The sequence below is a fragment of the Sturnus vulgaris genome, chromosome 9 (assembly GCF_052056855.1).
Source record: "Sturnus vulgaris isolate bStuVul1 chromosome 9, bStuVul1.hap1, whole genome shotgun sequence".
Classification (NCBI taxonomy): Eukaryota; Metazoa; Chordata; class Aves; order Passeriformes; family Sturnidae; genus Sturnus; species Sturnus vulgaris.
Genome location: NC_142251.1, coordinates 17,965,904 through 18,079,546, shown reverse-complemented (window position 1 = coordinate 18,079,546; position 113,643 = coordinate 17,965,904). Strand labels below are relative to the sequence as shown.

General features: G+C 39.6%; 1 long non-coding RNA gene across 1 annotated transcript; it reads right to left on the bottom strand.

Annotated features, from left to right (window-relative positions):
• Nucleotides 1-16,043: 16,043 nt before the first annotated feature.
• LOC148222829 (uncharacterized) lies at nt 16,044-96,588 on the bottom strand. Its single transcript, XR_015805421.1, has 7 exons — nt 96,450-96,588; nt 42,473-42,622; nt 29,306-29,375; nt 26,810-26,926; nt 23,847-23,925; nt 21,775-23,210; nt 16,044-16,855 (listed from the first exon to the last, which is right to left on the bottom strand). It is a non-coding gene; the product is annotated as an uncharacterized LOC148222829 (long non-coding RNA).
• Nucleotides 96,589-113,643: the final 17,055 nt, after the last annotated feature.

Below are 113,643 nucleotides of genomic sequence, written 5' to 3'. Positions count from 1 at the left end.
AGAATTTATAACAATGTTCTTCATTATTATTCTGTCAGCTCATCCCTTAGCAAAAGTTTTGCTGTAGCCCCACTGGAAAGATTAATACTTTTTTTTTTACACTGTATTTATGTATTTCCAGGAGGAATACTTTAGACTACCAATTTTTCATTCTTCTCTTGTTTTGCAGCATACCAAATTCTTTCCCTTTAATTTTATTTAAAGTTCTCTTTCTTCTAAACATACCAAATTCTTTCCCTTTAATTTTATATAAAGTTCTCTTTCTTCTTTAATCTTTATTGTGTTACTTGATCATATCTCCTTTGCTTGCTATAATCACAATCCTTCCCACCTCAATCCTCCTTTACCCTCTGCTTCTTGTTCCTGTACCAGCATTCCCTCCTGTGAACTAGAGAGATGGAAGCAGATTAGACTTCTGTTTTCTTCTTTTATTCCTATTATTTTATCAGAAGCTTATCATTTTCTCCAAAAATTGAGGTGTCACAGAGTACTGTCAAATGCTATAAGTAGTTTATCGCATTTTCCCCTCGATGCATTACAATTCACTTGCATGATGACTACTTTTAGCACTTTTTCACTAATATTTTCTATGCCCTCAATATCTTGAAATGACAGCAGCATTTTCAGCAGACAGGTTAATTCAGCACCCAATGGTGTGCACTCTGTGCAACTCTGTACCGGTGATATCCTGTGCTGTCCATCCCATCCCAACCTGAATGTGCCACACTGAGCTTCACTATACTGAGGAAATCATGGACAAGGGTAATTCTTTTTGGGAAACCCCACCTTGTTTCCCTACAGCCAGTGGGTGCAGCAGCTCAAGGCTGCAGCATTTCTACCATTGGGCACTCCTCCACAGAAGCAGCAGGAAGAGACTCTGGCACCAGATCATTCAAGTCACTGCATTTCCACCACTGATGCTGCACTGCACTCTGCTGCAAGCACAGGGTGGGAAAATGCACCTCAGCCATGTGCTCAGCAGGGATTTGTTGATTGCTATTTGCAGCAGAAAGCTGAGATTTGCTTCAGCACTGAACCACAAATTAGCATGGTCACATCATAGGCAAACTCTTGCTTACCCAGAGGTGTTACATCCTTTCTGAACGGGAAATGGCTCCACATATGCCATTGGCCTGCTGCCTCCCGAGTACCCTTTACACTACAGCTTATTTTAGCCAAGTGTCTTTCTTTTGGCAAGAACCACTAAGGAAAGAATTTAAAATAAGATCATATGATTATGCCCAACTATTTAGAGTTGGTATTAAATCCTCAGTAGCATTAGAATCACTGTAGCTTCTGCAGTACACATATACATGCAGGTTACCACAAGACATTTCTGAATAGTACCTCTATCTAATAAAAGTGTGATATACATTTTCTGTTAGCCTTAGTACTGGTAGCCTTAAGTTTGCCTTATTTAACCTGTAAAAGTTTAGAATTTGTGTTCTAGGAATTATATGAAAGCACAAGTAACCAAATTGCATCTGGAAAATAATTTAGCACTGAAAGGTTTTCATAACTGTTTTCTAGTATCCATAAGAGATAGAAAAAGAAAAGATTGCCAGGGGGAAAGGCTCTCCTCATGCTTCCATTAGTTCCAGAGAACTCCGACAAATTAATTTTGGTGTCAGTGCAAAGGGTTTGGCTTTAGAGGCTTTCTATATGGAAACGCAGGTTTTACTCACTACACCATTAATGAGAAGTAAAAAATTAAATAATGCATAGGTGCAATTAGGCAAAATAGTTTCCTTCAGTGGCTTCTGTATGATTAAACAAAACTCATTGTTTGCTAATCAAATACTAAAAGTAAATTTTTTATGGTGGGCTGGGGGATACTGTCAACAGGGAAGGAGAACAGACCTGCCGTAGCAGCTGCACGTGGGGAGATGCCACATCCTGGCAGGGGCTGGAAGCACCAAATGCAGAGTTCCATCTGATGGAAACCCTAATGGGATGTCTTTAAAACCTTCACAGAAAGGCAAGTAGGTAATACATGTAGCTTTGCTTATGCACATTTCAAGAGTTTGCACCACCAATTTGTAGCACAGAGGTTTTACTACTTTGTGTTTAATGGTAAGAATATCCATGTGAAAGCAGGTCAACCAGCAGTTGGAGCACAGCTTGATAAATTACAGAAGGTTTCATGACATCTTTTTAATTTGTTTTTTTATTTCTAAAGAAGAACTTTCTGGTGCGACAAGAACAAGCCAACTATTAACTATTAAAAAAGGGGAGAATATTTTGGTTAACAGTCTTTTACTCTCTTTTTGAATGTCAGCACATGTCCCCCTGGCAGATTCCATAAATTCAAGAGCTACCAGATGGCTGTGTAACAGCAATGCCCAAAATACACTCTAGAAATTAAAGAATCACAACAGAAGACAATGAGTGGGTCGCTAAGAGACAGGAACAACATCTATTCTCAGTCATCACTTCCATTAGGTGGACAGAGCAATTTAAAACAGCACCAGGAATGGCACATCTTCCACCCAGAAGAGAGTGGAGCACAGCCTGCCCTACACATAGCAGCACACTGCAGATACAGCTTGAAATGTATCTATTTTAGAAGAGTCGATTTTCAAATCAAGGTAGTGGAAGTGAATAGAAAATGACAAGAATAATTTTCTTGCAGCATTTGCCTCTGGGAATGATTTATCTCTACACACAATGCTCATCTGAGTTTTGAAACTTCAACACAGGATTTTTCTTTTTTTTTTAACCTCAGTATTTTACATATCCCCTTTTGCAAATTTATACTCAGTTTCTCTTATGATTATGGGTTTTGGGGAATTTTTTTCCTATATTCAGTAACTTTCCCACTTACAAGCAGTGTTACAAGAAGTGTCCTCAGTTACAGGTGTGCAATTTAGTCATCAGGGATTTGTAGATAAAAAATTATTCGCAGTTTCAATTTTCCCCCATCTAGTTAGTAGCTGCTTTACAAAATCTTGCCTGACAATGATATTTTTATGAAATCTTAACTCCCATCGACAAGACGTCATTGATTTAGGAAGTGTGGTCTAAGTGAATATTTATATTCCGAATTTCTGAGAAAAGAAAATGTTACCCAGGAAAAACGAATATGCTCGCATGAAGTATTCTCTGCAAGAGGGCAGCAGAACACGACTTCAGTCAGACACCGCAGCTTTGACATAAAAGAATTTCAGAGGTGCGAACAGCAGGGCACCGAGTGCTGAAAGAGGCAGGGATTTGGGACTGGTGTCTGTGAATAGGACACTGCTACAGGCTGAAACCTTCACGGTGCAGAAGAGCATGTTTACAAGAAGATCTCAGGCTTGTAAACAGCAGGGCTTTAAGCAAGCACAGAAGAGTTCATGTTCCTGAGAAGGGAATGCAGCACAAAATGTCCTGCTTCTTCACAGCCACCCTGCTTGCAGCTGTCTAAAATAAGAGACACAGCCATTGTTCCAATGGATAATCAGGGCTAAGAGCTTTTCCAGGGCATCTCTTGACAGCATCAGGGTTGGTACAATTCAGCATGTCAGTTTAGCTGCACTGAAATTCTGAAAAGGCAAAATTACAGTTTTATTTTTTTTCTGTATTGTTTTACAAAGATACTAACAATATCAACAGGATTAATTTGATGATGAGATTAAAAACACATTAACACCTTTTAATGAGATCAATCATGTTCTGGAAAAAAAAAATGGAACCATATCAGGAGGGAGCCAGGGGAGTATTTAAGAATAGGCTTAATGTGAGTGTAAAATTTGGTGCACATGAAAGATTTCCTGGTAAGATTTTTTTAAAATTTCCTTTAATCTCCATACAGTAGAGTCTGGAAGTCCATTGAGGAAAATACTACAGAATTCCAGTTTTGAAATTAAAGGGCACCACAGTAATTAATGTTCCTTCATCAGTGTCCAAGAGGCAACTTCTAGTAGTGCCACATTTCTTAGGAAATGATGCTGAGAGAGCAACACTGAGGTAGAGCCCCTGATAATGGCAGGTACCTGCTGAATTCTAGAAATGTGCCTAGCACTGCTACACAGCAAAAGTTTCACTTTGCTTGAATTCACTAGAAATGGCTCTGCCTCCACTTTGCTATCTAAGGCACTACCTCCAGAAAGATGGATCATCACAGAAGATACCACAGCAAAGTGGTTGCAAACTAAGGAAACGAAACTATGCAACCTAGATTCAACAAATAACAAAGAGTGAAAACAGTAGTTGCTAAGCACACCTCATAATCCACAAAGTAATCATTAAGTATTACAAATTATTCAACAGCTTTCTAAATTTAATTACATAAGGTTTTCCTACAAAAATCCATGCCTTTGCAGTCCAAATTTGAATATGACATGAGCAAAGAATTCTAATAATGTAACAACTAAAAAATAAAAAATTACATTAACAAGTAATTGCAAACTAGAGCCATTTTTTGGCTCTGTAGCAGTAATTTGTCTTTTCTCAGCACAACATAAGGTCTGCTGTCCATGTTATCATAAACACACTGGTTCAAAGTTTCACAAATGTTAATTCAAAGTTTCAAGTAAGCACATCCTGTTCGGTATGATTTCAGACAATTACAACATTCAGAGTTGATTTTTCTCAGAATTCACTGAGTGCCCCTCCCACATCAAAGAACCTCAGAGGACTCCATAATTGAGATAACAGGCTTTCTAGCACCTCTATCCCTCTGCAAATATATTAACATGATTTTTTTACTGCTACGACAAAGTTAATTTTTGCACATTGACTTTGAAACTTGCAATTTGTCTGTGAACTGACTTTTTGATAAGGAACCTACAGCACACTTAACTGCACACCCCACTCACCAACACATGTTCACATGTCCTGCAGGTAGCAGAGCCTGGTGCACCAACACATTCCAGTTTAACTGTCTGAATATACTGACTCAGCTGCACTGCAGCCACCTTACTCTTACCAGCAATCACCGTCTCTAAAAGTCTGACTGCTACTAACAAATGTCACTGGAGATACTGCAGCACCTTCTCCCTCTGCTTCAAACAACAGGAATAAGCCCAAGGAGGCTGCTTGGTCAAACAGAAATGCAGCTGGCAGCAAATGCAGCTCTCTGAGCAGCAGCAGCAGAGGCAGTGCAGCCCCCAGCCCTGCAGTGCAGCTGCCTGCACCCTCCCATCTGCATTGCTGCCTACCAGCTCACAGCCCCGAGCAGCACTCCCAGTGCTCCAGGAGCCATCGTGCCAAAAGCACACTGACATGTTCCTTCCTTTCCACACCATCACAAAATGCCTGTGCACCTGGAGAGGAACAATGACCTCTTCAAGCCCCAGGGTGGGGAGAGGATGCTATTCCATGGCCCCAGCTCTCCATCTTATACCTGGCTTCAAATTACTGGTGTTTAGGTAATCTCCTTCACTTCTACCAAACACATCCCATGCCATTTTTTATAGGCTATGCTCCTTTCCCCAGTCCTAGATCATTCCCTATCCTGGCTACAACTGAACCAGTCTGGTATTTTGCATCATTTTAATGCTGTACTTCTTTCTAACTCTCTTGGACGCTGCCTTCTCACTGCTTAGGACTGCTCCAGCCTGATGAAGGCCAACAGGATTATTCAAGATAATTAACATTTCTATAGGGCACTGACAATTGCACACAGATTTGAAACCCAGAATACAAAAGAGCAACATCAATTACAATGCTAGGAGGATTCCCATTCATTACCGTGTTTACTTGCAAACACAAAATTAGTGATGCCTGGATTAAGATTAAAAATAACATTAACTACTATCAGTTCAAAAAAAAACCTTTCAAGCGTATTTGACACAGAACACATGCAGTACGTCTTAAAGTATGAAAAATGATGGTATCAAAGACACGCTAATGGAAGGAATCTTTTTCTCTAAGAGTAAAAATATACAGAAAGGGAACAGAGAAAAGGCTTATAATAATTCGTTTAGATTTCTTGCTAATAATATACATCTTAAAAGAAGAGGCATAACAAGCTGTAAACCAAGGTATAATAGTTAAATTAAACCGCAAATTTCAACTTTATTTTTCCGAATATTTAAAAAAAATACATCAAAATGGGTCATAAACAGTTTTTCTTGTTTCATAAAACTGGTTTTGAATTATAAAATTGCACTTAATTGTTAGAAGTCAGTTTAAAAGATAATTTTGCCATATGCTAGAGGTAATGAGATAAAGCTAGTATATGAAGCACATCAAAGTTGTACTTCAGCCCTACAAAGGACAACACTTTTCCTGGTCTGAAGGTGCTTATAAGTAAGAGAAAAAACCTAGCAATAATTATCAGCATTTAGTGAGTCAGAACCAACAAACAGAATTCAGCCATCTCGAGTCACAATCACCCAACTCAAAGTCCCAGGGAAGACCCATTCACTCACTCTGAAACAGCTCTCATGACCCAGACAAATTCTTGACTGCTGTAGACTCCTGTCCTGTCTACACCTACAACCAAGGCTGAAAACAAATACATCAAATTGATGTCCTTGGGTTTCCACAACTGAGGGGGAAAAAGAAGTCAAACCAAAACGCCATTATTTTTTCTCAGGCTGTTTTTTTTCCCCTGAAGATGGAAACCTGCTTGTCTTCTGCTCTAAACCTATGCAAAACCAAAACCACCAGATCTTCAGCCTTTGCTAGGGGTCTTGCCTGTATTCATGAAGTAATAACTCCTACTTTACTATATTACACAAACATCACAAAAATGTAACAAACAGAGTGAAGCCAATAAATACAAGGAAAGCTATAAAGGATCTCTGCACATAAAACAGACTTCGGTTTATCAGGCTAACAAGGACCTTCCCAGAGCCTCCAGAGAGTGGTTGCAAAGGGATGCCCCAAATGCTGGTCCCCCAAATTCTGTGAGAAGGCTGCAAAAGACTTTGAGAGGTATTGTTTTTATAGTATGATCTTAAAGTACTTTCTCTCCTCATTTTAGGACAGCTATGGAAGAGTAACCAAAGCCATTGACCAGACTCATTTTGAAGGCAAAATGAAACAACCTAATATTTTGATTCCAGACTTAAATTTAGACTATAACAATTTTTAAGTGAATACTAACAGAAATGAACCGAGTTCTTTCTCACCTCTTCTTGTTTACAGTCTCATAAACTGGGATACCACACTACCAGTGTCACACAGGATGTCATTTTTCTCTTGGCAAGTAAACACATGTGAAAGAAAAGGCACTGCGTTTATAATGATAGTAACAGAACTTGCTAACATAGTTTTTACCAGGTTCCAAAGGGACAGCTTCAGCTTTCTGATGTACACTGCAATGTCTTTTAGATCCACGTGTATTTTTCCACCCTGCTGAGCACAGTTTAAAATGCAGAAGCAGCATAATTCAATATTAGACTATTTCACAGTCCACATGAGTTCAAAACAGAAGAAATAACATTAAAAGCAGTGAAATCAATCAAATGAATTAGCTGAAAATAAAATTAGAGCATAAAACAACAGTAGGCCCAGGAATAGACCGGCTGTCTCCTCTTTTACTCTTGGGACAGATTTCTTTTAGTATGGCTTCAGTCACTCACCCTGACATTTCCTTGGACTCCCCAGGGCCCCTTGCAAGGCTGGGTCAGGACTGAGCGCTGAAGTTAGAAGATGCTTCTTAGCATTTACTTAGCAGTTAACAAGGGAAAACAGCCACCTTCTTAAAGCACAGGGTATCTGCATTTTATGCAATTTTCTTGATCTTTCATTTAATATGTAACTAATTTTCAGGTACTTTTGCAAATTTTTTTAATCTCAAGACCTCATTCCATCAGGACTTCTATACATTAGCTCTCATCCTTGATTCTTCCAGACCTGAATGTTTTTCTTCTCCAGCACGATGCCAGTACCAGACTGCTGCCTGGCTCCTGCTCCTAACTCAGTTGCCTTGATTTGAAATAATTTCTCCCTTTCTCTTCAGATATTATCTGCAATGATTGATGGTCAGTAGCTGCTCTGCTCCTACAGCAACTGGCAGCAGGCAGGGGGAGATGGGGCTGCTGCAGAGCCCCCAGCCTGAGGTTTCATCTGAAACCCAACACCAGGAGCAGTGAAAGCCAGACCTTGAAGGAAAGCAGCAAGGGACGTCTGCTGGCAGATCTCCATTTAAAAGCAAAAGCAAATTCACTGTGTGAATTTGGAGAGCTCCTTTCAGGCATAAGGAAAGTTTGGGGATTTACCCCCCTTCACCCCAAGGGTGCACACCCTTGGGTAGGGGGGTGAAGTGTGAATCAGGAATACATATCACATTTGCAAAATATGATAGCAAAATACAGAATATGTCACAAAAGGAAAGAAAAATGAGAAAAGGAGTTATGCTTAAAGGCAGCCCTAAAGGGAGCAAACTTCTGTTTTTTGTAGGAGGAATGAAAGGTTATTGCTCCTACATGACAAGAATAGCATTTTTTACATTCCCCTTTTCAATAACAGCAGCTAAATTCCCACAGGATTCAATGTTTACGCTCACAAAAATCAATTTTTTCCCTTTTATTAAAAAATTATGTACAGTAAATTGCCACTACAACACAATCTACATTGTTTAACATACCCTGCTTTGATTTACTGTTCCATTCATAATCTGCTGATGATTAAGCTTCTCAAAAACAATCCACTAGCCTTTCTAAGTGATATCAAGTTGTTTGTTTTTAATCTACTGAAAATCATCCTGTAGACAGATGCATTATTGAAGAATTACATTTTAATTTATTTTCATGCAGTGCCTGTGATGGGCATTTGGATTAACAGAGTACAATAATGCTTCTTTATGCCTGTATCTATTCAAATCAGAAATTACCTGCATACACTGTCTCTGATGGTGGTCAAAAACTGTACAAAGAACTGAGAATAGTGCTTCTTAATATCACACAGCCCTGCTGCTCATCAATGAGTCTTTTTCTGTTCTAATGCTTTTGTCATGTATATGAAAGTCATTATGTAGTTTAGAAAACAGGAGATGAAGTGAAAGAGGAAGATCAGGGACCTGGGATGCATTAATATTCTACCAGCGTCAAAGATATTTCCCTCGAGGGTCTCCTACAGGCCACACTGTTATTACAGTGCCTATCCATTATCTTGTGCTGTACTTGGTATTAAGACAATAATGGAGAGAATAGGATTATGTGCAGATGATAGGAAATGCGAAGGCAATTCAGCAAGATAGGAAATGAATGGAGACATGATTCTTTCCTCGAAGCTGGGAATGGTTTAGCATAGGGTAAGGGAGAAGATAAATGAAGCAAAATGAAATCTTTACAGGTTAGCTGGGGTAAAATGAGTGTTTACATAGAATCCGATGAGTTTAACCTTTTTGATACAGAATATCGCAGCGTCTTTCTTTAATGCAGCACTGTATATCCCTTCAGAGGTCTGGTTTGATCTGAAAACTCACTCAACACACATGGGGAAATTAATTTGATAGAGCAGTCTTATGTAATGGAGAACCATTTAATTCTCTCCAATAAAAGAAAAAATTCTGAAACCCCCCCCTCCAGAGTTCTGTATTTAAACTACAAGCTTGAAAAATTCTGCCCACTAAACAAACAGACAGAAAAGAAATAAATATTCTTTAAAAAGCAATAAAGAAGGATCTAGCACAACCAAGTGAAATGCTGATCCCACATTGAAATGCTCACATTCTGCTTTACTATTGCACACCATCCCATTTCATAAGAAAGAGCCCATGGCTATTAGCAAGTCACAAAGGCTAATAATTTTAGGAGGCCAGCGATGCATTATGATAGTGATAAACAAAGACAGGACCAGATTGTGTCATTTACAGACATTTCCGTGGCTTATGTCTGTCATATTTTTTTTAATTAGGATAAATCACACACACACGACTTGCAATAACAGCACAATGCCAAAAGAGATCATTTTTGCTCCCTAAAGTACAACTATAATTTTATTCCTTTTAGCAGCACTTGAAGGCTTTCCTTCTGTTAGGTTAAAACCCAGCAGAGTAGATGAGCAGCGCGGCCGTCTAAAGGCAGGCAGGCAGGCACGGAGACGTGAGGCGGCCGTGGAGGGGCGAGCCGGCCCGGCCGGGGCTGAGGCGGCCATGGAGCCGGCCCGGCCGGGGCTGAGGCGGCCATGGAGCCGGCCCGGCCGGGGCTGAGGCGGCCATGGAGCCGGCCCGGCCGGGGTTGAAGCGGCCATGGAGCCGGCCCGGCCGGGGCTGAGGCGGCCATGGAGCCGGCCCGGCGGGGTTGAGGCGGCCGTGCCACTGCCCTGCGGCCCCGCGCTGCCGATTACGATCCGCGGCGAGCGGCGGCCACGGGGCTCAAACGCCACCTTGCACACGCCAAGGCCAGCCAGGCGTCCCCAGGAACCTGCCAAGGGACAAAACATATCCGTGCACTCAGCAGAGCTCCCCACACAGAGCAGCCCCCTGGAATTGCTGTGCCACAGCAGGCCTGGCCTGCATCAGGCGCGGCTCCATGCTGCTCTCTGCTGCTGCCTCCCACTCACCGCTCCTCCCTTTGTCTCAGGCCCTGCTGTTTGCCCATCACGACTTTAAACATTGACTTCTTTGGCTGGTGCTGCCAACCAAAGTCTGTGATGTATTGACTGCAGTTGCCATTCTGTACCTGATGGCCCCCTGGCTCTGTGGCTGTCCCTACCAGTGACAGCCATCTGCCAGCCACCAGCTCTTACAGCGCTCTGATCCCACAGCAAGGCCTCCCTGCCCTCCTGGGGCCTCTGCCATGATAAGATTTTTCCTCATGGGAGAGCCATCCCGGGCTTCACATTGTCCAGCCAGACCCCAAGAAGACAGAAAAAGTCTCTATGTCCCAGAAGCACATGCCTGTGTGTGGCAGTGCCTGCACTACACTGGCCATTATCTGAGCAATGGCAAGTTATTTTAAATTTGTGTTTTTAAAAAACCCTGATTTCTGAGCTTTTGGACACATCCTGTACTGCTTCCTAACGTTCCATGCAAGGACGCAAAGCCATCAACAAAGCAATGAGGGAACCAGGACCTCATTACAGGGTGGGCAGGGGCAGGGCAGCAGGGCTCAGCATGGAGAGCAAGCTGCCTCAGAGCAGGAATGGGAACTGCAGCAGCCCAGTAAAACCAGAGCACACCTTGTGCAAGGTTCTGCATCCCTGCATCCTAGTCCAGCCAGGCTGGGGCAGGGTCTGGCTGTGCCTCCCTGCCCTGCCAGCTGCACCCAAACCCAGCCCTGCTCAACCCTGATGGCCCCAGCAGTGCAGAGCTGGGCCAGGGAGCTGCTGTGCAGACCCTGGACGGAGACAAAAGTCTGGAAAAGACTAACTTTTAATATTGACCCACAAATGACTGGTAGTCCAGAGGAACCCCACAAACATCAAATAGCTTAGGGTTCCATAGCAACAGGCTGAGAGAGTAAAACTTCCCAGCTTGAAGCAGGGAAGTCATCTTGTACCAATGACAATTATTTTACATTTTTGCCTATTTCCCTGGTATGAATAGGTATGAAGTTCAGCCCCTCCATACCTGTGTTCTGCCCTGCAGTTCAGTGGGACCAGCAGGAACTGAAAGCCAAGCATCCACACTAGGGCTGAGGACAAGGTTTCCCCAGTGCCTTAAATCATCTTTTCCTCATCAGCTTTTAGTGACATGAAGTAATTCTGTGAAAAGTGTGAATCAGCAAATTTGGAAAATTAAGAACACACTCGTTAATTTTTCACAACAGCCACAAATGTAGGGAGATATGAAACAGTATGAGCAGAGCTAGGTGTCAGGACTGCCCCTTGCACAGGCAGGTGGGGACTGTGCTTCATGGCTTGGGGCTCTCTGCTCATTACCTGGCATCAGACACCACTACACACTCCAACAACTCTGCTAGAAAACCCACAAAGAAAACTGTCTAATGAAGAGTAACAGTCAAAACAATGTCGTGTGGCTGGCTAGTTACTTAAAGAGTGTTTATAACCATGTTTTAATGCTTCTTAACATAATGAACGCTTATTTATATAAATGTTTAATTATGTTTTGAATTAAATAAGTATTAATCTAGACTATCCCATAACAACATATTACAGCAATGAGAAATCACGATTTGCTATCTTGTCACCTTTTAATCTTACATAATGTTGCTAGCTTTTATAGTAGCAGAAAGAGTTAATAAGAACAGCCAATTAATTAATCTGCTCTACTTACTTTGTACACTGCCATTTCTTTCTCAGTTGAGTGCAGGCTGACTACACATTTGCACTAGAAATTACAAGTGAGTGAAGCAAATACCTTCATGAGTCATAAACTTTACCAATCTCTTACATCAATATCTCTTGTCAGAAGTTAAAGGCAACCAATTGATAAAGTCACTTTGAAAAAAATATGGATGGATTAAACATATTCCAAACTACCAGTTTCAGTATGATAAAGTTTCGCTGCTTTTGAATGACCCAGAAGATTGCCCTAGCATGGGTTCAGATCTACTCTTAGTTTGCTGCATCATATTTTATTGTCTGGTTTAAGAAACAGCTTAGGGATTTTTTTACCTAGCAAAGCTAGAATAGTCTAGAAATAGTAAGGGGAAGCCCACTCCTCCAGGTATTTCCACCCAAAAGCTAAGAGCTGTTCAAAGGATACCACAGTCAACTTCCCACAAGCAAACCATGCCCGTGAACAGAGATGCAGCAGGTGCTCTGTGCCTCATACTACAGCCAAATGTAAAAACATGTACATAAAGGCAAAGCCACAATTCTCGTCAGTGGTGACCTTGGGGACAGCCATGGACATGGCTCTGCTCTATTCCTCTCTGCTCCCATCTCCCTGCAGGTGACACATCAGGGTAAGGACTGAGCACCAGCACTACATAGTTTGTCCCCATCCACTCTGTCTGCCATTTGACATCTGGGACACTGCTGGCACTGCCACAATGGGACTCCTGCCCCAGCTGGAGTTAAGGTCCCCATATCTGAACAGGGCTCTTGTGCCCCTCACAGCCCCCCACTAAAATATGGCCAAAGCATTCAAGTACTTTCCTGATGGGACTTCTCCATCTTCTGGATCACTCAGACCAGTGTAAGGCTGGAAAATCTTGGACATCTTTCTGTTTCATTCTTAACCAATGCATGTTCAAATTCAGTGGAACGAGGTCAAGGAAGTAGTTTAATGTTTAAAACTATAATTCAACGGCTACAATTTTTTGCTATAAGGAAACTCCAGGCTTCAAGAGGCTGTTTTCCTGCTTGCTGCCCCCAAGGATCACAAATGCAGGCTAGACAGTCAAGGTTTATAGAGAGAAGTAATATCTTTTATGAGCCCAACTATTAGAGTTGGGGGGAAAATGCACAAGCAAAGCAGCCATTCTTTAGGTCTGAAACAGAGGTTTCAATCTGCAGCAAAAGCATGTTGGAAAGCTGTGGTCGGGGTTGAAGTTATTATATGATCAATTAGACATTATGAGAAGAAAGGACAATTAGCACGTCTGGAGCAAATGGCCACAGCACAGGGAGCCATGCCAGAGCCACTCACTCCCATGGGACAGCAATGAGAGAAACAGAGATAGTTGGACATGAGTGAAAAGTGAAAAGCCAATAGGAAGGGAATAAAAATTACAAAATTACATGGTCTCTGCTTTTTAGTATTTCCTAGAGTGGGGAATTTTCATTTGCAGGTTTTCTCTTCAGTTTGTTTTGTAAATATGCTTTGAAAATCAGAATGTCATAAAAGACAGTTTTTCTGAAAAACAATGTTCAGCTTCTGATAATGATGTTTCTGTACCTTTTTGAATGCCTGAAGGAATTCATTTTGCTGTATGGAGCTCATTGAATCTCACTCACACCATTTCCACAGATGCACCTGGGTGCACTAAATAAAGCCTACCAGAATACTGGTACCTATGTGAGGATGTCCATGCCATGGAAAAATAAACTGGACTACAGAAAGAAGGAACAGTACCACTACACAGATTGGAATTCTGTGTTTATCACAAAAAACCCCAAAAAAATAATGGAAAGCTTTTTTTGTCTTCATCTTGGCTTAACTTTCATTCATTGAATGACTCAATTTAAAATAATTTACCTATGACCTGCAGATTAGCTTTTCTCCTATATCTAATACATTCAAAATTATTGTGGATACCATAATAAAGAAGTCCAAAATAACTTTTAGTCTGTAATCCTGTTGATGGAATATGAATGTCTCATTTTACTCTCCTACATTACAAAGCAGAAATACATTTATACACTTCTTGCCATTTCTAAACAGAAGGTGCTCAGAACACCTTTGGGAAAGTGAAATAATCACTAAAATATTTACTATTGCATAACTGCACCCATCCTGGCTACCAGCTTCCTGCATCTCATCCTCTGAAGGAAGAACAAAAGTGCTTAGAAACTCACAGAACAGGCAATAAAATTATTGTATTGGATTACAGAAACTTTACCAAGTCTAACCTAAGGTAAGGATTCAACCTTGTTTTGTTTGATCCAGTGGATGTTAAATGCCACTTTTCTGCTGACCTTAGTGACTTCCAGCTCAGAACTGCCACCTCATTAAGGCGATTCCAGTATTTCCATGCATGCAGCTGCTGTGGGCAGAGCTGTCCATAACAAATGATCAGCTCCTTTAACTATCAGATTCATTCAAAGAGAATTACAGGCTCCATTTATTAAAACACCTAACAAGGACAGCAAAGAAGGCATAACATTGAGACAGAGTAGGATTTAACAGAAATACTGACACTACCACGTGTTTTAATTTCTTGTCAAACTTGAGGAGCTGCTGGCTGCAATGCTCAGTGAGAGCCATCTCCTTTCACAGCCAGTACCCAGGATACTGATGGCTCTCAGACCTGCCCAGAGACAGTCTTAGCACTAATACCTCTGTTCTCCATTCTCTTAATCACTTACAGCTCAACCCTTGCCCACCAAGACTTAAAAGAGAATCGTATTGGACATATAAAATCAGGCTGTATTTTGGTTGACATAACTTACCCCCCTCAAAAGACAACATTTTCCTTGGCAGATGATAAGCACCATCTCCCACGTTCTACCAAAGATGCTGCTAATTAAACCACAGTGAAATTCAGATAAATAGCAACCTTTTTAAAAACAGCACATTACTCATTTCAAACCTTTATCCAGACAAAATGATATTTAAGACATTTTAAAAATCTGCTATTTTCCATGCTTTAAAAATTAATATTCTGTTCTAATAAAAAGAAAAGGAAAAATAAACAACAAAACAGGACAAATCACACAGGAACCCAGAAGCAGGGCAAGCATTCATCATCAGTGGTAGTATTTGGAGTGTTTGACAAAGTGAATACCACAAAGAAGCATGTTCAGTCCCCATAGCAAATTCAGTCCCTCAGATGCTAATGATATGGCATTTTTATTACATTCTAAAAACAAAACTAGGTTTGCAAAACCAATTAAATACCTGTATACCTCTGGTGGGTGCTCTTTTCAACTTTTGCAATATATCCCATTACTCACATTTGGTACATAGTGGATTATTATACTTAATTATTTATTATTATACTTAATCATACATTGCTGGCGTTTCTGTAAAAGAATTGTTTATATTTAGGATTGATATAAGGATGGCATAATTACCAGGATGAAGGCATACCTATCCCACTGGAAATACTGCACATCCATCAAAGCCTTCCACTACTCTTCTGGCTGAAACTTCTGCCCACAGACAGGTGTAAAAGGATTGACCCACCTGCCCTCCCATTCCTCAATATTTATAATATTGTTCAAAACAGTGGCCACAGAGAATATACTAAAAAAATCTATTATCTTTTTTCCTCCTTGCTTGCAGTCACAACTGTCTATCTACTCTGTGCCCTTCCCATCATTCCCTGCCATGTTCAGCAGGGCCATTGGAAAGGATGCAAGCAGGGCAGGATTGCCAAAGCTGCTGTGCTGAGGGACCCCAGCTGACCCTTGCTCATTACACTGCAATTCATTTGGGACCTGGGGCGGATGGTTGCAAGTTTTGCCCTCTGCTGCCTTTAGCCCTTGAGCACCCCTAATTACAGTCAGTCAGCTGTTCTCCCCCTTCTACACACCCCTAATCACACTTCTCCCTCATCAACCTGGGAGCTCTGCGGGGGTTAACTCTGAAAATTTTTACTGTAAAAGCAGCTTTTATTGTAGTGGCAATTACAGAAAGAGAAAAAGCAATTTAGTCTTTTATGTGGTTCACAGTTTCACTAATGCCATAGACTTTTAACTGACTTGAGTTGTTATGCATTAACTCACAAAAGCATGGTTACACAAACATTGCTAAAATAAAAAATAACATAAGACACAGCAAATTTGAACTCCTCAAACATAGGCTTAATTCCTCAAATACCAATAATGCTTTTATATAACAGCTTTGTTAGTGCCCTCACCTTCAAGCCAAAGTCGCTATAAAGTAAACTACTCAAACAAACCTGCAGAAGAAAAAGGTTTTTAAAAATCAGCAAAGAATTCCTTACTCCTCTTGTAGTGTAGTTCCTAGTGCTTTCTGCGTCTCCTGTCATGTGATAACAAAAGGTACTTAGACAAAAGGCAATGTGGCCAGTTGTGCTGGAACAAGGACTCTCATTGCCATGGGATATCCCTGGCATGTTCTGTTCACTTCTGGGGTAAAATCTGTTCAGAAGACTTTCATAATCTTTAGTTCTGTTGACACCATAGAGCACTGCATGTCTCCAGCTCTGTCTCATCCAGTTGACCCTTGCCAGGTGTCTGGCATGAAAAATGTCATTCTCTCAAAGGAAACTGCTTCAAGGACTGGAAAAAAGTCCAGTCAGTGTTTTCCCTCCTTTCCTTCCCATCAGGTAGAGGATTGAATCTCTCCACACAAGACAAGAGGTGTTTCCAGCACTCTGTTGATTTTACAACCATGTGAGGCAAAAGTTCCCCCAAAGTATTGTATCCTTTTATCTTCGGCCTGCAAAACAGCACAGAGAACAGAGTAATCACCTGAATTATTTTGTTGAGCCTCAGATTCAGATTCCAGAATTTGTAATTGTGTCTGAGGAGTCAGTGGCATTGCAGTACCCAGCATGCAAGCAGATGCCAAGCACTTACACTGAGGCTTTTCAATTATTTCTGGGTAACACAGTCACAAATAACTACCTTTGTTATCCTTTGGGATAAGAATGTATATGAACCTCTTAACAAAGCAGTTCTCACTTATCACTTAACATGGTTACACTAAAACCCATATCAGATTAAGGACATGACTACATGACTATGCTTTAAATAAGCTAGCACTAGATATCTGTGTCTGTGGTTTTTCTACAAAAGATCATCCGGGGAAGTTAAGATAAACCAACTAAACCCATGATGATAATGCATGTAAGTCAAAATGCATTAAATCCCTCTGTGGATATTCTCACTGAGAGGTAAAGTAGTCTGACTTTACTGTAAAGAGGATTAAGCTACCATGAACTACAGCCATTTTCCTTTTGAATTAGATCATCCACGGAGGAGCTTAAAGCACTGTAGCTTGGTGCACTTACTTCACATATATCCTTAATTTATCTGAATTTTCCTATGAATGGAACAAGCCTTGGTTAACCAAAAGGCTCCTTTACTGAATTTCTGCTGACGCTACACCACATTACCTTTTTAGTTGTTTACAAATCTCCTCAATAAAACAGCTAAAGTTGTTTTACAAACAGCAGAACCAGAGGCACCCTTTTATACTGAAGAGGAGAGTGCCAGCAGCAGGTGCAGAACCTGGGACATCTGACAGGATCATCAAGTGCAGTGCTCATCCTAAGCTATTGCTAATCTTGAAAAGCAAACAAAGAAGCAAAACTTGAATTCAGTATTACAGTCCATCTGGAAATGTCTTCTTAAGCGTGAAAAGACAAACAAACAAGGCACTCTCACGGGACAAATTTGGGATGGAAGGCATTTTTGTTCTCCTGCTGAGCTAGGCTGGCACAGCACTGGAGTACCCATGTCACTGACCTGAGGTGCCCTAATTTCAGCTGGGAGAGTGTTAATTTTCTTCCAAGCACGTACAGTGCCATGTTTTGGATTTAGTATGAGAATACTGCTGGTGACACACTGATGGTTTAGTTGTTGCTAAGTAGTGCCTACTCTAAATGAAGGCTTTTTTCAGTTTCCCATGTTCTGCCAGCAAACAGGTGCACAAGAGGCTGGGAGGGAGCACAGGCAGTGCAGCTGACCCGAGCTGGCCAGAGGGATATTGCACAGCACAGAATGTCATGCTCAGGAAATGAACTGGGGGGAGCTGGCCAAGAGCTGCTGATCGTGGCTTGGGCTGGGCATCAGTCACACAGTGGTGAACACTTCTACTGTACATCACTTGCATTTCTTTAGACCCTTCTTTTTTTATTATTACTAATGTTTTTTCCTTATTTCAATTACTAAGCTCTTATCTCTTACCTGCAGTTAAGTGATGACATGAAGATACATTTTTAGAGGTTAAATCAGATGCACTCTGAAATTTATCCATCCCACACTCACAGATGAAATGCTAACTAATGAGCGAGGAAGAGCAAACACTTCCTCAGTCTGATACTGACTCTGATGTTAGCTTATCTGAATGATAAATTTTACACTCGACTAAAATGAAGTTGATACAATTCACAGTTCTGAGTATTGGCAGGTAATTGAGATGTAGCAAATAAAAATCCAAAGAAAATAAAGCAAAAATACATTAAACAAAGATTCCTCTTCATTGCTAAAAGGTAGTTTGGCTTCAAATGTGGCAGCGAACAGAGAGCTCGAAGTACAATATGAAATAAAGTGCAACTAATTCTCCAAATATTGTCTTTATCCAGTTTTCTCCACAGCACATACAAGCATATACCTGCAATAGAGATTTTGTGCTAACCTATCTATTGCCATTCCCTATGGATCTGAGATATTAACATTGACAGAGAGAAAGTTTAAAAAAAAAAGCTAATACAGAGAGATGTTGAGCTTTATTTTTTATTATGTCTTTGTTAATTCTTGATCTTCCCTAAAAAGAATGAGAAAGGAATCTGCCTACCCAAAGAGGCAGTGACTGCCAGAGGCACTGCTGGTCTCACACCTGCAATCCACATGCCAGCTACAGCAACACTTGTGCACACCTGGTGCAGTAGCAGCAGCTCTGCTGCCAGTGGTTCTGCAGGAAAGCTCTAGAAACTGCTTTTTCTTTGACTTCAGGCAGGCTACAATTGTCTCTGCTTTGCATCTCCAAATAACCAGCATCAAGACTGGGTTTATGTACACTAAGCTGTTATACCACTTAAATGAAAGCTTGGGATAGTTTCTCCATGGTGATCTACATCAGATTAAATAAGAGTCAGATCTGAGAAGAGAGTCTGGCAGTTATAAAAGAAGCAAAAGTCTATTGTTCATGAAATAGAGAATATGTCCATATCACATGTGATAGTAAAATGTTTTAAATTTGTTCAATCATCCTCTATAATAAGAAAGATATAACTTTTCTTACAGATCTGTTTCATCAATGCACAAGACAGCCCAGAAAGAGTATCCCTACAACTCCCATAAATATAAGACACTTCATACTAGCTTATAACATAGATTTTTTTTCTTGCTTTTTATACCAAAAGTGCTAGAATTACAGCATGCACTACATTGTGCTAAATAATTTTTATTCACAATTGAAATATTTATTTAATCTCTAGCTGAAAAATTCCTTGTGCAAGGTGTTTGGAGAGCACACTGCCATCCTTTCCCTCCCCTTACACTCTGTTACCCTGTGCTTCTGCCTGAGGTGGCTTAAACCTCCTTCCATGCCCATGGAGTCCCTCTGCAACCCACTGCCCTGCAGCCCGTTACCCTGAGGGACAGTCCAGGACCTCTGCCCATGAGAGGATGGCTCCCTTTCCAGGGTGTCCCGCTGCTGGGAACACTGCAAGGTTCCCCATCTCCTTGATCCAGCAGTGTCACTACTCACTGGGATATGCTATCAACAGGGACAAGCTAAAACGTTCATCCTGAAGTGGCAAATGGTCCACATGCTGTCTGGCACAGCTTGAACCTTCCGCCTCGCAGAAAAACATTACCTGGGGGCATGTGTGGCTGCAAGGGACCAGTCATTCAATGCATATTTCTCCTGCAAAACTTTCTTCAGCATCTGCACTGCTCTATGATTATCTGAATGCTATTCAATCTACTTCTAACTTGAGTTACGTAAGTATATTTGCATGTATATTGTGAGCATTATGCTAAATGAGATGGGACTGCCTATGTAATCATGCCGTGACTTTCCCTTAGGGAAACCTGGTAAAATTATGTTCCATTACATCTGTAAAATACTACCCATTAAAAGCAGGAATAAAACTTTTATGTTCATGTGAAACAAAGCACAAAAGATTCTCCACCCTTTAACTTGTATCAATTTTGATATGAAAGAAGCATTTCCCAGGCAAGAAGGGAATCTATCTGAATTAGACTTCACTATTACATGCTTTTGGCTTTGATTGTTTAGCACTTAAACCTCTTTCCAAAATTTTGTATTTTTTTCTTATTTTAACATTATGAAACAAGAGAGAACAAAACCAGTTCATCTGCATTGAAGAGGATAGACAACAACTTTGGAATAAATGTTCTTGGGAATTTCTTATTTGTTATTGTCTATGCCACAGAAGAGAACAACTGTTTCTGCTGTACTATTCAGGGTCTTTTACTCTTGCTGCTGGTCAATTCATTGTTTTAATTTGTTGATGCTCTGGCAAACTTTCAAGTATGTCATGGGAGAATTTTAAAAATGAAGCATTCATTTAGAAGTCACACAGTGGTGATATATATACTGAGCTTCAATTTAAACCATTATTGCATACCATCCTTTTCCTTTTGTAATAATCTATTAAATGCTTTCAAGTATGGAGAAGGAATAGCAACCTGTAGATCTGAATGGAGCCCAGATGACCTATAAAATACATCCTGACTCACTGCCTGACTAGTTCCAGCTCTCATCTCTAATGGTTACTATTGTTATTCTACCATTCAGACAACCACACACATCAATTATACATTCTTCTGGGTCACAAATCCATTTTCTCAGGCAACACTTTTGTCTTAATGCATGGTGCTGCTTCTTCAACCTGTGACCAAAGTTGAAGGTCTCAATATTAAAACGATGTTACTTTTTCTTAAGCTATGTTGATAATCAGAAAAACAGCTTCATGGCAATCAGAAGGTGCAGCTTTTTGAACTATTTAAAGAGTGTGTTTAGACCATATATTTTCTCTTTATTACAGCAAATGTATTAGGCAGTACTTTGTGCTTTAGGTGAACCTTTTTTCTTTTATTCTATTGGTGCCTGGCAGCCCAGCTATAATTAAATGTCCTCTGCCTTCTCTATTTTGTGACACAATTCAGTCATTTTAACTGGACTTTTCCTGAACATATAAATGGCTGGCTCAAGAAGCAAAACTTCTCAGTGAAGCAAACTCTAAACCTTTCACTATGCATTATCTCAATAACTTTTTTAGAGTCTGGCTTATGCTTACCTTATTTTAAGTGATTATGATGACAAAATCTTCAGATAACTGTCTGAAGTCTAAGACAGGTCTCTAATTTAATTTTTTTTGCATATACTATTCTCACAAACAAACTACTCATTATTTCCAAAGGGGACAAAGTAATTTCAATTTTGTCATTGACAAAATAAATAGGGTAGGGTAACACACCACTTCCAAGGGTTTCTTGCCCATCATGTATATTCTTAACACTCAAAGTGAGAAAATCAGGGTAAGGGTCCTGAAGCCTCCTCAGCAAGATGTGAAGGCCAGGCCTCAGCTTTGTCCAGCCACAGGAGCCAGCAGCACCCCATCACCAGCAGTCCCAGGGGCTGGAGGAACACACCCAACTCACCACCACTCACTGCAGTGCAGAGCATCTGCCTCAAGGAGGTTGCTTCTAGCCATGGGATGTTGTCCTGGTTTAGGGTCACCCCAAGACAGATGTCAACACCAAAGATGCCATCAGATCAACCCAACAGGTTCAAGACAAAGTCAGTGGAACAATCATTGCAGCAAAACTGTTGTATTTCTGTATTTCCATCGTTTCCAAGCTCTAGTCTCAGCTGCCTTCTCAGCACAGAGCCAGTTTTGCTGGCTACAAGATGAGGCTCCTCTCCTGTAGGCACATTGGGCACCACAACAAAATAATGGTATTTTGTTTAAGTCATGCAAACTGTTCTACGGAGAATAAATATTTGAGACAGTCAGTGAATCTTATAGTTGGATAAGTAACTCCACAACCAAGGAAAGCATCCATTCATTGGCAGACACAAGCACCTGACAAACTGGAACAAATATGCAGATGACTACAGAGAAACAAAAATTGCTTCATTTGTGTATAGATCTACACACATAAATGTTCATGTTCGTATAAATGCACGTCTGAGTACACACATATCAGCAGGCACAAACCTAAACAGAAACCTGTTAGCTGGCTTTTTGCCTACTGTTTCCTCCATCCATGAGCTGCTTTCTCAGGATAGTGTTGCAGTCAGAGGCTTGTGCACAATCCTACCAGTCTGATGTGAAGCATTCTCCTCATATGCTCAGTCCCTGCTGCCATCCTCATTGGGCAGGTCCAGCTTAATTGCTCCACAAAAAGCAGCTCTTCCCTCTGGAGACCTATGACCAGGGGTGTGGTATCATCAGGCAAATCCTTCAAAAATAATTTTCATGTTCTCTTCAGTCTTTCTGGGGCATAAATCAGGGCATGGGAATCATTTCTGAAGTTGGTTTTAAAAACCTTGTCCTTTTCCAGCCTACATAGAGGCATGGGATGAGTTATCTTAACTCACTTGTCTTCCTGTCCTGGTTTGTCCTTCCCCTGGATCAGCCAAAGAAGTCACATCTCTCTAAGGACATCAACATAGAGAGTTTGCAAGGGGTTTTACTCCATGTTCAAACACGTACCATTTTCAGGACAAGCCAGTGTTCAGCATTCAGCATCTGCATTTTCCATGCTGCAAAATTCAAGGAAGGGTCTTCAGGTGCTAGGGAGCATGAAAGGATGGTAATGGAGCTGATTTCAGGCACTTTATAACCTTACCACGAGGACCATATTAATTCCTAGTGTCTCACCCCTGTTACCCACTCTGTGCCTTATCTCACATCAAGATCATTTTTAAAGAAAACCCTTGGTTTACCCTCATGAGGAGAGAGAGTAAACCTTACAGGAGAGCTGAAGTTGAAGGGATGGCCAAAGCTCTGCATTCCTGCATTTCACATGGTCACAGGCTTCGGGCCCTTAAAGCAGCCAGTGGGAACCATTTACCTGAATCCTGTTCAGATCTAGGAAAATTGACAGATAAATATTATTTTAACATAGATGTTTCTGGTTGGCTGGTTGATTTGTTTGTTTGTGGAGGCAAGGGGGTGTGCTAGGTTTAACTTTATTATAACTAAGCCTATATAAATGCAAATACTGTTTTCATAGATATAATTTCATAAAGCAAAACTACCCACAATCTTTAGCAGTGGAATTCAAGTGGCAACTGTGACAAGTAAAGAAAAATGAATGCAGTTAACTTCAGCCATTCCTGCTCATCTGAAAGCTTGTGTCAGTTCCTAAATAAGCTTTTCATTTTCCCTATTCAGTCTGCTGATCTTTGTTGATTTACAGCATGAATGAGCATGGCACATTGCAACTTGTAGAGTATATTTTTCCTAAATAATAAAACATTTATTGCAGACCCATCAAGCCTGCTAGTAGCTTTGAATTATTATTGCAATGAAGTGCCATGTTAACAACTCATTTACATTGTTGCAGAAGACTCTGGGTTAACACCATACCTAATTTAATCCTATTCAGGAGAGAGGACTCCCTAAAATATATCTAGAGCTGGTAAGTTACAATTTGATGGTATTTTTCTAATGAAATGTTCTTCAAGATGAAGCTGCCTTCATCAAGTCCATCCCACCCCTCACCTTCCCTGCTGAGCAATGGCAGCTGATCAAACCATTTCCACATGGTGTTCTCAGCAAGCTCCAGCCTCAGGCTCTTCCTCTGTCAAAACAAGAAGAAAGTATATTTAGTGAAGTGCTACAAAGATCTTGTAAATTGCTTTGGGAAGAAAATAATTTGTAGAGCAGAGAGTGAGGTCTGTATTTTGGTGGCTCTACAGCTTCATCAGTGCCCTGGGGTGAGTACCAGCCTCTAGCTGAGGAGACACAGAGCACAGACTGCCTGGAAGGGCTGGGCAGGAGCCCCCAGGGCACACTGCCACCCACCCCAGCAACAAGGGAGACACCACAGGAAGATGATTCTGCCAGAGCACTCACATGCTTTGGATGATATAATAACAATAATGATGATATTGATGATTTTAATAATAATGACGAATTATTAACAAATGAGAAAAAAGTCCCCCAGAAAGTAGGTAATTCTCCATGTGTCAATCAGAAATTACCTTATTAGTCCGAAATTAGAATCAGTGTAACACTTCTTTCCAACAGGATCCCCTTGGCATGGACAATACACTGCAAAACCCACCTTTAAATGAGCATCCTGAAACTTTGCAGCAAATGCCCCGAGGCCACAGTGAGGCCAGAGTGAACACAGCAGAGGGAAGGACATGGAGTCCAGCACACAGGGACGTGCTGTGATTGTCTCTGGAGATGGTGGCACGGTGTTAGAGAGGGCACAAGACACACCACCTCCACCATGAGCAGTGGGGCTGTCTCTGCAGTCCCTGCTGCTCTTCCATAGTCAGCTGGGTACCAGAGCTGCTGACACAGCTGCAGCACCATGCCCAGACTAGGACCGTGTGCTCAGACCAGGCTTAGCCACCCTGAGTCTGATGGGTATGGACTCCTGGGAATATGCTGTATCCTATGTCACAGGACACCCAAGTTATGACCACTTTTGCATTGTAACACTCGTTTTGACAGATATCCATAATCAAGTTACTGCTCCTGGTGTCTTGTGGGCTTGTGATTTATTTATAAGACCCCAAAAATAATTTTTCAACAGTATTGTTTCTAGTTCCTAACACTTAGTTCTGCTACTTATGAGAAATACGTCCTTTACTGAGTATAATTTAATTTGTGTCCAATAAATCCAAATTCTTCTTGCATAATCTTCCGTTTCTATATAATAAGTTGGGACAGACAACATCACAAACTTCTTTAACTCTCTTGGGTACAGTCAGAGTATCCAAAATTTCACCAAATTTTGACCAAGTCCCGTCTAACACTTTTTACCACATCATCAGGCACCCAGTCCATTCCTGTGATCATTCATTAATAATTTGATTTCCTTAGTTCTTTTTTTAAAGACATTTCAAGTGAACTTCTTAGCATGCTAAAGTTTTACTGTCATTTTCTAAGTCGCTGAAACTGCTTATAGTAGAGGGGCAGAGTTTTACTTCTCATCTATTAGTTTCATTTGCAAAAACATTGGGTTTAGTTGGTTTTTTTTTCTTTGCCTAGTACTCCAGGCTGAATATTGACTTTATTCATTTATTGACTTTATTATTGACTTGAAAAAGCCTCCTATTTCAGTTCTATTTCAATCTCCTTCCAGGGGCTGACTCTAAACCAGCCACATGCACTATTTCCCCTGAAACAAAACTAACCCAGACAGAGCCTCGGTCCTACCACCAGCTGCCTCATTTAATCCAGCACCAGGAGCCAGATGTCCCAGGCAGAGGCAACACTTCCAAGACACACATACCTGCTCTCCTCACAGGCATTGCTGAGAGGGAGGCCACCAGAAACAGAAGCCATGTGGCAAAACTGCTAAATCTGTCCCATTAGTTAGAGAAATATTCCTACATGCAAAAGCACGTTGCTCTTATTCAGCTAAAGTTGCATGGCTGGAAAATACAACCCTAAAACCTGCATCCTACCACCTAATGGGATTAAATAATGGTGATCTAATACAATTTCAATGCCCCTTTCACGTGAAAATGCTTATTCTGCTTTATTTCAAATAAATTACCAAGTTAAAGAAACTATTTGAACTGTAAGGCACAAATAAGTGAGCATTATTGTTTGCTGGTTGACTAGATAAGGAGTTAAACATCTAGAGGTGAAGTGGAGGACAATTAATGTACTACTCTGCTTAATTATCATACAATGCCCACTTCTCAGGGAATTAGAGCTATTATGATCTACTCCTACGAATAAATGAGAATTTTAGCTCTCAGAGGGTAATGCAATAGTTTTGGAAATAATCTTTTTATGAGATTGTGGCTTTATCAGTTATGTTTCAGAGTCAGTATAAACACTTTGTGTCATAGGAGAACAACTTTGGACAGGCTTGTAATTTTAATTTCTGTACCTATATTCTTTTAATTTACTTTTCCTATGCTCTTATTCTAGAAACCAAAGGAAAAATTAATTTGCTTCCTTAGATCTTTTCACAAAATATTATCATAACAGTAATATTCAAATAAAAAGTACCAATTATGATTTAAGCAATACAAATTATGTATAAATTAGTTTCCAATACGACCAAACAGCAAAAGCAGGGCTAATGATGCTCAGTGGTGTCCATACACTGGAAGGTAACTCAATCACAGCTTCAAAGACAAAGAAAGAGGAAAGAACATTTCTTTCAGAATTTCACATGATGTTTTAAGACATTTGTTTTTATTCAATTTTATACAAAAATATACTTTATGGGACATTTAGGCTCAAATTATTTGAATCTTTTTCAACAGAACTGCTGAATTACTCTAAGGATGCCCATTTTCAGAGTTTCATATTCACCTTTCCAGCAGACAGAACAAACCTAAACATACACAAGTTTTAAAGCAGTTTGACCACAAAAGAAAGCTTTAGGAGACCCAAATAGTGGACCATATGTGATATCAAATGGGCAAGCCATTAGCATCAGCTGTGAACATATTGTACCAACTGGGAATGAAAATAAAACATTCAACTACCAACTGTTATAATCTGTAAATAGTCAAACCAATTCCTCTGGGTTCCAAAAATATATGAATAGGGTGACTCATTGGGGCCCCATTGTCCTGTTCATAGGTAATGCAGCACATTTGCTCCTAGAGAAAAAAGAAGGAAAAAAAACCAGAAACTGTGGTTATTGAGATCTGATATTAGCAACAGTCTTTGTATGTTAAAAGACTCTTGGGCTTTTTGAAACTGTATCTAAAGATTTCACATTAGGGATAACAAAATAAAGAATTCTTTTGAAGCAACTTTCCTCTGTACAATGTGAAACATTAAAAAAAATATCCCCATTGCAAATTATGTTGAGAATCTGGCAGAATACTAGAAGATTTATAGAGGGCACCAAACTACTGAGAATTCATTGTACAGCTGGCAAGTGTACCCCTACCTACTAGTTGCTTCACATTTAATAATGCATGTTATGAACAGATGGATAGAATGTCAATAAGGCTCTCTGTATCATCAGTGGTAATGAAATAGTGGACTTTGAATGCTTAATAGCACAGAAAACAAAAAGCCTAGAGAAAATTTGTCAATGTCGTGCATGCAGTACTTCAGCAGTGCTCTAACACTGTTAGTGTGAGGCCATATGTTTCTTCTAACAGGATCTACTGTAGCTGGGTGCCAAAAAAAGTTTGACACTTTTTTTTTTAACTCCTACAACATGTTAAGAGCAAATACCCCGTGAATCAGTCAAGGAGAGTAGTCAGCAGAAGTGCAATATCATTACTCTTTTTTACTCCTTTTCTCAATGAAAAGAAGTTCAGGGAAACTTACTAGTAAACATTATTCTTTATACCTATTTCAGAAATACATTTGAAAGTAATTTCTTTACGATTAAATCTAGAAATAAAGGCACTAACATATATTAGGCAGTAGATTTTGTGGTCAAGAGCTGTAGAAGATGTAAGTTTAGAAAATATTGTGAGTGTAAATAGAAAAGAAAAAATACACAGCAGCACCTAGAAATTAGACACATAAAAAGGAATAAAACAGAAAATTCTCTTTGGCAAATAATCTTGGGCAAAACTCAGCTAAAATATTCAGTAAAAATGTCTTGGAATAGTCAAAACGAGGGGGATAGTCACAAGTGGCCATTCTGAGATGCAGACCTGGGAATAAGTGGGAATGAGCACACCAGGCACAGCCTTTCTCTGTAAAATGGGTGAACAAACAGCAGCCTGGCAGGCAGTAGCACCCACAAAGGCTACAAGGGCACCTGGAGTGGTGTTTCCACCCTGCACACTTCTCAGGGAAAGTGGTACACAGCTGTGGCAGGTAAGCCCCTGTGAAACACTCAGATCTCAAGTTCCACAGTACAGCTGGAATCCTAAGCATGTGAAGTCAGCAGAAATCAATGCAAGTTTAGCTATTGATTCTGGGAGAACAATTAGACAAGCACTGAGTCTCTAACAGTCTGAAAACTCCTTAGGAAAGGCTCAAGCACTTTGAGCAGAAAACCAATACTTTCTGCCTTGTGACTCACTCATAAGTGACCAAACTCCCCATCCATGCCCTCCTTCCCCACATTGTCTCCTCAAAACCTTCCTGGGCTGTTCCAGTGGTACCCAGTTATGATGCCCTGAGGTGCACACCATGCTTGTCAGCCAGGACACCCAAAAGTGCCCCTAGTGAATGCAAAGTCACCACACAATGCCACTGTGGGATGGGATCTCTACCACCACTGAACTCAGCTGTGTAAACATTCCTTGTGTTCAAAATAAATTAGAGAAGTTTGACAGAAAAACTGCATTTCCTCAGAAAACAAACTAGAAATGGCAGTTGCAAGTTGTGTAAACCATTTCAGTTTCTCCCCCTTTCCTGCAAACTAGAATGCTCATAACTAATAACAAAAAACGTTGCATTAAAAAGAAAGCAAATTTTTTCAGATGCCTGCAGTTTTTGGTCTGTATAGCACCAGTATCCACCAGCACATAACAGGAGACTGCAACTTCTTCCTTGTAGAAGGGAAAGACGTGCAGAGAAGCAGAGCCTGTCTCTGCCAGGGATGCATTGGCTTGCCTTTGCTCTGAGCTGGCACAGGCTGGACCCCTTCCTGCAACCCTGAACCCTGCAAACACGGGACTAGCCCACACTGGTAAGCCTCCTGAAAACCTTTTACAGGTCTCTGCATTTGCCTGTATAAACATATTTCAATTTCTCCTGAATAAGGAGCTAAAATTCAACCCAGGACTTCCAAAGAAGATCTCAGACTTAAGGAGAGCATCACCCTCCTTTCTCTTGCCTTCTGTTTCCTGGGAAGTATTCTGAGTTCTGACCTCAACAGCTGCACCTAACAAAAATGAAGTGAATTGTGTGCAAGCTGCAGAAGTACAAAGACTAAGCAGTATGTAGGCTTTCTGTGAAGCAAGAAGTGAGAAATTAAGAATGAAGTAGCAGCTGGGGATCCTCACTTACAGTGTCCAGAAGAGCTGTGCATCAAGAATTAGAAAGAAAGCAAAGGGACTTACCTCAAATTACTGATGAAATAGGCTGCTTATCAGATTTCTCATAGCTGGAATCTCCTGTGTTCTTTGGACCCTGAGAAAGAGAACATGAAGGAAATGCTGTGGTGAGCATCTGACTCTCGTATGATTTGAAGGTAAATGTAGTTCTCGGCCTAGAAGGTCTTAGTGGGTTTTTCAAAACCAAAAAAATATTGATAAGCTGAAGAAAGTTTCTTAAGGAAAAAAAAATATATAAATATTTAACATGTGTAAAAGCTATTAAGCAAAAAGGACATAACTAGAAATAATAGAAAGAAAAAGCTTAAGCTCAACAGAGTATTGGGAAAGTCTTCCTGACAGTGAGATATATTAGCCTGTGAAATAGTCTCCCAAGGAGAGATATGGAAGCTTTCACTTGGGATTTTAAAAACTAAAGTTGACATAACACTAAAAAAATGTTCTCAATGAAATAATTCTACACTGGCAAAAAAGCAGGCAGAATGATCTATTATGTCTTTTCTAAGTTCCTTCAGTCTTTGATGCTTTAGGAACGTATCTTGAACAGCCAAAGGTTATCAAAAAGGAGCTTCTTCAATTAATATGATGAACAACAAGATTGCAAAGGTGATCACTGTGAAAGCCTATTATAAAGCATCTCTCTAAATACCAAAAAGGACATGCTTTTCAGACAACGGGAGGTTTTACCCAAGACCTGACAAATATAACCTTAATCCACCAGCTTTCAAATACATGCTTATTTTTAAGTATGCCCTTATTTCCCATTATTTTAAAGAAACAAACTAATGTCTGAAATGACCTTAAAAGAAATAAACTTCCCAAGAGTCCTTGAAAAATTTCATACTCCACACAGACCTGGGAAAAGCTATGAGTAACTAGATTTAAGCAAACAATACTATTTGGTATTAACACCTTTCAAGTCTCTATTGACGTGTTCTGCATGTCCATCTGAAACTGTTCTTTCTTGTCATACATTGGCATATCATTGCCAATATCAATATTTAGCACATACTATGTTTCATTCACTGCTCTAAGAGCACTGATGAATAGTGAAATAGCGCCATGGAAATAATGAATTGCTGAGTTAGTGGCTGAGAATGAAGATAAAGAAAAAAAATGGTCAGTAAATATAACCTACAATAATTTTTTCAACTTCGTCTTGCCAACAATTTAGTAAGCTTTCAGATACAAAGTAGTTGTACACTATTTCCTCTAGGAACATTACAGAGGGTAAATCAGGGCTGATTTAGAAGGAACTCTCTATTCATGTGCTTTAAATAACAGCACATTACTTGTATATATAAAGAAAACCCCATCCTCTATATCCATGGACATGCAATATGCACCTTAAGAATAAAAATACCAAATATCTTGCAATCCAAAAAGTTACATTTGTAAATATTAAGTGACTCTACAGGACACGTGCCCCTTACCCTCTCAGTCATATTTTAAGTCCTTCACCCACATCCACCAGGACTTTATCTCAAAATAATTCCCCAGTTTGACAGAAACACAAAACATCTTCACTGTCAGCCACAGGAGTTTCTTATAAGGAGAGAGAGGTGGGAGGAGGAGAAGAATTAGCTCATGGTCTGCTCTGCTACCCATCCCACTGCTCCTTGGGCAGCCGACTGCCCCACCACCCCACAGGGACCACGGCTCCCCTTCCTCACTCCACCTGGACCCTTCCTACCTTTTCTCCCCACACCCTTGTATTTTTCCCTCTTATTATAAGACTTTTCATAAGCATCATTATTATTATTATTATTGTCAGAGTTTTACAGCTGGCACATCATCCCCCGCTGCACTAAATCAACACTTGTGAAAGCAGCAGCCTTTGAGTGACTGAGCAGAGCTGCTGCTTGCAGAAGTGTCAATTTGGTACAGCAGGGGATGGGGTCGCAGCTGCCAGAGAAGAGAGACCCTATTTTATGCCTCAAAATGATAAAAATGTCAGAGGGGAGGGAAATCTGTACAAAATATAAAAACAGTGTAGAACAAAGAAAAGAAAGGAGGATGGGGAAAGGGTTCAAAACAAGGAAGAAAGAGGAAAATGACACTGCACAATGGAATAAAATTGCTGCTGAATAAGATACAGGAAAGTAGGCTCTTTCAAGTTAAAAATAAGTCATATGCATATCATAAAATATAAACCTGTTGATAGTATCCTTCTGCTTTGGGGGGGAATGTCTGGCTCATTAAACTGAAAATATTGTCTTAATTACATCTGCAATAGGTTAGGATATGCTTTTAAGCACAAATGCTGGGCATGAAAATACTATTTCACAGAGGGCTTGATTTTAAGTGGAAATTTAAAGTAGAAGATTCAGAAATCTGAATCAGCAAAAGTGGACAGAAATTCCATGTTCTGGAGTAAGCTTGGACACCTCTAAATCTATCACTGTCTAGAGGCTCCCATTTGAAAGTAGGTACCTATTATTTTTTTTTTATGTTAAAAGGAAAATAAACCAAACGAAAGTGTAGATCCAAAAGAAGTCACAAAACTCACATTTGCTTTACACATTTATAAATAAGTTAATCTAATGCATATTTCAAATATCATTGCCAATAATGTTTTGCTTTTAAGGGTTACCTTTGTTTCTGCTTTCTCTAAGAGCTGCCACTTTACTCTCTATTAATTTTCTAGTGTGTACTTGCAGTAAGGGAAAATAAATGGGCTACACAGCTTAAACACACAGCTCTGCTAAGAAAAAGAAAAAATAAGCAAGTAAGGACACCATTTATCTGTTTTCACAGAAAAGTGAATCCACCTCCCCTGCACTGCAGTTATGCTTTGACAGACCATGGCATCCCAGGTGGAGCAGAGAGGATTCCTGAACAAGCCAGGCTCTGCTGCAGAGCTGCCCTGCTCAAGGCTCACAGCCCTCTCAGCTGCATGTGTATCACCTGCAGAATTTTTTGCACCCATGGATATACAAAGTTGCTGCTGGGTCAGCCCCTGGGTACAGAGAAGGCCTGGAAGAGCAGAGATCCCATTTTTCCTCAGCAGCTTATTGAGAATCACAACCAGCTCAGCTTAGTTGAAATGCTGTGCTCAGAATTCCATCCTGCTCCCCTTTAAGGCAAGAGCAAAGCTCCCTTTTTTCTCCAAAATTTGCCACTGTAGTCAAGTAGTCAAGTTTGACTCCAGCTTCATGTTCATAAGTCTTGAAAAGATACAACCATTCATTTCTTCACAATTTAAACAAAAATATTAAAAAAGGCCACAAAACCCTCCAACTACCTCGATATTGAAGTCAATGTTCAACAATGACTACTAGCTTGGGTATGTGGCACCGATTTTCTCTAGTGGTTAGATTAACAATACAAATAGCAGACTAATTATTAAATAAAAACCTTTTTTGTTGATAGAGCCATTAGGTGCTAAAAAAGCCATGTTTGGGTTCTAGCAAGATTAACATTTGTGTCATTTCACTATATTATATCAACATATTGATCTACCAGTCTAATTGTGTAGCATTCTTCAGGCTTGTTGTAAACTTACACAAAAAGGCCTCCCAGATCAAACACAGTTGTTAAGTTAGTTACAGCTCAGCCTTTATAAAACATATAATATGCAAAAACAAGAGCAAAAAATGCCTGTTAGGCAGTTCATCAATTCAAATACTTCCCTAAACCTACTCCTTGCAGCAATGACAATGTAATTGAAAATTTCTTCAGGAACAAATTTAAAGGCAGAACAGTGACATTAAGCAAATTAATAATTATCAAACAGATCTGTGCCCTTTTCATTTACCTTCTTTAGCTGGTAGGTATTCAATCAGCTCATTGTGTACATCGAATTACAAGAATGCCTCAGACCATCTTCAGAAAGCGTTTGCACAGTTTGAACAGTGAGACACCAAAGAGAGAGCTATTCTCCTCCTGCCAAATTCCTCTGTATTTTACAAAATCTACAGTGTTTCCGTGAAAAGTCCTGCAGTAAGAACTCCTCAGTTACTCCTCAGCATTAAACGTGCTTCCAAGTTATAAAAGTTTAAAAAAAAAAAGGGGGGGGGGGAGGAGAAAGGGAGAAAGTAACCTTTCACTTTGATCTTTACATAAATCATATGTTCAATGTAAACACACATGGAGTATAAAACTCAAGTTCTTTAAAATGGGCCTAATTTTCTACTGTCACTAATTATTTCTCCATGTTTTCCTTCCCTTGAACCTCTAGTTCAAGATACCACTGCCCATTCAGCAGCAAGAGTCAGTTCAACTATTCCTGGTCCCCTAGGCTTGAAGTTTTATTCTAGAGCTGCTCTTGTTCTGTGTCACTCTGAATTAACAGACAAGAGACTTTTGGTAGTGCTGAAAGATAAACCATGATTAAACAAGGACTCAAATACTTCAGTAATCCCTGCTTTGGATGGGGTGCAATAACAACTGCTCTGTCAAAAGTTCTCGTGCTGGTAATTGTGTTTGGTCCCTGATTTACATTGGTGACAAACATCAATTTCACTTATCGTGACAAATGACAGTCATGGTGTTTATGGCACACTGATGCCATATTGGTAGGCACAGCATAAAACAATCCAAACAGAGCAGAAAAAAACCACATTTTGGCTTTGGACAAAATCAGTGTGTCCTGCTAACAGAATAGATCAAGACAAGAAATTACAGCTGAGCTAGTAATATGCTGTATGACAGTAGTTCCTGCAGTTGCTAACGCTGCCATGGCAGAACTTCTGGCCTGATTTCTACAAGTTGTTATTCACACCAGCTTACACCTCAAAAAGAAAACCAGTAGCAAGCAGCCAAAAATTTCCTCCTACAAGAAAACTTTCTTCTATTACAAAAACTAAATAAATACATTCCAAAAATATTTATCAATCTGAATGTTTGTAATACTAATTGAATTCCAAGAATTTTTAATGTAACTGTTTTTTTAAAAATCAGAATTTGTAGTTTTAAGAACTGAAATGAGCAGGTACTATTAAGAAATAATCATATTTTACACAATTATCCATTATTATCTATTTCACAATAGCCCAAAATTGTGTACATATAGCCAAGAGTACTGTACTCACAATTACAGGACTACCACACTGCATTTCCACACTTGGGATTTAACTTCTAAGGACTGACATGGGTCGCTGTGCTCCTTGGGGTGGCAGTAAGAGTCTGGAGGACACCTGAGAGATGGGAATGGGCAGAGGATGTCAGCAAAGGACCAGCTAAAGCTGTGCCCATCCCACAGCCCCTTCCTGCCCTGCCCTCCCACCAGCCATACTGCTCACTGCTCCCAGACCCATCAACACTGCTGCTCTCAGAGCACAACAGGACCTGGCCTGCCTTTTACCCAAAAGCAGAGAGGTTTCAGCAGCCCCTGCTCCCAGCCCAAATCCATGGCAGGGCACAGCCAGCCACAATGCCTCCAATGCTATTTGGGCCCATCAACTCTATGAGGTTATTTCTAAAATGCTCTCAAGCATGAGGGGGAAAAACATTACCATCAATTAATTCTTAGCATAAGGACAACTGTGGAAGTGGAGCAAATATTGATTTTCTAACACGTGTGTTGTCACAGAAACAGCTGCAAGATGCTGTCTGCTCCGGGGCTGTGCCAAGGCTCAGGTGCTGTGTGCCCCCAGTGCCCTGCAGCACCTGGGACAACAACACCCACCAGGAGCTGGCACACACTGGCACAGCCTGCCCGGGAGGAGGATGGGGAAAGCAGCACTAATTCCCAAAAAGCTACTGCAATTTACACTCGAGCAGCTCTGACCTACTTTGTAAGTAGCAAGTTATCTCAGTAATTTGCTCAAAATAACAGATCATTCAGTGTGAAGGGATGAAAAATAAAATCCATCATTTCCACTGCAGGAGAATCACTAAAATGAGACAACTCCATGCTTGTCACTGCAGCTGTAGTTTCTTCTCTGAGGTAATGAACAGATGACCAGTGGATCTCTGTCACACGTGTGAGACAGCAGCTGGAGCCAGCAGCCCTCTGCAAGCTGCGCATGGGAGAGGCTGCTCCAGCCCAAGGCATCCCCATTACAGCTGGCAGCACTGAGCTGAGCACTCCTGCTCCCACACATGGCCCTGCAGGATCCCCCTCAGTGAAGGGCTCCAGCAATAATTGGCAACTTCTAAAAGGGAAGTTTACCCGTGTTTTGGTTACTAGTCAGTCTACAAGTGTTTTTCCCCTCAAAACTTATTTGTCGTTGTAAAGGACATACACATAGACGTGGTAAAAAGCAAACAAGAAAATTTAATTAATACTAACCCCTATGACTTTTTCATATTGCTCTTAAAAAGCTGTTCCTTGATCTTTTCTGGATGATTAAAAATTGTTTTGCCTCCATACGTGCAAATAATTTTGTTTTCAGGTTTATATTTTTACTGTATGGATATATTAAACAAATGAACATGAGCATGTTCAACTAGGATTCAGATGGAGGGGTGGGAGAATTCCTTTTTTAAAAAAAATCAATTTTTCAGTCCAATTATAACAGAAACCAAATCTTCAAAAATTGGAGTACAATGCAGCTACTCTAGAGAATAGATATTTAGTTTTCTGACCAGCAGTAACAGTTGGTAATTGAACAGCTGCAGAAAAGAGAGGAAAAAACATACAACAATTTAGTTTTCAAGGCTATGTTCACAGAAAATTTCTACTGTATTGTGCTTTTGATCACAACATGATAAACATAGTTCCTCCCTTCCTTCTCTGGGCTACAAAACAAATTAGAGTGGTCTATAGAAGTTTAACCTATTGTATTGCATAATCCATCACTCACAGAAGCAAAGAAAGCACAGAGTAGCTCAAGAACTGAATCTATTCATGACTGTAAGGAGTGTCAGATCCCAAATAATAATTCACTTATTAAACAGATACAATCCTTTTTCAACATTTTTACTACATTTTGCTTAAAAATGGTAACTTTTTTCTTGTAGTTTTTGGTTGGTTTGGATATTTTAAAGTGCCTCTGTCATTACTAGCATTGCAAACAAGGTAGCAATCAAAAGGACAAGGCAAAATTTTAATCATACTTATTTTAAAAATGCAAACCCTGTTTCTAGATTTTCAGAGAGAATGGAGGACTGCATAATAAAATATGAATTTAATTCATATATATGTATCTGCATCTATTTATATTGATATAATCTACTGCTGAAGTCATAAATGTTTAAATCTATCGACTGCGTTTGTTCATTTCCCATTTTCAGGAAAAAAAGAAAAAGGAGGTTCTTTACTACAGTACAAAGAAAAATGTTCTAATACCAAAAGATCCAATTAAAATAATAGGGCCATTTGTTTCAGTAGGATTTCACACATACAAGAGAAATGCTAACCCTTGGGAGAATGTTCTCAGCTCATTTAACAATATATGTTTCCTCTGATATGAAAACTTTAGCTTTTGCATTATAACATCATTGCTAACAAGGCACACGTATATATCTCAGAAGTAGACGGAAACAAGAATGTGGGAGGAATTTTAATAGTTCTTTATCCATACTGCACTCCTCTCAGGATACACTTGCATCTGTTGTTTACTACCTGGGTAGCTTTTTCCTCTCCACACATTTGAAATAAACACTCAAGAAAGGCTCTGTACTCTGAAACACAAGAACAAGGTAAGTAAAAAACTAAGATACACTAGTCAGGGAAAAAACTCCAGGACTCCCAAAACATTTCAAAGGGCAGCTGCCAAAGCTTTTTTCCACCAGCCAAAAGAAAGCCAGTCTGCTCCCAGAGAACAGTTTGTTCTGGCACACCTTGGGCAGGGCTGCACAGGTACCAGTAGCTCCTGGGCTTCTGTCAGCAGCCGAGGACAGCAGCAAACCTGAAATCTGCAACTCAGGAGGTGCAGTTCTGACCTAGGCAGTCTTGATGGCAATGAAATAGAAAAGCTAAAATTATTAGGTCATTAGAAGTTTACTTCTCATTTTTGTGTACCTGGAAAACAACTCTGATTGCAGATGAGTTTTGATTTTTAACTGGTTTTATGAGTCAGTTAAAGAGAGTCACGACTAGTATCTGATGTCAGTGAACAATTTCTAACACTATTTTAACATTGCAATAAATTCATGTTCTCAATTTTCCTGTTTATACCAGCATCTAATTTTCTCCATTTGTAAGAGAAAGTTCAAACTTGCCTAGTCAAGCCATTAATGAGGGAAGATTTATTTTTGCAGATCACTTTCCACTGACTATCAGCACACAAATACTTCTACCTCACCGTGAGGACAAATGTAAAACTAAGACCTGAAACATTAAATCCCTAAAAGAATTTGGGCAATAATCTCAAATTACAGATACAGTCCTACAGTCAAAATGTCAAAATTATGTCCAACCAATTCGGGATAGAAACATGAATGATGCGATTAGGAATTTCATAAAGCCTACATAAGGGACAGATCTCTAGGAAAAAGCTGGTCTCTGAATACTTTTTTTCTGCAATACAGTACTTGTAAGTCTAGAACTAAAACTTGCACATGCCTTGTATATTTGATTGACTCCATAAGGTTTTCATCTAAATTCAAAATATAACTGCGTTTAGATATATTTGAACATTTTATTGAATTTAGTTATGAGAGATGAATTTTTCCTGAGAGAACCTAGGGCACACAGCATTGCCAGATCATTCCAAACAAGTTAATTCTGAAATGGGCTTGAATCAATAACACAAAACAGGCAGTAAAGCCAATTTTTACGGTAGTCATGGTTGCATAAAATAATATCAAGGCAGTCAGACTGTAAGTTCCCTGCATCACAAATATAATTTGCAACCAACTCTAAGCACAAAGAGGAAATAGATAGGCGGAAGATATAGATAAAAACAAATGATAGATGGATGGAACAAAAGGAACTGGAAGTAAAGAAAGAATGCAGAGTAGTTGCCATTCAACACAGCGTGAAAAAAAAGCCAAACAAGTGCAGCATGTAAGCAATTCAAGGTAAATAGAATGCTTTTCTTTCATTTAGGCTTTAAAATTGTTATGAAAAGCCTCTTTTTTCACTCTATCTGTAAGACATAGGCAGACAGGGGATGAATGTATAAGTAAGTATGTCACTGCAATACATGGCTTTTAATGAAAATGGATTTTTAATGATCCCAAAAGCTACATTTCTCTGTGACTTGCTCCATTTCCAGACTATCAGCATGAAGTATGCACAGCAAATGCACTGGTTTTGCATGTCCTTCACTGAATCCCAGGACGACCAAGCGTCCAAGCACTGTAAAAACCGGAGTTGCCATTATGCAGAGCAGATACAGAGAAGCTGCACGTCCTTCACTGCTTTTATTGAACTTTCAGAGCTCTGTGACACCGCTGTGCCTTCTCCCACAGCAGAGCCCAGTGTGGGTTACCTTGCACTCCATGTGCATAAATAAAGGATGATGCATGGCAATGTGCCTTGCTGTTGTTCTCTGCCTCAAGGACACTTGTTAAAAGTGTGCCATTCCTCCCACTTCCCCAAGCAGGCACATTGTGCTCAAGTGCTCCATGTAAAACTCCGAGCACACAAATACCAGAGGATTTTGTTCACAAACGAAGAAAAGTCACAAGGGGGAAAGAGGCTGATGCAATCCATAGCCTTCTTGCTGTCTGAACACAATGAATTCTTCTTTCCAATGTTAAAGTTCCCCTTTCAGTCAGTAATAAACAAAAACCACACTGAATAATGTGCAGAAATGTACCAGCTAGTACCTGATTTTTCATATAGGTTATAATATACTTTTTAGATTTCAGCATTATCAGAGAATAAAGGAACATTTTCCTTACTTTATCACCATCCATGAAGTTTTATCTATAAATATTTCTTGTAAGGTAGGTCTTTAGATTAGAAAATCGTAATATAGTTGTCATAAAACCAAGATAGCATTTAAAATGGACTGGGACTCCTGTATTCACTTCATGTTCAATGCTTCAAGGTAAGCTTTGTGCAACCTATGTTACTTGGACAAAAAAATCTCCATGTTTATTTCCAGTGTTATCATTTTCATTTCTTTGAAATATTAGAAGCCAGGAGTCCAAAAATAGAACACTGATGAAAAAGATAATGACTGAGAGGTGCCACACAATCGATTAACAAATGCTCCTATCCATTAATGAGTCAGAGGCCACACCCCCCAGAATCACAGAATCAAATATCTACATTGCCTAACTAACAAACAACAAAAAACCCCCAAAAACTCCATTTGTTGGACACTTTCAAATTCACAGTTTTTTCCATTTTGTCTGTTCTCCTGACTCTGAGTGCCTCCCAATTAATATTTACCAAATGTCTCTTCCTTCTTCGTTTAAATCAGTTCAGGAACTGCACCTGTTTCATGAGACCTATGTGTGTTGACAGCTGATATTTGAGAAAAAACAAAAATAACTTAAAAATCCTAACTAACCACATTAAAGTATAATCAAGAGAGTGCTAAGAGTAGCTCTGCCAGTACAAAACATCAGCAGGACACGTGGGGGTACCCCAGGGACACAGGGGAATATATGGGTGGTGCACAGGTGGGAAGGACCTCACACAGCTCATGCCATCAAATGTGTCTCAAATTCACCAACAGCACACAGCAGTTACTGAGTGCCCTGGAGACACCATATTCACCTCATCCCTCTAGAAAATAAGGCAAAAAAACCTTGCAAGAATGCCATAAAAAAAAAAAAAAAAAAGTCAACAACAACATCAAGCTACAGTATTCAAAGCCAGAGTTCATTTCAAACAATAAGATGTAGGGAGAACTTCGAAAACAAGAAGCAGCCACTGTGAACAACAGCCAGAGGATGCAATCAAAGCCAAGGCACTGACAGCTCAAGTCATTTGCCAATGTACAGACTCACTCCAAGCTTCATTTGAAGTTATCAGTGCTTCTGCAGAGTACAGGGGAGGAACCAGATTTGCCCTAAAAGGCTTTACAGGACTCTTTTACATACACTTTTGCTAATACACAACAAAGTACTCAAAGTACTTTATATAGCACTTTTGTTGCTTCTTTTTAGCAGCTCTCCCACTTTATCTAGATGAGAGACAATTGCACAATGGCAGGTAAATGTTGTTAGAAACCATGCTAAATAGGAGGGAAGATCTTGCCTCTAAAATACACAGAAATGATCACAAGTTTATGTTGTATATGCTGAGGTACTCTGCCTGGGATTCTTTGAAAAGAATTTGGTGAGGAAGAGACTTGCAGCTTTTTGAAGCAGTTTCCTTCAGTACTGCCAAATTTCAAATTACTTTTCTTTTCCTGGCAGCTATTAAGGAGCTGCTGTTAGAGGACCAGATTATCAGCCATAGGACTGTCTTCTATGGCAGTCAGCACAGTCCCGAGCCCACAGGAGCTTGGTGAATGAGTCCAGCTGCTGATCCAAATCCAGGGACTGTGAAATGACCCTGAATGTTAGAGGTTCATGCACTTTTCTGCATTATTTCAAAGATCCCTCCATTCCAGAGCACCCTTAACAGGGTCTCGGTCACTTCTGTACCACAGCTCATACAAATTAACTTCTTACATATTTCTGTCAAGCTAATGGACAAAATTCAAAGAATATACAACTTTAAAGACATTTTAATGTGTTATTTTCAACTGCCTTATTTAAATTGTATCTTTTTGTAAAGCAATGTCTTATATCCTTGAGTAATATTTGTTAATTCTGTATTGAAATACTCCCCCTTTCTCACTAATAGAGTGTTTTAAATTATACTCACACATTTTTAAAGTCCTATTCACTATTAATCATAACCATAATTCTCATAAACTTAAGCACAGGGTTCATTCCAGATGCAGAAGTTCACATATTCTATGTTTTACACGTATTTCAGAGAATGCAAGTTAAACAATATTTAATCAGTCTAAGATTAAAGTTTATTTCCACTGACTTGAACTACGTTTGAATGTGAAAGACCCAACAGTTATCTCAGTGGTGACTAGCTCAGTCTTTTTGCAGTCTCAGATGCTACTGACATCCACATGTCCAAATACAAAGAGATGCCAGCAATTTCAAATGAAAGCAGTTTTATAAGTTAGATGTTACTACCAGTGGTAATGCAGCTCTTCAATGCCTGATGTAATTTTGAAAAATCTTACTATCTCCTTTTTATTTTTACAGTGTATTTTAGACACTGTTTTATCTTGGAAAATAAATCTTTTATTTTTCCCAAAAATCAGGACTTTTTCAGAAAAGGTTTTTTGAATTTGGACTAGGACACCAGGGTTTGTTTCCAAATATTTTGTTTACTACTAGTATTTTCTACAACACTGACCTGCTTAGAAAAAAAATAAGTGCAAAAATATGTTTGTACTACCTAGAGAACATTTTGTGCAGTTCATAACTCCTTGTCAAGATCTAGGATCACTCTGTACCTAGAGAATACATTAATTCTTTTAAAACAGAATAAAATAAAATAACAGATAATAGAATAACAGTTCCCAGCAGAGGAACTGTTTTTTTTAAAAACATGAAATATAGTGAATTCAGTAATTTGGTAGTAAATAATCTTTGAGCTTGTACAAATATACTAATAACTAGAACTAATTATTGCCCATCCTGTTAGTGACAAGCTGTACTTTCTGACATTGATGATACATTCTCTTTCTAGCCATGCTCTGCTCAGGTATAGAAGCACCTCTCCAGCAAACACTCCTAAAGGACTCGATATCTGCACTATGCTTAAAAACAAAAAAACCAAACAAACAAACAAAAAACCAAAAAAACCCCAAACAAACAAAAACCAGAGGAAAAAACACACAAACAAACAAAAAAACCCACAACAACAACTTACTTAAGGAAAAATGCTACTTAAACCAAACTTCTCCAGTATAATGATCAATTTTGCCAAAAAACATTGAAAATGCACTTTGGGGTTTTTTTTCTTATTTAAATTAAGGATTTTTTTAAAATACAGATACAAAAAAATAAAAGTAGAAAATCCATTTTCTAAAGGTCTCAGGAATTTATTGATACAGTATTACACCTAACGTATTACTCTTAGATAATTATCTAACACAATATTCTACTTACATGGAGAGGTTTAATTTTAATTTACAGCTTAATTGTCCTATTTAAAGTAAGCCTGTCACCTGTGCCACTTTGTGGCTCATAACTGTAATCCTCATTTAATTATTTACTTCTAGGGAGCATTTTAATTATGGACATTACTATGTGTGTAGAGTAACTTATACTCGAGGGCAGTGAATATTTATACAGTAGAGAGCTCACCTGAATTTTCACTGGCCACAGCTCCCCGTGCAGTGGCTCAGCTGAGAGATGCTCTTCCCTTCTCTGGCCTAGGACCACATTTGGGGTGCCTGCAAACAGGCAGGACCACCAGGGCACAAATGGCTTGGATTACAACTGCAAGGCTCCCAGCTGAAACAGAAATGAGACAATAATAACTTCTCCCATCTGCATTTGACCCTGCAAATAACCCTTGGCCATAGGAGTGGGAATACAGCATTGGCTCTGGGGGGAGGTCACCACTGTGCCCCATTTCTCTGCTGATCAGTAATGCAGTGACCAGAAGAGAGGCACAGAGCATGAGCCTTCCTCTGATTTATTCCATGAAATTTGAGCAACCAGTGATTTATGAGTTTCCTAAGATAGGGCTGCCTATCAGCTTTTTTTTTTTTTTTTTAATAGCCATCAGTTGACCAACATTCTATGAAATTATCTTTGCAAACTAGCTATATTTTTATCTTTCAAAGTATCACATTGCAGCAAGCTCTATCATTTAAAAGAAAAAAAAACAAAAAAGGCAAAAAAGCTCTTTGTGTTTGCTTCAAATTTGCCAGATTTGTGGGTTTGTGTGCTATTGCTGGGTCATCATTCCAGTAATTTTAACTTCCAAAGCAGACATTTCATCATCACACGACTGGCACTGTGCAACTTCCCTGCTCTGGACCAAGCAATATTTTTTGTTGCCTGAAGTCCCAATAGGCAACTTTAAAAACCTGAAAACACTTTAATTTTTAACATATTTGGTACAATAGGATCCATTTCTCTGCAGGTACACACAGCTGTAAGGGATGCCAAGGGATGCCTTGTCCCCAGGCTTGCCAGCGGGTGGCTGGGGCTCTCTGCCTGGGGTGGATGGGGACACGGGGCTGCCCAGCCTCCTGCTCGGCATACAGAAAATATGTGCAGAGTGATAAAAAAGGAGCCCAGGTTCTGAAAAAGTCCCTTTTTCACCATGAAACACTTCCAGCATTTGTGGTCTCCCTGATTTAGTGTTCAGTACTCCTGACTCACAAGTCTTGCTTATCCCCGGGCAGCCCCACGGCAGCCAGGGCTGTTCCCAGCTGGGATCCTTCCCTCTTGGGGAAGCTCCTTCTGCAAACTCCTTCCTACACAGCAGGAGACAGCCAAGCCCTGCCTCCCCAGCAGGAACAATGGATTTGGGAGGACACAGCTCTCCAGCACATCCAGCAATGCAGAAGGGGGATATGGGGCACATGAGAACCAAAGGCCACCTCCTTCTGAGCTAAGTGCCTCTCACAGCAGTCACTTCATTATTAACAACCTCCATATCTTCATAAGATGCTTATCTTTTTCAATAAACAGAAACAGTTACTGAAGGTTTTGTTTGGTGTTTGGTTTTTTTTTAATATTGGGATGAATCCAAGGATTGCTTTCCTTAGTATCTACCTTTCTTCAGTGATGAATGTTTTTCATGAGCAATGTCATTACATACAATTTTTATCATCTAGATTGTTCTATTTTATTCAGCAACCTACAAAAAAATGTCTTCTTTCTAAAGAAGTAACCTTCAACCTACCATTTATCTGCTGCCTCTTACAGTATCCTCAGCAGAGCCATGGCCCCTAACAACTGAGGGCATTCAGCACGTTCCAGTGCTGGGTATATCACATTTCCCATCTGAAATTGCTTACCTCATCAGTCACTAAGGGCCCAGTTTGGGAGTCATTAAAATAATGAGAATGCTGGCACTTCTCCCAGCAATAATGGCATTGGATTCTGTGTTGCTTTTATACTTTAAGACATTTGTATATATCCACAAATCATTTAACTCTTATCTTTGTACTAGCTTTAATGAAACTAATGGCTGCTGAAACTGTGTGGGTTTTATTCTACTTTTTATTTAAATAAGCTTCTGCCCACTCCATCATAAAACAACACAAACACTTACACAGCACATTGCATCACAAAAGCCCCGAAGTGTTTACCAGGATCACTATATCCATCACTAAAATGCAAGCACTTCTCAGTCAATAAACACTTCAGCTGACAAAGTCACAAGAGAGTTTTCAGAAGGAAAGCTGAAGAGCAACAAATCCAATTTTTCCAAAACAAATTTAAAACCAGGGTCTTGCATTTTCATCTTCATCTGTATCTACTGTAGCCTTTCCCTCCTATCACCATGCAAAAAAAAAAAAAAAAAAAAATATCTAACTCCATATTAACTCACTGAGTAACACCATCACTCCTGCAGGGTCCATATCTTACAAGCCTTGACAAGATAATGAGCCCTCAGGAATGTGCTCCAGGCCAGCACAAATTACACCCTTAGAGTTTCAACTAATTGTTGGAAAAGGCATATTAATGCATATTAAAACCTTAAAAGATTCACCCGTAATATTCAAGGTCTAGCTTAGGGCTAATGTAACATTTCTCACTGCTATGCTTTTCCCGATAAGAACACGTCTGATTTATGTGGTTTGAAATCAATAAGAATAATGCCAATATGGAAAAAGCCTCACCTGCTTTAGATGTGTGTTTATTTGCTCTAGGCATACACTTGAACTGTACAATAAAAACAAACCTGTCATGAGGACAAACACAAAAGTTACAGATCCAGCACTTCTGCATAGGAAGTGTGATATTTCAGACTCAGAGAAATTAATGGCAGTATCTAAAATGACTCACACATTTTGACATCATCTGCTCACAGACAAGGTATCTCTAAGATGCAAAGGACTTGAACTCCAGTCACCCTGGAAGCCCATCCACAGTGTGAAAAATCCAGAGATCCTGGACTGCTGCTGAAAGCTCTATCTTGTAGATCAGTAGAGCTTAGTATGACTGAACTGCCTTTATGATCCCTAGGTGGGATCATAAAGAAAAGGCAGGTATACAAATTAAATAGTAATAATTCTAGCCAATAATAAAACAAGTACCAGATGTAATAAAAGAGTTCCCCAAATGCTTCATAAGGTGAACTTTAAATGTGTTTTGATGTTATTATCAGTACAGTTGAAAATCTGAAGAAGAATATTACCACTGCATAGAAGTTAAACTAAAAGCCTATTTTGCAAGGTTATTAAAAATATATTTTTAAGGCTGTTGAATGTTTAATACATTTGCAAAGTATTTTCTTCGCATTTATTTTTAAGTGCTGGATAAGGTCTGCTTTTAGAACATGTATTGTTTAACGTACCCTTTAGTTGGTGTAGCAACTTTAATCTCAAAATATTTTAAGCCATGTTGCAAATACCTTACCAAGCCACAAAAAAAAAACCCAAAAAAAACCACCTCTGCAGTAACTAGAATATCATGAGTTTGATTTCTTTTATCTATTAGATCAAGGAATGAAATGACAGCAAACTAGGTTTATCAATTATTATCAATCTAGTTTGAAATTATCTACCACATACCACCCACAGAATTATTAGTACAAGCTACACAATTTAAGCAACAGGTGCAAATGCTCGGGCATCCTGAGTGATCCCACCATTTTAAGACATGACAACATCCTTATGCAGTACAAGTAAGAGAAGAAGAATGTAAAAAGTGATTTGAAGATAATATTGAACAGGCAAGACAAATAACATTGTGGCAATTTAATTTTATTAAAATATACATTTTTTTTTAGAATATTTGGGGAAATTTTATATTCTATTTTCTCCTGCAGTAAATGGCAAAATGAAGGTAGTAGTTTTCAGATACCGAAAGTGTGCCTGTGGCTCATTATGCAATTAATTGATATGACTAAATTAGCTAAATCAAGCTAAATGACAGCTGGTTGCTCCACAAAAGCTAGTAGTATATCACAATAAGGGGCTTTCAGAAAATTAAATCAGTGCAGAGGTCTTTCCTTTTGAATCTTAGAAATACATTAAAAGACATTTCTATCTTCACTTTCAGAAAAATAAGTATTTAAAGAAGGGATGACAAGTAGTTCATATTCAGAAACTCATGCAGAATATTTCAGGTGTTATAATAGCAGTGGAGAGTTTCATTGCAAAAGCATGACAGAATTTTTTCATCCAGATCCTCTTCCATGAAATGGATAAGATCTCTCCTACCTATGATCTCACATGTCTCTCTGTATCTTCCCCAAGGAAAAAGAAAACAGCCTGGTAGCTCTGTTCTTCCATCCCCTCTTACCACTGCACCTGCTGCACCCATTTGGAAGAATCCTGCAACCCAAGGTGCTTCTTTTCACACTGAGACAGGAATGAACACAGGACAGCTCATTGAATCTTGTTAATCCCTTATGAAATTACATGGGATCCCTGCTTTCTAGGGCCTTGGAAGAATCCAGCTTTGGCTTTGTGCAAATGTAGGACAGTACAGGGGATGGCACAGCACATAAAATACACAGCCAAACAACCAGGGAGAACTGAATCTGGATTCATTACTTTGGGAGCCAAGTTAGAGATTTAGTGCCGGGTTATGCAGAACAAAAATATAAACAATCCCTTCTGTTTGGATCTAAGCATCAATGCTGACTAAACTGCAGGGTTAAAATCTGCTTTTAGGAGCAATAATCACATAAAAGTTCTAACTGAACTCCTAAGTGTGACCTCTGCTGCAGTGGGGAATACACACTCTCAGGCTGCTCAGAAGTTTCCATTATATGAAAAAGAAAAAACACAGCTTTTCTTACCACTGAGATGCTTCTTACACTTCTTCATTTTAGTGGTGGTTTGTTTTCCACCCTCCTCCCTCCAGTCAACTCAGAAAATGGCAGCTCAAGTGGACAATACAAGCAGATGGGACATTTCTATTCATCTCACTCCACCCTCATTTTTTGTTTTTGTTGCTGTAGTTTTACATTATCAAAATGAGAATTTTGAGTTTTACATGCAAAATGAGAATTTTGCCCAAAATATTACTCATGTGATATAGCCCGTGTCACCCAGAGATTCTGAGCACCAGGTATTCACTGTTGGCTTTCAAGAAGATCCTGAAGTGGCAGCCAAGGATTTACAGCTGGGAGGGCTGAGGCTGCTTAGTCTGGAGAAGAAGAGGCTGAGGGAAACCTCATCACTGTCTGAAACTGCCTGAAAACAGACTGCAGCAGGGTGGGGGCCAGTCTGGGTAAGAAGCAGTGGCATGAGAGGAAATACCTCAACTTGCACCAGGTGAGGTTCAGATTGGATTTAGGAAAAAATTCTTCACTGAAAGGGTTGCCAAGCACTGGAACAGGCTGCCCAAGGAAGTGCTTGTGTCATCATCCCTGGAGGGATTTAAAAGATGTGCAGATATAGCACATCTGGATTAGTGGTGGCCTGGGCAGTGTTGGCTAATGGTCAGATCTTGGAGGACTTCTCCATCCTGATGATTCTGTGATTCTATCTTCCCAAAATATTGCACATCAGCAGAAAAAAATCAGGCCTCTGATTTTCACATCCAAATGTTATCTATGAAAGTGTTTAACCCTGGAGACATTTTCAGAAAATTAGTTCAGAGCCTCTTGCACAATTTAATCAGAAGTTTTAAACTCTGATTGTGCAATTAAACACAATATACTCTCACAGTTGCCATTTATCACACTGCTACCATTTCAAGTAACCTGGCCAACAAAACTATCTGGTACCTAGGAGTGAAGAAATGAGAAGGATAATGTTCTGTAGGAAAGCAAGTCTATCCAACATTTTACAGTGCTAAAAATACCCTCGGGACTTGTTCTGATACCTTGTAATTATGCACACATATCCTGATTTATGGTCCATGTCTCCCAGCTCAAAGTAGTATGCACTCTGTTTCATATCTTGCCCTATTTATGTGTAAAATACTTGGGTCTGTAATGCCATAAAAGAGAGGACAGGCTCATTGCACATGTTACTATCGATTTCATATGAGCATAGGCATAATCTAATGATCCTTTTCAGCTAAGGATAAATATGCACAATTTAGCCTTAAACATATTCAGTGTCAGATCATTTCAACTGCTGCCTTTAAGAAATATGCCTGTGATGTTAAAGATCTCTGCTGTCCAGCCTCCTCCTGATGACTGTAGAGAGTGTGGCAAAGGAGACAAAGATGTCCAGACTGGAAAAGGGACAAGAAACATTGTCAGCTGTGTTTCAAGAAACAAATCTCCTTCAGGCCAAACTTGTGAATTCATGCTCCACAACTTTCCTCTGCTTGTCACCACCTCCACATGGTCCTGCCCTCTCACTGGCCACCTACAGTAATTAACAAAGAAAAGAGAATCCACCTTGCCCAAGTGAGTACTAGCAAAGAGGTGGTTAGTTGGAAAATAAATGAATATTGTACCTGTAACAATTACTAAAAGTATCCTAACTACGAGGTATATGCAGGTCCATTTCAGCAGAAGAAAGGACAAGCTGGCTTAGATGAAAAGATCTGATTTTCATTCCCCAGGTCTGCTCTGCAGCCCTCACAGCACCACTGGTGGCTGAAATCCCCTCCTTGGAGACACAGAGCAAAGGAGTCACCAAACATTTGTTTGCTAGTGGGTTGGGTTGTTTTCTTGTGTTCGTGTTGGTTTGGGGTTTTTTTTTAATTTTCCAGCAGTTTCGAAATAGCACATGCAGATTTAATACTGTAATGATTTCTGCTCACCTTTTACTTCTAATATTTTAAAAAAGGAAATATGCTAAGTGCAATGGAGTGGCCTTAGCTGCTGTCCCCTACAAGGAAAAGCTGGAATCTGCATGTGCTAACAAGGGATGCAAAGACCATAGCAGGGAGAAGGTCTTCAACAAATAAGTGCAGCTGGGGTCATTAAAAATCTGACTACTTTTTTTTCCTAACATATTTTAAATTTGGTTTACTGTTGGATGCATATTTATTCACACCTTTTGCACAAAGAAAGAAGGTTTTGCAGTGTTCTTAAAGTCAATTTGAAAAAAGACTCTGTGTCAACATAAAGTCCAGTCTATCCATTAAATAAGTCCATGTTTTTGCTGACTACTTTTTCAATTTAACTTGTAGGCTGAATTCAAGCCTTATTTCATTTCACAACACAGCTTCAATTTTGTGTTTGTCAATTCTGACAACTCTGTACCCATTTCCTACTTGTATGGATACAAATAAACATGTACTAATGTACCAATAATAAACTTGCATTGTTAACAATCACTGCAACATAATTAGCAATTCCCAGAAAAAGCTACAACCCAAACCTGAAAGATATATATTATTAATTTACTTATTTTTGTATTCAACTACATCTCTACACATCATTTATGCTAATAGTTCCACCAAGTTTTCTTGCATTACAACAGAACTCTTCTTTTCCTATTCAGGTTCAATTAAGTTTTTCATCTTTATTCTGGAATTGGTGCATGAATTAAGATGTGGATCAAAATAATATTTTTCCCCCACATGTGCAGAAAACACAAAACTTATGGAAAAGGAGCAGCCTAGGGAAAGGCTTAAGGAGTGGTCATGCTTTTTCAGCAAGTTCACAAAGATAGCTATGCAGTCAATTTTGTGAATAACCTAACCAAATAAAACCAAGTGACACTTATGTTTAATAACCTCTTTCAGGAACAATCTAATCTGCATACATCTCACTTTCCATACTTTAATTTATTTTTTTTTAATCAAATGAGGTTTGCTTTTTATGACCTCTTTTATGAATCTTTTATTAACAGTTCCACTGTCCATGTTTATTAGCTTTTTCCTTCTCTTTTTTCTTTCTTTCTTCTTTTTTTAAACGGTATCTGCATTCCTTCCAGAATGAGATAATTTTTCTTGTCATCCCACTAACTTTTTTAGTGTCCCCTATGTCAAAGGGTTTATATGTTTAAACAAGTAAGGGCTCTGGTACAACATCATGCATCAGATTAATGCCTGGAAATAGTTTTATCCATCCAAATTCAATTAGGTGCTGTGACAGTAAGGAGCAAAACTAGACTCCCTAAGACAGAATCCAACATTTTAATGACAATCAATACCTCCCCCCCTCTATGTGTGAGCTCTCTGATTATTATTAATGTTGATACCTGGGAAGCTGAACACTGGACAGGGTGAAGGACTAGACTGTGCCTCTGCTGCCAATGTGCTGAACTGAATGAACTGAGTGCAGGAAAACAGGAGTGGAACTTTTAATTTTTAATTATCTCAAAGAGACTAGGCCATGAAAATAAAGTTCTTATCAACACATTGCCAACAAATTGATAAACCAGGGGCAGGATAACTTCTTTTGAAAATAAATTAATAAAAAAATTAGAGGACAGAAAGAGACAGACTATCCATAAAAGCAGAAAAGAGTTTAATTTTTTGGTTTTCAGGCAATTTTGTTACGAGATTCTCATCAGAAGAGGAGAAATGAACCAAGAAATTCTTGAACTATTTACTTACATGGAACAAAGGAGATATCACAGACACAATTATACATATAGATGATTTTAAAACTTTCCTTGGTGCATCTGAAAACCCACCTACATATAAGAAAGGTAGAAGCAAACTTAAGCAGTGTGAAGCTATAGTACACATCTTAACAGCCTACAAATAATCAATGAGAGCTTCTACAGAAAATCAAATACACAAAACAAGCTATAACTATGTCAAAAACTAATATTTTTACAGTGATATTCTATAGGAAAAGTCAAAATAACGAGAGGCTTGATTCAGCAAATAGAGACTGTAATGGCATTGCTACTTTCTGGCCATCTGGATCCACAGAGATATTTAATACTGCTAAGAACTAGGGCCTGACACAGAAACCAGAAGGACAAAAGAGAGAAAGATGGACATAAGAGAGTCATTTAGCCTCAACAGCCCAAAACTGTCAGGAGTCTACCATTTTTAGCTTGCAAGATAGAGCATGTATTTAGCATCTGAAAAGTCTAGGATTTTGTAATAAGCACCAGACTCAATCTTAATGTGCAGAGGACACAGCCTCTTTGTAAGGCATTCAATAACATCATACTTGATCATATAAGAAGACCCATTTAGACTTCACATATTGAGCAATGGCTCATCTCCAAAATATCAGTGTATAGAAAAAGCAAAAGAGCACATTACAAAAGGATACCCAGTCCTCCCGATAAGACTTTAAAGCAATATATAATATACCCTGGATTAATATCATATTAATAGCTGTGGCAAACTCATACCCTTCCCATTTCAATAGCCTGAGCCAAATAGGGAATGCATCTGACTATCTTTTCAGTAATTCTACTTTTTAAGTGTTACATTGAATCAGGTCAAGCAGAACCCAAGATACTTTATTTCAAGGCTATTTCAACAGTTAGAGCAGCAATTTAAATAGGAAGCGAGAGTGGTACTGTTCTCTGTACTTTAAACTATTTTAATAGTTTAAATAAATGAAAGTTATTGAAACTGGTTTCCAGAAACGAACTTGAATCATGCACAAATGTGCAGTTTCAATACAGAATAAGATCAGCAGTGCAGAAATGAATTACATTAAAAAGCAAAAATATGCTAAATCAGACAAAGATTTGAAACTCCAATACATCACAGGTGATTCTCCAGTAGCATATGTTTCCACCCAGAATACACCTATAGCACACAGAAAGTAGAAAATGAAAAGAAATGCTAATCCACACAACAATGCAGCTTCACAGAAGCAGTGGAGTGACACAAGGGCTTCGGCTGGGTCCTTAAAAGCAGGCATTGGGGCAAAATGAGATATAGCAGGATGCAAAGGGAATGGGCTCACAGACAGACTCAAAGATAGGTTCCAACCTTCTCCTCTACCCTGCTGTCCACAGGAAATAGATGCCTTTAGCATCACTAGAGTAGAGTTAGGAAAATATATTTGAGAAACTAAGGCACTAGAGGTTACACAGGGGTGCTTCAAAGCATAATGTTTCTAAGATCATTCTCTTTTCTGTTTCTTTCTATAGACACAGTCCCATGAAGGAAAGACCTTGCTGACTGAAGCAGTTTCTCTCCTGAGATGTGCTATTGGCATAGAGCTGGCAAAATGGTACTAAATTAGAATAGAAAGCTTAGAAGTTACCTTGACTTAAATAAAAAGCACACACATACTCCACTCACAATGGATGAGCAAACAGAAAACAAAAGTGTAGGTGACAGCATCTCCTTCCTTAGCTGCAGAAAGAGTCATGTTCACACAGTTGCCTGGTGCTCCCAGGCTGCACTAGTTCAGCATTCCATGGGAGGAAGAGAAGGAGCTGGAAAGCCAAGCTCCCCTGAGCCAGGCTGCCCCAGCAGTGCTCAGAAGAGCCTGAGGAGCTGCAGAGCCCCAGGCAGTGCCCACTGCCCAGCACCACTCAGCAGAGCCACTGTCCAGAGCTGCTCCAACCATCCCTGGAGACTTCCTACTGCAAACCTTGGCCACAGACCCACCACAGTCTTAGGTACCCATATTGTCTATTTCAAAACAGAACTTTAATCCTCACAACCTACACCAAACTAACCCTGGGAATGATAAGATTTTCATCACAAAAACTTAGGAGGTCCCAAAATTTCCTCATCCAGCAGACATGGCCAGAAACTTTTCAATTCCAGCAGGTCTGGGAAACTCACATCTTTGAGGCCTGAGTTTATTAGGAACTGCAGAGTTACTCTCCCTGACATTTTCCCTGAGGGTATCAGTCCCCAGGCAGGCAGTTCTTTTACCTAGAGAGGCTCCATGCAAAAAGACATCAGCAAAGACCTTCCTCAAAATCAATTGTAATCATCACAGTGACTAATCCTGCACTCCTCCAAAGAGCCCTTCTCAGCTGCTATGTACAGAAATCAGTCACCTACTCCAGGAAAGTGCAATGAACATAAGAGGTGAGGCAAGAACCCAACAACCAGATATTGCAATTACTCACATCCTGGCTATACAGTCCCCTTACAAACCCACACCTAGCTTCACTTGCAGCTCATTCCATGTCTGGAGTGAAGGAAAGGAGAACAATTATACTATCTCAAATCATCATTATTGTTTCAATGATTGCATTAGCATTCTCAAAGCATAAACCACCCACAAAACATTTGAGGCAGACATATAATGATGGATTTTCCCAACAGAGAAAGCAATTCCTCTAAGCAATAAAACAGTCTGTGAGAAATCCTGCAGTCATAAATCTAGTATTTCTCATTACAAAATTTACATCAGCCACGAAGTGATTACTTCTAAAATTACAAACCCTTGTGGGCAGAAATATTAGTGGGTTACCAATTGCCACTCTCATGAGTCATGAGAAAAGCAGTTCAAGTCATAATAGTCTTGTAAAAAACAAAATATCAAAAGAATTAATTGTCTTATTATCGACAGAAAGTTTAGGGCATCCACATAACAAGCATGTTGGCATCAAAATACAAAGGCCAGCAGTAAGTTCAAAACTTTCAAAGGTTACACAGGGATATCCAAGCAATGCTGAAAAGTTTTAACAAACCCATGTATCTCCACGAAAACAGCAGCTAGACCCTTCAAACCTCCCCAGCATCTCCCACATGAGAGCATGTCATGTGCAGAAAGGAAAGAGAGAAGAGAGAGAAGAGGAGAAGCATCCAAGGCCTTGCACATTTGCAGAACACGGGTTCAGTTCCCCAGGGCAGCACTGAACCCCTGGCTCCCAGCTGTGTCAGGAGCTGGAGGCACACAGGGAGTGCAGAACTTGGGCAGGGCCCATTCTAAGGCATTGGAGAGGGGCAAGGGAGTGAGTGGAACCATGCAGGAACAAGTTTTGCCCAGCTGGCTTGATGCTGAAACATATCCCAGGACTTGCCAGCGAGCTGTCAGTTTGAGAATAACTATCCCACAAAAATACTTTGGCTCGTATTTTTCTTCTTGCCGCCTTTTCTTCTCTGGGTGGTGCAACCTAGCACCAACCTCAGGGGCTTTAAGACCACCTGGATTAAACCAAACACATTTTATAGGAAATAGCATATCCTCCAACACCGTGCTTGGGAAGAGATGAATGTTACATAATCCTTGAGGAAAACTAAGATACTGCACAAGCACCTTAAACACGGGATTGATCACACAGTGAATAGAATCAAAAATAAAATAAAATCTGTTTAACTCATCTGGACTCACGCTTCACATACATTAAGAAACTTTTCTAGTTTAACTGCAGAGAAAGTAGAAGAGAGATGTTTTCAAGCAGATACACACAACTGTAAAATATATTTCCACACACCTAGTTAATCATAGGATGTAATACTGGTTTTGACTGCTCACAGAAATGGAGGGAAAGGGGGAAAAAAAGAAAAGAGGAAAAAGGGGAAAGGGGAGCCACAGCTAAAAGCAAAGAACTGTAACAATGCACTCCCTCCACTTAACAAGGCCACTGCTCCAGTGGCAGGCAGACAACTAACCTTGATCAAGTCCCACTGCAGGCAAAACTTTGCTGTGGAGCACTGGCACCATCCCCTGCTGTTAAGCTCAGCTTAGCTGGTAAGAAGCAGCCCAGGCAGGAGCAGAGGCCAGGTGGCTTCCTGAGCAGCAGCAGCAGAGTGATGCCAATGCAGGGGCACAGGGGGATGCTCAGCTGAGGACAAGGCAGGTCCCAGCCATGGCAGGAGCCCCTTTCATCCAGCCTGGGCAATTCAGAGGTTGCTGCTCAGCATGCTGAATAACGAGGATTTGGAGCCACCTGTTTTTCCTGGAGACTCTGAGAGCTTGGCTGAGCCCAGCCCGAACATATACAGGGGTAGCCCCAGGTGACCACAGTCCTGTGAAAAGCTACAGTATTTTATTTTTACTGCAAGCCTGATCACTGGCTATGGTGCTACTTGCTTTATACAGCACAGTGCAAAATTTACTACAAGCAAGGTAACAGTAGCAAAAAAAAACCTGTAAATATAGGCTTGCAAAAGAAATTAAGTTTTATCACTAATAAAAATAAACTAAAAGAATAATTCACACAATTTATTATCTCATCTTTACCATATCCCATGCACTTCATTTTAACTATTCCAGGAGTAGCCTGATCACATACTTCATGTTTAAGAGAAAATTCTTTCTAAACTAATTTTATTCCTTATCATCAAATGAAAAAATATTAAACATGCTTATGTTTTCTGCCCTAATAATACATTTGAAATTTATAGGGTTGTAAGGTGATAATTCAGTGTGGCATTAGCTTTTTGATCTTTGATCTATTGTTGCCATTTTAATAAAAGATAATCACTTCCCAATTCAAAATACTGGCCTAGTAAAAAACCTCACTTCAGTGCATAGCGCATTTTACCACTAAAGGGTAAATATGTATTTCCTATCTATTTTCTATTTCACTTGATATTCATATAGGGAATTGCTCTTGTAGCTGGTTCTACATCCACTACTACCCATGGTTCACAATTCATTACAAAAATGGGGTTTTTTGGAAAGAAAACTCAAAACATTATTACCTAGAGATGGATAAAAATTGATAGGCATATTATGTGTCACTCAGCTTCAGGTCTCATATATAAAAACCATCATCAGTAAGATTTACTCTAATCTGGGGCTGAGGTCTACTGACCAGCAGAGAGGGGCAAGTATTCTCCTCCTTCCTGCTGGGGAAGGTGCTCCACTCCTGTGGTCAGCAGAACAGATAATCCAGACACTCTTAAACTCCATCTAAACCTTTTCCTTTTGTTTCCTTACTACCCTTAGACAATTATGAAACACATTCCATTACAACCCCAAACCAGAGAATTTTTACTTTTTACAGAGCAAATGTATCTTCAGCAGCAGCCAAGCTACTTTCCCTGCACTGTTAATCCAACAGGACATGACATCACCCATAATCAAGATCAGTCATCTCCACATGAAATTGCTTTCTGCCTCTTTTAAAAAGATGCTTAAAGATGAAAAATTATTTTTGATATTAAAGTTAAAACACTTCATCTTGAAACTGTCAAAATGAAAACTTTCAATTTCCTGGATTGTTTATTAAAATCTCAAAATAGTTTCACTATTTTTCAAAGCCTGATCTGTCAGGGAAAGAACTGAGAAGCAATACTGTTCACTAGATAAACTATAGTTCTCATACTTCCACTCCTTCCCCACCCCAATTAAAAATAAATAAATAATTTTTTTCCTTGGATTTTTTGGGAAGAGCCTAGCAAACATGTAGTGAAAACATTATTTCAACTCCAAATCTTTCAGAATCCCTTTTGAGCATTTTCATTACAGATTTTAATGAAGAATTGAGATCGATAATAAACTATTAAAATTAATTAGAGCCATAAGTCAGGATAGGGGAATTCAAAGAAGCATATCTTTGCAGCATATTTTCACACAATGAATTCCCCAACTAACAGGCTGAACCAACATCAACAGCATCTGCACAACTGGTCACTCTTCAGATCATGAGACCAAGTCATGAATTTAATCTCTTCCCAAACCAAACAATGGACTTCAGCTGAGAGACTTCTTGCCACATTTCCAGAGCACAAATCCTGTGCCTGCAGCATCTTTCAGTGTGCAAAGTCACCCCCCAAGCATCCTCCTGCTGCAGGGTCCTGTCCTCGTACCTCGGGTAATAGTTCACACCTGGCATCCCAGTCCAATTTAAACACATTTGCCTCCTCCAAATTCTGCTAATGTTGCAAATCTGATTTATAAGCCACCTTTTTAAGAGGTACATGACAGAGCTGAACAAACAAGAGCTGCCTCTGGTTTCGAGGATGAAGCACAATTTACAGGTTGTTTTCACATGAGCTTTTTCAGGGATCTGTGCTCAAGCCTGTGAAACAAAAATTTCCTAATCAGTCTAAAAATAGAATGAATAGAGATGTGAATGTGCTTACTGGGAATATTCCTTTACTTGTCAAATACTGAATTGTCAAAATTTCAAGACTGTTCCAAAATTTCTGTAGCAGTCAAAAAGCCATATTAGAAATTATTAGGAAAGGAACAGAGAACAGAAAGATAATATCTTTGCATATCTGCATAAAAATGTGATATTTGCTGCTTGAATTCTCTTGTGTATCTCCACTTTGCCATGTACTTCAGCTAGAAGGTGTAAGAGGAAAGTTAAAAGGTGGGAAACAAATTCTGTCTGCAATATGATGAGGGAGACCACAATGCCTCAGCCAGGGCTAAGACAACAGAGGTGATGACAGACATGTACTCAATGGCAGGTGACAGAGACAGTGGGAGGGAAATCACTGCTCACCATCTCTTCCAGCACAAGAACAAGGGTCAAAACGAGAAACTGGGAATATCAGGAGATGTCACTTCATCCACTGAATAACTAAACTGAGGGTACTGACTGCTAAGGGAATTAGGTGATAAAGATTTATCTAATTTGGGGAAGTGTAGAGAAAATTTTTCAAAAGCTGTTATATGTAAAGTTGTCCTTCTGGCTGAGCAAGTTATGAGACCCTCCCACAGTCTTTGTTGGGGGATGTTGTAACACGTACCAGGGAAGTAATCCTACACTCCTGAAACATTCTTTGCTGTTTCTTAGGTACCATCTATTCGAGACAGAGACAGACAAGGCCAGGCATACAGGATTTTTTTTGTTACAACAGTATCTGGACTTGTTTATACAACACTTTAATGTAATTAGAAAAATTAGTTTCAAAAATGCTCACTCTAGCTGAGGTGGTCACAGCGTGGTGCTTCCCTGCAGCTCTGGGTGAGGTAGGAGCTGCCCTTTACAGGAGCTCTTGGAGGGAAGAGCCATTGGGTCCGTTCAGATACAGCAACACTCGCCAACAGAGACACGTGAGCAGCCCAGATGTCTTTGCAGAGAGGAACAGGTGGGATGGGAAGTGGGCTGTGTGAGAACCAACACCGTTTGAAATATCTACAGAAATATTTGGAAGCATATTGTTTTGGTTTTACTTTTTCATACACTTTTTGAATGTCTTGCACACTCAAAATGAGGTACAGATAAATTTTATTTGTCAGACAGTAAAGCATTTTGGATCATGAGGCATTTATACCTACTTTGATTTCTTTAAGAATAATTCAATTGTACCAGCTAGAAAGTGTGACAAAATAGATATATCTAGTTGAAAACAATTTTTAGTTTTCCCAGATACTACTACTACTACAGTTACAAAATTTTCCCTGTGAGAAATTTTAAAAACTGGCATGGGGTTGTTGGCTAGATTTTATTGCTAGTGAAATATATGTTGTTGTGTCATGTCATAAACAGAAAACTGAAGCACCCTTTTTAAATCCTCAGCACTGCTGACACTTCCAACAAGTACTTCCGTATTGGTTTTGGTCTTATCTGTTTCTAACAGACAGCCTCATGCCTTGGAAATCTGACCTGAAAGAAAAATTCAGCCCCAAGTATCTGCTGTCAATTGTGCAGAAAATAGGAGATGACAGCAAAGTCACTCCTGCATGCCAAATTAGATCTCCTTCCAACATCTTCTAATGTCATTATTAGCACTCAAATACACTGTGTCAAAATGTGTCTGTATAGGGAGATGGACCAGGCAACATCAAATTTATCTCTCAGTCAATATGACAAGCTGGTTTGGATTCAGACTTCTGAATAGGAGAGCCTCTTAGGAAAAATATCTGCTCCATCATCAAGGTTTGTTTTCAAATATGGATAGTATAATAGATGGAAACAGTTAGGAAAAAAACTGTATTATGCAGTTTCATTGGACTTCTGGAATCAATAGTATAATAGGAGTTCAATCATCAGTGTGAGCCCCAGGGCCTGCACTCCAGAGTCAATGGTGCAACGCAAAGAGTTACAACAAGATCATCTTCAAGAAGACTGTCTCTTCAGAGATAGCCTGAACAGAAAATACTCATTCTAAAGCAACCACATAAACGGGAATTTAAGTGTACCAGATGGTTTTAGGACAATATTTAAAGGACTGGAAAGGGAACTACATCTGCAAAGATTAAATTCCAGTAATTTCTTCACGGTTTTTATTTCTGACTAAATGTAACCAAATAAAAGTGAATACACAAGAGGCACTTAACTACTGACAGAAAATAATTCCTTGAAGATCAAAGTTATTCCCTGTAGCACGGAGAAGAAAAAAGAATGTATCATCTAAATACAGTTCCATTGCTTAATATATAGCAAAAACAGTGGACATTACAGCTCCATACCCTTCATCTGTACAGCAAAGTTCAGAAGGTTAATAGAAGAAATTAAATAAACTACAATGAAAAAGATTTGGAGTCTCATACACATGGGACTATTAATTAACCTAAAGAGAAGAAAAGACTACATAATTCTCTAAATAAATGGATATAGATAAACTTCACCTATTCTAATTAGCAAGATTCTTCCTGTTATTTCATCTTCATATGACTTCTTAATACCCATTTCATCCCATTTCATTACACCCAAGGCCAGACAATTATTATTTCACACAGAGTTCTGTACCTTCTCATTAAACTTGGATGACTCTTAAAAAAAAATGTTTAGGAATGTTTAAATACCTTGTGTTTGATTCTTAGTGAGCATGGGAAGTGGCTGTAAGCCATTTACACTTCCCATCCACAACAGAGGTGATCATATTCTGCCTTCTGACCTGGGCTCAGACATCCATAACTAGCACATGGTGTGTACTGAAAATGCTTAGGAAAAACTGCAATAATAACCAAAGTAGTACAAACCATTCCACTCCTTAATAAAATTTAATCCTGTATAACAAGAGTAAGTTTGTGCAAATTTTAGCATTCTAATTTCTTAACTTCTTAAAGCATGGGAAGTTAACCATGATCAATGCATATTTTAACACAAAGTATCTCATTATCTTTCCTGAAGTGAATTTTTACTTTCTCCTATGTTAATTGCAAGTACTTTTGAAGTGAATTTCAGAATACAATTTTAACACAGATTTTAATCATCTCATTACCATAAAATGACACAGTTTCTCATACCATGAAATGGCACTCCTTAATAGAGAAGCATGGTATCATTTCATTTTCTGTGTATACACTCTATATGATACATCAGCTTTTGCCAGCTACAGCAAAATGAACTCTTATCTACTCAGCTCATTGCCAAATTCAGACTGAGCAAAAGACATACACAGATGTTTGCCCATAACTTTTCTCCCTTTCTATTTCTTTTCCCAATAGTCTGCATGTAAACAACACTTTATCTCTATGTTGCTCCCAAGGTTTAAAGTTTGTTCATTTCTATGAAAAGAGTAAACCCACTGTTGGTTTACATGAAGGGATAGAGAGGCATAGCTTTGCCACCTCCTCCTTAAAGTAAAAAAAACAACTTGGTATTGTTTTTAATCTCATCACAGAAGAAAAAAATCCAAGCCTGCCTCCACACCAGCAGACTAGAAAAGTCAATATCAAGATTATTTTGGGGTAGGGAGCAGGGCCAAAAGGTGTAAGGACAAACATTGGCTATGGTTACTGCCACTCAATTAAACCTTTCCAGGCTGTAAAATCTTCAGGATAATCAATTAACTCTGAATTACAAGAACAAGCTAGCATAGTCCTGCTCCATATCTTCAGCTGCCAATTGATAAATCTTACACATGAGTCTGCAGAATAGTGTTCCTCCAACAGATGTACCAAAGAAGACCAAAGATTTTTGAAAATAAACTGTAACAAGATGTGAGTATAAGCAAGGTCCCTGCTGTAGTCAAAGATGAATACAACAAACAAGGCACTGTTTTTAAAGCAGCTCTTTACAAAGACTGAGCAGGGGCCAGCACTGCTCACAAGCACAGGGGCACAGCATCACAGTTCAAAAGAAGTGATGGAGGCAGGCAGCCTTGCAGTCAGGGAGGAGAATTAGAGTGGATGTCACTCTGGTTTTTGTGCCTCCTGGTAGGGAGAACTTGAGCACCCTCTGCCTTAGCTCAGCAGCTGCTTCCCTGTGGGCACAGCAGAGCAGAGCTGGGGTTTCAATTGCTCTGCTTGGGTCTCTTGACAGGGCTGGAAGAGATTTTTATACCAGATGGACAAGTACAGGGAAACTGATGGTGGGGAAATACCTGGAAATTCAGTTCTAACAGGGATGATGCAACAGGAGCACTTACCCAGCACAACTCATCATCTGTCAGAGCCTCTACCCCAAATAACCCAATCTCTAAATAGATTCAGGAGACAGCTTTGTTAAATGCACTAATAAAGAGGCAGCCACATTAATCTATATTTCTATATTCCTATATTCTATATTAATTATTATTATTCCTATATATATTCCATATTAATCTAGATTCTTATTCTATTTTCTCATAGAAAGACAGAATTTTAAGAAAAAAAATTATTGAAGTCTAGACCACACGATTTTAAGCCTATTAAACATTCCCTGAAAGAGACAGATAATTGTCAGGGCCATGCAGTTAACCCTGGAAATCAGCTGTATGTGGTTTTTATTTCTCAAAATGAGTTTCTAAGTTATGTATTAGATGAAACAGTCACCTTCTTCCCATCTCTGCCAAGTAAATGGCAGTAACAGTAGAAACCAGAAAAATAATGTGAAATTGAAGAATCAGGTAACTAAAACTGATGAAAGATTATAACAGTGTTCATAAAAATGTAATGTTTAACATCAAAATGCAACCTCCAGCCTCCTCCTGCACATGAAGGAACAACAGCTTGAGATGGTGGCATGACAAAGAAAAAGGCAATAATGAATCACTAAGTTACCACAGGTGAAGTGACAGACACGCTGTTTACCAAAAGGGTCTCCACACGTCTCGGCATTGAAGTCTGGCTTACAAATACCTCCTGTAGCTTTAGTCTCTTTACAGTCCTGTGCACAAGATGACAAACAAACCTTGGTAGGGTCCGTGACCAAAGGAACGAACTGAATAAACTTCAGTCACCGATACTGGTGCTTTTCCTGCCTGCAAACAGTGACACAGCAAACCAAACACAGGAGGCAGCCACACCACATCATCCCTTACCTATCACTACCCAAATCCACTTTCTTATTGGATCACCTCACAAAATCAGAAGAGAAAGAGAGAAGGAAAAAGAACAGGAATTACCCAATATCTCTTAAAAATGATAAGTCAATAATGAAGTTAAAGTAACCCAAATGGGTACTAACTACATATAATACAGTACTTGAGCTTCAAGTCACACAGATCTCTACTTTAATAAACCAATTGTAATGGTACATAAGACGTGTGCAAACTTCCCTCAGCTGTGCAGGAGAAGAAAATTTCTTGTTCAAGGAATAGAGATTTCCCTAAAATGATCTCATCACTCTCTCCTGCCCAGAGGAGCCTACATGAGCAAATTAATGGAGAAAAGAAAGACTGATACAATTTTCCCTTAGCATTCCTCACACTATAGACGGTCATGAAAATAGTCACCAAATAAAATTAAATAAATCACTTTTTTTCCCGGTTTTGTGTGTTTAGATAAAAACATCAAAGCAATCAATAATGCGTTTCAGACCATTAAATTTAATTAATGAGAACATCCATTAACAGAGTAATTTCTGAACCTGTAGATATTAATTCTTTTCTTTCAAAACCTATTACTCATTTTTATGACTGGAAGGCTATTGGGCACCCAGGAAAATGGCCATATTAAAGCTCAATACTTTCTATTTACTCTCTGTTTTACAAAATATCTTCCAAAAAGCCTCAAAGGTATCAGACAGATCTAAGAGGAATGCAGGCATCCCACACATCCTCCCAGCACTGCCTATCCTGGCTAACAAATGGTTTTGGCCTCTTACTGATCATCATCAAAGTGCAGCTTCAGAGGATTTACATAAAATTACCTGGAACAGAGATAATATAAAGATCCTACAAGAATTCAGGATCTATCTAGCTTATTCTTCCAAATAATGTATCTTTTTGCACAAGCTCTTAAGAGAATTAACATCCTTTTAATGAAAGCTACCTTTATTTGAAACGTTACAGAGGATGCTTTGCTTTTGGTTAGTTTGGTTTTTAAAAATAAAACTTCAGTTTCACTTTAGAAGAGTCAAGATTTTGATTTCTATCTCATAGTAGAAAGGCTTATGCAAGACAAAAAAACCACAGCCACAGTTCTAAAGAAACAAGGCCCATGGTTATCCTCACATTTCAAAATCAAACAAGTCAGTTGGACACAGGCTCTGAAAAAAAAACCCTGAATTCAATATATTTATCTTTCCACAGAAAAGCCATACTCTAACAGTCAGAGAAGATTATAGACTTGCTGTTGATGATTTGCCTAGGAATTTTACAGATACTCACATTAATAAAGAAAACCAGCATTCTCTGTATCAAACTTATAACTAGTAATGTCAATTTTGCTTTAACCATGCTCAATCGTGGTTTTGGGACCCACATATAATGTTATAAACAAATCACACCACTGCCTAAGGGAGAAAAGGGCAGAAAATTACTTCAGCGAAAGTGAATGAAAAACACACTTTCTAGTTATAAACTCATATTTTTGTGGTCAATATTTAATACTATTTGTGTAGCAATACTTCTGCAATTAAGTTTATGCACACTGTGCACCATAGTCCCAATGAATCAACAAACATCACTTTCATTTGCAACAGTTTGATTTCTGAAAAGAACATAAAATTAGCTGCAATAAAATTGGCTGGGTTTGGGGATTTTTTTTTTCTTAAAAAGTCATTTAAGGAAGAAACTAGTAGGAAGTACATTTCTCTCAAGTTTGCAGGTCCAGTAGCACAAATTTGTGTTTTGTTTCTCCATTTATTAGTTAATTAACACATGCACAGAGGACAAAAAGACAAACTAAAGATCTACTTTGATAGACTCATTCCCACTTTATGCTCTCTTCTATTTCCAAACTTCAAATGTCTAGAATAGAAACGGCAATAATGGCATTAATTTCCTCAAAAGTCCCCTTGTTCAGGGACTGAAGGAATTCAGGACTGTAAAGCTGTATATTCAGTTTTTCTACCATCCACTTATCTTAATGTTCTCTTCCAAGTTTCATGACTGTGGTTCTGAGATCATCCAGTCTGACTGCCAAGCCAGCACCTCCACTGTAACCACTAAATTTATATTACCTCCTGCCAGACCCAGAACTGCGTTACCCTGTGCCTTCAACACTTCCAGAGTGATGACTCCACCACCTTCTGGGCAACCTGATTACCCTAACAGTGAATAAAATTCTCTTATCTAATCTGGATCTCCCATCTCAGTTTAAGGCCATTTCCCTGGTCCTTTCCCTGCAGGCATGGTGAAGGGACCAGCCCCACCTCCCTCCATCCTCCTTTCATGTGGCTGTACAGAGTGGTGAGGTCTCCTGAGCCTCCCTCCTCAAGACTCCACAAGCCCAGCTCCCTCAGCCATTTCCCACCAGACAAGTTTTCCAGACAGTTCATGAGCCCTGTTGCACGTTTCTGGACATGTTCCAGTGTCTCCATGTCCTTTCTAAAGTGTCTGTGGAACTGGACACAAACCTGGAGGCACAGCCTCACCAATGCCGAGCACAGGGGGGTGATCACTGCCCTGCTCATGCTGGCTCCATTATTCTTGATCCAGCACAGGATGCCATTGGCCCTCCTGGCCACACTGCTGGCTCATATTGTCAACCAGCATCCCTAAGCCACTTGCTATCAAACAGCTCTTAATTTCTTTAATAAACTTTGAAGTGAAGGCAGCTCACTGCATTGTCAGAAAGCCAGTAAGGTGTGCACTGCATCTCCTGTACCCACACATCCACAGCACCCTTACAGCATGGCACTGGGTACAAACTTCCCTTCTCCAGAGTGGCACTGGCTTTTACACAAGAGATTTTACAATCAGAGATTAGTTTGGGTTGAAAGGGACCTGTAAAGATCATGAACCATTTTGCAATGAGCAGGAACAGCTTCAACCAGATCAACTTGCTTGGAGCCCCGTCCAACCTGATCTTGAATATTACCAAGGATGGGGGATTTACCATCACTCTGGATAACTTGTTCCTGTATTGCACCAAGTAAAAAAAAAAAAAATTAAAATTCTTATCTCTAGTCTCAGTCTACCCTCTGCTAGTCTAAAACCATTACTCCTTGTCCTGTTGCTACTCACAGCTAAAAAAACTGTGCTTCTCTTTCTTATAAACCCCCAGTGAGTACAGGAATGTTGCTATGAGATCTCCCCAGAGCCTTCGCTTCCAGGCTGAACAGTCCCAACTCTCCCAGCCTGTCTTCATGAAGGGCTCCAGTTCTCTGATCAGCCTCATGGCCTCATCTGTGCCTGCTTCCAGAGGTCTTTTCTGTGCTCAAGACTCAAACTGGACGCAGCACTGCAGGTGAAGTCTCCCCAGAGCAGAGGAGCAGAATCTCCTCCCTCCCTCAGCCTGCTGGCCATGCTGCTTGTGATGCAGCCCAGGAAGCAGCTGGCTTTTTGGGCTGCAAGCTCACATTGCAGGGACCTTGTACTTATGATTAGCCACGTGCTGAATAGTGTTATTCTTTTAAAGGGATGCTCCCAGCTCACTAATAATGGAGATTAGACACACTGATTCCCAGGTTACCCTCTAAAACCAAATTTACGGACAGGACTTACACTGACAACCCACCAGCTTCCTGCAAGGACGGGATGCAGCAGCAGCAAACCTTCTCAACACTCATTCCAGGCTGATTTATTTTCTCTGACCCACCTGCTGAAAAACAAACACCACCAATACAAAACACAATAAAAAGAAAAAAACCACACCACCACCATCACACACATAAGAAGTAACTCCTGTGAAAGATCTTCCCAGCACCTTCAGCAGCAGAGCCCAACTCAAAGAATTCCCTGAGCATCTCCGGCCCAGGCTTTCCACTGAGTGCCCCCAGTTATTCTGCTGTTCTCAAGTAGTCCCACTGATTTCCTGGGTTTGAGGTACTAAGGAGCTTTTTGTCAACAGCTTGAACATCTTTTGTAAGGCACTTTTCTAATTCTTTATGAGATTTTTAATTTCCTGTTTATGTTTGACCTGCCATGTTTAAGGACTTTCCTCTACTGCTCATTTGAGCAGGCTTTGCTGTTTCCAGCAGCTGGCCATTTTGCTGCAGTAGCCTCCACTGAAATATCTAGTGAGGTAAGCTCCTGAGGATGTTTTAGTAGTCTCTTTACTATGAGACAATAGCTTTATTAGAATAACTGTATTTTTAATAGCCCTCAGGGTGCTTATAGGCCTTTTAGATTATTTCTTTAAGGGTTTGTTGTCCAATTGTCAGTTTGTTCTGCAGATCCTGTGCTTAAAATCAGATGACCATGTGCTGCACATGTTTATTTTGCTGTCTTCAGTTATAGAGCTCAATGTGATCTTACAATGATCACTAATGACCAAGCAGCTCCAGTGCTCCACTCAGGAGCACATCCAGAGTAGCACCTTTCTGGCTGCACCAGGTGTTCTGGGAAGCAGACACTTTGCACATCTCGATGTATCCTCTCTTTTTCCCATCATGATAAAGCACCAATCCAGTCTCTACAGGGCACCTGTTGAAATGTCTCACTTTTGCAGCCTGTACTGAATTTGAAGTTTCTGTTCTCATTTCACATTTCCTGAGCACTATTACAGGTCTGAGCAGGGGGCTGGTAACACAATCTTAGTACTGCATTTTCATTAGAGCACAAGATTTCTCCCCACAGTGGTTCCATGGATCTGCTCTTCTCCTATGATATTTTTTTTTGCTATTGTGCTCTATAAAATTCTTCCTGTACAGCACCACTCCCTTACAACTGTATGTTGCTCTCATCTTTCCTATGAAGCTGATGCAGCCTGGCAGCATGGATTACCCTCCTTTCAGCAGCTCTGTTTTCCAAAGTTATCATTTCACACCAAATTCCCTCATCTTATGGTACAGGCCTTAAAGCTGGTGGGACAGACCTCAAGTTTTTCCTTTCCTCCATCTCACATTACTGCTTCTTCCTGCCACTGTTAAGTGGCATTGCAGATGTTCTGAGAGGACTCCCTTTCTTCTTTCACTGTGCTCTTCTTTGTCCCTTGCAGGCTTGTTTGGTGTACCTCTGAAAATGAGCCACGCTCCCATGGCAGTCTCTGACATTTCTACCCCTGAAGATGGCCCTGCTACAGGAGCACCTCACTGCAAGAAGACACTACAGCACAGCTGGCAACAGCTGCATCTGAGCAATCACCAGGCCACTCTTTCCTCACAGGGGCTTCCCTACCCAAAACTTGCATCCTCCACAGTGGTGCAGAGGCTGCTGCCCTGGTGGAGGCTTCACCTGAGCCGTGCTGGAGTCCCTGTGCTTTGTGCACAGCAAACTGAGGACACACACACAGCAGCTCCAGGAGGCTTTTTCATTTAGTGTCGAAAACAACTCATTGAAACAAAGCAGACAAGAAGAACACCAAAATGGGCAAGGTCAGGCTATGGGAAATCAGTCCTGATCCCACTATTTCAACTTAACTAGTATTCATCACCTCATCAGAAAAACACTGCCTACATTCTGCACTCCTTCCTCAGCAACATCCATCTGTCAAATTATGCACTTCTTGCTGAGACCAGGATATTATGGCTGCAAGAAAGCATTTAGCCCATCATGGTTGCTATTTCAAAGTAATAAATAATACTTAAGGGAATGGAAAAAGAAAGTATGCGACTTTTTTTTAATTCCATTTGACTGAGTTGATGGCCTTCACCTCTTAATATTATGTTATTATTGCTACACTAGGAAGACATTTAGCTTCTAAGAGTGTTTGAGACATCTGTGAATGACTCATTATTGCTTTATTTTCTTAGAAAATATTGGCTTCTGGCTCAACTCCAAAAAAAAAAACCCACTGGAACACCTGGACACCAGAACCATACTGTTGTGACTACTGATCCATCTGCAAAACAAGCTGGCTACCTGCCTGATCCAGGATAGTCCAACAGAGAGATACTCTCATGTTTCCCTATAGCTATGCACCTCACCCAGAGACAAGGGGCAATTTGTTAGCTGCTCACCAAATCCCTTGGTTTCTAGCAAGGCATTTTGGAAATCAACTAATCTCTAGATGTCACAGGTGCAGGCCAGGCAGTGTATCAGAAGAGGAATTAGAAACAGGTTTCAGCAAATGAACAGGGACTTTGACAGTAGCAATTTAGTTTCAGTGGGAGACATTTGCTTATTGACTTGGTTTATCAGTTTATTTCACTACATATTGAATTCTGATTGCAATAAAGGCACCTGAACAACTTTTAAATATTTTTAATTGGTCTGCATGACATAATTGATAACCAAAATTTATCTAGAAAGCCAGTCAAAAGGCAGTTTGTCTATACTGTAACAGTTACAAGCTGATTAATCAAATCCTTTCAAAATAGCTTTCTCTTGTCAAAAAAGTATAGAATGAAAACAGACATCACATGAAACTTCTAATGTTTTTCTCTTTTCTGCCTTATAATTAAAGGGCTTGATATTCCAATAGCTGTTTTGCTGTTTGCATAAAAATGGTTTGAAATTATTCTAAAATCTCTTCCTTTACATAGACAAGTATTTCCATGATATAACACTACCATTAAAAAAAAAGTTACTCAATCAGCAATTCATTTTTACTTCTCACAATGAACAAAAATATTTCACACTGGCAATACCTTGTTACCCCCAGCTGAGATCAATTAATGCCAAAAAGTAGTTTTCCATAAAAAGAAGGATTTATAGAAAACATTTGCTTTTGGTTTGAGAAGTTAAATGTTCTGCTTGCATTTAAGTCTTACATTAAGTCTTGAGTTAAACATTTTCAACTGTTTCACTATTTCTAACTTCTAAAGCAAAACAGGTCATGACTTGAGAATTTTCTCTCTGGGGTACCAGCCTCAAGGATTACATTTAGAAGTTCAGCCTTCTGAGTTAATGGGGAAATCCCAATTCTCAGTCCAACGTATCAGAAGTATGGAAAAAAATTAAATAAAAAAATATTATTAATAATCAACACACTAATCTATTACTCATAACTATTAGATGAGTAAAAGCCAGCTGTATACCTGACTAAAGTTAAATTCTGTATTTTGCAATGATGTGTTTGAAGTGACAAGGCAAAGAGGAATTGTTATGAACACAAAGTGCTAATCTGCTGTCTAAGTCTTACTGACCCTCTCCCCTAACACTTTATCTAAAATGCTTTCAGCTCTTAAATTCACCTTACAAAACCAGTAGGAGGTTAAAGCAGGACCCGATGGGAGGTTACATTTATTTAATATTCAGTCCTTTCTCAGATGAAATATTGCAGTCTGTCCTCCCAGGTATTTGTCAAACCATTAAAGTAATGGTTTATAACTATTACTTGAAATAGTAGTTCTATTTGTAACGACCATTGGCACAGGGTAAGCAAAATGCATTAATTTTCTTTGAAAAATACCCAAAACCTTTGCTGTAGAGCACTGAGGGAATGTGCCCCATTAACTAGTTCAAAGCTGTAAGCTGAGGCAATGCTAATAAATATTGTGTAGCTAAAAGGAACCTGCATCTCTGTAAAACCTTCTCCAGCTCTACCCTCACAGCTCTATTGCTCACTGCAGATGCCTCCTACAAGTTCAGTTCCTGTACCTTCACATATGAACAGCACCTATAAAGATAATATTCATAACTAGATCTAGAAATTGGCTATTTTTTTAACAGCCCCTACATTTGACATATGTTATTGTACTTACATTTTTCTGGTATCCATTAGACATAAGGTCATCAGAAAGAAGCAGCAATAACACACAATGCACAGAATCATCACACAGGACCTGTGACAGAAATCTCTCTGTGCCATTTGCATGACACACAATGTACACAGCTTCTCTTGACTCTGCAGATCTCAATTTCAAATCTGCACTGTGATAAATTTCTAGAAGTTTACTTTTTACCTTTGTGTCTCTATTTGGCTAAGGAGAATTTTAAGAATTAACTAGAGAACAAAAAAATTTATCTTGTTCAAACAGGAATTTAAGTGTGGCAATGTGGCCAGGAAGTTTTGATTTGTGTTAAAAATTTTTCATTTATACATCTTCTTAGTGACAGCCAGTGGATAAAATAGCAATGATTAGTACTTGTTGCTACCACTTTGAAAGATATCCTTTAATTAAAACCAAATTTGATGTTCAATACTGCCTTTTGAGAACATCCAGTTTGTTATTTCCTTTTTTTCAATCCTGTTTTAAAATCCACAAATCTAATATTTTTGTAATCTTGCAATAAATAACTACTGATAAGAATAACATATAGACTTTGTCACTCTATTCTGATTCTGCAACAGCTTTTCCCAAAGAAAATGTGTTTGCTCTAATTTAGGTTTTCGTTTAACAAAAAAAAATTAAAGCTTGAAGCCAGCAGTGTCCCTTCAGTGTCACAGTGAACACAACCAGGGCACAGCTTTGGGCCCTGCCAGCTGTCAGGGTTCTGCCACCCCCACTGGATGTGGATGTGCCTTAAAAACACCTGCAGTCCACATGCAAAGGACAGATAAATTCTCAGGTTCCTAAGCATGACATTCTTTCCTTTGCTCCCAGTCACCACTGAGATGAAGCTATACTGCTGACAATTATGTTATTTTTTTCTCAGATCAGTGCCTCTTAAAAAGACTTTCCTGTTACTGCATCCTATTATACTCACTGAATATCTGCATATCCAGCTGCTACTTTTATTATAGTCTCAATTCCAAAATTCTTAATGTATTTTCCTTTTTCTTAAAAAAAATATATACTTAAGGTACGAAACATCTATAGTTACATTATAGTCGATTAATAATGATGGCTAATCACAGCCTTCTCAGAAGGAAAAAGCTACTGAAGGCCACAGGTGAGTTACACCATTACAAATGTAGACACACTGCCAGGCAGACAAACTGACTCTCAGCCACTGCTTCCCACATAACCTTCTAGCCCTTTATTTTTTTTCACATCTCCCAAAACTGTTAAGTCAACAACATTAAAATGCTACAGGCACAAGTACAGCATCTGTGCCAAATCCAGACACGTTCATTTTCACCAGCTACCAGTGACTTTATGATGAGCTTATGAAATACCAGCAATAGCTGATGGTTCCTCTGCCCTGTCCCAGCACCAAGCAGCCAGAGGAGCCAAAGCCACCAGACAGGCTCAAGAAGCCTCAGAACAGGAACATCACAGCTGGTTGCCTGGCACTAGATTGCACCTTGCTGCTCTGCCTTGAGAGTAGGTCCTAAATGGGCCCTCTCTGTTCCTCTTAATGACTTTTTACAGCAAAAAAATCAAGTGGGAAACGCTAACACTGAGGAAGACATCCTGTAACATTTCCAAGGATGCCAAGGGAATGGCTGCCCTGTTGAGCACAAGCCCCTGGAAGCACAGCCAAAACAGAGCTGCTCAGAGGTGCAGGCACACTGGCAACATAAGGGTTATATATACTGAGTATTCAATTGCTAGTTTGCTTCTTGGCCTTTGATAACCAGAAACCAAATTGCTTTTCTGTTGCATAAAGTATCTTTCAAATTCAATTGCTTATCTCCTCATTCACTGAAGAAAGGGAGACCTCAGACTTACAGAAATGAGAGCCTGCAATAGAAATATACTATATTAGACATAGAACAGACACCTGAAAAATAATCAAAACACACTCTATTGATTTTAACCTTCAATATCAAGGTATCCTTCAGCAGCCTCAACTGGATCCAGGCTATGAGAATTTCCAATTATTTGAATATCATTATACGGGATAAGCATTTAGTTATCAACATCCACAATAAAACTTATTTTTGGTTGTTATTAGGGCACTATTACTATGAAGAATTGACTGCATTGCCATTCATACCACGCTGCCACTGAAGTGAGAGCAGCTCCGGACACAACCCCCAGTGCCAGGGCAGGGCAGGGGTGCTGCCAGCGGGGCAGAATTCCCTGCCCAGCTGCACCAGAGGCACTCTGTGCTCACATGCTAATTCCAGCAGCCCAGTGTTCCAGCTCACACAGGCTATGTGAGGATTTGCTTAAAGCACTGAGGAATTCTGCTTGCTCAAAGTCACCTTAATGTGAAAGGCACATGTGTAACTTTATGTTTCTCAGGTGTCTGCAGCACCAGCAATGACATCTGCTTCTTAACTTCCAAACTCTCTGGCTTTGAAAAACTGCTGTGAATGAAAGGGAGCAAGGGGGTGTGGGTGGTCCCATATTGGATCAGGGCAGCCTCCATGGGGTCTGGAGAGCCTGGAGCCCTGCCCTGGGTACAGCACAAGCCAGAACAGAAGAGGAGCCCTGGGGCACAGGGGCTCTCCACTCCCACCATAAATTCCTCTTACTGGAATAGCAAAGAAGAAGGGAAATCTTTCCCCACAAATACATCTTCCCCCACATCCTCTGCCACAGATAACCCAGAGGGAACATCAGGGTTCGTGTAACAGTGGCAAGCACACCTGGCCCTTCAACTCAGATGTTCAGAGGCTGGGCTGGCACCTGCATCCTGCTGCAGGCACAGAGGGAGCAGCCAGCAGGCAATGGCTTCAGGGTGGTGTGGAAGCATTTAGTTGCCAGGAGGGTGGCCAGGCTGGGCAGGGAGCTGCTCTGCAGGCCCAGGTGTGAGGACTGGGTCACTGGACCTGCAAGGGGGGTCACTGTCCTACGTGGCCACTGCAGAGCAGCAGCCAAGGCAGTGCTCTGCCATTCCAGAGCTGCCCAAACCATCCTGCACTGTCACAGCAAAGTCCCCAGGAGCACAGGGCATGGAAACCTGCCAGCCTGGCTGCTGAGCCACACCTCCTCCCTGTGCCCTGCCCTGAGCCACAGCAGCAGCGTTCACTCCTGCAGTTATCAGCATTAACACCTTGCTCTGGGGCCAGGTGCTCCATCCCAGCATGGCACAGAGCAGCCAAACGCTCCAGTCACAAGAAACAGCACTGAGGAAATGAAAGAGGAAGGCAAAACACTTCTCCTTCTGAGGAATGCTTGTTGTGCACTTGACTTCTGCATCACCAGCACTGAGGACTGTTGGTATTATCTCTCTTCTTCAATCACTCAGGACAGTCAGCCTAGATTTAGCAAAACCAAAAATGAAATTTAACAGGGCATTATGGTGAAAGGCATTATCATAGACTTCCCTGACTCATTTGTGCTGCTGCAGGTAAATACTGCAAAAGGTGTTAGTATAGATGCATTCGGTGATTTAAATAAAGAAATAAAAGTCTTACTTTAATCCTTTTCCACAGTATTTTCAAACACCAACTCAGAGTTCTATAGACTTACTCTAAAAGGGTAAAACTGTCCATTCAAACAGCACTTTTCATTATAGTAAAAAAGAAATCAATATAAAAAATTTTAAACTAGAAATTACATTAAAAAATAAAATACTAAGATAAAATTCTCATTGATTGATGTTAATGAAACATCTGCTACAGCACTGTTCCTGATGAAAGAACAGGAACTACATCTGAACACAGAATAAAATCCTCTAATTTGTACATAAACTCTAAATCTACTGACTAATAGACTAAATTTTAAAAGTTACATATAATTCCCCAAAATAAGCTTCTGATATTTCTCATCATTTACTTTGACTTTCCCATCAGAGATACTGATAGCTGCATTCTGTTGCTTTTGTGGCAGATCCTTAAGAGACTCTCCAAGCTTTTTGAGTTTTTTTTCCTGTATCAACTCAAATATTACTTCCTTACTTGTAACATCAGTGACCAAGAGAGGGAAACAAGCACCAGAGCAGATGTCTGGAAAGCACGATCCTACCTTTGCATCCTTGGGCCACAGACAGAGCTCCTTTGGCACAAGGGATCCACCCTGACTTTCTTACCAGGTTTTTATCAGGGTTACCTTTAAATTAACAACTGATGTGAAACAATAAACCTATTTGGAGACAGGTATAACTTTATACTTTTTATACTTTCTGTCCAAGGTTTGAACAGAACACTTGAAAAGCAGACACTAAACAGTCTCCAAAATGTAGCTGCAGAGCCTTGTCAGACTTCAGTTCCAGGCAATTATAGCACATGAAGCAGCTCTCCAAAATTCAGGGAAATTTTGATACATTTCTGTCTGTGTCACCTTAACACGTACTTACAACATGCATTAGCTTATCTTGAGAAAGACTGATATTACACTTAGTATCAGAAACCTTTTCTACCTACTGTCATTATGAGCTGTAAAGTCTAAAAGGATGATTATAAATGAACCTTCTCAAGGTAAAAGTAATGATATAACTTTTAATAGTTTCACAGTTGCATCTTTATAATCAAAAAAAGAAAGATACTGAGTCTGACCTTTGTAAATTTAGCTAATTTTAAACATCCAAAGTAACTTCTAATAGGTGCCATTACGGAAAAGATTACACTAATTTCTGTGGGTTCACATTTTCTTACTAGAATAACCCTTTTTAGATAATCCTTGGAATTTGCCAACGTTTTTATTATTTCCTACACTGAACCTAGGAGCAAAAAAATCTTTATTTTGTATTTATTTTTAATGTTACAAAAGGAGTTTGATCACTTTGTAGGCAACTTACACCTAAAAAGAGTTTAGAAAATAATGATCTTAATGTACTAGTTAATAGAGAGGTTTGATTAATATCTTTTAACAACAGTGAAAAGAACCACATTTTATTGTCCTCCCATGACACCACCAAGCAATGGCAGCAATAATCCTTCACCATACTGTATAATGAAAAAAGCACTACAACTTAAAAAAAAAAATTACAATTCACTATAGCTTTCCTTGAGAGTGCTATAAAATGCAACCACATTCACATGACAGCGAGTGCGTGTGTGTCTCTTAATAAAGCTTCTCTGAAGGGCAATACAGCATGTACCATGGAAACAGGGGTTGCCATGGAAAGAGTGCTTTTTAGTAGATGGCAAAAGAAATGAGGATTTGATTCCCTCCTTCTCACTTGCCTTAAAAAAAAGATATAAATCCGTGTAACTATCGACATCAGCAGAGTTATTCCTGAAAAACGTCAGCACGAAGGAACAGAGCCGATACGTTGGCAGCGGAGGATTTTTGGCATCGGGGCTGTGGTGATGAGTGCAGCCCTGCATTTCCAGCTATCACTCACAGCACACAGCTCTGCAGCCAGCCCCCCTCAGGCACACTTGTGACATGTCCTTCCAAACACGGCAGGAGCCAGAGCCACAACAAGCCACAGGAGAGGGGATCTGCAAACTTGCTGCTCCTCACTCGCTCAATTCTCATGCAGAAAGTGCCAGAATCTTCTACCTGCCAGATCTTTTCTTTGCTTGAGTACAAAACATTTTCTGTTATAATGTACATGGTGTTACAAATGAATGAAAAGCACGAATCAAATTAACTTAAAGCATATCGGTTTTCAGACATGCCTAAAACGAAGACCGTATTGATGTGTTTCATCTAACTTATTCATTAAAATGGCATTCCTGATGTCCTCATGTTACCATAATCTCTGAAGCACTGGACAAACAAGTACATTTGTTTATCACTCTTTCCTTACTAAAGAACAGGGTTTTATTAAAGAGATCAATCACCTGTGTACAGTTTAATAGCCTGAGCTGTGCATGTAAGACAGATTTGCCTCAATAGCCCACAACTCCCAAAGTATAGAGGGACATGTAAAACCATTTGTTGCTTTAATAAAACAAAATATTTCTCAGAGCTAGCAAGTACCCTATTAAAATTAGCAATTTGAGACAGAAAAGCAGTGCTTAGAAGAAACGAATTCTAATAAAAGGAGCAGAATCAATCCTGCTCACTTACTTCCATGAGACCCTATGTGTCTAACCAGAGACACAAAAACACTTTACATGCTTAATGCACTGCCTTCCCTCTTATTGAATCACCCTTATTGTGGAAACAGTCTTTTGAGGCTTCTAGCTGTTTTGAGGTAATTGGAGGATTGCTGCTTCTAATGAATGGTCTCCTCATAATGGAGGCCAAAGTGTTCAAAACAATGTCAGAGGCAAAGCGCACAAAGGAAAGCTTTTCAGAAATGCCAATGAACAATCTTGAAATACATTATTTTACTAAAAGATGATCTTTCCTACTAGGCTACAGCTATAGCATAATGAAGTTGTATTAGCAGAGGAAATAATGTTTTACTAACACTGTTGGATGTTACTACAAACTGCAACAGCCACCCCTTTTATGATGAAAGGCTGAAAAGAAATCTAACATTAATTAAGATCGCACCTTTGAAGACTTTCCTCTCTCACAATCAAGAGTCGGTAAACAGCTAAGCCCCAAAATTGTCCTTTTACCTATGTTAGAGTGAAGAACAGGAACTTTCTCATTAGATGAAAATTTGCAGTTCAGTGCCCATCAAGCTTTTGAGAGTTCTAATTAATTTTTTAACCATTTAGCTTTATAACAAGATTATCGGTTTCATTTGGGGAAAAAACTCCCTTTAACTGCCAACTTTGATTAAACAGTGGTTTTAGCAAAAGGACATGCAATGCAAAGAAGCTGTTAGCATGTGTAACACGAAAGATAAAAGCTATTGAAATAACTTTTTATAAGAAAACAAGCTCACTATAGGCAGCAGCAACTGAATAAAACACTAAGGTGATCAAGAAGTGTTTCACAGATTTTGAAAATAAAGTCAAAAAACACAGAAGAAAACCAATCCTCCATCTCCTATCAGCTGTTCCTGTTGCCAATGATTATGGCAATATTTCACAGAGAACATATGGCAGTGTTTATAGCCATCAGGCAGTATTTCACAGAAGCTGCGACACCATGTGTCCACCAACTAGCCTTTCTGATTGCAATTAATTAGAGAAGAAGCAGGAGGCACTTTTTAAATAACATTACATCTTAGAAATTCCTGAAGTTTCATGGCCCATGTACAAGACTAAGTGACAGGAAAGTCTATTAAAATTGTAACAAGCCTAGTACTGTGAGTCTGTCCTTGAGGAAAAAGACCTAATAAAAAAAACCACTCTCCTTAAGGAGCATAAGAAAGAAAAGAAATATAATAAGCCGTTCAGGGTGGTACTTTGGAAGCCTGCCACAATAAGGAAATATTGAAGACCTTTAACAGGCCATTTTATGAAACAGATTCTGCAGAAAAGCTGCCATAGTGAAAGCTATAGAGTTGATTATAGTTGCCAGACCCAAGAGAATGTGTACCAAAATTACATGGGGATCTATTAAGGAGCCAAAACTCACGAAATATACTGTGGCAGTCATTTCATGACTCCTATTTTAATAAAAGCAAAGAAAAGAGAAAAACTAAGGGTAATAACTACCCAACAGGTTTTTATACAGGACTTCCCCAGCCAGCCCCTGCAGCTGAATCCAGCACTTGCAGGCAGCCCCACTCCAAGCTAAAGCAGGGGGTGGCCAGCTCCACCCCACACAGCAGCAGCTTCAGCAGCACTGCTCACTAGAGTGCACTTACTGCCATCAAAAAAGCTTATCATTACAGAGGGATTTTCCCAACTCAGTGCAACCTGACCCTTTAGGAATGAGCCACGAGAACCACATGAGCTCAAAGCTGTACCAAAACGGATCCAACAGGCAAGACAGCAGTCAAAACCAATGCAAGGAAGCTCAGCATTGTGTTCCTGCATTTGGGATTGGCTCACAGCATCCTCTCTCCTTACTGGACACCTTTGCCCCATACAGCCTGCTTCCCTGCTGCTCCTTGTCTTGAGCTGGGATTCCATTTCCTGGAGGAATGGAGTAAGAGAGCAAGTTTGGAGGAAACCTGTCCAGCTGTAGTCTTGGCAGAGCTCCTTTCATGCAAATCTCTAAGCTCCAATCCTATAACTGAGCTCACCCTGCAGCTATTCCCATGGCTGGGGTACAAATCTCTCTCTTTTCTCCAGACTCTTATTCTCATACAACTTCTAGAAACTCAACACCTTTGAGATCCTGCTACATCCATTGAATTTTTCTAAGTTGGCCAGCAGCCTCAGAAGTTATTAAGACATATTAACAGTGCAGCCACCCAAGCCTCTTTTCCTTTAGAAAACAGACTTTTATATTCCTCTGTCATTATATTCTTGTTATTTTAGTATTTCCTTAATTTCCCCAAACCTCTAACCTCTAATTCTTATTACGGAATTCTTATCTTGGGACACAGAAAATGTAAACAGTGTTGGTAATAATGGATACATTTATTTTTATTATTCTTAAGAGCAAAATTCCACAATATACTCATGGTGGATCTTGAAAAGGTAAACTCATGACCACAATACACCTGCCTAATTGTAGTACAATAGCCTAGGAACTGTTGTCACACATGTGACATGACAGAAAATACAAGCCACATTTAAAAGTGTGTCAGGCTGTTGAGATTGGTAAAAATCTTTGCTCTGGAACTGGGCATGCTATTTAAAACTCCAGGTGCAGCCTCAACACCAAGCAGCAGCTAAAAATGAGCCACCATTCCACCCACCACTACACTTGCATGATGACAATAGGATAACTTTATAAATAAATAAGTACCAAAATAAAATGACAGCTGGCAACTTCACCATCCTTGTCTACACTTTCTTAAGAGCAGAACTAATATTTTGAGCTGTGCATGCAGAATGCTTTCAAGGTTTGTACTCCATCAAAAAAGTTCCCAAACTGTGAGGCTGACAGCTGCCACCAACTTAACAGCTATACTAAAGTTCCTGGCACAACTTACAGTGGCTCTCCTAAAATTTAAGAGCAGCTTCAATGCTGAAAGAAAATTGCAATATATTCCTTAATAAAACATATTTCAATGAAGAGAAGAAAAAGCTCACAGAGAAATTCCTGTGCAATATGCACCACCAGCTGTGGTGCCATTTCTACAGCACTTATAATGTTATTTTTAGGACAGTAACACAAACGCCACTGATAATCAAGAGCTGCAGCAGGGATCACCCTCCCCAGTTAAATCCCCTTTCAAAAGGCTCCCACGGGTGTCCTCCTTTCCATCTGGGCTGGGAGCTGGACAGGCACCCAGCCCATAGCCCTGGGATGGTCAGAGGCTGCAGGCTCTCCCTTCCCTGCTGAAATGCAAAGGCAGTGCAAGGAGCCTTGGACTGGTCCAACCCAGTGATCCAGGTCCAGCAGGTGCAGCCTAAAGCCAGGAAAGGGATGAAAGCAGCAGGATGGGTGTGGGCAGCAGCAGCACTCTACCTCAGCCTTGGCTTTTACCAACATGAACACAGCTGTGGATATGACCCACTACATACAACTATGATCTTTTTGGGGGAAAAAAGCCTAAAAACATTAAGGATTTCAGCAGGAAGGAGGAATCACACACAGAGATACTCTACCTTACACAGTGGCTGGTCTGGAACGATAAGCAGACGAAAAGTAGAAGGGTAATTTATATCCCTGCTAGTTAAAGTGGGGAAACTATAATTTGTCCCCAAAACATCAGGATGCAACAATACAACTTTTTTTTGTGGGGGCAAAAAAAATATTCTTGACTCAACTATAGGCATAGTTATCCTTTTAAAAGTCATGTCAGCAGAAACAGTTGTAGCAATAAAACCAAATATAATTGGGATACCTGTGAAAAAGCTACAGTTTGAGGCCCAGCACTCTGCACTAGGCAGCCTCCTAACAGCAGAGACCCAACCAACCCTAATGCCAGATTTGAAATATTTCTTCTTCTTAACTCTGAGGTGTACAACCTGGCACCCCTGGTGAGGGGTCGCTGGTTCCAGCCCATCACCTGACATGCTGCCAGGCCACTGAGTGATCACATAACTAGATGGGAAAGAGATGGAAAACCACGCTGGTTCTGGCAGTCACACCTCACACCTCTCTGCAGCACTGCCACTGCCCCGAGGAGCTAACAGAGCAGCTGATGATCACGGCCCATCCATTCTGCACTGGAGACACGGGGTCCTGCCACAGCACCCAGTTCAGGGTACACAAATGAGAAATAATTAGGCGATATAAATGGTCATTTTAATGAATAATTGACTTCTACCATGATTTTTAGAGCTCTGATCACCTCCAGAATTTATTTGTACAAGTACGTCAACACCAAGATTAATTTCGTTTTCTCTTAGGCTAACAAGGAATTAGATGAATAGCTGAGTTGAATTAAGTTGTCCTGATATCAAGCAAAGCCATAAAAAACTGAATTTCATATTCCCTTCCTGCACACACCTTAAAAAAAGTCATTAACAATTCTGAATTTCTAGTTCCTGTTTAAGAAAGCAACTTATGTTCAAAAAGTTCATGCAATTCTTTTAGAACTCTTCCAGTAGCTGCAGCTGGAAGAACACACATTAGTCGCTCTGAATGAACTTTATCTTCAGTGTAGATTACTTAAAGATGTACCTACACACATTACATGCTATTATCTGGATTACCTCTAACAAGAATAAATGGATAAGACAGAATATGCTCTTTTTATGCTTATGGAATTTGGCAATATTCTAATTTCCTTGCACAGGCTGTTTAGATGGGAGTGCTATTATCAGATGTCACAGGCTACTTAACACCTTTGCACATATCTCACAGAGGAATGACTGAGGGCATTAGCTCAGGCTAAGAATTCTATCTTAAACATGACACACTTCAGATTCTTTCTGCCCAGGATAGTGATGCTGCAAAACAAACAAACAATTAAAATTCTAAGGTAGCTCAAAAGCAGATTTTTTTTCCTGCAAAAACAGCTACAGAAATCACACTGAATGTACTGCTTTGGAAGAACTTTGAAATAATATTTCTCGATCATTACTTCATTCTTCAGATGCTTTTTAAGGTTCTAATTGAACAAAATTAAGGTTCTAATTGCAAACAAAAAGCAAAATAGGAATAAGATGAAAGTCGCTTTTTTACTAAAATAATTTTAATTTGATTTTTTTCCCTCAGGACAAGGTCATTCAGATAGAAATTTTAAGGGTTTTTTTTTTCCCCCCTTTAAAATAGCAGCTTCAATTAAAATGATCTGAATGTATTTTTTTTGTTCCAACCCTTTTTTTGGTCAAGACCGAGTCAGAATCAAAATCATTAATTACAGCAGAAATTCAGTATTAATAAAAAAAAAATGAAGGCAAAACCCACCTTCAAATAGATAAAGAAACATTAAGAGGAAGAAATATGCATTCTTATTTATTCACTTTTACCAAAATTGAAAGCTGATCTAATAATACAAACAGTTTTCTTTTACACCTTATCTTTTTATCCAGGTTTAACTATGTCTACATTACCTGTTGCAAAATTTTCTTTCCTCAACCAACAATCACAAATTACATTGGAATACAGCCCAGGGCTTTAAAATACAAAAAAAACCCAAAATAAATAAAATTAAAAAAACCCAACAACAACAACAAAAAAAATACCACTACAAAACCACAAACTACAGGAACATTACACTGAGGTCCTAACAGAAATAATTTTTCTAAGGAAGACTTAATACCATTATACACCTTCTACAAAACATTTACTTAAATGTTGGAAGGTGAAAAATGGAGCACTTAAAACCTTTGTTAAACTACCCTAGAAAAATTTTGGTCAAGCATTTCAAGGACAGATCTTTCTCCATTATATACAGGCTGTAACGGGGATACCAAAATGTTGAAGCTTCTGATTTTTGCAGTTTGGAAACCTGCAAAGGTCATGTTTGTACTATACCCAAGCAAAGGTTACAAATAGCTCTTTAGGCACTTCTGAAAGAGCAGCAGGGTTGTGCTTACTCCTGAGCTACTAAACAAACCTGAAGGGCTTGGAAATCAAGGAGAAGGGCTGGTTTGGTTTGGGTTTTTTACATTACTTTAGGAGAAAAAGAAAAAACAAATGGAGGTGGCTATACTCGTGTGCACACTGTAGCATGGGCCTTCTGTGTGCTTCAACCCTGAAATCCCACAGCCCCAAAATTCCACAACCCCTGCTGCACAGCAGACGCCAAAAGCTGCATCCCTTTGGGAGGGTTAAACAAGTCTAATTCATCAGGTGAAATCTGGGACTCACTTTTAGAGAGAAAGAGGAAATTTGAGCATCTTCAAAAGAAACATTAAAAACACCCAGCACTGGGCGATGCCTTTTTAACACTGATATTCAGAGCATACTCTCTTTTTCACTACCATAAAATAAAACACAAGCTTATATCACAGCCATGAAAACCCAGAAAAGAACTTGGAACGTTTTGGCTTTATCAAAGGGCACACTACATGGCAAATTAGCCTAAACTGATCTGCTGTTAGAACAGAACAGAGTAACTCTCACATGCTTGTACTTTTTGTGTCTCTTTTTTCCCATCTATTTCCCATAAGATCAGAATTCAGAAGGCATCATTTGTGTTAGGAAGAACAGTAATAATTAGGTTATTTATACTTTGTTCGCATTTTCTTCAACTGAAAATTATTGATGTTGGAATGATACTTGCAAACTGATTTGCATTCATATTTTACTCTTTGAAGGCAAGGATAATTCTCCAGGACACAGAATTCTCCCTAACATTCTGTTCTGAGTAAATGCAACAACAGACTAGTAACTCACAGCTTTTGACTATGGTCCAGAACAGCTGTAAGGGACTGGGGAGAACTAACCCCACACCCACAAAGGTTTCATGCTGCTAGTCTACAGGAGTGTGAAAATTGAAATCCACTAAATCTTTAGGGCAGTAATGACCTTAAAAACTCACCCACATTATATTATCTCTTCTGGACATCAGACTTGCTACATCACCATGGACTTGCCTGGCAATTACTGCTGTGTGCCTGACCCCAGTTACTGTCCTGGGCCAGCCCCAGTCACTGCAGGATGGGTGGGTACCATTCCAAGGGTCCTCTGCTGTATTTGTCCTCAAGTCCCAGTCCCAGTTTGCCAGCCCTTGGGGATCAGCCAAGCCCATGTTGCCCTCAGCATGTTTTTCTCACTTTTGGCTTCTAGCACAATCATGCATAAAAGATTTAGTGTTAAAATCATGCTTGCTGTCAGTGCCTACTCCTGATAAAATGTTTTGGGTATCAGAAGAGTTTTATACCAATCCCAAATGACCACTGCATACAGACTGTTGAAGTTCACCCCTATTTCTTTTCATCTTGAGACAGTCCTCAGCCAACATCCCAGGCCAGGACAGTATTGCATGGATGAACAGAGATCCCACAGTTCTGTCCCTCAACTCCAAAGAGGCCATCAGCCACCCAACCTGCCTTGATTTGGCCAAACAGCTGCTGATGTGGGCAATGTGCAGATGTGCTGCAGCATGGATGACACACATCTCTCTGGAAATGCTCCCTGCTGAAGTTCAGCAGCAGTAAATAACAAAAATAGAGCAGCTACTGCAGGACTTGGCAAAGCAGTCTCTGGACAGGTGCAGAACATAATATCCCATGTGTGAACAGCACCAAGACCTCGTTAGGTCTGCTCAAGCAGTAAGACTTTTTTTACCCTAAGTCGTTGCCACAGTTCTCAAATTGAAAGTTGGAGATTAAAACCTGTTGCCTCAATCGTTTCTTGAAAACCTAGACCAGTTTAGAGCACCAGGAGCATTTGACACAGACATCCTCCTTTAAGCTGCAAAAATGATAAAGTGAGAGCAGCACAGCACATGGACACAAAGGCAGCAAGGCACGTGTCACCCTTTCTACTGCATCACAGATTTATGTTGCCTCCATAATCTCTCCAAATATTACAGCAGCATTAACTGCTACTCCTTCAGCACAACGTGTTTTCAAACTCTACTCATCTGAGCACGCTCTAACTTCCAGAGTCTTCTTTGAGATCATCTTTCCTACATTCTCATCTCACTAGCTGGCCTCAGGAAAGGACATTCCTCTAACAGTACCAAGAATTTCTCCATTTTCTGGGCTCCATCCATAAATAAAAGCAAATTTTAAAGGGAAGCCACTTCTACTGGAACTAATTAATATAATGGTGGTGGAGCAAGTCAGCCTAAACAGAGAACACACAGTTAACAGTGAATGCATCCTAACAGTTGTTTATTTCTTGATCCCCTAGTTAAAATAAAGCTCTTCTCTTTTTCAATGTCATGTCAGATTGTCCTTCCTTTTCAGTCATCTTTGGTTTTGCATGTATTTGATAGGATTTTTTTTAATAAAACTGGAGATGTTCTTGGCATTTCTGCCACAACAGCAGGGCTTGAACTTCGGGTCAAATTAAAGGAACAGTGTGTTCTGCTACCATGACAACCATTCCAGGCTAATATCAGGTACTAAGATACCAAGAATGAAGTGATAAAATCACAACATTAGTTTAATAAACAAGTTCCATTGTCATCATTTTACTATATATATATATATATATATATATATATATATATATATATGGGTCTTTGAAAAAATATCAAATTTCAGAACTTGTTCTACTTGGCCTGTCATTCATTACCGAACAAAAACGAAAAATTATTACCTTTCTCAAGAGCTTCAGAATTACAGGTATATTGAAAAATCATTAAGGCTGCTATAGATTTTAAAACCATATTCTAGGTACACCAAATTTTACAGACCCTAAAGCAAACCCTAATATGACATTTAATTTCAATTCTCACTTTACATATTCATACTCTGCCTCAACCTTTTAATAAATGTATAATTGAATTTTAAATATAAATCTTAATGTGTCAAACTATAAAGTTAAGGGCACTCCTTAGAAATTCTTTATACCAAGAGGACAAATGTGAATGAAAAGTCTTCTCAGCAGGATCCAAAACCTGGGCATGTGTCCCACATCCTTTACCTAACATCCTGGTCCAAAGCAGTTCCCAAGCCAGCAAGGCTGAACATCCACAGAGGTTGCTGGAGCTGGGTCCAGCTGCCCGTGCAGCCAATAAAGGGGACAGAATTTGCCAAAGGATGCAAAGTAACCAATGCCATAGGGTTTGAGACAAGCACCTTGAGGAGCCCCTGGAAACCCAGGCCAACACCAGACTGGGAGAAGAGGTTGCTGCATTTATTACTGGAGTGAGAATATCCCAGGCAGCTCTTCTTCCCACTGGCCTCCCAGGCAGCCTGGAGTTGGATGGCCAGTGAAGGTGCCAGAGACACAGAGCACCATGCTGAATGAGTGCCTCTGTATCAGAATTGCTAATAAGACAAAGATTTAAAATGTCATTTTTGGCTAGTGCTGACAATAGTGGCTAGAGAAATAATTAACACTGATTTCCATATTACTGATAATTCTGCAAATGAAAATGAATGGGGCCAAATGGTTCTGAGAATTTAAGATAACTCCAGAAAGTCAGGAAATCCAACAGAGTCTGAGCACTTTATTTGCAAAATAATTTGAAATTACTTTGCATAGTAATAGGATTCTGGAGATATGTTGTTAACCATGCAGAACAGCCACATTGATTGAGAGCTGCAGCAGAGAAAAATAAAAGTTTCTTCCACAACAGAGGACTGCAAGACATTTTTGTGACCTTTTTAACCAGATAAAAAACAAAAGTCATCCCAATTCACCCACCACAAATCACCAGTACAACATCACTTGAAAGACAGAGATAGGTCACCAGGCCCCACCAGAAGAGACACTGCCTGCTTTCATTAGCCAAACCAGAGCAGCAGATCCAGACTAAATTTCTGTAGCATTTGCTCAATTTCCTCACGTGCCCTCAGACATGTTTATATGAAAGTCACATCATCACTGCAAAAAATTAATCTTTTCAGTATATGAGAAAATATTTAGAAAACACACTAATAAATTCATCTTCTTTATCTTTTAATAAACCTATACACCTAATATTTACCTTTCAAATAAAGTCAGGCCAAAAATGAATTGCTGAGTTACAGAAACATGCTCATGAGCTGCTATCAGAGTGCTGCTGATACCCTTCCATCTCATGCATTCACCTGCTCCTTGGAACATGCAGTTTGACACTGATTTAATGCAATTGCATCAGCCTGGCATCAGCGAAGCAAACACCACACAGGAGTAGCCTGTGGTCTTCCAGCCATGTATCTATGCACACACTCAGGAACTGTAAGCTGCGACTGCCAGTTTCTCCTAAAAGGTCTCAGAAGGACTAGCTGACCTAACTGGTGGGTTGTTTGAATAGGTTTTGCAGTGAGGACACAGCTAATCCTTGGTTGACAGGCCAGCCAGGGGATTTTTATTTTTTTATCTGTGATTAATCGACTTGACATCCATGCTCCCACAGCTTCTGCTAAACATGCAGTTCAGACCTTATTGTTAAATACCACCAAGATCACAGAAAACTAAACTCTTATGACAGCAGAATGACTATGCCAGAGGGCAGACTTTTCTGAGACAAGTATTGGATTACTCCAGAAATGTAACACAGACTAATAGTGCAGTACAAAAAGGTTCCTGATCTTGGGCCCCTGAATACTTTCCACCCTTAAAACTAGACTGACCTTTTTGAATAGAAAATAGATTGTGATAGTTCAGAGATCTAAAAAGATAACATGCTATTCAAAATGATACTGGGAGATCATACTCACATAGAACATGTTTATCCTATTTAAATCAGGGCCATATGCAATCAACTTGACCTTTCATTTTGTATTTAGTCACTACTGAAAGCAATATGACTAATGTATTGATGGAGGTCTCCCTCCTCCACAATTCACAGGTTGAAATGTGAAACGAAATGCAAGATTCAGAACTCCTAATTTCTGTTTTTCTCTATATTTTGCACAGATGCCAATAACAAAAGAGTTAAAACATGCCAGTCTGAAATAGAAGAGCAGTGTCGGTTCATAAGAGATGCTGTTTAAACGGTTAGCTCTGTCTGAACTGTTCTTGTTTTAGACTAGGAAGTATTTTAAACCTTAATTACTACACTCTGCAAGACTGTGACAGATCTTTTTCTTATGGGCATCTTGCCAGGATGAAGCATGAATTCTTTTTAAGAGGACCATACTTAATTAGCACTTCAGCTAACTTTATGGTGCCTACATGATTCAATCGACTACTTCTGGCTTTGGCAAGTAGATCTGTCTGTTGCAGTTTGGGAGCTTCTAAGGTCAAAGCTATTTTTCATGCATTTTCATGACAATTTGTCATTATGTCTCATTTGGCCATAGATTTTGATTTCTGTATGTAAAGTACAGACTAGGAAACTGAAATTTCCAGGACCAAAAAGACTTACTTAGAATATTCCATACTGTATCAATAGTCACTGCTTGATTGTTGGTCCAAAATGTTGTTCCAGGACTCGGATATGCATTTACAGTAACAGCTCTGTATGGCAATAGAGATAATAGAGATGGAAGAGCTGAGTTATTGTCCAGGAGACTATTCCAGACTTTGAAAAGCACAGTTGGGACACAAGAATGATGTATTAAAAACACGGGAGGAGGCACAGATCACCTGGAAAAAAAACCAGTCATCCTTTGGCACTACCTATCAGCCCTTGGGACACCCCCAGCACCAAGCCATGGCCTTGTGTCTGCAGAGTCCAGCAGAGTCCTGTGGCAGCAGGGAGCCCACCCTGCCTGGCCCAGCCACCAGCCCGTGCCAGCCCCCAGCTGCTCCTCCTGCACTCTGCTGGCTGTGCCTGACACGGGCAGATGACTGATTAAAGTGACAGGGTTCCAATCGAGAGAGGAGCTTGTTTTAGAACAGGCCTGTCTACTTCAGTAAATCTCTGGCTTTATCAGCTCTGTGCAACTGACTCATTTGCACCTGATGGGTGGCAGTCCATCCCTGGCAGCCCCTTGTCAGTGACAGCCTCAGGTGCCTGAGCATGGCAGGCTTGATACAAGTCAGACCCTGCTGCGAACAGAGATTAACCTGCAAAATCACACAGAGCTCCTTCTGAGAGTGTATTCTAGCCAGGCACAGCGAAACTGCAGACTCCATCAGACTTGGTAAACTTTCTTTAGCTCCTCCATTTCCTGCACTTCATTTACATTCACTCTGGAGGATGAATAAAAATAACCAGCGACCCAGGCAGCCTGACTACTGCATAGAAACCACATGAGCCAAGAAATTTCTAAACAGTCTTTGTATAACCAAGCAGTTTGCCAGACAACACTGGAGTGGCTTTCAAAAATCTGCATAGCCATATAGAAGATGAAATATTAATCAATTTAATCTTGAAATATTTGGTTAAATTAATATTAATTCACCATTAAATTTTTAAGAGTTTCATATTTCATAAGAAAATCACAGTGAAACTACCAATAGGGACTTAACATGTGAAACCAATTATACAAGATCATTAAGCAATGCCTCAAAAAACAATCCAAACATTTCTCAGTGATAAAGAGGAATTAAATGAATTTTGCTTACAAATCGCTGTTTGTGCAAATTCTAACTGGAAAGGAGATTTGTTCTCACTCACACATGTATCAGGTATGCTACTAGAACATTAACATATTCTTCTGTTGTGCAATATACATATGTTCCCTTTTTTTTACTACAGCATTAAAGTAGAGTAAACCCTCTGAATTCTTTCTATGGTTATTGGTGAATATTCTTGAAAAAGCTGACTTACTGATAGGTGAAAACAAAAGTATGATTGGAATCTACTGTCTTCTGACAAAGCAATAAGGACAATAGTGGAGGTTTTTCAAGTGGGCCTATTCAATTTCTGCTAGTAGTTCCAAGCCTCACAGCTAATTTATTCTTGAGGATCCAATTTTCCTTTCCACAAGTACACCTATATTTCTTCTATCAGTGTTATTCTTTCAAAAAATCATCTTGATAATATCAGATGCATTTAAAGCATAAGCAATAGATTTTGTTCAGTTATTCCCTTTCCTTTATATCATCTTCTAAGGCAGTTCACTCTTGCCCTCTCAAGCATTCATAGTGTCCAACAAACTGCAGTCAGAACATCTCAGGCAGTTCACTTCAGATCTGAGCTATCAAGTCCCAAGGCAGACCCTTCCACTGTAGCAAGGTGCACCCAGACTCAAATTAATTCTTCAATACCATTAAAATCTTGTTTGTATAAGGAACAACACTGGACTGAAATGGTGCATGGGGTTTCATAATTAGATAAAGCCATTGTTTAGAGTCAGACAGAGCCCGTTTACAGTTCAATAAACCACTTGTCACAGTTGCTTGGTCAGAGCAGACCTGGGTGTCAATGGAAACAGTTAGCACCGAGGTAGCAAAATAAATTGGTCTCCTGGGTAAATAAATTGAACATCAATATGAATATGCCTCATCAGTAAAGGCTGTAATTTATAAAGGTTTTATAAATACTGGTTTATATACACTGATGTTTAAAGAAACGCCTTGATGTCTTTCACGCTTAATTCTTTTATTTTAAAAGGCTTAACAATGGCCCTTTGTCCATGATCATACATATTACTGCAAACAATAAAAAATAATGCCAGCACTTACTGCAAAACAACCCTTTGAATATTTTTCATAATAAATAAGTACAAATAATTATACCAGATTAGGGTGTGTTTGCATTTCTCGTGTTGGTTTTGCCATTTGGAAGCACCCAAGAGAATCAGACAGAAGCCCCCTGAGCACTGCCCTGCAACTGAAATGCAACTTCTTGGCTCTCCCAGCACTGTCAGGACGTGTCCATTGGTGAAATCTAGCACATGATGCTCTGCAACTAGAACACAAATTTTAACTTTTCATTGTGAGACAAGTTTATCCTTAAATCTTCAAATGGGTTAGACTTATTTAGACTTTTGATTGTGAATAATCTCAAGAAAGCCATTAGTCTCACACAAGATCATACACTCTTAGATAGTCAGTGCTTCTTAGTTCTTTCTTGACCACAACTAGATAAATGGCTAAGAATACAAATAATGCTGAATGGGCTGCAGACTAAAAGATGGTCAAAGAAAATTTAATGAACCTCTACTGTCATTTACAAAAACTGACATGGTAAAAACAATCTGAACACAATTTCTGAACAGAAATTTTTTATCTCTCTGTGTGCACACACACATATATATACACACACACACACTCCATATACACCCCATAAACTGCAGCTGCTCAAAACCATGAAAATCCAAATACAAAGGTTCCTATTAACACTGCACTCATTTGCAAAAGTGATCATTATTCCTGGCCTGTGTCTAGACTGAAGAAAAACTGATGGATTGCTTTTTCTGGAACGCTTCCCAAACCAAAGGACATCAACAATGTTATTATTTCCATGGAAATAGTTTGCTTAGCCCTAAATCAAATTTCCATTTTAACACATGAATCCATATACATCTATAGAAAGAGAGGGTGGGAGGGTAGAGAACAATAACATTAGTAAAATTATACATAATTTTGGAAAGACTTAAAGAAACACACTCTGTCTTGCTGTTTCCTTTACTGTTCATTATATTTCTCCCTTTGACACTACTATTATAAGGAAGGCAAAAATATCTATTAGGTTTCAAGTCCAAAGCAATTAATCACATGAAAACTATTGAACTATTTTAAAAGTTTCCTCTTCAAAATGCATAATGTGTTTGTTCTTAAATGATCATTATTTTATTTCAATGCTATTTATAAATGACTTATGAAGCTGAAATGCCTCTTACTTTCAACTCTTAGCTTATATTCCAATGCTTCTGAATTCTCTCTGCATTTCTCACCAACATTGGTTTTTTGTTCTTTCCAAAAGAAATGAAAAGCATTCTCTTTTGTACAAACTGCAATACTTCCATTTACCAACCCAAAGAAACAATAAATTAATTTGCTCCTCTTTCTTCAAAGGCAATTCTAAGATTCTTTATTTTTTTCCCCCCAAAATCAAATATTGAACTTTTTATTCTAACTCAGCCCATTCTGTGATTAAATACCAAGTTCAGTTCACTTGAGAACAGTTAGTTCTATTTTTCTTTCCAAAGCAAATCTCAGAAAGCAACTCAGGTCCAACTAATTACAAGCAGGTTTATTAGAACAGTCTAGATATGGGTAATTTCAATAGAAATCTCTGCAGGGAAGGGAGAACTGCACATTACTGTGGAATATAAGTGACAAGGTCATTACAAGCCCCCTGTGCCTCCCTTAGCATCTCAGGCCAGTTCTTTAATTTCTGTGTCCTCTTTATATTCAAACACAGATGTCATAGTTTCACTTCCTCTCTCACTTTCTACTATGTTGGAAAATTAATTTTTCACTGTATCTGAAGGTTGGCTTTAATGACCCTGATACATACTGTCCAAAACAACTTGGAACCTGTATTTCTTCACAGCCTTGATCTGACAGGATCTTTTCAGGGCAACATGACTTTACTTGCTCAGAGGCATAATTCTTGCTCTTTTTTTCCCATGTAAATGTCAAAAATATTATTTTAATTAAAATTTCTTAGATTGTTTCTCTAGCTGTCAACCCACTTTGTTATACTGAAACACAAAAGGAGAAATTCCCTGCTCAGTATTTATATAAAGCTTGATAATTTAGGGCCAAATTACAAATAATTTTTTCTAGCCATACCATTTCTCTCTCTTCATATTTTTTCTTTTCTTAAATACACACAACTCACCAGAATAATGCTGTCTGTACCCACCACAAAAGGAAATTCCCTCCAGGAGGGAACCAAGCTACAGTTCAGGTAACCAAGGAAGGGAAACCAGCACAAAGTCAAGAGTGGAGAATCTGTGAGCATGCAGCCTCTTCTAAAAGCATGGCTTTCAATTTAAGCATGTAATCAAGACTTTGACATTCAACCACACACATAGGTGTCATTTGATTAGTTCAGGAAGTTAATAAAAAAAGGCATTGTTGCCACAAGAATAAAATGATAATTTGATGAAATAAATTCAGAGATATCCCTAAAATTACCAAATATCATAACCAGATAAATGTAGAAATAAAAAATTGAAACTAAAGAGCTCCAGTCAAAGATCAAACATTTCTTTTTCCAAGCTGAACAAAAATTCCATTCAGCTGTTTAATTTCTTTTTTAATTTGTAATTGATTTACAGTGGAGGATCTGCCATGAATTAACCTCATTTCCAGTTTTAAGTTTCTACCTCTAGGAGATACCCTACCACCAAAAAAAAGCCCCACCTTTTTCCACAGGAATACCACTGTCTTCCTTCCATCCCTCCACCCTTTCTGGCTCAGAAATTACAAAAATCAGACTTTTGCCTTTTGTATTCCCCAAAAGACCTACCATTCTCATAATTGAAAATCATTTTAAACTGAAATGGCATTATGAGCACCACTGTACAACTGAAATAGTATGCAAATTCTAACAAAAGGCAGTTCCATAATGCCTGAGTGTGAAAGTCCTAAAACACGACACTGGCCGTGTTAATCCTGGAATCTCCACCCCCTACTGAAAGCGTGCCTTTGCAGCCTTCATGTTCCCTTAGCACAGCTTTATTTTAGCACAGCAAATAAAGAGAAACTCTTTCTTCTTGATTCAGGCTGGTTTTCCTTCAGCTAGATGAACATTGAAGTAGAAAGAAATTGTCAGTGTCATACCCTGCTTGAATGAAATCACTATGCCTCTTATCACAGAGCAGAAACAAGAACTACATCAATAAAGATGTATTATTCTAGACTGTCATTTTGGTTATTAGGGTAATGTATTCCAGAAGGAAGGGAGGAAGAATAGAGTGCTCTTCCAGTAAATATGTGGCTCTGCAGGTATTAACTGAACAGAAATACTGTAGCAGAGCTCCAATTTGCAGGAGCCTGCAGCAAGGTTGCATTCACAATAAGGTCAGTAAAAAATGGCAAACACATTAGCAAGTAAGCTACTCCCATAAGTGTATGACACTTTTTCCATCAATATTTTGAGGGAATTTAAATCACAATGATTTTATTATTTTATAAATCTAGGTTAGCATGTGTATAATGACATGTCAGTTCATGTGCAGTGTCAACATTAAATGCTAGTTTTGAATTCAATCAGGCATGTTATTAAAATGAAAACTGATTGACATTTCCAAGAACATTAGCTCTCCCATAAGTAACTCAGACCAACCCCCAAAAGAGAGTGAATTATGTCCACGTGAGTGTCCAGCAGTCCTCCTACACAGGGTATGGGCAACAACTCATTTCCACATACCCCACTTCTGGATTTAGTCCAATATAATTCTGTGATTTTTAAAATAGAGGTGCACACTACCACAGAGGTATTGGCCACCACTGGTGGAAAGGTCCAGAAATACCTCTGGCTGTGAGGGATGGAGCACACAGTCACAGTGAAAAAGACTTAGCAAATTGATTTAAGCATCATCTAAATCTTTGGCAACCTGAGGAAGAGTAAGTGATCTGATCATTTCACTGCTATTTTTCATCTGAGTTGTCAGTTAGTGGTTAAATCTTGGTGTTACTGAATTTAACTAGACTTGTGTCACTGACCTCAACACACTAAATATCTCCTACCACAGAGACCTTTCCTGAAACTGTAGTCAATAGAAATGTTATTAACTTGTGTAATTGTAGAAAAGATGCATTATTACATTCACTACTCAGTACCTAATATGACAAATCATACTTCATTCAATATCCTGTAATTAAAAATACTTCTTTCAACAGCTGGATCATTGAATGCAGGGAGGCAGCATTCCCTTTCACACTGCACAAACAATGCCTGGCTAATGGAACTGAAAACAGACCATACCTGTGCCAGCCATAACAATTGGAAAGCTGGGAATGAGAGGTCAGAGCAAGTGGAAGTGGTTAAAGGGCCACTGAGGCATGGCTGGGCTCCACCAGCTGAAGGCATTTCAGCAGGGAAGAGAAAACGTGGTTTTTGTGGCTCTGCAGAATAGGTCATGAGTGACAGGATGGATTACAAGGGTCAGTGAGTAGTCATGTGTGAGTGTAGCTGAAAGCAGTTTAGGAAATCTTGGAAACTGTTAGTGGGAAAGGGATGACAAGTAATAGGTTTTCAGGGGGAAGGGGTGGATGAAAGCTAAAAGATACCAGCATGGTTCCAAAGACAATGACCAAGGTTCCAGGTCTTCTCTTCAGCATTAAACTTAACTAAAACAGTTCTTGAATTTATTTCTATTTATTTTTTTTCCTAGCTCTGTCTAAAGCTCTCACAAGATGTCTCTGATTACTTCTCTAGGCATTTATAAATATACAAAGGCAAGATCCTCTCACATGATCACAGATATTTGTCTTCCATACACATACTTTTCCCAAACGTAAAGAGCCTAGAAAATCCAGCCATTGGTTGCCTGCATCTTGCACAGCTAAAAAAAACATAACAAGGTATTGACACAAGTCCCTGAACCAATCTGTCAAAAACTGCTAAGAGAAGGCAATGACAACTAAAGCTACTGTATACTCTGCACAACTAATATTATGAGGAGAAGAGCATTTCACCAATTTCAGCTGGAGTCTAGGACAAAATTAAGTAGAAGAAGGTGCAAAATAGATGTCTGAAGTTTACAGGAAATGTGACTATTTATTAGTAGCTGTGACAAGGAGAAAACCTGAATACCATGACTTTACAGTCATGGCTGAAAATGGTATTTTTGGTGGCACAGCTCTAGGTCTGTACCCAGAACAAGTGCAAGGAGAGCTGGGAGATGAAGACACTGCACTGAAACCCAGATGTTCTTAATCAAAGGGGCAGGTAACCAGCTGCCCCCCTCCAAGGGTTTTCCACCACTGGTCAACACTACCTCTGGTTTTTACAGAGCAAGCTGGGTATTTTTTTGCCAGCTGTCATTTCATGCAATCCTATCAGTCATACCTGCATTTATGGAACCTACTCCACTGAGAGCACAGCTGCCCATTTCGGGACACAGGGCTTTTCTTCTCCCAGTTATATTACTGCTCTTATCACTATGCATATGACCTCAGAAATCAGGTATCTATTTAGAAATTCCTGCTGTGGCTGCATTTCCACCTGACCCTCACTTTATCCTGCCCACAGACCTGCATCCTGCCTCTCGTCTGTGCTATGGTGCTTATCCAGGTCTGCAGCAGCAAGGATGGGGCTTCCCTGGAGCTACACTGTGGATCACCTGTAGCAATGCCCAGTCACACAAAGGTAACAGCACTACAACAAAGAGCTCTGGTTTACATTAGGAAGCTATTTTCCAATGGTTTCAGTGTTTGAACTTGTCTCTATTCATTGCTCTTCTAGGAATTTCTAAAGCTTGATGTGAAGTGTGGCTCTGTCTCGCCACAGAACAGAGCAGCACAAACTCCTTTAGCTCCTTTACAGTCCAGCTGGAGATACTGCAAGGGCAGGGGGACTTTTACAGACTTATTATTAGATATTGAAAAAAAGTTTGCTAATAAGTGATTAAACAGATGTGCTGTTCTAGAGTGTATAGATATTTTTGGTTTGTTTTTGAAGAGACTATCTTCACCATTAACAAATAATTATCCATTTAAAATCTAAGATGTAGATGTAAAAACTTTGAGTCACTTACTGCAGTTGGAAATTACTGATGAGTACTGTTGATTACCACTGCAGTTTTTCAAAAAGCTTTAAGATTAAGAGACATTCACTGCTCTTCTTCTGTCAGGTGCCTCAAAAAGAAACCATGAGAAGAGACACACAATGAAAAACAGCAGGTTATAGCACATGAGACTCCTTATTAAAAACATAAAATGCCTTTCACTCTTGCTTTTATTAAGTCTACTTTTCAAGCCAAATGAAAGTTAGGTGAGCCGATTATAATACAAGTCACGTCTAACTATTTCATTATCCACGTCCTGCAGCACGGTCGCCCACAGAACACCTTTTGAAAGCTCTGGAGTGACGGCAGCAGGTTGAATATAATGAACAGTGTTACAAATGGGGACATGAGACGACAGGTCTGGTGAAGAAGGAGTCTCCTGGAAACTGTATGGCTGTAATTACTGAGTGCTGGTGCTGTCTCAGTTGGCTTTGAACAAAGGTAACCGCCTTCAGCAAGTTATATTTCCTCAGCTAGCTAAAATGAAACCAGTCAGAGACACAAATATTTATGATACACAATACATAACCAAAGTCATTGTCTGCTTTTATTACCTTATTTTTGTTGTCGCTCTGAAGTCTCCCACATCAACAGCACAAGAGAATTAAACAGTGAAGCACTGAATTATTTTTAAATTAGACTTCCAAAACTAGAATGTTGAAGTCATACTTGCAGGAAGATAAAATGCTCTTATTCTGGGCACTTTGCTTGCACGTCACCTTTGTTTCTCAATAACTCATGCAGTTTGTTGTTCAAGAATCTGTCAAGCAGAAGTCAGTGAGAGCTGAGACCCCTGCCTCTTTGCATGTGAGCACCCCTCAGCAAACACCCAGCAGGAATAGTTTGGTAATAAAGGGAGCATCTGGTGCAGGCAGCATTGGAGACAGCAAGACTGAGAAGAAAGCTCAGGCTAATCTATGTTTTCTCATCTGTGATCTGTTAAATCTCAGAAACGGGCTCACTTGCCCATACAGTAAAATACCAGAGAATAGCAGACAACCACGTCATAATTAGAGAAGACACAAAGTGAGAAAGACTATCTCTGTTGAAGTTATTTCTGTTATTATCTGCATGCCCCAACTCCTGTTTCCCTCTTACCTCTTTTCCTGGAGAATCATAAATCGTGAAAATTCCTTTCCCAACACTAGTGATAATCATTAGGTTGTATAGGAGAGAAGACAACTGGAGCTATTATATCATTATTCTTCATCTTTATACCAGTTATGGTTTAATGCCTGCTGGCAGCTAAGTACCACACAGCCACTCACTTGCTCACTCCCCCAGGCAGGATGGCAGAGAGAATCAGAGAAGTAAAAGTGAGAAAACTTGTGGGTTGAGATAAAAACAGTTTAGTGGGGAAAGCAAAAGCCATACACACAAGCAAAGCAAAGCAAGGAATTCATTCAGTACTTCAGGCAGGCAGGTGCTCAGCCATTTCCAGGAAAGCCAGGCTCCACTGCACATAATGGTGACTTGGGAAGACAAACACCATCACACAGTCACTGAGGTTGGAAAAGACCTCCAATATTATCGAGTGCAATCTTACACCAAATACCACCATGCCCATAAAACCATACAGCTGAGTGTAATCACTCCAAACATCCCCTCTCCTCTCTCCCCAGGCTTCCTGTGCTGAGCATGACTTCATATGGTTTGGGATATCCCTTGGGTCACTTGGGGTCACCTGTCCTGGCTGTGTCCCCTCCCAACTCCTTGTGTACCCCCAGTCTCCTCACTGGGGGGTGAGGAACAGAACTGGCCCTGACTCTGTGCAAGTGCTGCTCAGCAACAGCGAAAATATCCCTGTGTTACCAACACTGTTTTCAGCACAAATCCAAAACACAGCCCCAGAGCAGCTACTGTGAAGAATATTAACTATGCCCCAGCCAAAACCAGCATAATACTGTATTTTTTCATGGTCAATTATTTAAAGAAGGCAAAAAAAAACACAAATCAAAACCAAAATAGGTTCACAGAGGTAAAATGAAAAGTACTACAAGTTTGGGGGAAAAAAATTTATAATGAGCAATTAAAAAGAAGGGAAAGTTAACTAGTGAAGAGATGAATAAAAGATGACATAATATGACATGAAATATAACAAATGGAATGAGAGAGGTCAGCCAGGTGCACCTGTACAGCTCTTCAATGTTTTCAAAGATTTCATATCACACAATGCTCTCAATGATACAAGGAGGCAATATATTTTAAAGTGGACAACGTGACATATAGAATGAGCCTGCAGAAGTTACTGCAATAGTATTTGAGTTATATCCAAAAAACCCAGAATTCCATTTTGAGTGACCAGTTGTGGTTTACCTTTCACTGTGGAGGCACAGAGTTATCCACAGCAGCTCTCATTACTCATCAGCCAGTTATGGCTCTGTTATTGTCACTGTACAAACACGTTGGGAGCACACATGAAAACTGCTCTGCAGAAGAGAACTAGCAAAGAATGAAACATCAAAGCTTTTACATATAGACACTGTGGAAGAAAAGTTATTTTACTACTATTATCACAACAGGAAACCAGGAGAAAATGCAGCACAGATTTAGAAGGTAAAAATCAGAGCCCACACTCTCCATCCCACTTTCATTATCCTGCAAGTCCCACATTTTCATTTAAGCTTTATGAATGAGAAATTCATTTGAAAGGGGGGTTTCTATTCTTTATTATTCTGTTCTCCCTGAAGAAGCATAACCAAAGCCATAAGGGAAGCATCTTTTGCCAGAACAAGCATCAAAACTGGGGAGAGTCCAGGACTAGCGATAGGACAAGAAGACACAGGTTTTAGTTGCACCAGGGGAGGCTTAGTTTGAACATTAGGAAAAAATTCTACACAGAAAGGGTGATTAGACATTGGAATGGGATGTCCAGTGAAGTGGCTGAATCACTGTCCCTGGAAGTGTTTAACAAAACTGGACAGGGCGCTGAAGTCTGGTTAAGATGGTGATGTTGGACTTGATGATCCCAGAAGTCTTTTCCAACCTAATTGATTCTGGTATCCTGTGACTATTTTGGGAGTTAAAGTGACAGAATTGCTGAGTCCTATCCAAAAAGAGTGGCTGCTGTGGAGTCCTGTTTGGCAGACCCCAAATGGGTAGAAGTGCCTACTGAGCCCCTGGATACATGAGATGAGGGAGCAGGGACCAGCCTGGACAGCCGAGAGCTTCAAACAGAGCAGGAGTAGAACTTGGCAGGTTTGGCCAATGAGGTCACATGTCAGAAACCAGACATGTAAGTAAGAATAAACTCCCTGGGAACAAGAGTGTCACAGAACCATGGCATACACTGACATTAACCCTAGAATACACAAGACAATTTTGGTGGATGACACTGTGTGTGTATGCTGGATGGTGAGCAGCCATTGTATGCAGCTCTGCATACAGGAAAGTCTCCTAAGCAGCCAACTCATCCTTTCCCAAGGAGCACCCACACTTTTGCCCTGCTTACCACCCCACCAAAGCACTGAAGGACCAAAAAAACCACAAGACCTTCATATTAGGCAGAGAAAATAGTGACTTTTAGTAAAACTTCACACAAATAAATAAAAGTAGAGAAAAACAAGTCCAACTGTCAGTACATATCCTCTAATCCTTCCCCAGAGGCTCACATCTTACCACTGCTATAACTGCTGTGCCCTAAAGGCCCCTGTGCTGCAACTACAGTTCCAGCTTTTTTAACAGATTCCTGCCCTTCATCACACCTATTACCACATTACATCCTCCCACTGCTACTCTAAGCACCTTCTATTCACAGCATTGACAATGGGTGATTTCACAAGGAGGGCAAAATAAAGCAGCCATGCTTAATCTGGAGCACACAAATTTACTGAGCGTTAACTATGTTCATACTGTTGGTACTACTTAAAAGTGTTTGGCACTGCCAGTGGCCTGAGAGGCTGAAAACCAAGCCCGACTGAGATGTGAAATTTCAGCTTCCTTTTCCTCCTGTGCAAGCTGTAACTATCCTGCAGGTGACAAAAAGTAAATACACCTGAAATGTCAACCCATTAATTTTCTAGGTTAAGCTCTTGAACGCTCCATCCCAGCTGGTAGAGCATTAGGACAAGACATGCTTCAGCATTTGACATGGAAAGCAGCACAGGCATGGAGACCTGTGGAGCTGCCACCCAGCCCAGGCACCCTTCCAGCAGAGCCCCATGATGAGAGCTGCACTGCTTGGCCAGACCCAGTTTAACCCAAACCCGTGTCCTGGGGAGGCAGGATGGGCAAGGGCTGCTGGATCAGCAGGTCTACCCTCCCATCATCAGACAGCCCATCTTAAAACTACTTCAGTAGGTAGAAGAAGGCAAGGTGAGGTACTGCTATTAGACTGAAATTATTGTATCTAAAATTGAGAAATGCTTTTAACCTGTGCTACTAACAGGACAACTGAATTTGGTTTTGGAAAAAAAAGCAAACAAAAAACTTTCTTGAGAAGCTGTTCAGCTCAACTACAGATAAGCAGTAAGGTATAGCACAGCTTCACTCCCAACACAGAAACACCAGGTGATTTCAATCACTGACTCCTAGATAAAATATTCAAACAAATGAAGTGACAAGGAAGATTGAGAGTTTTTTGCCATCTGATAAGAGTGTGTCATGCATGGTTACTGAGTGCATTATTAACACACACAGATACAACCAGTGATGAAGATTGAAGGCTTTCTATATACAATACGAGTTAATAAATTTTTTCATAGGAGAGTCATTAAAGGCATTTCTTATCAGCTTTTTATGATGATAATATTTTAAACTACTAATATGGAGGGTGAAGGGGTTTTGCCAAATCAGTTCCTAGCTATACCAAATCAAAAACAACAATAACAACAACAAAATCTATCAGGACAAATACAACAAATTATCTGTCTGCTACCATGTGATTTTTACTACACAAACCATCTTAAGTCAGAGTTATGGAAATTTTGACTGAAAGAAAAAATTGAGATACTAGTTTAAGGCTTCTGCATTTGTCCTGAAAGCAAGATGGCACTGCAAGAACTATACAAATAAGGAACTCACCCTGAAACACGCATCAATAAAGTCAAAAGCATTCCCACTTGTGCTCGTCACAAAAGAGCCCCAGTTCAAAGGCTTTGCCCAAACAGTTTAAACAATCTATGCACTCTATTACTAGTGGTAAATATCCACTAACATTTAAAAGACCTGAATGGCCTAGAGTGATTATTCTTAAAATAATGTCTCAAAAATCACTTAGATAAAGGTTTATATCTCTATATTTCCAATTGAAAACTTAGGATGTAACTCAGAATACATGGCAGAGCAGATTTGCCCTACAAAAACTTATAGTAGGAAGCAGTTACAATCATTTTGAGCAAAGATTTTGAAAGAGGAAAAATAAAGAGCAATATAAGCAGTAATTGCTAATGTTAGTCCATTCAGACAATATTATCTTTTATGTGCAGACTGCCTGTAACACTCCCAGTAATGACTTGGTAGGCAAGGCAACAAGCAATATCTTTTCCAACTTGGTTCTTAGTTAAAGAGTATCCCTTCCTATATTCTACATCATTTATATTGTTCCTACTGCTGTTGCTATCAAGCGTGTTACGCTGCCAAGAGTGCTGAAGAATTCAGCATCTGTTATGTATCTTTCCCCTATTTAGGGTAAACAGTGTGCATTTATCAAGAACCCATCTCTGCTGATTAACCACCCTGTTTCTCCCTTGCTTCCCCGTTTGCAATTCTCTTCCATAACATTTCCGCCTGGACTAAATCTTTGCCTGCACACACACCATATGGCACAATGATATAAATGAGATGAGACTAAGTTAATTGATTGGATTAGACCCCACAAAACAGATTTTAAGTTCAATGATGAGCATTTTTTCACCTATGCAGAACACAGAGGTGTCACCCAAGCCTTGGAGCAACAGGCTCTTGCACACACAAATTATTAGTGCACAGAAGAGGGGAATTCTTCCTTTCATGGACTGGAGATGAAAGAATAGCAGTCTTTATATGCATATTTGCTTTATGAAACTGCATTTGTCTCCCTGAAGTGTACATACCTAAGGACTGACATAGCCATACCTAGAGCTCAAAGATATGTGAAGACTTTTACCAAGCAAAGCAATGAAAATCTTAAGAGTCCAGGAATCACATTGCAGTAGCTTTACTCACAGAGGAATTAGAACCAGGCTAAGAGAGACTGCAAACAAGTGACTTTCTCTGCTTTTCCTGATGGTTTCTTTTTTAATTACTTCATTTTGAGATGTAGGGATACACACAAGCCCCACAAGCATCTCTCATGTAGGTTTACTATCTGTTATGTTTAGCCCCTGCCAAAATTTTTTGCATCACCTGTGATAAAATCCGAGGAAAAGGAAATCTGTCACTTTAATACAGCTTCCAAATAACATATAGCAAGGTATTTTAGAAGAGGAGACTTTATATGTATTCAAAGAAAACAGCAAATATGAAGCATTTTTCTAGACAAAGAGGGGGAAAAAAATCATAAAAAGAACCTTAATATGCAGTAAAAAAAAGATAAACACAGAGCTGCTGTTGAGCATGGACATAAATCAGATGCTGGTATGCTCCCTGCTGCTTATGTGTGGTGTTGCTCATCACTATCATAATTTATACATGGAAAAAAAAGTTCTCATTTAAAAAAAATTAGAGTGCAACTGATTTCAATGCAAATTCAGGAACTTAAACAATGATACTCACAAACAAATATTTTCTACCGAGGTCACCAAGCAAATGGGAATTCTCAAAGAGCATGACCAAATCCACAACATGAAAAAACATCAGTTTCAATGATTTTTTAACTTCTAGTAATTCATAAAGTAGGTACAGGAGTTTTCAATTTTTGTTTATAGAATACTAAGTATATTAGTTGTACATTCATGATTTTTTTAATGAAACTTCACATGACCTGTCACAATGTCATTTTGCATTATTTTATTCTCAAAATGTAAAGATTTCCATATGGAAACATCTTCACTTTCCAAATATTTCTAGAGCTCTTTGTACTAAGCCTTACAAAGTAGCTAATTTATTTTCCCCCCTCTGTTGCCAGTACAGGAAGAGCCATAAGAGACAGAGGTTGCAACTCCAAAGCAAAAGTGGCTCTGCATCAGTGAGTCCCTGCCCTTGGTGAGTAAAGGGTACTCATGGCTCCAAGGGCTTGCTAAAGCCCCTGGAAGGGCCAGAGGATACCCAGAACCCAGTCCAAGAATCAAACCTTCCCAGGGACAGTCCTCCCACGTTAGACTGGGACATCTCTCCCCTTGGAAAGGCAAGCAAACTTTTTACTACAGCCTTTGCTCTATGAAGTGGGTCATTACGGAGCAGGGAGCATTCACGGAGGCTCCAGAGAAAAGTGGTTTGCTGTTGGATCAGTTTTTTTCTCAATAAGAAGGGTTAAGGCTCTGTCATCCAGAAAACCAGAACAAATAACATAAGCCTGGTGGCAATCCTGCTCCGAGGGGGCAGAGGAAAATTCAAAACAAAAGAAATAAATGCAATTTGCAATGTTAAGTCATTACCAAGAGAAAGATTGCGGGGTAAAGTGCTGCCTGAGCACACAAGTTTGGGACTGACAGGCAAGACAGTGTGTCCTTACTGGGCTCAGGGAAAGGCTGCACAGCTCCAGGTAAACAGAGCATCACATCAAAGGCACACCTGACTCCACAGCCATTTTCCTGCCTAATGGGAATAACCCCCAGGACCCCAAACACTGCCTAACAGCTTGGATCAAAGAGGACAAAGAAATATTTGCTATGCTCCTGCAGAATTGGAGTTTGCACTACAACGAAGATAAAAGAGTATTTGTTTGTCCTCATTACATGAAGCTTTTTCAACAAAATAATTAACTGTAGCATAACAGAAAGCCTCACTGGATAAGAATTTTTAAAGCATGTGTTGAAATCCAACTACTGAGAATGAATTTGAAAGGCCATGTAGGAATACGGAAAAAAGATGTGAGGCTTTTTTTAGAACTTTATTTTTTTAATATTTTCTACCCTCTTAAAAGCATAACCATCAAAGCAAATAAAAGTTTAATAAGTAAAAAAACATTTTAAATGAAAAACCATGATTAACTTATTAAGATCCATTAAGTGTATAATTACAAGGATTCTATTACATTAAGATACCAATTTCTTTAAAGCCAGAAATAATACCTGCTGAAACTTTAATTATTTAAATGAGAAGAGAAAAAGGCATGTTATCTTCTCTGACAAAGATTAAAATCAATTTAATTGCTTCTCTGCTGCATTGACACGATTCTTGCTGTGAGTCAAGCAACCAAAAAGGGAAATTAATACTGCAGCTGTTAATCAAGTGATATTTGTGTGCTTCATCTTATTATAGCAGGAGCAAGAATAACTATGACTTTGGAGAGTTTGTCCACACTATATTTCACAGATTTTTTTTGCTTGGAAGAGCATCTTTACTTAATTTGAGTTGCAGGCATCTTCAGGTGACATGCAGCCTGAGAAAATTGTATGTTACATTGTTTGATCCCCTCATAAAAATTGTTCTTCCAAGAGTAAGGTTTATTTCAAATAAATTTGTCCTCAGGTATCTGACTCGCTAGTATGAAATTACCAAGTCACACCAAAAAAGGGATAGAAATACAGCTGGAGGAGAAGGTTGCCTATGAATCATACTTTCAAAGAAGAAAGCAGGTCAAAGAAATCAACAATTTCAGTAAAATTAGAACATGCATTTGAAAACACATAACAGCTGAGCACACAGCACAAGCCATGGCTTCTATCTGCTGATTTAAAAATGTTTATCCTTGCAGTGCCTTTGTTAAACTTCTGCACCAAGTGAATATTCAGCAACATCTACAGTCGACAAATTAATGGATCTGATTGTAAGAAAAATGGTATTGTGAGATATTTATGAGTTCTGAAATACAAACCCGTGTGGTGCCTCATCATCTCTTATCAGCCCTTGTTAACTTTACAGATGATGAGAAGCACCAGAATAACTGAGGTTGTCAAAACTAATAGATCTCAGAGGCTCGGCATCAGCACAGTTCAGTTCCATCTACAGTCCACTTTTGAGAAATTTTAACTCCTTCACATCTCTTCACTGAGCAGGAACCAATTCCATTACCTGGGCTGTTATTCACTGTTGGCAGCATCAGGCACTACTCTAGATATCTCAGGAAGGGCAGGCAGTACTTTTGGGGAAGAACTTGTGTTTAGTGGCAGAAAAATACCAAGCAGGTCAATTTAAATACAACCTAAAGTACCTTACTGGAAATTTTAGGATCTGGGAACAGCAAAACAAAGGTTAAAGTTTTTGAGAAGGGCTTTTCTAGGACAGTATGGGTATATATGCTAACAGAGTAGAATCATTGTACCACTAATTCTTCACTTAATGCACTAGCAAGCATTAAATAACTAGGTACAGAGTTAAATAACTGTTTTCACACTCCAAAACTGGTTTGAGTTTTGTTTACTGCAAAGAGTCAGTGAACCTGAGGAGCCAATTCTCTTTTCCTTCTATACTACTTGGACAGTTTCATTTTAATTCAGTGCTTTAAACTGAGTATTTGGTCACTTCACAGCCCCTGCTGTGGCTGACTGTGCTGCTATCAGACTACCAGGTTATATTCAGTTTGGCCAAAAGTGGCTGTGATGGATCCCAAAGGCTGGTTTTTAAGAAAGAAAAGCATCAGTGAGTCTTGATACCAGACTGCAGAAACCAGCCCAGGTGTGGATTGTGACAAACTCCCAGAGTTCTTGAAGCTGGAAGCAAGGAAGCCCTATTTAGAAAGGATTTTGGCTGCATTTTAAGATCTTTCAGATAGGCTCAGGACTGGGTCTGCTTTTGAATGCTTATCTTCTGGTTCACTGAGAGAAGAAAAAAAAAAAACAGCAAAAAAAACAAACAACAAGCCTCTGGCTGTAAGACACTCTGGTTAACCAGCCTCATTACTGCCTCAATTTTATTTTTTACAGCAAATGATGGAGCTCCCTCCATCATCCTGGGATAACTTTGGGAAAACTCCCCTAGCATGACATACACAGTTCTTGTATTTGTGAAATTTTCTGTGTATTTCACCTGTGCACATCCTGCCACCCCCAAGGACCCACTCTGGAAAGAGACTGGAAACATTCTGGACAATGTTTCTGCACACAATGCCAGGGAGGAAGGAAAACATCAGACAAGCCACTAAGGATGCTCGTCAGCACAGCAGCAATTCATGGCAAGTTTATTTACTGTCTCATAAAAGCTTGGTACACAGAAACCTGAATTTGTAAGTCTCCTGGAGGCTTTGCAAGCTCCCCAAGGAGCTGCAGAAGTGGAAGAACATCAGAGCAAGTTGCAAGGCATCTATGCACTGGGCACTGATGGCTGCAGGGAATGCTGCAAATCCAGACAGCCTGGCATGCTGTGGACCTTGCACAAGAAGCCAAGAAATTCAAGTTGCCATTCAGCAAGGGAACAAAGCCAAGGAGTCCAACAGCATCAAAGAAGATTTTCCTCCCTGCATTAGCTCAGACTCAAAGAGAGAGGCTAGTGACACCGATAAGGACAGAACATGAGCAAGAGTCACTGCAACCATGCAGAAGAAAATCAATCTGTCATGGAGATGAGACAGCAATAACAGCAAGCTCTCATTGTGCCTGGCAGGCACGGGCAGTTCCTGCACGCACACACCCCCAGGCTCAGATGGGAGCCTCAGCTGAACACCACGCTACCAGGGGCTCAGAACAAGCCACAGCATCAGAGTAAAACTTTTCACTCATCTGACACAGTGAACAAATATATCCAATAACCATCATGTCCTCTGGGGTGTGCAGCACAACAAAAAAAAGAAAGAGGTTTAGAGAAGCAGATTGATAGAATGAGTCCAATCTTATTTCCCACAAAATGTGACACAGCAAGCTTCACTCGCTCTGATGCCTGTCAGAGGGTCTTTGTCACCAAGAGACAGTCTGTCCATTTTCTAGGAGAAAGTGGGATTGACTTTAGTGGCTGCTTCTCTTAAGAGTCCTAAATGTAATCCTGCGTATCCAGGAATAAACAGACGTGTTCCATCTTGTTCGACAAGGATAATGTTGTGTTGCCTCTCTTCTTTCTCTCACATCTTGTCCATCCTACTTCCAGCTGCAGGATGCCACAGGAATAAAGGAGTTCTTGGTACATGCTGTGAAAGCCAAATGTTCGGCAGCAATTTTTTTCAATCTACATGGTTATATCCCAGTCAGTCAGGGTACCATTACCATTTATATTGGTCTGTATGTGGCCAACTACCTTACCAGACTGAGTAATTGATTAGAAATAACAAAAAAAAAAAAAAAAAAAAAAAAGAAGAAAAACACCACCAACCAGTAAAAAAAAGTAAGCAAATGGCTGATGAGAGCCACAAAATTTTAGGTAATTCAATAATATTCTTTGTCATAAAACCTTAAAGCGAAGTGCCCAGAAATCCTGGATGCACACAATTCAGCACTTCCCAGACAGGCTGGTACCTGGCTTTGGAAGTGCTGCATAGTCAGAAGCTGTGGACCATTCTTCCCATGGCACCAGAGCACAGGTCTGCAGAAGCAGCAGCAGAGGGATGCAAAAGAGAAGGATATTTGCAGGGCAGGGAAATCTGGTGGGGGGAATGGAACGTCATAAAAGCATCCTGGTTCTACAGGGTACTCATTCGAATCTGCCACTGGGGGATAACATCTAATCACCTTGGTGTGCCTTCAGCAGCTTGCACAAAATGGGTTTGAAGCCATGATCCAGTTCTCAGCACTGCCCTCCCAAAGCTATTCCTTGGAGCCCAGAGGGCACCTGGAGTGCCCTGAGCAGCTGTGACACAGCACACACACAAGGCACACAACACGAGCAGGACTGAACTGTGCTGTGGCCCAGCCAACATTGCCCACAAGCCACAGACCCCTGGGAAATGCTCAGTGCTTCACACTGCTTAGATCCAAGGCACACCCAAACATATTTAAAGGGTTTGGAGAAAATGGAAAAATACATCTATCATTTCAGGAGCTGGTAGTACTCCTCTTTTGGGGAAATCTACCAAGCAAACCAGTTTTTGCTATTGAATTCAAATGAAAGACAACAAAAAGTAGATTCAGGCCTTTCTTCTGGCCATAAAAATATTTTCAACCTGTATTCTACACATTATTGTGAAGGCTCTTTCAGAAGCCATTTGCTTTTTCCAAGTACTTCACTTCCATAAACAGCAGACAAACATAGCTTGTAGTTATTAGATATTAGCCTTAAATCCTCCCACTCCTCTCAACAACACCAATCCCAATTAGATTTTTGTATTTCTTTCATCTCTTTGTGGAGATGAAATGTTCTCTAACCACTTGGCATGGTGCCAAGACAAATATTTGCAACAACTGTAGAACACCATAACCTAAACCCCACTCCTGCTAGAAGTTGTGTTGTTTTGCAGTAGAGGCAGAGGTACTATAAAAGGAAGCAAAACCTGGTTTGATTTTTCTTGTGAGCATAATTTCACAGAATAAAAGTGGGTCAGAGTCAAAAGAGATTTTTAGATTATTAAATAAGTCTTATTTTATATTATTGATTCTATTTTAAATTTAATCGAATATAAAATACTGATTATATTATTAGATAATAATTATTACTATTAAATTATTAGAGAGCACATCAGTCTTCAGGTATGGAGAGAGCCTAATTTGTGATGGCAAATGTGTAAGAGGACTCCTGCTCTGGTGTGCTGAGAATGGAATCACATTTTTTTATATGTTGGCATAGAGCACCAAGGATCCATGTGAAATATTTGCTTTCTCTGGACACTATCAGCCTCAGCAAAAGGAGAGATAAAGTGTTACACAACCAATATTTTGGCCTCAGCATTCTTTTTCTCAGGCAGCAGCATTTCATAAAATTTGAAATAGTAAAAACAGATTTCTGGTCCTTACAGCCTGGCAGGAAGCTAAAGGACATCAGAAACTTATCAGGTTTCCAGCATCTCAAGCTTTCCTCAGCCATGCGTTCATCTTCCTTTCCTCATGACTTCTTTCAACGCTGATCATTTGCAAAAGGCTTGCAGAAACAGGAAGGAGGGAAGGAGCAAAAGGTGTCCTCACATCTTTCCCCATCAGTAGTTTTTACGTTCTGACAGTATGGAAACATAACTAATGGCAAAGCACACATCATTCTCAACGAGCAGTCGTCATCAGGGACACGGGACAAACACAGAGGGGATGCTCTGAAGATTACTGGGGCAAGTCAGGCATTGGGAGCTGAGAAGCCACACACACTTTAGATGTCTGGCAAGATTCTGCACTAGTGGTTCTACAAGGATGCTTGCAATGATCAATTCATGCTTTACTGTCATTATCACTACATCTGCAGCAAGTTGACATCTCTGCCTCAGTTTTAACTTCTGCAAATTACAGATTATAATTATAGGCTAGGGATTAGTTAATATTTTTAAGGAGCTAAGGCTTGACAAGGTACAAAAGTTGTCACCAGCTATTGAGGGGGGGGAAAATATATTTTGTATGACGCCCATGAAAGTGTAATTCAATACTGTATGAAAAAAATGCACCCAGGGTTGTAGATGAGACATGCTGAAATAAAAGGAAAGAAGAAAATAGAAGCCTTTAAAGATAAATAGCAATTGTGAAAAAGTATATAGCTTGCTCAGAGCCCTATAAATGCTATGGATTTATGAAAAGAACAACAATAATATTATTGTAACTCCTGACCACCCTTAGATATGGCTCCACAAACAGGTTCCACCTGGGAGGTTAAATGTGAATTTACAACACATTTACTACTCTACAGTAACTGCCTACATGTATGCTTTTACTGTCCAGTAAATACAAAGCAGCTTATAACACATTCATGGTTCAGCTCATGTAAATTCAACTATATCTGAATCTCAGGACACTGTTATTAAAAACACATGTATCTGAGGTAATAACAACAGGTCCTGTATGACACCAGCAAACAAAACCTGAAATGAAATTCAATACAGCATAATGTAAGGCAATGCAAGATGATGTGAAAACGGCCTTCCTGCAGATTTATGCACTGAGCAGGCATTTAAATCTTATTATACCCGATCATATTGCACTATTTGGGCACATTTCTAGATAGTATAAAGAAACATTATGCCTAGTACTGCTAATTCCCCACACGCAGCAGATGGTTTCACCACAGTGAAAATGTGTGTTTCAAAATCAGACCCTATGTAGGGAAGGTAATGATGGAAACCGTGGCATCACATTTCAAAGATACAGAGCTCAGTTAAAAAAAAAAAAAAAAACCAAATGCTACATAGGCAGAGAATATGGCAATGATTTACTGAAACTTCTGCAACAAGTAGGGGAGCCAGAAGTGAGATGCTGATACTTTCTTTACCTTTATCATGTAAGAGAGAGCAGCTGCACAGAGCACAGCTGAGACAAGGGGTTCCAAACATAAGGTTACTTGATGTGCCTGGGGTATCAGAAAAGTACAACTACCAGCCCCAGTGCTGAAGGAAAGCTCAGTAAGCATGACAAGCAGCAATGCAACATCCATAATCTAGTGAAGGCAACAAAGACCTTTCTGAACACACAGATATCAAGTTCTGGCTTCACTGAAGCCCAATGCAGAAACACCTCGTGTTAGAGGAGACAAACTTGGAATTTCTAAGAAATTTCTCTATAGGGAAACAATGTCAGCTATTCTTGTTAGGAATTAAAGAGGGCAAAAAATGTACTCAAGGCAAATTACACCATTTCTATCACAGACTCCCTGCAAGAATGAGATTGCTTTATTTGATAGAAACTTGCATTTTGGCTCACAAACATCCTTGTGAGTTTGTCCCACCCTCCCTTGAATGCAGCCCTTCCTTGGGACCTGACAGCAATCAGCAGAGGCAGCTGCCTTTTACAGACCATGACCTGAAAAGCAAAGAAAGATGTTTTTGTGCTCCTTTATCCTATAAGCCTTTAGGTAGATAAATGGGCTTGGCAAACTTCTCACCAGCTCCTGTGAATTTATGTTCTTTGAGACCAGTGTGAATGAGGACAACCAGGTCCAGCTTTTTATGTTTGATATGCAGTGTTCAAAAGGAATTAAATGAGCACGAGTTTTGGGGCAGGGGGGAGCAGGGAGGAGTTGGGGCATGGCTTTTCCCCCAGGTATCTTCAAAGAGACTGTCAAAAGACTGCATTGTTTATTCCAGCCCCGACTCCTGGCCCGGAGGAAGCCCTCTCATACAGAATTATCCCTGCACCATCCTGGCAGGGAGCAGGTCTCTGTGGAGGCTGGGTGTGATTTCCAAAGCATGGCTGAGCTGCAGGAGGAGCCAGGACTGTCTCATGAAGCCAGAGGCAGGTTCCAAGTGCCCAGTGCTGCCCGTGAGCTCTGTGTGCAGCGCTCAGTGTCAGCTACAGTCCTACAAAGAGAAACAGCTCTAACAGGGGCTTTGTTACTCATGGAAACTTGGTAATTTTTGCTGTGATTAGATCCACGTTTGAGACAATACTTCTGCATTTCCTCTTGGTATGTAAATGAGCCAAAGAGAGAAGATTCACCAGGATCAACTGCACATCCCATATCAGCTCCTTCAGTTTCCTACACCCCAGTGTAGTACTCTCCCTTCCTCAGGTCAGAACCCACACTGAAGGCATGCCAAAGCTTCTCAAGAAAAAAGTTTTTCATTAGAAATTCCACATTCCCTAACAAAGTTTTAGCAAATTGCCACTTTCTGACATTTGTTTTGTTGAAGAATTTCTGACCGGTTCTGTGAATATAATATTGCATGTGCTGCACAAAAATAAACACTTACAGAAAGCTAGAGAATATAATTTTGGAAACCTGTTAATTAGAGCTAAACATATGAAACATATGTCAGTTACTGATATATATTAAAAATACAGTTAAATATAGCAGCTTGTTTTCTATCACTACAGCTATGTAATAGCTCACAAAAAATGAGAAGTGCGAGGGCAACATCTTGAGACAGCACATTAGTGTTCATTTTGGTCACTTTATTGGTGTCCTATGCATATGTACTGAAGACAAAACATCACTGCTTTTTGGGGACCTTCAGCATGAAAAATGCAAGTACCAATTCTGCCTTCTTTATCATGGGCAGCAAATCCTGAATCTAAGGTATTTTCTCAGAGCTGCCATTACTCAACCACGAGAAAGCCTGAGATGTCTTTTGTCAGGATTTGATTATACATACAGCATCTATTAACCTGGAACATGTGCTTTCTGTCCACAGAGTCTAGTTCTGGTACTTCACCACAGGTTATAGACACTTTCCTTCAAAGTTGAGAGTAGTATCAGTTTTAAGTGAAGGATGTGACACATCATTAACAGAAATGGGCTATACAATCTTTTCCTCTAAGTGTCATTCTGTGCTGGGCAGTAGCCAAACTCCTCATGCAGATGGAGAAAAGATGACAAATTGTTTATGCTCTGCTCTGGAGTCAGTTCCCAAAAGCAGACTGGCCCACTGCACCACAGGCAGGGAGCAGCTCTGTCTGGAGTCAGCCACTACAAGACCCTGCAAGCACATGTCTGGCTACCAGCACAAACTCCCCAGCCAGCCTGAATGCAGCCCAGCCAAGGACGTCTTTTACACTGATAACCAAATGTATTGGATCCACTCATCACAGCATGGCTGCTAGCAGGAACAAAACCAGAACCTGCTGTTAGAGCCCTACAAGTTACTACCTCCAACCCCAAAGTAAAGACCTCACAAACAACAACAAAAACCCAACAATAAAGCAAACATGCAAACCCCAAAACCCCACTGAACTCACAGATATGTCTAATCTAGTTTCCAGCACAACAAAAACGACTGCACTGAAAAATTACAGCAGAATAAAGACCCTTAAGCCACAGACATTCTGGTCATATTTGCTCACTAACCTGATAATCTCATTGGTATCCTCCACGATGGAGTTTGCCCTTTCCCCATCAAAGCTTAGCTAAAAAGCAGAAGCAATCAATAACCCTTCCAAAAACAGATAGCATTTTTCTTCACATGTCTAGAGTTTCTTAAATCATTTGTATACTACACTTGGATTTTATTATCCTTGTGCCCAGAGGCAAAGTCCTCATTACACTAAGAGGAACTAAGGATGTATAAAAGTGTTCATAATATGAGGTGGGCTGTTTCTATCACAGTAATGACTTCCCTGAATTTAGGTTTTACAAATCTAGAACAGATACACATATAAGAAAATCAAATGCTATGAAGGGAACTTGGCACTTCTAACTAGTAGCTAATAAATTTCTTTGATAATACTAAAGAGAAAAGTTAAAAATAGTAATAGAAAACTCTTTGTTCCTATATAAAGAATTAATACTGCAGAAGAAAACCTCTTTGGAGTTTTATCACATTTCATCCTTGTTGAATAGTCGTGGCTTCAGCAGCTGCTACATGAAATGTAAGTGTCACTGCAGTGAATAAATACCTAAGCAGTACAACAATGCAGCTGTCCCCTGTAACAGCATTAGTGTGAAGCCTTTATGGTCACCACAGCCAAAACCAGAAATGCACTCTGACTTTATAAAGATGTGCTTTCACGTCCCTGAACATGCTAGCCCACAGATTATAAAACTCATGTATTAGATCTTATCATTAATTTTTCCTCCTTCTTCAGGATTCAGAAAAAGGAGGTATCTTGTTCACTGCTTCCTCCCTGTAAGAAATTTCTAACAAAAAAAACATGTTCGGGTCCTTTTCCCCTCTGGGCCACTCTTCCAGTGGTAGAGTTCCTCTCATCTCCCCCCCAACCACTGCCACCTCAACACCTCTTTCCCCTTTCCCATGTTTTAACACAACCCTCACACACTGCAAGCAAAACACAGACCCTGGAACAATGCCTGTGAGAAAAGGGACAAGGTAAGATCAACTCCCTCATCTATGCAGATTTCAGTGAGAAAAATATCCTGTGCATTTTAGTAGGAAACTCCAAGAGCAAGAGACCTACACAGATGGACACCAGTGTAATAAACAGAAAGTTGGCAGCATGAAAAGAACACCTGTTGCTGACAAATTATTTTTATTACAGTTTTAAGTCTGAATAGTTTGTACTTCTTTCAATTTTTTTCATTCTCTTGTAGATCTCAGTTGCATATAATCACAAGTCTTCAAGCCAACTGATTTCCTTAGTAGACAAGCTCTTTTCATAGAAATGAAAGATTATTCTTTTATAAGGTCACCCTTGGAGAGCCTGCCCAAATAGAGATGAAAACATTAACAAGGGCTTGCTCTGTATTCTAGAGAAAAATAATATTTGAAAGGGGGGAAAAAAAAGAAAAAAAAAAATCAGACAAGCAAGAGCCAAGTGGGAAGTCTTAC